The sequence below is a fragment of the Hemicordylus capensis genome, chromosome 2 (assembly GCF_027244095.1).
Source record: "Hemicordylus capensis ecotype Gifberg chromosome 2, rHemCap1.1.pri, whole genome shotgun sequence".
Classification (NCBI taxonomy): domain Eukaryota; kingdom Metazoa; phylum Chordata; class Lepidosauria; order Squamata; family Cordylidae; genus Hemicordylus; species Hemicordylus capensis.
In genome coordinates, this window is record NC_069658.1 from 238,180,144 (window position 1) to 238,307,758 (window position 127,615).

General features: G+C 46.1%; 5 protein-coding genes, 1 long non-coding RNA gene and 1 other non-coding gene across 16 annotated transcripts in view; 3 read left to right on the plus strand and 4 right to left on the minus strand.

Moving 5' to 3' along the window:
* The window catches only part of LOC128344643 (zinc finger protein 883-like), a 13,848-nt gene extending 7,224 nt beyond the window's left edge, over positions 1-6,624 (minus strand). Inside the window, exons 1-5 of one of the 2 annotated variants that reach the window (XM_053295215.1) lie at positions 6,492-6,624; positions 4,702-5,126; positions 2,405-2,528; positions 1,536-1,615; positions 1,175-1,301 (exon numbers count right to left, since the gene is read on the minus strand). In XM_053295215.1, the coding sequence (XP_053151190.1) occupies positions 1,175-1,301; positions 1,536-1,615; positions 2,405-2,528; positions 4,702-5,106 (736 nt within the window). In that variant the 5' untranslated portion in view covers positions 5,107-5,126; positions 6,492-6,624. Of the gene's footprint in view, positions 1-1,174; positions 1,302-1,535; positions 1,616-2,404; positions 2,529-4,701; positions 5,127-6,034; positions 6,141-6,491 lie in introns of those variants that run through there. The other variant, XM_053295216.1, reaches the window with a different exon arrangement.
* Positions 6,625-12,233: 5,609 nt separating this feature from the next.
* Positions 12,234-56,163, plus strand: LOC128343883 (zinc finger protein 850-like). Its single transcript, XM_053293317.1, has 13 exons — positions 12,234-12,342; positions 13,726-14,254; positions 17,905-18,028; positions 18,513-18,595; positions 18,818-18,944; positions 22,947-24,692; positions 41,811-41,986; positions 42,223-42,462; positions 46,087-46,509; positions 47,025-47,148; positions 47,449-47,537; positions 50,771-50,888; positions 53,067-56,163. The coding sequence occupies exons 2-13, from the start codon at positions 13,835-13,837 to the stop codon at positions 54,989-54,991; spliced, it is 5,595 nt and encodes a 1,864-aa protein (XP_053149292.1). The 5' UTR covers positions 12,234-12,342; positions 13,726-13,834; the 3' UTR covers positions 54,992-56,163.
* Positions 56,164-58,324: 2,161 nt separating this feature from the next.
* On the minus strand, positions 58,325-60,934 carry LOC128344645 (uncharacterized). Its single transcript, XR_008315962.1, has 2 exons — positions 60,476-60,934; positions 58,325-59,511 (listed from the first exon to the last, which is right to left on the minus strand). It is a non-coding gene; the product is annotated as an uncharacterized LOC128344645 (long non-coding RNA).
* LOC128344639 (zinc finger protein 585A-like) lies at positions 59,183-73,685 on the plus strand. Of its 2 annotated transcripts, none has more exons than XM_053295201.1 (6): positions 59,183-59,206; positions 64,137-64,766; positions 65,314-65,437; positions 65,730-65,818; positions 68,595-68,712; positions 71,218-73,685. In XM_053295201.1, exons 2-6 carry the CDS (start codon positions 64,353-64,355, stop codon positions 73,548-73,550), a joined length of 3,078 nt encoding a protein of 1,025 aa, XP_053151176.1. In that variant the 5' UTR covers positions 59,183-59,206; positions 64,137-64,352; the 3' UTR covers positions 73,551-73,685. The 2 variants fall into 2 exon arrangements, with proteins under 2 accessions (XP_053151176.1, XP_053151175.1); XM_053295200.1 differs by lacking the exon at positions 59,183-59,206 and adding an exon at positions 60,558-61,110.
* A 15,912-nt stretch (positions 73,686-89,597) lies between these two features.
* On the plus strand, positions 89,598-89,790 carry LOC128348336 (U2 spliceosomal RNA). Its single transcript, XR_008318086.1, has one exon. It is a non-coding gene; the product is annotated as a U2 spliceosomal RNA (small nuclear RNA).
* Positions 89,791-95,898: 6,108 nt separating this feature from the next.
* Positions 95,899-107,778, minus strand: LOC128344640 (zinc finger protein 345-like). 6 transcript variants are annotated; one of them, XM_053295206.1, is made up of 6 exons: positions 107,635-107,778; positions 105,238-105,755; positions 103,803-103,917; positions 103,219-103,301; positions 102,928-103,054; positions 95,899-98,479 (listed from the first exon to the last, which is right to left on the minus strand). In XM_053295206.1, exons 2-6 carry the CDS (start codon positions 105,550-105,552, stop codon positions 96,867-96,869), a joined length of 2,253 nt encoding a protein of 750 aa, XP_053151181.1. In that variant the 5' UTR covers positions 105,553-105,755; positions 107,635-107,778; the 3' UTR covers positions 95,899-96,866. The 6 variants fall into 6 exon arrangements, with proteins under 6 accessions (XP_053151181.1, XP_053151180.1, XP_053151178.1 ...); XM_053295205.1 differs by having other exon boundaries at positions 105,238-105,800; positions 107,635-107,701; XM_053295203.1 differs by having other exon boundaries at positions 105,238-105,800; positions 107,622-107,677.
* A 3,299-nt stretch (positions 107,779-111,077) lies between these two features.
* On the minus strand, positions 111,078-122,133 carry LOC128344070 (zinc finger protein 154-like). 3 transcript variants are annotated; one of them, XM_053293514.1, is made up of 6 exons: positions 121,690-122,133; positions 119,933-120,457; positions 119,066-119,183; positions 118,677-118,765; positions 115,733-115,850; positions 111,078-113,293 (listed from the first exon to the last, which is right to left on the minus strand). In XM_053293514.1, the coding sequence occupies exons 2-6, from the start codon at positions 120,344-120,346 to the stop codon at positions 112,173-112,175; spliced, it is 1,860 nt and encodes a 619-aa protein (XP_053149489.1). In that variant the 5' UTR covers positions 120,347-120,457; positions 121,690-122,133; the 3' UTR covers positions 111,078-112,172. The 3 variants fall into 3 exon arrangements, with proteins under 3 accessions (XP_053149489.1, XP_053149491.1, XP_053149490.1); XM_053293516.1 differs by having other exon boundaries at positions 119,933-120,558; XM_053293515.1 differs by having other exon boundaries at positions 121,682-122,133.
* Positions 122,134-127,615: the final 5,482 nt, after the last annotated feature.

Sequence of the window (127,615 nt, forward strand, 5' to 3'; positions counted from 1 at the left end):
AGTGGCAATGATTTCAAAGAGGAGTGCTTGATTTATAACCACACCTTGGCTCTCAAGATGGATACACGGCACCCCCTTGTAACACTTGCACTATCACTATGTGTGAAGCCACCCACTGGCTGTTTCTCCCAATGGAGCTGCCACATACCTAGTTGGCCAAAAAGACATGGGAAGTCAGCTAAGTTGGACTCTGGAAGAAGTCCGTCACGGCATAGAAGAGGAGGGGAAGGGGAGCTCTATCCCATTGAGATACCTGCTAGAAATAGCATCTTTACATTTACAGAAGAGCAAAAGAATAGCCATGCTGAATCAGGCCCAAGGCCTACCGAATCCAGTATCCTTTTTCACACAGTGGCCCACCAGATGACTCTGGGAAGTCCACAGGCAAGAGATGAGGGCACACCCTCTTTCTTGCTGTTGCTCCCCTGCAACTGGTATTGAGAGGCATTTTGCCTCTGAGTCTGGAGATGGCCTATAGGCACCAGACAAGTAGCCATTAACAGACCTGTTCTCCATGAATTTCTTTAAGCCCCTTTTAAAGCCATCCAAGCTAGTGGCCATCACCACATCCTGTGGCAGAGAATTCCATAGATTAACTATGTGCTGTGTGAAAAAGTACTTCCTTTTGATCGTCCTAAATTTCCTAGCCTTCACTTTCATGGGATGACCCCTGGTTCTAGTGTTGTGAGAAAGGGAGGAACATTTTTCTCTGATCACTCTCTCTATCCCATGCATACTATTATATACCTCTATTATGTCTCCCTGTAATTGCCTCTTTTCCAAACTAAAAAGCCCCAAATGCTGTAGTCTTGCCTCATAAGGAAGGTACTCCAGGCCACTGATCATCTTGTTTGCCCTCTTCTGTAGCATTTCCAGTTTCACAATGTCTTTCTTAAGATACGGTGACCAGAACTACATGCAGTACTCCAAATGTGGCTGCACCATAGGTTTGTATAAGGGGATTATAATATTAGCATTTTTGTTTTCAATCCCCTTCCTAATGATTCTTAGCATGGAATATGCACTTTTCACAGCTGCCCCGCACTAAGTTCACACTTTCAATGGCCTTGTGCATGCAAATGCTGGGAAGAGCCACCAATGATGTCCTCAACCACAGACCTCTAGTTCACTGTTGCAGACCAACAGCAGCCACAAAGGGAAGGAGAGGCCTTACCCAGAGAGGCCAGATGCCCACAGATCTCCTCCATGACTTCTGAATGCAGAGCCCGTTGGTCAGGATTCAGCAGAGCCCACTCCTCCTTCCTGAAACACACAGCCACATCCTCAAAGGTCACTGGACCCTGAAAGAAGAAAGAAACATTGTCACTTATGCAGCAATCCAAGGAAGGAGGAAAGGTGCGGTGCCTGGAAATTGTCCTCCGGGGCCCAAAGCATCCCCAGTGGGTGACTTGGACGGTCTAAGCCAAGGGAGAGAGAGGGATTCTTTAAGACCCAGAGAGGTGCACAGGGGATAAAGGCCCCTAGCCAGTGCTCCCTCTTCTCCTGCATGAACCCTCCATGAACCCTCCCCCTACCTGGTCCAGTTCCACAGATGCTGTCTCTGCTCTCCCAGAAAGAGAAGGCCTGGACGGAAGAGACAGTGCGACTTCATCACCTATGAAGGAGACCAAAACAGATGCGTGATCATCTCAAAAGACCTCTTTCACATTGCTTTGTTTTATGTATTACAGGAGAACCTTGTTAATCACGGGTTCAACACCCCTGGTTTCGTGTATCCATGGTCGGGTAATTGACACCTGACCTCGGTATACGCAGGTCAGGGGAAGGGTTATACCCACATATCTGCCTGTCGGGGGTGGCCAGAAATGATCCTGGAGGTCATTTCCGGCCACCATTTTGTGTTTGTGAGCCAATAATCGGGTTCTCCTGTATACACATTTTTCGACCCTACTTTAAAGTCCCATGATGGCTAGCACCACATTTTTGGACAACCATATACAAGTTTTTAAAAAGTTAAAAATACAGCGAACAGAGATTCAATCAACCACCATGCAAAAACTATATTCAGAATATACTGAAGCCATAGAGAATAGACACATCTTCAGCTGCTGCCTAAATGTCCTTCCTCATAAAACCTACTACAACAACACATATTTATATACCACTTTTTAGCAAAAGTTCTCAAAGTGGTTTATATAGAAAAACAGTAATAACTAAAGGTGGCTCTTTTAAAAGGTTCCAAAGAGTCTGTAAAAGCAGCTGATGGATATCGGCTATATTCAAGAGAATGAGATCAAGTTAAAATATGCCTCATTAATTCTCTGGCCAGGAAAACTGCTGCTCTTGCATCTATCAAGGAAGGGGAAGTGATGATCAGCGGGCAGCCTCCTGGGAAACCAGCCTTTCAGCTGCAGGTGGGCAAGTTCACCCTGGGACTCCTTACCCAACAAGATGGCACCTCCTTCACTTGCTTTCACGATCCACCTGAATGGGGTCCTCTCTCCATGGTCAAAAGAAGCCATCTCTGCCACTGAGAAATCAGTTTCTACTTTGGGTGGCTTCTGGCACTGAAAGACAAAGAGGGAATGAACGGAGAGAGGGATTAGCACATGGTTTACATGTTGGACTGCTTTCCCTCACAGGAACCTAACCCATGCACTAAGATCTTCTGCAGTACACACCTGTACCTTCCCTCAGGTATCTTATGCAATGCCTCACCATCAGGTTTTTTGAGATTTAAAGAGGGGTAATCAGGAAGCTTTTCACACGGGGCTTTTGAAGCCCTTTAACTCACATCTCCTCCGTAATGGAAGGGGTGTGTTCACATATAGGCTAGATTTACCCTGAAGTCCCTGCGAGTTAGTTCACACACAATTCAGGTTTTTCACTGTGCGTTAGAGTGTAGCCCGATTTATATCCGGGGTTAAAAAAATCCACTATTTGCGGCAGGTTTTTTGGACAACTTCACGTTTGCAGTAAAGCCTCCCCGTCAGCCTGTGGTGCTCAACTGCTGCCACCACTTGAAGAAACCTTTAGTACTCACCCTGAGCCCTTGAGCCTCTCAGGGTATCTGTGTTGTATGGGCACAACAATTCTATCTTCAAATGGAAAATGACAATGAAGTATGCTGCCCAGCCCACAATAAAACCAACCGCAAGGATTTATTCCTGTTTGAAATATGTACACGCCTCTCCCTATCAGGGGTGGATGAATGCAGAGGCATCTGCCTATGGAGGCAAAATTTGAGGAGCAGCGGCAGTAGCTGCGGGGAGTGGGGGGGACTGGGAGAGGTGAAAGTTTCCCCACTTGCCCCCTAAAGATCGCTGGCAGCGGGATGGGGCACGGCAGTGGTGGTGGCTGGCTGCAGTTGGGTGTGTGTGTGTGTGAGGAAGGGAGAGTCACAGAGAGGAGAGCTGGTCTTGTGGTAGCAAGCATGACTTGTCCCCTTAGCTAAGCAAGGTCCACCCTGGTTGCATTATGAATGGGAGACTAGAAGTGTGAGCACTGTAAGATATTCCCCTCAGGGGATGAAGCCGCACTGGGAAGAGCAGTGTACCTCCTTGCCACCCCGGGCAGCGGTCTACTGGCAGCGTCCGAGGAAACAAGGGGACCCCCCCACTCTTTAAAAGATACCCCCACACACATACACTGAACCGGCACTTGGCCAAACGGTGCACATCCCTACTAGTAACATTAGCTAGACTTGGTACAGCAAGGAATAGGAAGAGGGGAAAGCCTCCTTCTATGAGAACTTGGTTTAACAAGATATTGAATCTTTTAGTGGAGTACAAATTGTCTGAACGTATCAAGGTACCCTTAAATCTGAGACAGATTAATATTTTTCTAGTAACATGGTTACCATTTTAAAATTGTATTTTCAGAAGTAGGATTACGGTAACTGCAAGAGAGACCAGAAAGACTGTAGGCTAATTATATTGTGTAATAATGTTTAAAATCTGTTTTTGTCTATGGATCAAATGTATCTAATGGGATGAAGAAAAATTATATAAAGGTTTGTGCATATTTAGAACTATCTCATTGTTTTTGCAATCTGATGAATTTTTATTTTTATTTTTTTTTGTATAATCTTTTTGTGTGTGTTAACTGTATATACGTTTCTGGAAAATAAACGATGAAAGAAAACTTCCAGGACCACCCTATACCTTACCTCAAACATAAATACAAACCAATATTTCCCACCTAAAATTTTAGAGTAAGCAAAACCCTAATTTCATTTACTCCTTGGACAGAGCCTTCTCACTAGTGATTTTAAATTGTTGCATTGTTTTAACTTTTTATATGTGTTTTAATTGTTTTATGTTAACCACCCAGAGACAAAAGTTTGGGCGGTATAGCAGTTTAATTAATAGTGGCTCTGAGATGGTACTGCTCTGGTCCCAGGGAGGTCCCCTCTGCTCGGGGCAGTTGAGGATAGTGGTAGATTGTAGATTGGCTCTGTTTGCAGTGGCCACTGCATTTTTGCCCAATTGATTTCTACCACGTTTACAGCTACTTTGACACATTTTGTTAGCTACCATCTGCATTTTTAATCAAAAAATGGCATATCAATATCTCAGAATCATCATCCAGGCACAGTGCAGTCAAAATAAAAAATGCTTAAGACACCCTTGCTGGAATACCACCTCTGTTCTGAAATGGGCTAACAGTTGGGATGTCTAGGAAAGCCTCATACATATTTTCAGCCCATAGGAGGGACCAGGAAGAAAGAGATGCTCTCACCTGCTGCTCTCCCTGCTTCTTGGCCTCGGCCTGGCTCAAGAGGAAACCTTCTGCCAGGGCTACCGCCTGGGAACTGGTCTCCACACCACATTCTCTGACCCAGCTCTCCATCTCTGGGGGAAGCATGGCCAGAAACGTCTCCAGAACCACCAGGTCCAGCATCTGAGCCTTTGTATGCTTTTCTGGCTTCAGCCAGTGACAGCAAAGACTGTGGATTCGACTGCAAAGCTCTCGGGGTCCCTCAGTCTCCAGATAACAGAACTGTCTGAGGCTGCAGGACTTTGCAGCTGAGCTGGTGGCATCCTCACCCAGCATCTCCTGCACAGTTCTTTCCCAGAGTTGCTCAGTCTGCTTGGCAAGAGGGTCACTTCCTGCTGCTTGGCTGACCGAGTGTTCCTTTTCCATCTCTGCTCTGCACTCCAGTCCTGCCAAAACAACACATTACTCACTCTGCAGTATTACATTGTTATAGCTGAAAGGGGTGTTGGAAACAAGTGTAAGTGACGCTAGCTAGAGATCAAGATTTCTTCCTCTTATAAGGCAACAAAGCTAAACCCATTTGAAAGCAGTTCCAAGGATTCCAAATGGCTGTCTGGATGCCTTCCTACAGGATTCCACCATCAGGACCTCCTGGCTAAGCACACAGAGCAAAGGAATCGATGGGTATGGGTGTCTCAGAGTTCAATGTGGGGTAGGGCATAAAGCAATATCTCACTTCCCCTTCCTGATTCAAGGGCTGCCTCCCTTGTGCAAACCACTAGAGATATGGATATGGATGGTACAGAAATATGCCAAATAAATAAATAAATACATTTAGACAATGTGTACAAACATCTGTACACTTGCACAACATAACATCTTAAGATGGCTTGGGGGTGATCTGTGTGTGTGTGTGTGTGTGTGTGTGTGTGTGTGAGAGAGAGAGAGAGAGAGAGAGAGAGAGAGAGAGAGAGAGAGAGAGAGAGAGACCTCTCACTTCCTCCTTCCAGACCAGACCCACGTGGAGCTACCCTTCTGCCTTTCCTCCCTATCCATTAAGAACATAAGAACAGCCCTGCTGGATCAGGCCCAAGGCCCATCTAGCCCAAGATCCTGTTTCGCACAGTGGTCCACCAGATGCCGCTGGAAGCCAAAGACAGCAGTTGAGGGCGTGCCCTCTCATCTGCCATTTCTCCCCTGCAACTGGTACTCAGAGGCATCCTGCCTTTGAAGCTGGAGGTGGCCCACAGCCCTCCGACTAGTAGCCATTGATAGACCTCTCCTCCATGAAGTCATCCAAACCCCTCTTAAAGCCATCCAGGTTGTTTGACTGCACTGTGCCTGTTGGCATTACCTGGGCATCCCCCCTCCTGAACTTCTCTGGTGCCCGCTCCGTTTCTGCCTGGCACTCACTTCCACATGCTTTTTGCTCTGGGAAATCCTAGGCCGCCACCACCCAATACGCGCTGTGCACAGTCTTGCAAATGCCCACTTATGAATGTTGACCGCCCCTCTGGCTTGACCCTCGAGACGCGTCTGCTTGGGCCCCTCTGGCTGCTGTCTCTGGTTTTGCATTCTGGGGACCCGCTTGCTAATAGCCTGGCTGCGCCTCACTTCAGGACTCAGAGACTGCGTGCTTGGGGGGGGGGAGACAGCAGCTCCCCAGTGGGCACATTGGGGCATCAGGCAGCAAGAATCTCTCCCCCGCCCCGCCAACACTCCAGATCCCGCTTCCTGGGCACTTCCTAGCCCCACCGCCACCCGCCTCGCATTGCCCTCCCTGCAACAGCCCGCATGCCCTTTGCATTCACCAGGTCTCCCCGCCGAGGCTGCTGCTGCTGCTGCCGCCAAAAGGGAACAGCCAAGTCTCCTCTAAGGTGGGGGCATGGTGGGGGGCTAGTCCTCTTCCAGTACAATGCCTTCCGGGCCGCTCTAGGACTCCCCTCTCGCTCCCTTTAACCCTCTGCTTGCCTTGTCCCTGCAAATGTCAGAGCTCCGTGGAGATTTTGAAGCTTGTGCTGCCGAGCAAGTGCCAGAGCGCGGGTAGAGCTCCCACCGCTGCGCTCCTCCTCGTGGGAATACCACCCGCTGCCTTTGTTCTCAGGGGGCTGGCTGCCTGCCTCCTCTTAAGGGAACTCTTCACCGCCCTTGGATGTGCACTGAAGCAATTCGATGCACATCCCTAAAATCTAGGCACTTGCTCCATGAGCAGCAACGTGAGCATGGCCTTCTTCACAGTCTCATCCCCACGCATGTAGATACTCGAACTCCACCTCACCTTCTTCTTGCTTCCTGCTGGAGCAGGAGGTGGCCCTTGACCATCTGGCAAGGAACAAGGCCTTGGGCATGTGCAACCTCTCCAACTCGGAGTGGAAGCTCATGTCCGAGATGATGTCGGCACTGGAGCCCGTCTTGTTCACAACGAAGACTCTGTGTGCCAACGCCATGCCTCTGAACCAAGCCCTGCCTGCAGCTATTCTCCTGGAAAAGCTGGTGGGTATAAATTCCAGACCTCGTTGACCATGCCGGGGGGTGGGGGGGTGTTGGCTGGACGGCTGAGGACCAGGGTTGTCAACAGGCTGGTTGGTGTGTTGGGTGACAGAGTTCAGGTGTCACAGCAAGTTCACAGTGTGCGGATGCTTTTTCTCAGTGGGATCCATTCATTGAGAGAAGAGAGAACTATCAAATAGGTGGGGTGGGGGGGAATCCTCAATATAAAACCCATGAACCCCACCGGCTTGTGACTTGAGGGAAGAGATGTGGCTCAATGTGCCCTGCCCCAAACCCACTTTGGGGTACCCAGTCATCCTCCAAGGGGCAGAATGGGCCACCTCAAATCCCCATTATTTCCTATGGGGAAAATGCAAAAAATGGTTGGTTTGTTTTTTCTTCAGAAAATCATTAAAAATTGCAGGCGTGTTTGATCGCTTTGGGGTTTGGGTGGGTGGTAGGCACCCATGGGTTACTCTGCATAGGGAATAATGGGCAGGTTCGAGTCCCCATTATACCCTATAGAAACTTTTAGAACCAGTTCAAGTTGGGTTTGAATTCCACCAATGATGCGGCTATACAATCGAGGACATTAGTTGATATGAGGAGGGTGTTACAAAGACTTACACAGTTTTGTGAAGATAAGTCGCTAGTTATAAATATACAAAGGACTAAGGATATGGTGTTTGCTAAAAGACCAAAAGAACACAAATGGCAATTAACAGGAGTAGGGTTGAGCAGGTTAGGACTTTTAAGTACTTAGGTTTAGTTTCCCCCACAAATGGGACATGGGATCAACAATGTGAACATGCTGCAGCAAGTGCTCAGAGGAGTGCATCTGCTTTATTAAAAGTTTTCAACCTTAAAGGGGGACACCAGGCCAAAATAATGGCACAAATACCATACGGAGTCCAGATCTGTTCCACTTGTAACTTCAAACCCATGGAACTGGTCCAGTCTAGATTCCTTCATGCCATATTTCAGGTGCCCAGATGTGTCTTGAATGCCATCCTACACCTAGAAGCAGATTTAACCAGAGGAAGCCCGGGTGGCTTCACACATTTAACTATTGGCTCAAATTACATTTTTGCCATCAGGGCCTTGTCCCCCTGGTACTGAAAGATGGTGTAAGAGCCTCTATGATAAATTGGGTACATATGGTTTCTCTCCACAATATTTATTTTCATTGGGATATGATGCTGCCAAAGAAACTATTAAACAACAAATAGTGGATATGGAGCAGCAAGCTGATCTTAGTTTTGTTGCCTCTAGTATATTCCAGGCAGCTTCTCAAACTACCCTCAGCCAGCTGCATACCTCACAAATTTGCCCACTCTTAATCAGAGGAGAGTATTCTCACTGGTGCGGTTTAATGCCCTGCCTTCTGCTGTTTGAGACGGCAGATTTAAGAAAATATCACTCAGGAACCCGCTATGTCCATGCGGTTCGGGCAACATTGAAACCGTTCCACATGTTGTTTTATACTGCTCGTATTATATGAACATTCGTATTGCCTGGATTGAACTACTACTACTACTGGATTTTTAAAAATATGCCAGGTCCATCGGAAGAATACTATATCTCCTTTCTTCTGCCAGACTAGTATACAGCTATCACAGCTGGGGTAGCAAGATTCTGTGCAGCAGCTTGCAAACTGAGATGGGAGCAACTGATTAATTGTAACGGAGACCTCTGTATGCTTGTTCGATTACCTAGTTCTGTGGTTTCGATCTTGTTTTATTTTGATTTGTACTTTTATCTTCACTTGCTGATTGCTGGTCACTGACTGTAATACAACATTCATTCATTAATTGACTGGGTTCTTCGAACTGAACCGTGTTGGGCAGGGGCCGGGGGCTGCTTTGGGCAAAACCTACACTGAACTGAACCACCTTGGCTTAGGTCGGTTCAAATTCAAACTGAACCACCCAAACTGGTTTTGTGCACACACCTAACACACCAGTTAGGAATGTTAGGACCAATTAGCTCAATTTTGATTGGCAGCTATTTCCCGGGCTTTCAAGAAGAATTTCCTTAACCTGTTCCAAGATATGTTGAACAATGGGAGATTATGTCAGGGATTGAACCTGTAACATTCTCCCCCAATATTGGAGGGTTTTTGCAAGTCAGCAGTGCGCTATTTAGGGCTCTGAGTCTGATGTCAGCATGAAGAGGCCTTATCTGGAGTTAGACCGTTTCCCACCTACCTCCTGTCCTGATTGGCTTTACTGACTGCCAGCGCTTCAGAGAGATGAGGATCTTTCCTAGTCCTGCTACCAGGAAATGCTGCCAAGTATTGATCCACATTTCCTGAGTGCTACATTTGGGTTAACAAATATACTGTAGTATATTTTGCTTTTATTTATTTTTACATTCACAACCTGCTTTTCTTCCAAGGATTCCAGAACAGGCACATGGTTATTTTGTTTGTTCTCATAACAATCTTTTGGGGCGTAGTGATTGGCCCAAAGTCACCCAGTGAGTTTAATGGCTGAATGGGGATTTGAACTTGGGTCTTCTTGGACCTAGTCCAACGCTAACCTGCAGGGGCCACCATTGTGCACCCCCAACCAGTGCTTGTGCATGCCCATACCACCACCAGTGTGTGCCCCCCCCCCGCAAGCCTTCTGTCACAAGCCTGTGCTTGGCCCAGTGGTTCCACCAGCAGGAGCATGCACCAGTGGCAAGAGGGGAAGGCATGCACTGAACATGCTGGCCAGGCACCTTCCTAGCTTTCCTGCCTCCTGCCGCCACTTAGACGATGTGGCAGAAGGCGCAGGGGAACACATGCGCCCTGTCCGGGCGGAGGAGCAAGGAGGGGAAGAGACAAGACAGGGGCTGCCAGTGGGGTTTAGAAGGCCACCAGTGGACTGTGGGTGGTGCAATGAAGATCACTGCTCTAACCAGAGCCAGATTAAGGCTTTGGGAGGCTGAGGAGAGGCCCATGCAATCTTGTCCACCTGCAGCCTTACTATATTATTATTATTATTATTTATTATTAACACAATGGCTGCAATCTGGACTCTAACCTACTCAAAGTAGACCCATTGAAATAATGGAATTTAAGTTAGTCATGAGTAAATGAAGTCCCATTATTTCAATGGATCTTCAATGAGTAAGTCAGGATCCTGGCTAATTGGTTCAAAATTGGTGTTAAAAATACAATTTTTCTTGTTTGACCTATGTAAAAAAAACCCCCCACTGGATATCATGTGGTCATGTTTTGTAGTTTGTGAAAATACATATTCAGTGTAACAGTACACAACAAAATTCATCAAATAATTTCTGAGATAAGGTTTAATATTTGTGTGATGGCAGCCATCTTGATGAAGCATCAAGCATCACGCATGGAAGAGTGACATCAAGGGAATTCTTCATCTAGAAGTTTTCAATTTTTTTAAAAAAATCATCTTCATTAATTTCTCACAATTTTTGCAATGAAACACACACACACAGAGAGAGTGCTCCTGGGCTATTATCCTCACTGAAACAAGCTCAGTTTTATCAGCTCTGATTGTCAGCTCTTCTCCAGGCTTTCAAGAAGAGAAAAAGAACATTTCCTAAACCTATCCCAACGTTGGGTTGCCATATTCAAGCTTCCCAAATCCAGTTGGCCTAATTTGCACATTATGTGGCAACTAATTGCATTTTATTTATTTGACAGATTTGTATACTTTCCCCTCCTTCTCTGCCCTGCCATGTGATTGGATCCAGAGTAAAATCCGGGCAACGCATTTGAAATCCGTGCAAATCCAGGTGGAATTTAGCAGCCGGGTAGAGGAGCCAAAATCCGAGGTCTACTCTAAATTCCGGGGGACATGGCAACCTTAAATTCCCAAAATACTTCGAACTACAGGAGATCTTGCCAGGGATTGAACCTGGAACCTTCTGCCCCCCAATACATTGGAGGACTTTTGCAAGTCAGCAGTCAGTGAGCTATGGAAGCCTTATGGCTATAGGAATGATGTGTTTAGAAAACCAAAGAAACTCCATGTTTGCCCAGAATACCTCATTCTAACTTAAAGTAACCCCAGCCCAGCTCAGGGACATTACTGCCTCTCGTGATCAACGCCGTTATCTCTCTCCACTAAATTGTATCTAAGAAACTTGGTTCTCACCAGGTTCTCACTGTTCTTTGCTGACAGTTAAGAAAACAGGATTTAACCAAATAAGGAGTAATCACCAGATGAACAATGAATCAATTCGCATGCGTACTAGATACTTAGACCACCATTTTATTGCCACGTATACTGTGTCTAGGGTGTCAGCATCATTCAGATTGTTTGTATAAATGTAAGATGCACCTGTAACTCAAAACTGTAATCGGTTTGAGAGCGTGAGCCTATTGATTACCTATTGCTAAACTGCAGTAGCAATAAAGCCTCTAAAATAATTCCCACTGAGTCTGTTTGATTGACTAAGAGGCGGACCCAGGGACGAACCATGTTCACATCAGGAAGAAGCCTTATCTGGAGTTAGATGATTTTTCCCGCCTGGCTCCTGATTGACTTCACTGATCGGCAGCCTTCCAGAGAGAAGAGTGTCTCCCAGCCGTGCTAACCAGAAGGAGATGCTGCCAAAGACTGACTGACCCATATTTCCTGAGTGCCAAGTTTGGGTTAACGTAGGGTTTCAGAGCTCTTGTGCTCTCTTAGTTACTTCGCTTAGAAATTCACGATGTCCCTGTTTGCTAAGTGCTCCGTCCCAATCTAGAGCCACGGCAGAATCCCCACGCGAGAGGCGGATTTCAGCCCCTCTGGCTTGCATATCAGTCTCGTCGGGACAGCACGGGCGCTACTAGAAGCGCTGGCAAGACGATCCCCCCCCAACTTAGCCCTTCTGCTCGAGGGAGGCTAAACTCCCCCCAAAAGCCAGCCCCTTAGGAACAAAGGCAGCCCGCGCCCAGAAGGAGGAGTAGCAGCAAAACGGTGGGCGCTCTGCCCGCGCCTGACGCCTCCTTCTCTGCAGCAGAAGCCTCAAAGGCAAGACGGAGCCGTCGTTTTTGCAAAGACAAGGCAAGTGAGGGGTTAAAGGGAGCGAGTGGAGAGTCCTAGAGCGTCCCGGAAGTGTGTGTCAGGGAGAAATCCGGTTCCCCCCTCCCCCCCCCTCCACCGGACAGGAGACTTAGTTTCCCCCTCTCTCCTGCCGTCATTAGACACGCCGGAAAACCTGGTGAGTGCAAAGGGCATGTGGGTTGCAGCAGGGAGGGCAATGTAAGTGCTCAGGAGGGGAATCCGGAGTGGTGGTGGTGGTGGTGGAGGGTAGAGGGATTCTTCCTGCCCGCTGCCTTGACGTGCCCACTGGGGAGCTGATGCCAACCCCCCCCCCCGCCCAAGCACGCAGTTTCAGCCCCTGAGCCGTGAAAAGAGGCAAAGGTAGGATATTAGTAAGCGGGTGCTCAGAATGCAAAACCAGAGACAGCACCCAGGGGGGCCTGGGCAGACTCCGTCTCAGGGGTGAAGCGGGGCGGGGCGGTCCACATCCATCAGTGGGCATTTGCAAGAGAGGAGAGACTGTGCATTGGATCCATCCCTTGATGCACAGCCCCCAGCCTGCGTGGAATGGTGGTGGCCTAGGACTTCCCAGAGCAAAGAGTGTGCGGAAGTGAGTGCCAGCCAGGCAGAAAGGTGGGGAGAGGGCACCAGAAAAGCTCAGGTGGAGATGCCCAGATAGTGGATAGGGAGAAAAAGCAGAAGGGTAGCTCCATGTGGGGGCGGGGCTGGAAAGAGAAAGCGAGATTTTATTTTATTTATTTATTTTTGCATTTATATACTGCCTTTCGTTAAAAAGATAACCCCAAGGCGGTTTACAAAAGTTAAAAACATACAATAAAAAGACAATTAAAACATCATGTTAAAAGTATAAAAACATATAAAAACAGGCATAAAAACAATACAACAAAAAGATCTCTCTTACTCTCTCACATGTGTCACTTCCTCCCACCCCATATTAAGATGTCATGTTGTATGAATGTGCAGATGCTTGTACACATGTTGTCTAAGTTTGTTTATTTATTTGGCATATTTCTATACCACCCCATATACAGATCTCTAGGTGATTTGCACAAGGGAGGCAGCCCTTGAATTGGGTAGGGGAAGTGAGAGATGCCCTCACCCACATTGGACCCTGAGACACCCATACTCATAGATTCTTTTCATCCAGTGTGCTTAGCCAGGAGGTCCTGATGGTGAAATCCTGTGAGAAAGCACCCAGACAGGCCTTGGAGCTGATTTCAAATGGATTTACCCTTCTGGATTTATTAGAGGGAGAAACCTTGGTTGCTAGCTAGGATCACTTTCTCTCTTGTTTCTAAAACCCTTTTCAGCTACAAGAATGTCATACTGCAGAGTGAGAAATGGTAAAAATAAAATAAATCTTTTTTTAGGTGTTAATTTGTGGTTGATTTTTAAATTGTTAAATTGTTTTAAGTTTTTGTATACGTTTTAACTGGTTTTATGCTATTAACTTCCCAGAGAGGAAATTTTGGGGCGGTGTACACATTTGATAGATAAATAAATACATAAATAAATAATAAGTAATGTGTTGTGTTGGCAGGACTGAAGAGCTCCATCTGCCGTCAGTCCTTGCTTTATGAGAGAGGCTTACCAAAGAGCAAGGAGATCTTGCAGGATTCCTGGAAGCTGCCTTGGAGTGCAGAGCGGAGATGGAAAAGGAACACTCAGCTGGCCCTGCAGCAGGAAGGGACCCTCTTGCCAAGCAGACAGAGAGCAGTGAGCAACTCTGGCAAAGAACCGTACAGAAGATTCTGGGTGAGGGCGCCACCAGCTCAGCTGCAAAGTGTCGCAGACTCAGACTCAGACAATTCTGTTACCAGAAGACTGAGGGACCCCGAGAGGTTTGCAGCCGAATCCACAGTCTTTGCTGTCAGTGGCTGAAGCCAGAAAAGCACACAAAGGCTCAGATGCTGGACCTGCTGGTTCTGGAGCCATTGCTGACCATGCTTCCCCCAGAGATGAAGAGCTGGGTCAGAGAATGTGGAGTGGAAACCAGTTCCCAGACGGTGGCCCTGGCAGAAGGTTTCCTCTTGAGCCAGGCAGACGCCAAGAAGCAGGAAGAGCAGCAGGTGAGAGCATCTCTTTCTTCCTGGTCCCTCCTATGGGCTGAAAATATGTATGAGGCTTTCCTAAACATCCCCACTATTAGCCCATTTTGGGACGGGGGTTGTATTCCAGCAAAGGCATCAAGGTGTTTTTTTTTTCTTTTGACTGAACTGTGCCTGGATGATGAATCTGAGATATTGATATGCCATATTTTGATTTAAAATCCTGAAGGTAGCTAACAAAATGTGTCAAAGTTGCTGTAAATGTGCTAGAAATCAATTGGGAGAAGAAAACAGTGGGCACACAATCTACCACTATCCTCAACTGCCCCAGACTCCCTGAAATAAATCTGCCTTTGCCTTGTGTCTGAAAGCCAAGAGAGACAGAGCAGAGGGGACCTCCCTGGGACTTGAGATGCACCATCTCAGAGCCACTAGAGAATCTCCCTGTCCAAGGAGTAATGAAATTGGAGTTTTGCTTACTATAGAATTTCAGGTAGAAAATATTGGTTTGTATTTATTTTTGAGGTAAGGTATAAGGTTGTGCTAGAGATTTTCTTTCATCGTTTATTTTTCCGAAACACATATACAGTTAAAATAACACAAAAGAAAATATTCATTATAAGTAATTTCACAAATCATCAGATTTAAAATAAATGAGAATTCTAAATATGCACAAACCTTCATGTAATTTTCCATTATCCCATTAAATCCATTTGCTCCATAGACAAAACCAGATTTTAGACAGTAGTGCACAATATAATTAGACTACAGACTTTCTGGTCTCTTACAGTTAATCCAGTTAAGCATGTTATTAGAAAAATATCAATTTGACTCAGATTTAAGGTTACCATGACATGTTGGGACACTTTGTATTGCACTAAAAGATTCCATATCTAGTCAAACCAAGTTCTAATGGAAGGATTATTTTTGTTTTTCCAGTTCCTTGCTATAGTAAGTTTAGCTGAAGTTACTAGTTGTATAATCAAGCATTTTACAATACCAACCAATTCCAGCTCATCAAAATCTAGGGTGTCAAACTGCTGGCTGCATCTGGCATGAAGAGCTCTGCAATCCGGCCCCCAACAAGTTGCTGCTCCTCCTGTTCTTCAGCCATTCCCCTCTGCTGCCACCCTGGGAGAGGGACGAAGAAAGGGAGAGAAGGAGAGTGGAGGAGGAGGGAGATGGAAGGTGGTGCAAGGATATGTGCAACCCCCCCGCCCCCCCAGGGGTGCATTGGAATCAAATCCGGCCCACCACTTCATTTCAGTTTGACATCCCTGCCCTGATCAAAATAATTTAGTAAGAGCACCTTTTTTCGAATCCCCGCTGGTACTATATCAGGCAACAGTGATATAGGAAGATGCTGAAGGGCATCATCTCCTACTGCGTGGGAGGAGGCAATGGTAAACCCCTCCTGTATTCTACCAAAGACAACCACAGGGCTCTGTGGGCACCAGGAGTCGAAATCGACTTGACAGAACACTTTACCTTTAAATCTAGTTGTAACTGAATATTGGTTGTATATTTTATATATTGACAAACTCTGAATCAGAATTTTATGATCCATGGACAACTGTAGAACATATGAGTGTAAGAACCAATTTTGTTGCATTTCCTCCAACATGAAGAATTATTATTAAATATATAACACTCCACAATTGGAGTGGTGTTGGGTCCCCAGATGTTATTGGACTTCAGCTCCCATAATCCCCAGCCCCAGTGGCCTTTGGTTGGGGATTATGGGAGTTGAAGTCCAATAACTTCTGGGGACCCAATTTTGAGAACCCCTTTTCTATACTATCTAATAATCACCTTCATATTTAGTTCCCTAATATCCAAAGGTTGTGATTTGAAACAGGTTTGATTCCATATTTTTGTCAAACAGTCAGATCCCAACACTGTCCAACAGTCTGTGTACCACTAACATTGTTATAGTGTGAATTCTCATCAACCATGGCAGATTTAATTTTGAACATTGTAACGAATCTTTAACTGTAAAAAAAGAGCTGATCATAATTATTTCTCTTGTTGACTCGTTGTCTTTGAGTTCACCTTGCATTTTAATACATGAAAATTCTAATTTTGAATCGTTTATCTTAAAACCTGAAGCCTGTTGAAAACAGAACAATATCTTAGTTATGCTCTCTAAATCAACCTTTGGGTTTGTGATTAGATGCATCATGTCATCTTCTAATAAACTGATCATATGTCTAAGATTTCTTATTTTTACTCCTTTAGAAGTATCATCTGATCTACAGCTGTTAGGTGTTTCATTGAGAAAACAAAAAGGACTGCAGATCAAGGACAACCTTGCTATCTTCCCCTTGATATTTTTTAGTCAAGGGAAAGTTATTTACTTTCATATGAGCTTTTGAATTTTACTGTATAAGGGTTTCAAAATGTTCAGGAATCTCTCCCCCCCTGCCCCCCAATCAGTTTTACTCAACCATTCAGATAGGTAAGAGATTTCTAATCTCTCAAAAGCCTTTTCAGCACCTAATGAGAACAGCATCAAATTTTTCTATTAATTGTTCTTCTGATGTTGTCTCTGGGATGAAGCCACTTTGATCAGGATGTATATAATCTTCAAGGAAGTGGTTCAACTTCACTGCCAAAATAGATGTCCATAATTTTGCAACCTGATTTAAAAGTGAAACCCGTCTCTAAGATTTTACATTTAAAGGAAGAGGTTTCTCTCCTTGACACAGAGCTACATAGAGCAACTTTCCATCCGGTAACAGTCTCACCGTAACTGGGCTTGACTCCTTCTCCCCACTGCCCAATCACCACAGTACTTTTGCCACCTCCACTACATTCAGTATATAATTTCCAGTTGAATTGTATACTTGAAGACCAATGAATACAAACAAAATATTTTCTTGTTATAATTCCAAAACAAAACAACCCCCCACGTGGTCACACCTCCCCTCCCCTTTTATCAAGCGGAACTCTGATCTTTCTCCAATCATTAGGAAATGAGGAGAATAAGCATCCTGCCAAATAGACTGTGGAAGCTTTGTACTGGATGTAGCAGAAGCAGCAAAAGGGCTGTGGTGATTGGGCAGTGGGGATTCCATATGCAAATTGGGTGAGAGATAGTCTGTGCCAGTTATGGTCAAGTTGAGGGTGAACATGTTAATGGTTGGAAGATGTGCTCGATTGTAGTTCTTTGAGAAGGAGAAAAATGTGCTATTTATTCCAAATGAGTAAATTCTTGGTGGTAGTTTTATCAGGCTCCAGGGCTCAGGGTGAGTGATGCAAGTTTCAACAAGTGGTGGCAGCAGCTGATTATCCCGCTTTAAACACCTCCAGACCTGATGGTGGAGCGTTGCACAAGAAACCCCGAGGGAAGATACAGCAGTGTCCCACGGAAGAACTTAGTGCTGCTGCTACTACTAGAACTAGTTATATACTCTTTTTAACAAAAGTTCCCAAAGCGGTTTACATAGAGAAATAAAGATGGCTCTCTGTCCCCAAAGGGCTCACAATCTAAAAAGAAACAGAAGACAGACACCAGCAACAACCACTGGGGGGATGCTGTGCTGTGGCTGGATAGGGCCAGTTGTGCTCTCTCTGCTCAATAAAGAGAATCGCCACTTTTTTCTCAGGTAGCAGGGGAAACCTTTAGCAGTGCAAACCATCTGCTAATCCCTCTCTCAATTGTCTTTCAGGGCCAGAAGCCATCCAAAGTAGAAAGCGATTTCCCTGTGGCAGAAATGGCTTATCTGGACAATGGAGAGAGGACTCCATCCAGGTGGATCGTGCAAGCAAGTGGAGGAGGGGCCACCTTGCTGGGTAAGAAGTCCCAGGGTGAACTTGCCCACTTGCAGCTGGAAGGCTGCCTGCTGATCGCATCCCCTTCCTTGGTAGATGCAAGAGCAGCAGTTTTAACTTAAGAGAGTTAATGAGGCATATTTAAACTTGATCTCATTCTCTTGAATATAGTCAATATTCAACAGCTGCTTTGACAGCCTCTTTGGAACTTGTTTGTGGGGAAGGACATGGTGGGGAAGGACATCTAGGCAGCAGCTGAAGATGTATTTATTCTCAGTGGCCTTTAATACTGCCTGATTTTAGTCTCTGCATGGTTTCTGATTGAATCTCTGTTCGCTGTATTATTTACTTGTTCAAACCCTTTATGTGGTGGTCCTAAAATTTGGTGTACGCCATCTTGGGACTGAAAAGTAAGGTTCAAAACTGTATACTACATAAAACAAAGCAACACAGGGACAGGCCTCTTGAGTGATGAATCTTGCATCTGTTTTGGTCTCCTTCCCAGGTGATGGTGTCACACTGGCTCTTCCATCCAGGCCTTCTTCTTTTTCTGGGAGAGCTGAGACAGCCTCTGTGCAACTGGACCAGGTAGGGGAGGGTTCATACAGGAGAAAAGGGGAGCACTGCCTGCGGGCCTCTATCCCCTGTGTATCTCTCTGGGTCTTAAACAATCCGTCTCTTTCCCTTGGCTTATTCTGTCGAAGCCACCCACTGGGAAAGCTTTGGGCCCTGGAGGAGAATTTCTAGGCCCGCACCTTTGCTCGTTTCTTGGATTGCTGCATTAGCGACAATGTTTCCTTTGTCTTTCAGGGTCCAGTGACCTTTGAGGAAGTGGCTGTGTATTTCACAGGAGAGGAATGGGCTCTGCTGAATCCAGACCAACGGGCTCTGCATTCAGAAGTCATGGAGGAGATCTGTGGGCATCTGGCCTCTCTGGGTAAGGCCCCTCCTTCCCTTTGCTGCTTCTGTTGGTCTGCAACAGTGAACTAGAGGGCTGTGGTTGAGGACACCATTGGTGGCTCTTCCCAGCTTTTGCATGCACAAGGCTATATATTTATTTATATTATTTATTATTTATTTATATTTATATATATATTTATTTACATTATTTATTTAATCTATTTACAAAATAGATTAGCACCAGTGTTCCCTGTAACAGGGATTCCCAGATGTTGTTGACTACAACTCCCACCATCCACGTGGCTGGGGAAGATGAAAGTTGTAGTCAACAACATCTGGGAATCCATGTTAGAGGGAGCACTGGCTTCCACCCCAGAAGTCTTTGAACTGTTATGGTCGAACTTCCTTCAGCTTAAGTAGTCCCCCTTTCTCTTCCAATGCTAACAACCTAAGAACAGCCCTGCTGGATCAGACTCAAGGACTATCTAGTCCAGCCTGGACTAGTGCTCTTCCTAGCCTGAGTTTTTTTGGTTTAATAAATTCAGTGGAGCTGAGGGGTCTCAATGTGTGGATGATACTCTGGTGCCGGTGGGAGGGGTTTAGATTTGTTAGGCACTGGGATACATTTGAGGGCAAGAGAATCCTGTACAAATGGGGTACCAAGATGGAACTAGCCTGCTGGCACTTAAAATCAGAAAGGTCACAGAGCAGCTTTTAAGATGATGTCTGAGGGATTGCTGACAGGGTAGTATCTGGTTTGACAAGGAAATTCCCCTAAGGTGGGAGGATGCATACATTTTGGATAAATCAGAAGGGGACAGAGTAGAGCAAAGAGTGGAGCAGATGGAAATACATGACAGCTGGTCAAATAACAGTAAGGGAGATAGCACACGCCAACACCAGATAGTGGTGTGAATGGTTCGGTCCGGAGGCCATTGACAAGACCTCCGGACCGGTCCGGAATTCCCCCAGTTTGGTTCGGAAGGGCGGGGGGGAGTTTCTCTTTAAGGGGGGGTGGTAGTACTCCCCCCCCCGCCGCTCTTCCCCCTCCGGCGCTGGCGGTTTTCAAAACGTTCTAGGGGTGGCAGAGTTCCTCCCTGCCACCCCTGCCCCCGTCGTTGTCTTTGCTAGCTTAAAAGTAGGCAGAGCTGGTGGCGCGCGTTCGGAGGGGGAAGAGTGGCGGGAGGGGGAAGTACTACCATCCCACCCTTAAAGAGAAACTCCCCCCCATGCCGGACCGTGGGAATTTCAAACCATGCACACCACTAACGCCAGGTAAGAGACTTGATGTATAGCTGTGTAGATACCAATGCTAGAAGCCTCTGAGCCAAATGGGGAAGCTGGAGTGTTTGGTTGCTAGTGAAAACATAAACATAGTGGCTGTAACATAAACCTGGTGGAACGATGGATACAAATTCTGTAGGATGGGGAGGGAAGGATTGCTGGTGGATTAGACTGGGTAAATTCATGTGCAGGTATAGACAGAGAGGCTATATTTCTATATGTGCTAAATGACTGTGCCTTAGAACAGTTGGCCACTTAACTAACCAGAGAAGATGGTGCAGGAATTGGGTTTGAATTCGAACCAGGAGGGGGTGGTTCGGTTTTGGTTTTGCTCAAATCCCCCTCGGTTCAAACCTCCAAAAGTGGGTGGGGTGGTAGCTGGCACCCATGGGTACCTGCCACCCAAACCCCAAAGCAATCGGACACTCGTACGATTTTTAATGAGTTTTTGAAACTTATTTTTATTCTCATAAGGTATAATGGGACTTGAACCAGCCCAGTTATTCCCTATTGTGGAGCACCCATGGGTGCCAACAACCACCCAAACCCTGAAGCATTTGGACACCCCTATGATTTTTTATGAATATTTGAAATATTTTTAATTTTTCTCATAGGGTATAATGGGACCCAAACCAGCCCATATCCCCTATTGTGGAGCACCTAGGGGCTCAAAAGTGGGGTGGGTGGTAGGCACCCCTGGGTGCCTACCACCCACGAAACCCCAAGGCAATCAGACACTCTGATTATTGGTGGATTTTAAAAGTATTTTTGAATTCCTCATAGAGAATAATGAGGATTGCAGCAAATGTATAGCTTCATGTCAGGGGGAAAGGGGTGTCCTAGAGTGGAATGTGCTGGGTGGTAGTTCCCAAGGGGGGCAAGGAAACTATCAGAATTATTTGAAAGGAATTGGGATAAGGGCTGATTTTTTAAAGTGATTTTTGAAGTTTTTGCATCTTTAAGGTTTTTCTCCATAAAGAAGCATGGAAGTGTCAGCAACTGTATAGCTTCACGTCGGGGGGGGGGGGGGAAGGGGTAGCCTAGAGCAGAGTATGGTGGGTGGTAGTGCCCAAGGGGGGCAAGGAAGCTATCAGAATTATTTGAAAGGAATTGGGCAAAGGGCTGATTTTTAAGTGATTTTTGAAGCTTATGTGTCTTTAAGGTTAGCAGTGAGAGTGGATTCATGGTTTGTCATTGCAAATCTTATATGCAACCAAAGAATCTACACTCCGAATACTTCAGAAACAACAAAACCCAGTACCCCATGGGTTAGCAACCCATGGGAGTGGTTAGCACCCTCTGTGCACTACACCACCACTCACTCTGGGCCACCCCAGCACCCCACAAGTGGCTTTAAGGTTTTTCTCCATAGGGAAGAATGGAGGTTTCAGCAGCCCCATAACTGCACTTGGGGGGTGCTGGGGTGGCCCAGAGCGAGGGTGCCAACCACCCATGGGTTAGCAACCCATGGGGTAGTGGGTTTTGTTGTTTCTGAAGTGTTCTGAGTGTAGATTCTGTATTGAAAGAGTTAGACTGACTGCCAATACGTTTTCAGGCAAAAGACAAGTGGCTGGTTATTATGTATAAAGCCCTAAACCTTTTAGGCCCTGGGTATTTAATAGGACGTCTTCTCCGCCACAAGCCCCATCACCCGTTGAGATCATTTGGAAAGGTTCTTATTCTGTTGCCATTGGCTTTCTCCGTTGCTGCCCCTGGGCTTTGGAATGTGTTCCCTTTTGAAATAAGAGTATCCCTAACACTTGTAACTTTAAAAAGTCACTGAAGATATATTTGTTCACTCAAGCTTTTAATTAGATTTGTTTGGTTTTAAATTATTTTAATCTTTTAATCATTTTAATTTTGTTTAATTTATATTGTTTTTACTGTAAGCCACCGAGAGACGCAGGTTTTGGGTGGTATATAAATATGTTAAATAAATAAACTACAAGCCTGTAGCCTGAAACATGAGTATGGGAGGGCACTGGGCACTCCCAGAATGGCAGTGCCATGTAGTAAATATCATAGGTACATAGGAAGCTGCCATATACTGAGTCAGACCATTGGTTTATCTAGCTCAGTATTGTCTTCACAGACTGGCAGCGGCTTCTCCAAGGCTGCAGGCAGGAATCTCTCTCAGCCCTATCTTGGAGAAGCTGCCAGGGAGGGAACTTGGGACCTTCTGCTCTTCCCAGAGCGGCTCCATCCTCTGAGGGGAATATCTTACAGTGCTCACACTTCTAGTCTCCCTTTCATACCCCACTTAGCTAAGGGGACAAGTCATGCTTACTACCACAAGAGCAGCTCTCCCTGGCAGGGACTTTAGGAACTGTGGAATGGGGAGGTTATACTGATGGATCATTTAGGCCCAAACTATGGGTGAGGGAGAGTTTCTGTCATAGCAGGTTTCCTAGAACTTGCCAGCAGGTGAAGCTACCATTGGTCCACCATGTCTAGTACTGTGTGCCTTGACTGTCAGCATCCAGGGTCTTCCTAGCTCCTTTATTTCAGATTCTCCCTCAGGAGATTGAACCTGGGTCTATGCTTGCGGAGCACCCCAAAATCAATCCCACAACACCCGCCCCCCCAGGCTGCCAGTTAGAGCGAATGAACGGGATGATTAATACAAAAGGATCAGGTTCTCCATGAGAAAAGAATTTATTTATTAAAAATTCAAAAACCAATAATTAGGTCTCTTCTGTAACTTGAGCTCTGTTTCATCCCTCACGGGGAGGCTCTCTTTATTTTATTCCTGCAGGTGATGGAAGTGAGAATGAGAAAAAGGATGAACTGCAGAGTACGAAATGGCAAGCAAAATATCTCTGGGAGAAGAAAGCTGCTGCTTCTGAATACACTGATGTGCCTGAAATTCCAGTTCAAACAAAGGATTGCAATGGAACCGGGAGGAATAAAAACTCTCATCGTGTGAAATTCATAAACCACAACTCAAGCCTTCACACAACTCAAAGAATTCAGACAGATAAGAAAACGTATCAGTGCTCAGAATGTGGAAAGAGCTTCTATTGGAGAAGGGACCTTATTAATCATCAAATCATCCACACAGGGGAGAAACTATATCAATGCTTAGAATGTGGAAAGAACTTCAGCTACATCTCACACCTTTCTAGTCATCAAAGAATTCACACAGGGGAGAAGCCATATCCATGTTCAATGTGTGGAAAAAGTTTCCGTCAGAAAGGACAACTCACTTCCCATCAAAGAATCCACACAGGGGAGAAACCATATCCCTGTTCAATGTGTGGAAAGACATTTCGTCAGCAAGTACAACTTACATCACATCCATGCATCCACACAGGGGAGAAACGATTTACATGCTCAGAATGTGGAAGGAGCTTCAGTCAGAAAGCTAACCTTACTTCCCATCAAAGAATCCACACAGGGGAGAAACCATATCCATGTTCAATGTGTGGGAAAAGTTTCCGTCAGAAAGGACAACTTACATCCCATCAAAGAATCCATACAGGGAAGAAACCATATCCGTGTTCAATGTGTGGGAAAAGTTTCCGTCAGAAAGGACAACTTACTTCGCATCAAAGAATCCACACAGGGAAGAAACCATATCCATGTTCAATATGTGGAAAGAAATTCCATGAACAAGTACAACTTTCTTCACATCCATGCATCCACACAGGGGAGAAACGATTTACATGCTCAGAATGTGGAAAGAACTTCAGTCAGAAGGCTAACCTTACTTCCCATCAAAGAATCCACACAGGGGAGAAACCATATCCATGTTCAATGTGTGGAAAAAGTTTCCGTCAGAAAGGACAACTTACTTCCCATCAAAGAATCCACACAGGGGAGAAACCATATCAGTGCTTAGAATGTGGAAAGAACTTCAGTTATGTCTCACAGCTTACTTATCATCGAAGCATCCACAGAGCAGAGAAGCCATATCCATGTTCAATGTGTGGAAAGAGATTCAGCTGCAAGACACAGCTTGTTTACCATCAAAGAATCCACACAGGAGAGAAACCATATCAGTGTTCAGTGTGCGGAAAGAGCTTCAGCCGCAACTCAAAACTTACTCTTCATCATAGAATCCACACAGGCGAAAAACCATATCAGTGTTCAGTGTGTGGAAAGAGGTTCGGCTGCAACTCAAGACTTGTTCATCATCACAAAATCCACACAGGGGAGAAACCATATCAGTGCTCAGAATGTAGAAAGAGCTTCCCTTCTAGATGTGATCTTATTAATCATCAAAGAAAACACACAGGGGAGAAACCATATCAGTGTACAGTGTGTGGAAAGAGCTTCTGCCGCAACTCAGAACTTACTCGTCATCACATAATCCACACAGGAGAGAAACCATATCAGTGTTCAGAATGTGGAAAGAGCTTCCGTTTGAGATGGGACCTTATTTATCATCAAAGAATCCACACAGGGGAGAAACCATATCAATGTTCAGTGTGTGGAAAGAGCTTCAGCCGCAGTTCACAGCTTACTTTTCATCAAAGAATCCACACAGGGGAGAAACGATAACAGTGCTCAGAATGTGGAAATAACCAGGTACAGCTCACAACCTATCTGCCATCAAAGAATCCACACATAGGAGAATCCATATGAATGCTCAGTATATAGAAAAAGCTTCAACTGCAGCTCACAGTTATAGAATCAACAAGAAATCCATACATTGAAGAGAAAATATCAATGCTCATAATGTAGAAAGAACATCCGCTAGATGTCACAACTTGCTTGCTATCAAAACATTCACACAAGGTAGAAATGATATCAAAGTTTAGGGTGTGTAAAGAACTTCAGCTCGCAGTCTAATTGCTGTGAGAAATGTCAATGCTCATTGTGTGGAAAAAGCTTCCACGCTTTATGCTCAAATGTAAAGATCAAAAAGTGCTAGCACACAGAAGAGGAATTTAGTCATCCGAAAACCATGGTTTGAGTTAAGATGTTTTAAATGTTGGTTTGTGCTTTAAAAATCATTCAGCTTGCTCATTAAGGTGCCCAACTTCACTTAGGCATATATCTTGTAAAAATAGTCTTGTATATTATACTGACTTTAGAAATGAGGCATATTTTGCTTTGGTCATTCAGCTTGTAATTGGGCTGAAAAGGAATGTGATCAATTGTAAACAGAAATCCGTGAAAAAACCTTAAACGAGGTCAACATATATATGCATATAGATACTAATGAATAAACATGAAAGCATGCTACAAACATTTACCAGGTTTACAAACCAAGATGTAATTGCAAAGAGTTAAAAAAATTGCAGCAGACTGGAATATCAGTACAAACAGACTGGGAAAAATATACAAGTGTAAAAGTTGAAGGCCAAATCTTCACAACTTGAGTACAAAGCAAGACACAGTACTTCGAAGCCAGAGATGCCAAACAAATCTTCAGACTTCACAAAACTGGAAATATGAATCCCTTTCTTCACAAACTGGAAAATGAATCCCTTAACAGGCGTAATCTAGGTAATCTCGCCAGTTTCGAAACTATCTTCCTCAAAAGTACATCATATGTCCGGAACAGCCTTGCTCAATCAAGCAGCACATAACAAGTGTCTACACAAGCATGCTTGCCTCCTTCAGTCTGCTGCAATTTTTGTAACTCTTTGCAATTACACCTTGATTTGTAAACCTGGTAAATATTTGTAGCATGCTTTCATGTTTATTCATTAGTATTTATATGTATATATATGTTTACCTTGTTTAAGGTTTTTTTCACAGATTTCTGTTTACGCTTTGGCTTTTTATCCATGATTCCTTGGCTTTGGCTTGTGTGAGGAATGTGCCCAGGCAGAAATCTAATAGGTTCAGTTTCCCTAATGACTTGTTAGGGACACCCCAGTGAATTTCTGCCTGATGCATCTCCAGAAGACACAGTACTTCTCCACAGTGCCACCTGTATAGTAGATGTCCAGTCAGAAATGCACAGGTCCTTGGTCCAGCCACAGTCACGTTAGACAGATACACCTGATAGATTGTCTGATGCATCTTTTGAGGGAGGTATGGGTTGGGAATATTTCTGACTTTGTTGACAGTGTTTAGCTACCTTTCTCTGAATTTCAGTTGAGAACAAGACGATAGGGATCTTTGCCTAGTTGCTTTGTAACATGCTGACACGTTTCCTCCTCTCAGGGGCCAGAATCGGGATTTTTAAGTGGCGATGAAAGTATTTGTGAATGACTCCTGCTCCTTTATTGTTTTGAACTTTGAATGCACTAGCTGCAGCCCGGAGTCTTCTCCTGTCCTTCCATTTTTTTGTCAGAGATGCTACCTCAGTTTGCTTTATTTCTGAGCGTAAAGTATATCATGAATGTATCAAATGTTAATGAGTTCCACACATCAGTCAAGAAAGCAAATCGTAATGGCTGTGCTACCTTCCCTGTTTACTGGTGCTATCAACATTTTCAGGTTTGAAAAAAGTTCATCTTAAATGCCTGATTCTTGATCTAATTGACCGCTATAGCTCCTCCTGGTTCTTAACATGTTTAGTTGAGACATGAGGAGATGCTGTCAACGTGGATTACTCTGCAGAGCTGAAACGGACTATTGGAGGCATACACCTGGATAGTGTGACAATTCATGTTGCAATGATTGATGGATAGTATTTGAGTTAGTTCACGACTTGCCTTGCAGAAATGAAGCCTTGCAGATTTAAAGTTCTTTTCCTATAGATCCAAACATGCCCCGATAAATATAGATCAATCAGCACACTTTATCAGATTTGAGTTGAAATGTTTTGCAATTGATGGTTCTACAGACCTGAGTGTTATGTGGGGTTGGGGTTTCCCCGGCACTAGAGAGTTAGAGGGAGAAAGACTCTGGAGGCCTGATATAATTTTGACATTGTAGTGACCAGACTCCCCTCTCTCTAAAAAGTTAACAGGAAGTGAACCCTGTCTTGACTGATAGGCTGGTGAACTTCAGGGCTCTGCCAATCAACACACCAGGTGGGTGGGACCTAGAGAGCTGTTGCCAGGAAGAAGGGAGTTCTTTGTTAGAAGAAGCTAGGCTGGAGGTGCACAGGAGGACATGTGGCCATGGAGATTGGCTGCAGGAGAATAAATCTGCAGATCCTTGAAAGACAGGAGGGCAGGAAGCTTGAATTCCCACCAGGAGGTGTTTGAGTTCAAGGAAAAGGCAAGTTTAGTCAACAGAAAAGTTTGTTTACTCAGACATTGTGTCAAGGACATTATATCTCTTTGGTGTGTGTTCTCTGCATATTGTTCTGTTATAGTTTACCTGCAATGTAAGTGAAATAAGAATCTCTAGCTGCGCTCAACACACCTAGAGCGTTGCAAAAGCCTTTGTAAACATTTAAGCGTGCATTAAGACAACCTATTTTTGTAATCCTACTAAGTAATCTTAACTGTATCTAGAAGCTGAGAGAACCTCAGATGGAAGCCTTCTGTAGTAATTGAATAAAGCTGTTTTAGTTCTTTCCTTTTTACAAGCCTCTCCAAGTTGATTTTTAACTCAAGAAAAGAGGTGGCCAAAGGGAGATTTCAATGGTTCAAACACGTCCTCATACGTTCAGCAGCTATCAGTTTTCCCATCACGTGTAGGCTTGCATGTGGAAGATTTTTGTACTTGTCCAAGAGCCAGCCAAATTAAGAGAGGTTTTCCCCCTGGGTTATCCCTCCCAAGCCCAGAGAGTTTCTGTAGACAAAACCAGAGGAAGTAGCTGGCTGGCCTCTGGGAGGAAGTGGCTGGCCGGCCAGTGGGCAAGAAGAAGTGGCCTCTGGCAGGAGGAGCTCAGCTGGCCGGTGGGCAGGAGGAGGTGGCGGGCCAAGGCAGCTGGCAGAGGAAGGGCCGCCGGGTGGCTGGCTGGCTGGTGGGCTGGCAAGGAAAATAAGCACCAGGGCGGGAGAGAGAAAATGTCTGCCCCAGATGCTCTGTACCTGGCCCAGCTAGTTTGTTAATTTATCCAAAGTGCAACCTGTTTAGTCTCAAGAATTCTGGTATCAAACATCTTGCCGGAGTAACTCCCTGTGCCCACAGCATTTCTGCTCACAGAAGACTTTATGATAGAGCTAGCTATGCTAGATGATGTTTTTACACAAGGGTGTCAACTGACGCCACAATGCAATCAACCTTCGGGCTCATTGAGTTTAAATTTTCAAATATTGCAGGGACGGTCTGAACTGTTAATAAACCTTGATCTCTGATAAAGTCTGCTGATAACCTGGGGCAGTCACCTGGTTCCAGCCCTCCAACCTGTGCAGGAGATAGGCTCAGTAAAGACACTTGTGCAGGAGATAGGTTCATTAAAGACTCTTTATCATTTACCAGGGTATTATCCCCCTGCAGCTTCTTTCTTTGATAACTATTGCTGCTTCAATTAGCTCAAGCTGTTTCAAGAGAAAATAATCTGTTACCCTTTAGTAAAAACCAAATTATCTAAAAAGAAACAAAAACTAGGCAAAAGGTCAGTCTGATCAACAGTGCTCTGGCTGATTAAGTGCATAACTCCTCTAGGGAACAAACTGCAAACAGAAGATCAGAGTTTAAGGAAAAGGGGTGGAGGGACACACAACTAAATAACTCCTCTTCTAAGAGAGTGTTCAGACATAATATAGCATAAGCAGACTAGAGAAGCTTTAAAAGGTTTAAAAATTCAGACATATGGGCAGAAATAATTCCCACTGAATGGAGCTAACAGAACCAGCAGCTTTCATGACACCATCTTGGCTCTCCCCCCGCCCCAATGATTATTTTGTCTGTTCTCGTAACAGTCCTGTGGGGCTAAGAGAAAAGTGACTGGCCCAAAGTCACCTAGTGAGTTTCATAGCTGAATGGGGATTTGAACTTGGGTCTTCGCTGTCCTAGTCCAACACTCTAACCCAGTGATCTTCACTGTTTAGATGGTGGAGGGCACTAGTGATGTATAGTAGATTAGAAAATAGAATGCACAGCTTGAAATAGTTTGGATATAGTTAGTTCTTTGCAAGATAATTTGCTTTGCCTGTCAGTGCAAAGCACTGTCAAAGCTTTGTCCGTCTAGTAGATTTCCATCCCCCAAAGGTTACAGCGACCGTGGAATGTGGTATGAGCTGATAACGGTGGGGAGACTGGCTGTCTGCCTGCGTATTTGTTGTATGGCCTTGGTTAGGCACCCTGGCATCAACATGCTGTTTTCTTGTGTAGATGACTTTTGCATTTTTCTTGTATAAAGGTATGGCTGTTTGAAATGATTCTTTGTCCTGCACATTGGCATTAGCCAAGGCAGCACCTCTGTACTTAAGGCAGAATAAATCTTTGATCTTAAAGTCCTCTCGCCTGGGCTGATATTGGGCTCCATCTGCCCAGGAACGAACCTCCCCTATTGGGGTCAAGTCTACCCCGATACACCACTAGCGCACACACTCCCTGCCACCAGTGTGCGCCCATCCTGCCACAGTGCATGCCGCCTCATGCCTTCTGTCACGGGCCCAAACTTGGCCCAGGGGCTACCCCGGCAGTGTATACTCCAACATCAAGAGGAGATGGCACAGCTCCCATCTTCCCCTCCTGCCACAGTGGCATAAGGCTCAGATGCTTCACACGGCAGTCCAGTATGGGAAGGGAAGGAACCTCATCTCACCATGTGGATTGTTACTTACATAATTATCTAACAGTGCAATCCTATGCATGTCCATTCAGAAGTGAGCCTGGTTGAGTTCAGCAAGCATTACTACCAGGAAAGGGTGCACAGGATTGCAGCATTACTATACACAATGGCTGGGATCCTGACTTAATCCTTCTCAAAGTAGACTCATTGACATAATGGAATTTAAGTTTGTGAAGTCCCATTATTTCAATGAATCTTCTATGAGTAGGGCTAAGTCAGCATCCTGGCTAATTGGTTCAAAATTGCTGTTTAAAACACTATGAGGCGGGACTTCGATCAGTGAGACCCGCTTTGTAAGGGTGAGTGGGGAGAGCAGGCTTAGCCCACTCTCCCCACACACAAGCAGACAATCTGCCCTGGGCGGCCGAACCAGCCGCCCACACGACTGCCGGCTCCGTAACGGAGCCGGCAGATGCTGGGGGGAGCAGGGGCCGATCAGCCCCCAGAAGCTCCAGCATGCCCTGCGCAAGTGTGCAGAGCACGCTGGAGAGGCCCCTGGAGCCAGGAGGCGGCTTTTCGCTTCCCCTCCGGGTGCCTACTCATGAGTAGCTGCAGCATGGAGCTGCGCCGCAGCAACTCATGATCGGGAAGTCCGGGTTGGCGGAGCGCTTGTTCCACTAACCCGGGCTTAGGGGAGGGCTACATACGCGGGTGGCCCGCTTTGACTCAGCCGGGCTTGGCTGCGAGCCCGGTGAGTCTCACAATCGGTGGAAAGCGGGCGAAGCACCCTTAGCCCGCTTTCCACTGATCGTCAGAATAGCTCCTATATATTTTTTGGTTTGGCCCACATTAAAAAAGCACTGGAATAAATTCACACACATACTGCTCCTGGGCTACTACCCTTGCTGAGACTCAGTTTTGATTGGCAGCCGCTCTCCAGGCTTTCCAGAAGAGAAAAACATTTCCTAAACCTGTCGCCAGATACTTGGGACAACAAGGACATTTACACACAGCAGGCTTCACCGCTGGTTTCAGGGGCATAACTACTATTAGGCAAGGGGAGGCAGCTGCCTGGGGGCACCCCACGCCTCGAGGGGCCCCCCAGAGGCAAGTCACATGACTATATATTGTGAAGGGTGTGTGTGTGTGTATCAGTGAGCGGCACATCTTAAAATTTTGTCTCTGGGCCCACTCCAGCCTTGTTACGCCCCTGGCTGGTTTACTGGGAAGCTTTACTGCAAACTTTCGGTCTTATGTTTTGTCCCAAAAAACCCGACGCAAATATGGATTTTTTTTTTACACCTGATATAAATCAGGCTACACTCTTAATGCACAGTGGAAAAACCTGAATTGTGTGTGAACTGCACCCTGATAGGGACTTTGGGGTAAATCTGGCCGATATCTGAACGCACCCCCTCCATTCTGGAGGAGATGTGAGTTAAAGGGCTTTGAAAGCCCCATGTGAAAAACTTCCAGGAAATCATGCCTGGGATTGAACCCGGAACATTCTGCCCCCTATATTGGAGGGTTTTTGCAAGTCAGCTGTGAGCTGTGGAGGGCTCTGAGTCTGATGGCAGTCTGAAGAGGCCTTTACTGGAGTTAGGACCATTTTCTGCCTAGCTCCTGATTGACTTCACTGACCAGGTCCAGCTACATTTCAGAGAGAGGAGGGTCATCTTTCCCTGCCCCGCTACTAGGAGAAATTCTGCCAAGGATTGATCCACATTTCCTGAGTGATAAGTTTGGGTTCACTTCGGGTTTCAGAGATTTGTGCTCTCTCCTTGTTACTTCGTTTGGCAGAGAGAGGATGAGGGACCTCTGCTAATTTTACTTTGCCCAATAAAGTTACTCCTGCTAACAGAGCAAAGAGGCACCTTTTAACGTGGTGATACTCTTTATTTAGCAGGGGGAGAGTAATTGGTCCTATCCACCCCCAGCACTGTACCTCCAGTGACTGTTGCTGGTGTCTATTTTATGGGGTTTTTTTTAGATTGTGAGCCCTTCGGGGAGAGGGAGCCAACTTATTTATTTGTTTATTTCTCTTTGTAAACCTCTTTGAAAACTGTTGTTGAAAAGTGCTATATGAATATATTATTATTATTATTATTATTAGTAGTAGTAGTAGTAGTAGTAGTTGTTGTTGTTGTTGTTCTCAGGGAAGGCTCTTCACTTAGGGCAAAGTGGGCAACGCTCTCCCAAAATTTCAGTGCCACCATCATTTTAGATAACTCACTGCCTCCCTGTGTGTGGCTGTCCTCCACACTTCCCTGCCTGCAGCTTGCCTGCCCAGCAATGTTTACATAGAGTGGGCGCTGGTAGCAGGCTCCTATTGAAAAGGCTGAACAGTGTTCCCCCCTTCATTTAAATATTAATGAGGCAGCAGCCAATGAAAATGCCTGCCTTTGTTTTCATAAAGTGGGCAGAAATTGAAACAACTTGATAGGAGACATCATGTGGATTGACTACCCTATCAGCCAATCAGAGTGGCCAGAGGGAAGGGCCATCTATTTTGAGAGAGGCAAGGAAAAAAAGAGCAGGAATCGCCATTTTGTTTAGCACAGCTGTGCTTATGGGAACAGTTCCTCCTGCATAGTGTGAGGAATGGACTTGAAAATAAGATGTTCAGTTCAGCAAAGAAACAAACTCCATAGGATTGGGCAATGTTTAAGTGGTGGTGGTGAGTATATTTGTTGTACCCTTGAAATTTGTCTCCCTGTCTGCCCTGAATGAATGTGCTTCAACTTGTTTGTATTTGAGAGTTTTTCTTATGTTCAGAAACCAAGCTACCCCTCAAGGCAGTTGCTGTGTTTGCCATATGTTCCTAAAGTAAATATCAATTGCATGAACCCTTTTCAAAAGCTCCTTCTATCCCTATGAATAAATATGCCAGCTTTGCTTCTCCCCCCACCCTCAAAATGAATCATTTCCATCTACTTAAAATGGTGGATGGCTAGCTTTGCTTTGTAGTTTTTATAACTGCAAGTACAGTATTTAACATTTAGCAACTGCTGGTCTTGAGGATTCCTACTTTTCCTAATTAATTTGTAGTAAATCTTTCAGCCTCTTAGCCCAAATTTGATAGTTCCCTTCTGAAGACTAGAGGAATGTTTTTCCCCTTTGAGTTGCATATTGTTCTCTCCTGCCTCCTTAACATCTGTTTATTCAGACATCATTAAGGTCTTCTGCATTTGCATTAAAAAGGGATCACTCACTTATTTTGTCTACCTTCCACAGTCGATCTCGAATTAATGGAGGCTTGTTAAAGAGAGATGGAGAGTAATTTGGCTGAGAGTAATTTGGCTTAGTGAATGAGAAGGGTTATGTGGTGGGTTGTGCTGTGGTGATCATATTCCAAAATGGAATGGACCACACATTTAAACTAGTTTGAAACAGCTTTCATCATTTTGGGCCTCCTGACCCTCCAAAAAAAAAAAGTGGGGGTGGGGGAACTGCAATTTTGTGCAAATGCTGAGACGCCTTTATTAGAACCCTTTCATCAAAGAACTGCAGCTCCCAGTGCCTGGGTGGTGAGGGACCATAATGATTAAGCAGGTTTGAATCTGGCTTAAAATGTGTAGACGTGCCCTTAAGAGTCATGTCTTAAGAGGAATATTGGTTTTTATCAAAGACCTTAAAGGAACTGGCATACCTCTTCTTTTTGCAACAGCACTCCTCCTCCAGTTTGTGCAAATAATGTATTTTTGTGTTTTGTCCTTAGACAAAACCTCCCCCATGTGCCAGCCTCCCAACTGGAGAGGAGACTTTTGCTCATGTTAGACTGGCCAGGGGATGGTGTGAGAGTACAAAGGGCATTTGAGCTGCTGCAGGGAGGGCAATGCTGCAAGGTGGATGTTGGTGGGGCCAGGAGGTGCTCGGGAGGTGAGTCCGGGGAGCGGTGGGGGGGAGGAGTGGAATTCTTCATGCCCTCTGCCTTGAGGTGCACACCACCGGGGAGTTGCTATCTCATCTCCTGCCCAAACAGGCAGTTTCAGCCTCTTGCTGGCCCTGGAGAGAAGCAAAGGCAGGCTATTAGCAAGCGGGTCCGCAGAGTGCAAAACCAGAGACAGCTCCCAGAGGGGCCCGGACAGACCCAGCCACGGGGGAGAAGCGAGGGGGGGTCCACATCCATAAGTGGGCATTTGCAAGAGAAGAGGGACTGTGCATTGGGCTGTGTGGGATGGTGGTGGCCTAGGGTTTCCCAGAGCAAAGATTGTGTGGAAGAGGGGGATGCCAAGCAGAAAAGTGGGGAGTGGGCACAGGAAATTCTCCGGTGGAGATGCCCGGATAGTGCATAGGGTGAGAGAAACAGAAGAGGGACAGCTCCACATGGGGCTGGGGCTGGAAAAAGAAAGCGAGAGATCTCCCACACACAGACACACACGTCGTAATATGTTGATATGGCCCAGCCATATTAAGATGTTACATTGTACAAGTGTACATAGGTTTGTACGCTTGTACATGTTTTGTGAAATTATTTATTTATTTGGCACATTTCTATACTGCCCCTTATGCAAATCTCTGGGTGGGTTACACAAGGGAGGCAGCCCTTGAATTGGGAAGGGAAGAGGAAGCGAGAGATCCCCTACCTTACATGATTTGAACCCTGAGACACCCATAGCCAGAGCTTCTTCCACTCCGGTGTGCTTAGCCAGGAAGTGCTGATGGTGGAATCCTGTGGGAAGGCATCCAGACAGCCCTTTGGAAATCTTGGAACTACTTTGAAAAGGGTTTACCCTTCTTGATTTATTCGACAGAAACCTTGGTTGCTAGCTAGGATCACTAAAATTTTGTTTCTAAAACCCCTTTCAGCCACAAGAATGTCATACTGCAGAGCGCATAATGTGTTGCTTTGGCAGGACTGACAAGCTCCAGCAGTCCTTGCTTTAAGAAAGAGACGTACTAAAGAGCAGGGAGATCTTGCAGGATTCCTGGAAGCTGCCTTGGAGGGCAGAGCGGAGATGGGAAAGGAACACTCAGCTGGCCCTGCAGCAGGAAGGGACCCTCTAGCCAAACAGACTAAGAGCAGTGAGCAACTCTGGGAAAGAACCGTGCAGGAGATGCTGGGTGAGGATGGAATCGGCTCAGCTATAAAGTGCTACAGACTCAGACAGTTCTGTTTCCAGGAGACTGAGGGCCCCCGAAAACGTTGCAGCCAAATCCACAGTCTTTGCTGTCAATGGCTGAAGCCAGAAAAGCACGCAAAGGCTCAGGTCCTGGACGTGGTGACTCTGGAGCAGTTCCTGACTGTCCTGCCCCCGGAGATTGAGAGCTGGGTCAGAGAATGTGGAGTGGAGACCAGTTCTCAGGCAGTGGCCCTGGCAGAAGGTTTCCTCCTGAGCCAGGCAGAGGCCAAGAAGCAGGCAGAGCATCGGGTGAGAGCGCCTCTTTCATCCTGGTCCCTTCTATGGGCTGAAAATATGTATGAGACTATCCTAGACATCCCCTTTTGGCCCATTTCAGGACTGGGGTTGGTATTCCAGCAAGTCTGTCTCCAGCTTTTTTCTTTAGACTGCACCGTGCCTGGATGACAATTCTGAGATATTGATTTTTATTTTAAAACCCTGGAAGGCCAGGCCAAACAGATAGGTCTTAAGGGCTCTCCTAAAGGCCAATAATGAACTCAGATTATGGATTTCTGCCGGGAATGCATTCCACAGACCAGGAGCATCTACAGAGAAGGCCCGCCTCTGAGTCGCCACCAGACGTACCGGTGGTAACTGGAGACAGACCTCCTCGGATGACCTTAATGTGCGGTGGGGATTGTGCAGAAGAAGGCACTCTCTAAGGTAATTTGTCACCTGATCCTAGGGAAGCGGTGGATGTCCTGAATTGGGCATTGGAGGCCATGATGGGTTGGATGTGGGCTAATAAACTGAGACTGAATCCAGACACGACGGAGGTAATGTTGGTTAGTAGGAGAGCCAGTCAGGATGAGGTGATTCTACCTGTTCTAGATGGGGTTGCATTCCCCTTGAAGGAGCAAGTATGCAGCTTGGGGGTATTACTGACCCGGCTCTGCTTTTGGAAGCTCAGGTGGAGGCGGTGGCCAGGGGTGCCTTCGCACGGTTTTGGCTGGTGCGCCAGCTGCGTCTCTTTCTCGAGAAGGCAGATCTGGCCACAGTTACCCATGCTTTAGTCACGTCATGGCTAGATTACTGTAACATGCTCTATGTGGGGCTGCCCTTGAAGAATATCCGGAAATTACAGCTTGTACAAAATGCGGCAGCTAGGGTTCTATCTGGAGCTGCCAAGTGTGATCATATCACACCTATTTTGAAAGAGCTGCACTGGTTACCAGGCTCTGTTGTCGTGCATGCGGGACAGGGCCTTCTCTGTTGCTGCCCCCAGACTTTGGAATGCTCTCCCAGTGGCCATTCACTCCTTTGGCTCCCTCACAGTTTTCAGAAAGCTTGTTAAATCTTGGCTTTTTATCCAGACCTTTACATGATTGTTTTATTGCTGCTTCTGTGTGTTTTTATCCATGTACAGTTTTTATGTTTGTATTGTATATATTTTAAATCAGATTTGTTGTCATACTTAATACTTTTAACTGTCATTTTTATTATATGCTTTGTAACTTTTGTAAACTGCCTTGGAATTGTGTTTAATGAAAGGTGGAATATAAATTTAACAATAAATAAAAATAAGCCATCCAGGGCTTTAAAGGTAATGAGATGATCTGGCGCACAGCATCTGTGCCCCTAGTTAGCCACCGTCGCCACCGCTTCCGTCCATGCCCATCTCCTTCTCCACCCGCTGCCTGCCATCTCCTTTTGCACTGCTTGCTCGCCCCCGCCAGCCAGACAGCTGCAGGTCACGGCCACCCAGCTGCCCACCTGCCAGTCATGGCCGCCGCTTCCCCTCTGTGGCCGGCCAGCCTGGCTGCTGCTTCTGTCCGGTAGCTCTCCGAACTCTCACAAGAGCTGCCACGCATGGCGTTTGCCATGGGTACTTAGAATTAAATATATAGATTAAATATATAGATAATGAGCACTTTGTATTTTGCCCGGAAACATATTGACAGCCAGTGCAGCTGTTTCAAAATAGGCATAATATGGCCTCTCCGGATTGCCCTAGAGACCAATCTGGCTCCCGCATTTTGAACTAACGAAAATTTCTGAACTACTTACAAAGGCAGCCCCACATAGTCAGAGCAGGTCTTAGTCTCTCTCTCTCTCTCTCTCTCTCTCTCTCTCTCTCTCTCTCTCTCTCTCTCTCTCTCTGTGTTACTTGTTAGGATTACTTGTTAGGGTTAAGATATCACAGGGCTAGGAGTTCTTAGGAGTTCTTACCTAACTCCAGTGTTTACTTAGTGGGTGCCTGGAGGGGGTGGAGTCAGCCAGGGCTGGGAGAGGCCCCACATTCCTTTCCTTTGACTCGCATCCTGTGTGACAGTTGGAAGGCTACTCTAAATATGATGTGAAGGACCGAGAACATAGCGAACAGGGATAGCAAACAGGACATAGGAGTTTTACAGGGATAGCAAACAGACGTAGGAGTTTTGCAGGAGTTTAGCGGGAAGTGTGTGGGGGAGCCTGGAACAAGCCCCTGCAATCACAAGGAACCTGGTGGAGAAGAGAACGTAAGTACATATCCCTCCCTCGTTTCTCTCATATTCTTGGGAAAGGCTGTTTGGACACTTAAATAGCTGACCATTACAGCTGAGACCTATCCTAATAAACTATCTAATAAACGGACAATAAGCTCCCTAAATACTGTAAACAGCCAACAAAAACAGTATGAAGATAGAAGGTCAGCAGAGGAAGGGGCACTTCCCAGTGTATTGCACAGAGTGCCACATGTATGACTATTTGCCCCATGGGCAGAAGTCATGGGTGTGTGCTCGGTGCAAGGAGCTCCTGGCTCTTAGGGAACAAATCCGTTCCCTTGAGACCAAGGTGGCAGATCTGGGGAAGCTCAGAGAGGCATGTGGACGAGACCATCAGGGATGTGATAGAGGCATCCCACTCCAGGGCTGGTAGCTTCTCTGCTGTCAGGGAGATTAAAGGTCTTGGGCAAGGAGGACATCGGTCTGAGGAAGAGGGAAATGCTCCTTTAGAAGGGATCCCTTCTGTGGATGATGAGACCATATCCTCTCGCACAGGGGATACTTCTCTGGGGGGTGGGGGCCTCCTTGTAGTTGGTGATTCGATCATTAGAGGGATAGAGAGATGGGTTTGTGACCCGCGTGTTGACCGCACGGTGACTTGCCTGCCTGGTGCGAAGGTTGCGGACATTACGCAGCATCTAGACAGGCTCCTAGGCAGTGCTGGGGAGGAGACAGCTGTCGTGGTGCACGTCGGCACCAACGATGTGGGGAAATGCAGTTGGGAGGTCCTGGAAGCCAAATTTAGGCTGATAGGTAGCATTTTGAACTCCAGGACCCCCAAGGTAGCATTCTCAGAAATGCTACCTGTTCCACGCGCAAGTACAGGCAGAGCTGAAGGGTTTCAATGTGTGGATGAGACGTTGGTGCCGGGAGGAGGGGTTTAGATTTGTTAGGCACTGGGACACATTTTGGGGTAAGCAAGGCCTGTACAAAAGGGATGGGCTGCACTTGAACCAAGATGGAACCAGACTGCTGGCGCTTAAAATCAAAAAGGTTGCAGAGCAGCTTTTAAAATGACACCTGGGGAACAGCCGATGGGAGCTGGGCAGTATCCTGTTTGGAAAAAGCCATCCTTTAAAGTGTGAGGCTGCAAAGAATTCAGATAAAAAAGAAGGGGACAGAGCAGAACCGCACAGAGAGCAGACAGGAGCCTGTGCCAACTGGTCAGAGAATAAAAAGAATAGCATACATCAGGGGAGAGATTCAGCATATAGGTGCTTATATGCCAATGCCAGAAGCCTCCAAGCCAAGATGGGTGAGCTGGAGCGCTTGGTTGCTAACGCAGAAATAGATATAGTGAGCATAACAGAAACATGGTGGAACAGTGAGAACCGGTGGGACACTGTTATCCCTGGGTATAAACTCTATAGAAAGGACAGGGAGGGGCGCCTTAGAGGAGGGGTAGCACTGTATGTTAAAGAAGGGATAGGATCTAACAAGCTAGAAAACCTAGGTGGACTGGAGTCCTCCACAGAAACCCTGTGGGTGACTATACAAGGCCGGAAAGGGAACGTGCTGCTGGGGACGTGCTATCGCCCTCCAGATCATAATGCCGACAGTGACTGGGAGTTGCAGGAGGAAATCAGGGAGGCGTCAAGGAGAGGCAGGGCTATAATTATGGGTGACTTCAATTACCCACACATAGACTAGGTAAATTCACATTCAAGTCAGGACAAAGAGGTCAAATTTCTAGATACGCTAAATGACTGTGCCTTAGAACAGTTGGTCATGGAACCAACCAGAGAGAAGGCAACCTTGGATCTAATTCTGAGTGATACCCAGGACCTGGTGCGTGACGTCAGTGTCATCAACCCTTTAGGGAACAGTGACCACAGTGCCATCAAATTCAGCATACATGCGGGGAGAGAATCACCAAGGATGTCTAACACAGACATTTTGAATTTCAGAAGAGGAAACTTCTCCAAAATGAGAAGTATGGTGAAAAGAACGCTGAGGGGGGAAATCAGGAGAGTCACTTCACTCCAGAGTGCATGGAGTTTACTCAAAACCACAATTCTAGAAGCCCAGTTAGATTGTATACCTCAAAGGAGGAAAGGTACCACTAAGTCCAGGAGGATGCCAGCATGGATAACGGGTACCGTCAAGGAAGCCATAAAAGGGAAGAAGACTTCCTTCCGAAATTGGAAGGCCTGTCCAAACGAAGAGAACAGAAAGGAACACAAACTCTGGCAAAAGAAATGCAAGGTGAAAATAAGGGAGGCAAAAAGAGAGTTTGAGGAGCATTTAGCCAAAAGTATCAAGGGGAATAACAAAAACGTCTTTAAATACATCAGGAGCAGGAAACCTGCCAGGGAGGCGGTTGGACCATTAGACAATGAGGGAGTGAAAGGGATTATTAAGAAGGATATGGAGGTTGCAGAGAAGCTAAATGAGTTCTTTGTGTCCGTCTTCACAGCAGAGGATACTGAGCATATACCTGTTCCTGAACCAGGCTTTTTACAGGTGGGGGCTAAAGAAGTGAGTCAGATAGAAGTGACAAGAGATGATGTTCTAAACTGTCTGGAAAAACTGAAAGCTAACAAATCACCAGGGCCGGATGGCATCCATCCAAGAGTCCTCAAAGAACTCAAATGTGAAATTGCTGACCTCCTTGCTAAAATATTTAACTTATCCCTGAAATCGGGCTCTGTACCAGAGGACTGGAGAGTAGCAAATGTAACACCAATTTTCAAGAAGGGATCCAGGGGCGATCCAGGAAATTACAGGCCGGTTAGCCTAACGTCCGTTCCAGGCAAATTGATGGAAAGCATCCTCAAGGATAAAATTGTAAAGCACCTAGAAGAACAGGCCCTGCTGGGAGTGAGCCAGCATGGCTTCCGCAAAGGTAAATCTTGCATCACAAACCTTTTGGACTACTTTGAGAGTGTCAACGAATGTGTGGATCAAGGTGATCCAGTTGACATAGCATACCTGGACTTACAAAAAGCTTTTGACAAAGTTCCTCATCAGACTCCTGAGGAAACTCAGCTGTCATGGGATAAAGGGTCAATTTCATGTGTGGATTGCTAACTGGTTGAAAGACAGGAAACAGAGGGTAGGTATAAATGGAGAGTTTTCACAATGGAGGGAAGTAAGAAGTGGGGTCCCCCAGGGGTCTGTACTGGTCCCAGTGCTTTTTAATTTATTCATAAATGATCTAGAAGCAGGGGTAAGCAGCGATGTGGCCAAATTTGCAGATGATACCAAACTCTTCCGGGTAGTGAAATCCCAAACGGATTGTGAGCAGCTCCAAAAGGATCTCTCCAAACTGGGGGAGTGGGCGACAAAATGGCAAATGCAATTCAATGTTAGCAAGTATAAAGTGATGCACATTGGGACGAAAAACCCCAACTTCAAGTATATGCTGATGGGATCCGAGCTGTCAGTGACGGACCAGGAAAGGGATCTTGGGGTTGTGGTGGACAGCTCGTTGAACGTGTCGACTCAATGTGCGGCAGCTGTGAAAAAGGCCAATTCCATGCTAGGGATCATTAGAAAGGGGATTGAAAATAAAACGCCCTTATACAAAAAGTATAATGCCCTTATACAAAACTAGGGTGCGACCACACTTGGAGTACTGCGTACACTTCTGGTCACCACATCTTAAAAAGGACATTGTTGAACTGGAGAAGGTACAGAAGAGGGCAACCAAGATGATCAGGGGCCTAGAGCACCTTTCCTATGAGGCAAGACTACAACACCTGGGGCTTTTTAGTTTAGAAAAAAAACGACTGCGGGGAGACATTATAGAGGTCTATAAAATCATGCATGGTGTGGAGAAAATGGAGAGAGAGAAATTCTTTTCCCTCTCACACAACACTAGAACCAGGGTTCATCCCATGAAATTGATTGCCAGGAGGTCTAGGACCAACAAACAGAAGTACTTTTTCACACAACATGTGATCCACTTGTGGAACTCTCTGCCACAGGATGTGGTGACAGCCAACAACCTGGATGGCTTTAAGAGGGGTTTTGGATGACTTCATGGAGTAGAGGACTATCAATGGCTATTAGTCGGAGGGCTGCGGGCCACCTCCAGCCTCAAAGGCAGGATGCCTCTGAGTACCAGTTGCAGGGGAGTAATGGCAGGAGAGAGGGCACGCCCTCAACTCCTGTCTGAGGCTTCCAGCGGCATCTGGTGGGCCACTGTGCGAAACAGGATGCTGGGCTAGATGGGCCTCCTTGGGCCTGATCCAGCAGGGCTGTTCTTATGTTCTAGTAGCCACTCCGGCACCGGCCCTTCTCGGTTGATCGTTGCCAGGGACATCTCTGGGTTATCCTTTCTCACTAGCTCCAAGGCAGGACAGATTTGATTGGTTGAAGACATTTCGGCCACGCCTCCTTGGTGCTAGGAGGATAACCCCTCCCAGTTCTTTCTGTCCTCGCTCAGCTCCAGGCAGACGTGTTTTCCTTCAGCTCCTCGCTTTCTTCAGCATTTGTCTTCCTTTGTGAGTGTTTTTTCTCATTTCCAGAAGCACAACAACATCTGTCGTTGACCCTCTCAGAGCTAGAGCGCCACGGCTTCATCATCAACCGCGAAAAAAGTCAGTTCTCCCCGTCCCTCCAACTTATCCACCTGGGGGTCCTCATCAACACAGAGCAAGATCGCCTCTTCCCCCCACAAGAGAGGTTCACAACGCTGACAAGAAAGGTACAGAGTACCTTACAGTCTCCATCCCCTTAGCTGCTCTCTCTGGCGAGACTTCTGGGTCTGATGGTCGCTCCCATAGAACTAGTCTCATGGGCCAGGCTCCACTACAGACCTCTCCAGTGGTTTTCTGCTTCCCCACCAGCATTTCATTGCTTGGAGGCAAAGGTGGGTGTGAAGTTACCTCTATCTCTCCGGACAGCCCTTCACTGGTGGCTCTCCCCGGACCACCTCCTCAGGGGCAGGGGTTCCCGGACCCCCCTCCCCAAGATCATTGTGTCACGGACGCCAGCGACAGGGGTTGGGGTGCCCTTTGCCACAATCTGACAGCTCAGGGCATCTGCTCAGTCTCGGAGCAAAACCACAGCATCAACCGGAGGGAGCTTTGCGCCATCCGGTTGGCACTTCACTCTTTTCACTCCACGATCAGGAAGCGTCACGTTCTGGTGAGGACCGACAACACAACCGCCAAAGCGCATGTAAATCGGCAGGGGGGCTCGTGTTCATCCTCCCTTCATCAGGAAGTGGTTCTTCTCCTTTCCTGGGCGGAGAAAGAACTGCACTCCCTGACAGCTCATCACTTCAGGGGAGACCTGAACGTTCTAGCAGATTGGCTCAGCAGGGAGCATGTACAGCCAGGGGAGTGGTCACTCCATCCAGCAGTCTTCCAGCAAGTAGTAGACACAATGGGGAAGCCGACGGTCGACCTCTTTGCCTCTCCGCTGAATGCTCAACTGCCCCTATTCATTACCCGGTTTCCCTGCCAGATGGCAATGGCACGGATGCGCTGTCAACGGACTGGCCCTCTGCCCTCCTATACACTTATCCGCCGACCCCTGTAATCCCCAGGGTTCTGAGGAGTATACGTCTCATGCGGGCCCAAGTCCTCCTAATCGCTCCCTTTGGCCCCAGCGCCCCTGGGTCACGGAGCTACTGCATCTCTCCACACAACCTCCATGGGAACTTCCGGTCCGCCCCGGCCGGCTATCCCAGGGGCCAGTCCTTCACCAAGACCCAGGATGGTTAAGGCTTCCCGCCTGGAGACCGAGCGGCGAGCCCTAAGGAAATTCGGGTATTCCAGAAGGTCATCTCCACGATGCTGGTATCCCGCAGGTCCTCCACCAACCGCATTTATCAGTGCACCTGGAGGGCCTTCCTGAGGTGGTCATCTCGACACTCCATCCCTAGGGGCACTGCTACTCTTCGCCACCTCCTTCTGTTCCTTCAGCAGGGGTTGGACAAAGGCCTTTGTTCCAACACCTTAAAACGACAAGCTGCATCGCTGGTCAGCCTAATCTCAGGAAATTCCCCTAGTTCCTGGCAAACGTACCCACACCTGGGACGTTTTTCTTTGGGGCGCAACTCTACTGTCTCCTCCGACGGTTCACCGCTTCCCTTCGTGGGATCTCCATGTTGTATTGAAAGCGCTCAAGAGAACCCCATTTGAGCCCCTCGCAAGCCTCCCTCTGCGGCTGCTCTCCTTCTAGCTCGCCTTTTGGTGGCAATTACGTCAGCACGACGAATTTCAGAGTTGAGAGCCTTGTTTATTCATAGATCGCTTTGCATCTCCTCCAAAGAAGCAGTAGGTATAATTCCACCCCCTTTCAGACCAAAGGTGGCTTCCGTTTTTTCATCAGTCTCAAGATGTTTTCCTCCCGTCATTCTGTCCACAACCGACCCATGAGCGGGAACGACTCTGGCACAACCTGGACGTTCGGCATTGTCTCAAAAAATATATTGCGCGTACCGCCTTGTTCAGAAGAAAGGTCCAAATGTTCGTCTCCTTCCACCCGAGCTCCATGGGTTCTCCTGGCTCAGCACCCACAATCGCACGATGGATACGGGCATGCATCTCGTTGGCGTATGAGACGCAACGCTTACTCCACCTTCAGGCATTTCGGCGCATTCCACTAAGGCAGCAGCCACATCAGCGGCCTTTTCAACCAATGCCCCAGTTCAGGACATTGCAGAGCTGCTACTTGGGCCGCCCCTTCTTCAGGCAGTTTTTGGTAGAAGGGTGCTCCAGCGGGTCCTCCCTCGGGAGTAGTCCGGAGCGCACCCGCCCCTGGCATTGGACAAGCTGTGGTATGTCCCAGAGGTGTCCCTGGCAACGATCAACCGAGAAAGGAGCATTGGTGTTCACTTACCGTGAAGGCTTCTTCTGGTTGATGTTGCCAGGGACACCTCGACCCACCCAGTTTGCGCTCCAGGCCTCTTTCCAAGGGGGGTCTTTTCTCAGACTTCTTCTCGAGATTTTTGGACTGTTTTCAGTCAGTTCTCTCCAGATTTTTTGTACATAGTTATACTGGTGGTTATTACCTGTTGTCTTTTCCCTGATTATCCAGTCCTTCCTTTGATGTCTCTCAGTGTCCTTCTCTCGGACAGCAAGAACTGGGAGGGGTTATCCTCCTAGCACCAAGGAGGCGTGGCCGAAATGTCTTCAACCAATCAAATCTGTCCTGCCTTGGAGCTAGTGAGAAAGGATAACCCAGAGGTGTCCCTGGCAACATCAACCAGAAGAAGCCTTCACGGTAAGTGAACACCAATGCTCCTATCTCATTTCTTCGGCTGCAGAAAGCAGGTCCCGGTGCCGCCTCCTCCAGACAAGGGCCTCTCCACGGAGGGAAATGCTCCCCCTTCCTTTAACCCTTCCCTTGCCTCTGCCTCCGCCAACCCAACCTGGACAGCTCCAGCCGCTGAAAGAGGAGCTCATGCCCCCCCCCGCCCCGAGAAGAAAGACGAGGCAGGCGGAGGGTTAAAGGGAGCGAGCGGAGCCTTCCTAGAGAGTCCCTGCAAAGGCTGTGACAGTGCAAAGAGACAGTGACTTCCAGCCACCATCCCCGCGGAAAGGAGTCTTTGCTTTTGTGATTTGCAGCATGGGCCTCGCGGGGACCTGGTGAGTGTGTAAGTGATTGTGGAGTGCAGCAAGGTAGGGAAAGCAATGCAAAGCAGGGGCGGGGGGAGAGCCAATGGGGGGGATTTCCTCCCGTCACTTCTAGAGTTGGGGCTTTCGTCCCTATGGGAACCTAAAGATTCAGCTTCCGAGCTTTGGAAAAAGAGAAGATTGTAGCAAATTGGTCCTCCCCTGCAAAAACAGGGGATGTCCTCGGTGGTGTGGGCTCTGCTTACTTCGTTCCTTCTTCCCACTCACATGTTATGTTCAGCCCTTGTACAATGAGTGTACAGATTTGTACACAAGTACAATGATTCATACATTATGTTGAACACAGCTGCAGCAGTACATCATGCATTTGAGGAGCCCATACCCCCGCCAAGTTCACTTCTAACATGGACACAGCAGGTACAACCATTCACAAAAGCACATGTACAAGTGTACAGATATCTGTACACTTGTATAGTGTAATGTCTGAATTGGGTTTCAGTTGCAAGGGATCCACATTGGGAAGCAGGAGTTTTCAAGAGAAGGGTTGTTCATTTGAGACAGCCCCTTCCTGGATTGAGCACAAGAAATGGAAACACCCAGATGGTGGGTAGGGACAAAAAGGCAGAGGGGTGGTTCCAGATTGGTCTGGGAAGAGAAATGTAAGGCAATTGTGGGAAAGGATCTTTGGAAGTGTGGGGAGAGAACAGCCCCAACAGTGAATAGAGAGGCAAGGCAAGGAAGCGGTCATGAAGGGGAGGGAGGTGTTGGGTGGAAAGAGGCATCAATAAAGAAAGTGGAGGGAGGAGAAATTATTTTGTGGTAATGAGATGTAAGTTTTGGGCAGTATAAAATTATGTTAAATAAATTAAAAAATGAGTTGTCGGAGGGGAGCTCAAGTCACTGGTTCCTTCATGAGTTTTGTCACTCATCCCATTTTTTAACAGTTGTTCTGAGCTGCCTGGGGAACAATCTGTTATGGAGCAGGCATTAATGCAATTATTTATTATGACAGGAGGAAGCTTTGGTTGCTAGCTGGAATCACCTACTTTTGTTATTAAAACACCTATCAGTTTCAAGAATGTAATACCTCAGACTGAATGATGTGTTGCCTTCACAGGACGTAATGGTCCCACCTCTCTGGACAGTCCTTGCTTTAGGAAAGAAGCTTCCTGAAGAGCAAGGAAACCCGGCAGTCTTGCTAGAATTTGCCTTGGAGTAGGGAGCAGAGATGGAAAAGGAACACTCAGCTGGCCCTGAAGCAGGAAGGGACCCTCTTGCCAGGCAGACTAAGAGCAGTGAAGAATTCTGGGAGAGAACTGTGCAGACGATGCTGGCTGAGGAGTGCACCAGCTCAGCTGCAAACTGTCAGAGACTCCGGCAGTTCTGCTACCAGAAGGGAAAGGGTCCCCGAGAGATTTGCAGCCAACTCCATGGCCTTTGCCATCAGTGGCTGAAGCCAGAAAAGCACACAAAGATGCAGATCCTGGACCTGGTGATCCTGGAGCAGTTCCTGACCATCCTGCCCCCTGAGATGGAGAGCTGGGTCAGAGAATGCGGAGCGGAGACCAGTTCGCAGGCGGTGGCCCTGGCAGAAGGTTTCCTCCTGAGCCAAGCAGAGGCCAAGAAGGAGAAAGAGCAAAAGGTGAGAGCATCTCTTTCATCTTGGTATCTCCCAGGGGCTGAATCCAGCAATGAGGGTGTTTTAGCAATCACAACTGATAGCCTTATTTTGGGAGTGGGAGGTGGGCGTGAGGATATTTGAGGAAGGGCTTTCCCAAGCTCCTTTCTTTTGACTGTGCCATACCTGGATGATGACTCTGAAATATTGATATCCCGCCTTTGGATTAAAAATCCAGAAGGTTTTAACAAAATGTATTAGAATGACTGCTACTACTAAACAAACATTTATATACAAGCTTTCAACAAAGGTTCTTAAACTGCTTTACATAGAAAAATAAGTAAGATGGTTCCCCATTCCCAAAAAGTTCCCCAGTCTAAAAAGAAACACCAGGTAGACACCAGCAACAGCTGTTGGGATGATGTGCTGGGGTTGGATAGGGACAGTTGTTCGCTCTGCGCCCCCCACCCCCACCCCAATATAAGAGAACAGCCACTTTAAAGCCATTTCCTCTCTCCAACCTTTCTCTGGTCTTTTAGTGGCAGGAGCCATCAAAGGTGGACCCCGATTTCTCCGTGGAAGAGCTGGCTGCATCAGACCGTAGAGGAGGTTTGCTGAATAGGAGGATCGTTCAAGAGAGTGAAGGAAGTGCCACCTCGCTGGGTAAGGAGTAATGGGGTGAACTGACACCTTCTGGACCTGACCCTCTAAGTAGAACCAGAACCAGTCCCAAGACTGACCCACTCAGCTCCAACCCAGAGAGATGACCTAAAAAGATACCATAGTTCATGATATTAAATGCCGCAGAGAGGTCCAGCAGAACCAACGGGGATGCACTCCCCTTGTCCAGTTCCTGGTGTACATCATCCACCAGGGCGACCAAGGCACCTTCAGTGCCATAACCAGGTCGATAACCAGATTGGCTTGGGTCCTGATGCTGTGTGTTTTTGGTTTCTTTTACAGGTTGTAAAATCTCAGCCATTCTTCCACTCGCATCCAAGCCTTCTACTCTTTCTGGCGGAGCAGAGATGGTCTCTGTTCAACTGGACCAGGTAAGGGAGGGATCCTGCAGGAGAATGTTGTGAGCTGCCCCAAGCAGTAACGTATTGTAGGGGAGGGGTATCAATATTTAAACTAAATAAATGAGAAGGGGGGCACAGACTGGAAACCTCTGTATCCTGCACATCACTCTGGATCTTAAAGGATTTGCCTCATTCCCTTGGCTTAGATTCTCCAAGCCGCCCACTCGGAAGGCTTGGAAGGCTACTAGGTGGAGCTCTGGCTCCCATAGGAGAACTCCCGTGAGCAGCCAAGATGATCAGGGGCCTGGTGCAGCTTCCTTATGAGGCAAGGCTACAGCATCTGGGTTTTTAGTTTGGAACAGAGGCAGCTGTGGGGAGAGAAGATAGAGGTGTATACAGTTATACAGGTGGGGTAGAGAGTGGACAGATCTTTGTCCTGGGACACAGCTTTGGAATTTCTGTACCCTGATCATCATTCTGGATCGTAAAGAATTTGCCTCATTCCCAGCTGCCCACACAGAAGGCTTGGAAGGCCACTGGGAGGAGCTCTGGGCCCCGTAGGAGAACTCCTGTGGGCAGCCAAGATGATCAGGGGCTTGGAGCAGCTTCCTTATGAGGAAGGCTACAGCATCTGGGACTTTTTAGTCTGGAAAAGAGGTGGCATGATAGAAGTGTATAACATTATTCATGGAGTAGAGAGAGTGCAAAGAGAGAGTTTTTCTCCCTCTCTCACAACACCAGGACCAGGGGCCATCCCATGAAACTGAAGGTGGGGAAATTGAGGCCCGACAAAAGGAAGTACTTTTTCACACAGAGCATAATTAATCTATGGAGTCCTCTGCCACGGGATGTGGTGATGGCCACCAGTTTGGATGGCTTTAAAATGGGCTTAGACAAATTCATGGAGGACAGATTTATCAATGGCTACTTGTCTGGTGACGGTGGGCCACCTCCAGCCTCAGAGGTAGGATGCCTGTAAATACCAGTTCTAGGGGAGCAACATCAGGAGAGAGGGCATGCCCTCACCTCCTGCTTGTGGGCTCCCTAGAGGCATCTGGTGGGCTACTGTTTGAAACAGGATGCTGGACTAGATGGGCCTTGGGCCTGATCCAGCAGGGCTGTTCTTAACATTTGTTTTTGCTTCAATGTGTTTCTCATTATTTTTAACCATCTATGTCCTATTGGAGGAGAAAGGGTTGTACTCAGGGATCACTTTCATAGAAAGAGGAACTTTTGAGCATTTTGTTCAAAAACTGCTAAACCCATCCCACCCACCCCCCGCCCTGCCCCTATATCAACGTTAACATGCTGGATTTAAAAATGCTGTTTGCCATGTTGGATAGGCTAGCAGGGATCATCCAGCAGGGCTGTTGTTATGTTCCCAGAAGCCTCACATAGGAACATAAGAACAGCCTTACTGGATCAGGCCCAAGGCTTATCTAATCCAGCATCCTGTTTCACACAGTTGCTCACCAATAGTCACCTCCTTTCCAAACAAAAAAGCCTCAAATGCCTTAGGCTTGCCTCATGAGGAAGATGCTCCCGTCCCCTAATCATCTTGGTTGCCTTCTTCTGCACCTTTTCCAGTTCTACAATGTCGCTCTTGAGATAAGGTGACCAGAACTGAATACAATATTCCAAATCTCTCTCCTGGTCAGTTACCAACAGCTCAGACCCAATCAGCGTATATGTGGAGTTTTTTGCCCCGATATGCATCACTTTATATTTGCTTACATTGAGCCACATTTGCCATTTTGTTGCCCACTCACCCAGTTTGGAGAGATCCTTTTGGAGCTCATCATAATCTGTTGTGGATTTCACTGCCCTAAATAGTTTAGTGTCATCTGCAAATTTGGCCACTTTGCTGCTTATCCCAACTTCTAGATTATTTATGAACAAGTTAAAGAGCACTGGTCCCAGTATAGTTCTGTGGGGGACCCCACTTCCCTCCATTGTGAAAACTCTCCATTTATTCCTATCCTCTCTTTCCTGTCCTTCAAGCAGTTACCAATCCACACATGAACCTGTCCCCTTATCCCATGACTTTTAAGTTTACTCAAGAGCCTTTGGTAGGGCACTCTGTCAAAAGCTTTTTGGAAGTCCAAGTACATTGTATTGACCGGATCTCCGTTATACACATGCCTGTTGTCACTCTCAACAGAATGCAAAAAAGTTAGTGAGGCAAAACTTGGCCTTGCAGAAGCCATGTTGGTCCTCCTTGAGCAAGGCCTGTTCTTCTCTACATGTAACAATTTTGACCTTAAGTATGCTTTCCATCAATTTACCTGGCACAAAGGTTAAGCTAACCAGTTTCCCAGATGCCCCCCGGATCCCTTTTTGAAAATTGGAGTTACATTAGATACTTTCCAGACTGAAAGTGGTACTATTGGTACAGAGCCTGATTGTAGGGACACATTACATATTTTGCTAGGAGATCAGTAATTTCACGTCTGACTTCCTTCCGAACTCTTGGGTGAATGCTATTAGGCCCTGGCAATTTGTTAATTTTTAGCTTTTCAAGACAGTTTAGAACATCCTCTCTGGTCACCTCAAATCAGCTCAGTTCTTCAGCCTCCAAGCCTGAGAAGCTCAGTTCCAGAGCGGGTATATGGTCAGTATCCTCTGCCATGAAGACAGATGGAAAGAACTCATTCAGCTTCTTTGCAGTCTCTTTATCTTCCTTAATAATTCCTTTCGCACCCTCATCATCTAAGGGTCCAACTGCCTCTCTGGCAGGTTTTCTGCTTCTGATATATTTAAAGAAGTTTATGTTATTCCCCTTGACACTTCTAGCTATATGCTCCTCAAAGTTTCTTTTTGCATCCCTTATTGTCTCCTTGCATTTATTTTATCTGAGTTATGTTCCTTTGTGTTCTCTTCATTTGGGCAGGACTTCCATTTTCTGAAGGAAGTCTTCTTCCCTTTTATAACTTCCCTGTCTCTACTTGTTAGCCACACTGGTGTCCTCCTGAACTTGGTGTGAAATTCCTCCTTCTTGGTATACATTCCAACTGAGCTTCTGTTATTGTGGTTTTAAATATGTTCCATGCTTTCTGGAGTGATTTGACCCTCCCGACTTTCCTTTTCAACTATCTTCTTACCAGTTCCCTCATTTTTGAGAAGCTGCCTCTTCTGAAGCCCCTATACATGTGTGTTGGACTTCCTTGGCAGTGCTCCGTTCACATATTAGCTGAACTGGATCTTTATTGCCTTCCTGGATTAGTGTTTTCACTCTCAGGACAAATGTTTCCTCCTTTTTTCAGGGTCCGGTGGATGTTGTTGTGAATTTCACAGAGGAGGAGTGGGCTCTACTGGATGCAGGCCAAAGAGCTCTGCACAAAGAAATCACGGAGGAGATCTGTGGGCATCTGGCCTCTCTGGGTAAGGCTCCCCCTTCCCTTTGATGCTATGGTTGGTCTGCAACAGTGAACTAGAGGGCTGTGGTTGAGGACACCACTGGTGTCCTGGTTGCATTTGAATGGGACACTTCATGTGAGCACTTCTAAGATATTCCTCTTAGGGGATGGAGCCGTTCTGGGAAGAGCATCTAGGTTCCAAGTTCCCTCCCTGGCATCTCCAAGATAGGGCTGAGAGAGATTCCTGCCTGCCACCTTGAAGAAGCCTCTGCCAGTCTGTGTAGACAATACTGAGCTAGATAGACCAGTGTTCTGACTCGGTATATGGCAGCTTCCTATGTATTGATATGTCCTCATATCCAATCACCAGCCTCCCTTCCCAAAGCCATCTCAATACCTCTTCAGCCAATCTAGTCCAAATGGCTTTGTTGCATAAAATAGGCGGCAGTGATGACAACGAGGAAATTCCACTTAAATACTACTTTTCAACAGAAGTTCCCAAAGAGGTTTACACAGAGAAATAAAAATAAAGATGGATCCCCGTCCCTAAAGGGCTCATAATCTGAAAGGAACATGATAGACAGCAGCAATGGCCACTGGAGGGATGCTGTGCTGGGGCTGGGTAGGGCCAGTTGCTCTCCCCCTGCCCAATAAAGAGAATCATCACTTTAAATAGCTGCCTCTGTTCAGTTAGCAGGGGAATAGGAACCCACCCCCCTCCAATTCCCCATTTCTCTTTCTGGGATAACACAACTCTTGGCTTAGGGACTGGCTTCCATTTTTCATAGGAATAGCTGCCACTCCTGGAGTCGCTGGACTGTGATGGTCAAATTCCATTAGATTTAGAACTCTCCCCCCCCCCTTCTGTTCCACTACTCAGCCTAGCCTGCTGCCATTCTTGAATTCAGTGACGCCTGTTCTAGTATATGCACCTCTGCCATTGCACATTGTCACCCAGGAGTGGTAAAGATGCTATTTCTTGGAGGTGTCTCAGAGGGACAGGGCTCCCCCTCCCCTCCCCTTCCATGCCCTGACTGTCGTCTTCCTGGGAGCGAATGAGCTGTGCCAACCTGGCCAGGAACTCAGGCATGGGTTTTCCATCCCTTTTTGTCTCAATTGATAGGTGCGAGCTCTATCAGGAGAAATAGCCAGTGGGTGGCTTCACACACCATGGAGGAAATTTAGGTGCCGCCAAGCCCCAGTTACTGGTGAGCATTCACTCCCAGCGTAAACTGCAACTTTCACTCCTGGAGTGTTGCCAAACCCCACTGATGCCGGGTTCCCCAGGCTCACTCCCCCCCCCCCCCGCCGGAACCCAGGCATCTGACTACTAGATTTGAGGGTGTGGGGTGCCCAGAGGGAAGTGCAGCTGGGGAAACCAACATTGATGGGGTCGAACAACAGATGGAGAGCGGGGGTTGCAGCTCATGCCTGAAGTGCCTCCCGGTAAGCTCCACGTCCCGGTGAGCATGCACTTACGGTGCACGCTGCAATTTCTGCCTCCAGTGTTGTAAAAACCCACCAATATTGGAGGGTTCCTCCCTCCAAGAACCAGGCATCTGTCAACTGGATTTGAAATTGGTTATAAGTGTCAGATTCCCTTAGCGAAATGCAACTGGGGAACCCAACATTGATACAGGGAGTGGTATTCGCAGCTCATGCCTGAAGTAAGCAGTTGTCGGAAATAGGAGGTGGGCATCACCTTACTTGCTGCCATGCATGACGTGTGAAGCCACACAGTAAATAGCTGGTGAAGATTCCGGGAACTGTGAAGGGGGAGGTTATTGTGATGGATCATTTAGGTCCAAACTGTGGGGAAGGGAGAAGCTTTTTCATAGCAAGTTTCCTAGAACTCTCCAGTAGACGAAGCTGCCATTAGACCATCTTGTCCAGCGTTGTGTGCTCTGAGTGGCAGTGAGCCTCCGAGGTGTGATTCGGGGGGTCTTCCCTGCTACCTTATTTCAGATCCTTCCTCAAGAGATTGAACCTGGGTCTTTATGCTTGCAGAGTGCCCCAAAATCAATTCCACAACACCCCACAGGCTGACACTTAGAGCCAATTAAGAGGGGCTGATTAATGCAAAAGGTTCAAGTTCCCCATGGGATTTTTTTACACAATTGAAAAAGCAGTAATTTGGTCTCTTCTGTGACTTGAGCTCTGTTTCATCCCTCACGGGGAGGCTCTCTTTATTTTATTCCTGCAGGTGATGGAAGTGAGAGTGAGAAAAAGGATGAACTGCAGAGCAGGCAAAGGGAAGTGAAATATATTTGGGAGAAGAAAGCTGCTGCTTCTGAATGCACTGATGTCCCTGAAATTTCTTTCCAAACAAAAGATTCCAATGGAAATGGAAGGAATGAAAACCCTCAATGTGTGAAACTCATAAGCCATAACTCAAGCCATCACACACATCAACTAATTCATACAGATGCTAAAAAATATGAATGCTCAGAATGCGGAAAGAAATTCAGGCATAGGCGGTATCGTACTTGCCATCAAAGGATCCACACAGGGGAGAAACCCTATCAATGCTCAGAATGTGGAAAAAACTTCCGTTTGAGAAGGCACCTTATTAATCATCAAAGAATCCACACAGGGGAGAAACCATATCAGTGCTTGGTGTGTGGAAAGAATTTCAGCGACAAGAGGAACCTTATTTCCCATCAGATAATCCACACAGGGGATAAACCATATCAATGCTTAGAATGTGGAAAGAATTTCAGCTACATCTCACAGCTTACTTGTCATCAAAGAATCCACACAGGAGAGAAACCATATCAGTGTTCAATGTGTACAAAGAGTTTCCGTCAGCGAGGACAACTTACTTCCCATCAAAGAATCCATACAGGGGAGAAACCATATCAGTGTTCAATGTGTGGAAAGAGTTTCCGTCAGCAAGGACAACTTACTTCCCATCAATGCATCCACACAGGGGAGAAACGATTTAGATGCTCAGAATGTGGAAAGAACTTTAGCTACATTTCACAGCTTACTTGCCATCAAAGAATCCACACAGGAGAGAAGCCATATCAATGTTCCACGTGTGGGAAGAGTTTCCGTCAGCAAGGACAACTTACTTCCCATCAAAGGATCCACACACGGGAAAAACGATATCAGTGCTCAGAATGTGGAAATAACTTCAGTTACATCTCACAGCTTACTTGCCATGAAAAAATCCACACAGGAGAGAAACCATTTGAACGTTCAGTGTGTGGAAACCGTCTCCGTCATCAAGAACAAATTAATGATCAATGCATCCACGTGGGGGAGAAACGATTTACATGCTCAGAATGTGGAAAGACCTTCAGCTACAACTCACAGCTTATTTATCATCAAAGAATCCACACAGGGGAGAAACCATATCAGTGCTTGGTGTGTGGAAAGAGCTTCAGTCAGAAGGCTAATCTTACCTCCCATCAAAGCATTCACACAGGAGAGAAACCATATCAATGTTCAGTGTGTGGAAAGAGCTTCAGCTGCAACTCACAGCTTACTTCTCATCAAAGAAACCACACAGGGGAGAAACCATACGAATGTTCAGTGTGTGGAAAGAGTTTCGGCTGCAACTCAAAACTTACTCGTCATCACAGAATCCACACAGGAGAGAAACCATATCAGTGTTCAGTGTGTAGAAAGAGCTTCAGTTGCAACTCACAGCTTACTTCCCATCAAAGAATCCACACAGGTGAGAAACCATATCAATGTTCAGTGTGTGGAAAGAGCTTCAGCCGCAACTCAAAACTTACTCGTCATCACAGAATTCACACAGGAGAGAAACCATATCAATGTTCTGTGTGTGGAAAGAGCTTTTGCCGTAAGTCACAGCTTACTTACCATCAAAGAACCCACACAGGAGAGAAACCATATAAGTGCTCAGTATGTGGAAAGAGCTTCACTCATAATTCTAACCTTATTTCCCATCAAAGAATGCACACAGGGGAGAGACCATATCAATGCTCAGAATGTGGAAAAAGTTTCCGTTTGAGAAGGGACCTTATTAATCATCAAAGAATCCACACAGGGGAGAAACCTTATCATTGCTCAGTGTGTGGAAAGAGTTTCCGTCAAAAGGCTAACCTTACTTCTCATCGAAGAATGCACACAGGGGAGAAACCATATCAGTACTCATAATCTGGAAAGGACTTCAGCTAGATCTCACAACTTGCTTGTCCTTCAAAGAATCTACACAAGCAAAAATCCATATCAGTGCTTGATATGTCGAAAAAGCTTCAGTTAGAAAGATAGCCTTTCTTGCCATCAAAGCATCCACGCAGGATAGAAACCATATCAAAGTTTAGGGTGTTTTAAGATCTTCAGCTTACAGCCTGCTTGCTGTGAAATATCATGTCAATGCTCATTCTGTGAAAAACCTTCAACTGGATCACAAACCTAAAGATCAAAAAATCCACACACAGAAGAGACCATATCAGTAGTAGGTAGTATGTTGTACCTATACTTGGAGAGCCAGTTTCAAAGTTCTCTAAGCCAGGAAATTTGGTGGATGTGTGAGTTGAACATAGAAGTTAGTCATCGAAAAAGCATGCTTTAAGATAAGAGTGATTTTTAAAGGTCTTTTGTGCTATCAAAATCATTAAGATTACTGTATAAACTGTAAAGACCGTGTGCAGTCTTGTATATTATACTGACTTTAGAGATGAGGCATACTTTGCCTGGATGATTTAGCTTGAGATTGGGCTGAAGAGGAATGTGCCCAGGCAGAAATCTAATAGGTTCAGTTTCCCTAATAACTTGCTAGAGATACCCCAGTGAATTTCTTCCTGATGCTTTTCTAGATGGTACAGTGCTTCTCCAAAGTGCCACCTGTATAGTAGATGTCCAGCCAGAAATGCAACACTACCTTGGTCCAGCCACAGTCACTTTAGACAGATATACCTGATGGATTTTGTCTGATGCATTTTTTGAGGGAGGAAAGTGTTGGGAATCTTTCTGACTTAGTTGGCTGTGTTTAGCTACATTTCTCTGAACGCCAGTTGAGAACAAGACAATAAGGATCTTTGCATAGTTGCCTCAGAACATGCTGATATGTTTCCTCCCCTCAAGGGCCAGAATCTTTTTTTTTAAAGTGGTGATGAAAATGTTTGTGAATGACTCATGCTCCTTTATTTGTCTGAGCTCTGAATGTACTAGCTGCTGCCCAGAGTTCTCTCCTGTCCTTTCATTATTTGTCAGAGATGCCACCTCAGTTTGCTTTGCTTCTGACCGCGAAGTATATCTCATTATTGTATCAAATGTCAATGAGTTCCACAGACCAGTCGGGAAAATAAACAATAATGGCTATCCAATCTTCTCTGTTTACAGGTGCTTTTCAGGTTTGAACAAAGTTCCTCTTAAATGCTTGAGAAAGAATCAAATGCTTGATCTAGTTGTCCTCAATTGCTCTGGCTGCTTTTAACATGTTTAGCTGAGGAGTGTGGAACTGTTGCCAATGTGGATGACCACATTCAGTTCCTGCAGGGCTGAAACTGCCTTTCCAGCACAGGTTATTGGAGGAGTACACCTGAATACTGTAACAACTGAAGCTGCAATGATTGACGGAAGAGGGGGAGATCCAAGGTCTGAACTGGATTATGAGGCTGGTGTCAGAGGGAAAGTCCAGGCAATGGGTGCTAGGCAATATCAGGAGGAAGCCAGACAGCTGGGGAAGACGACAGGGAGGAGGAGGAGAGGATATTGATTTCAGCTATGAGGACTTTGGTGGGTACTCAGGAGGATTTTGGTGGGTGCTTAGCAGGGTAAAGGTCTAAAGGAGGTTTTCTGATCCATGGCCAAACCATCAGCCATCAGCCCACTGAGGGACAGAACAGCTGTAACTTTTCTGCAGAGCCAGTGTGGTGTAGTGGTTAGAGTGCTGGACTAGGACAGAGAGACCAGGGTTCAAATCTCCATTCACCCATGAGACTTGCTGGGTGACTCTGGGCCACTCACTTCTCTCTCAACCTAACCTACTTCACAGGGTTGTTGTGAGGAGAAACCTATGTAGTACACCGCTCTGGGCTCCTTGGAGGAAGGGCGGGATATAAAGTGTAAATTAATTAATTAATTAATTAATTAACAAGGACAGGAGTGGGAGGCCTGCCCCACAGAATTCTTAAGAAACTGTAGAAGCTGCAGAGAACTTCCCACGACTACCCACAATGCATTATCTAGGCCACTGTTTGTGCACACTCAAGAGAAGAGGTTGAGGATCAGTGCACAGAGGGGGAAATCTAGTTGTTTTCAGAGTGTGGGGAAAGGGGAGAAATTGCCAAATGTGAAATGTCAGAATATAAAGCGAGCCTATTGTTCCACCCAAGTGTTCGTCTGGATTCTCTGACTCCATCTCATCTTCTCTTGAAGGGAACATATAAGAGCCCCATTCAGTTCTCTCCTTCCCCCCCCCCCAGTGTCCCCCGTAAACTGCCCATGGTTTACAGTGCCAAAGCTGGGCAGGATGTCCCACCTCCATGCTGTCATTCACACACACACACACACACACACACACACACACACACACACCACCTCTGCCCTCTCCAGCCACTCATGGCGTCTGCAGAAGGAGCTGTTGCAACCCAGAGGGAAAGTGCTTCAGTGATTGGCAACCTGGGGAGATGCAGGCTGCTAGAGATTTGGGGGTGATAGCATGGGGAGGGGGGCCGAATTCCTACCTGCCTTTGGCACTGTAAACGGGTTGCAGGGGGAAAACATTTGAATGGGGCTCCCACCTGCTGCCACAGGTACTTATTTCAGCTGATTTCAAGCACGTTGCTTAGAATAAAGTAACCCAAATCAATCAGGCACAAAACCAAATCAGTTGGGTCTGGCACAGTGTTCCCTCTAACAGGAATAACTGCCCAGATGTTGAGAAATACAACTCCCATAATCCCCAAGCAAACGCTATTGCAGCTGGGGATGCTGGGAGTTGTAGTCAGCAACATCTGGGGATCCTTGTTAGAGGGAACACTGATCGGGCATCATGACCATTCCTTGTTTCTTTCTAACCTAAATCAGAAGTGCCTGGAGAAGAGACAATATGAAGAGAGATACGGTAATACGGTAGCCATCTTCAGCTATCTGAAGGGCAGACGCATGGATGGAGGAGCAGGTTTGCTCTCCATTGCTCCTGAGGTCAAGGCTAGAAGTAATGCGCTGAAGTTACAAGGAAGCAGATTTAGGTTGGACATTAGGAAGAATTTCCTGATTTTAAGAGCTTTTCGGCGGCATAAAGGTTGGCCTTGTGTAGTGGTTGGGTTCTCATTTGCTGGAGATTGGACAGCCATCTTTCAGGGATACAGTAAGAGTTTCCTGCACTGTGCTGTTATCTGGACTAGCAGCTTATCCAGGTTCCTTCTGTTGGAATGTTTTTATTCCTACTTCCCCCCAGGAGCCAGATTTTAGCTATGGGTTTATTGGATCCTGAGCAGCAGTTTGCCCACTGCCCAGAAAATGAAGCACACACCTCAGAAATCCAATTAACATTTTATTTGAGTTACAAAAGAATAAGGTAGAAAAGCTAATCTTAAAAAGTTTAACGATATTTAAATGTTCAGAAGGCATCTGGCCAGTCCTATGAATCAGACTTCAAATCAGTCTCAGCAGTATAAAAGATAAAACTTAGGAGATTCAATGAAAAAGAATTGAAAGAAAAATCAAAAACTATAGCCAGGGTGTTGGCTAGAATAAATGAAGAGAAAAGTCAACAGAGCTATAGCCTAGTATAGCTCAAAGCTATGAAAAAGCAAGAATTATGAATTGCTGGCTTTCACAGCTTGTATATTTGTATAATATGATCTCATCGTCATTTGACCTAACCTAATGGCCAACGCTCAGCAGAAAAAGTTCCCTCCGTGTTCTTGTGGTGTTTGTCATTAGAAAACTCCAACTTGCATAGATAGAAAGGCTTAATGGAGGAAAATGTGATGGCCGCCCACATGCACTCACTAAGAAAAGGCATCAAAAACCAGGAGTCCTCGGAGATTGCTAGTGAAGCCTGTGCAGATAGATGGCGTTGACTGCACAGATAGGAAGGGAAATGGCAGTGGAAATTTAAACTGATTGTACTAGCTTGATTTTACTGCAATGCTAAACATTTTAATATGCCTGGTGATCTTCACTTTATTTCCTATTTTAATGTTTTTATTACGCTCTTCACCGTTTACTTAAAAAAAACCTATGTGGAAATGTTTCAATAAGTCAGGCTAACAATGTCTTATATAATAGAAGCAGCATTTGTGATGGTTTCTATAGAAACAGGATCTGTGATGTGGGCAATGAATGTATTTGTGAGCAGTCTGAAACTCAAAAGAGCTGCTCATGAGGCCTGGATTATTTGGCACATGCCTGTTTTAGGTAAGAGCATTTTGATATTTACATGTTGTGTTTCTAGGGGCCTCCCCCCTGCACAGCCATGGATAAGGGATGTGGAAATGGCTGCTTGGGGAAAAATGAGACGAGACTATACACAGATGAAAAAGTCCCTGTTTGATAATGGGTGCAAAGTACAAAAATGGGTGAGAGGGGTTGCCTGAGTTTCCAAGGAAGTCGTCATTCTTGGTAACAAGAGATCGTGGATCTTCTGCCTGCCCTTTGTGTTCCATAAGGCAACTTTGTTTTCACTTGTCATCCAAGGAAACAAGTCAGATCTGTGTGACTTTCTGGGGGAGAGAAGGCAGGAAGTGAGTTAAACAACAAATCAACAACGTATAAGATCTGAAATGTAGTACATGAAACAAAACAACAGATCCTAATAACATAACCAGCAGTCTGTTAGAAACCCTTGAGAAGGCAGAATGGGCATATGATGGGAAAAGACTATTGGATTTCCATTGAGAGAAGGATTCATCATCCAAAATAAGAAAAGATTATTGATATTTTTCAGAAAACAACTTTTTGGACACTTGAAAAAGCGTACCGAAACAGCGGATATTACCGGAAAGCTGTTGTGTTTCTATACTTGACGTTATATTGCTCTATTGTTCTTATATACATATTGTTGTCAATATTTGGTCATCATATTCCATCGATATCCTTGATTTATCCATATCACTATATATCATTGATTGTTTCTCTTTCATATATTTAGTGGTTGTTTTTGGTTACATTATTAGGATCTGTTGTTTCGTTTCATGTATTCAGGAAGTGAGTCCAGACAGCAAGTACAAGTCAGGACTGAGAGGGCGGCGATGCAGAACTACCAAACATTCTCCCCCTCAAGATGCTAAAGGAGTGTATGGGAGGGAGCAAGATGTCGAGCCCTGTCCCTGTCGCACGATTTACTTTGGAAGCCAGTTGGTGTATCCAGGAGCTTAGCTGGGGCAGAGGGGGCCCGTGTTCATCCCTCTCTCTGGCGGCCCCCCGAAGTGAGAGAGATAATGAAGTAAATAGGGAGAGATGGAGCTGTGGGGCCCTCAGGAGCTGGGGGCCAGTGTTCTTTGAACCCTTTCGCTCAATTATAGCTATGCCTCTGGGTGTATCCCTGGAGATGGCCAAGCATCCCAGGTTTTGCAAGATCCTGAGGGCACAGGCCCTACTTTTACCAAGTGGGGAGTGGAGATGTTGAGTGGGTCAGAGAGCACATCCATGTGATGCTGCAGCAGAAAGGGCAAATGCTATTCTCACCTATATGAGGTTGGAGCATTCTGGGTATTAACATATAGCAGATTATATGCGATACAGCCTAAATAGACTATATGCTGCGCTTTCCCAGAGATGCTGCCTGGGATCGAACCGGGACCTCCCAAGTGCAAGGCGGGTGCTCTGCCTCGGGCAAGCTCCTGCCCAGCAGCAGCAGCCGCCGCCCAAGCCAAGCTCAAAGAAGACACTGGCTGCGCATGCCAAGCGGCAGTCCCGTCTCCCCTCGGTTGAAGCCACTTCGGCACCGGCCCATCTCATCTCTTCGGCTGCAGAAAGCGGGCTTCTCGCAGGTCCCGCCTCCGCCTGCTCTTCCACCTCCCGGCACGGGACTCTCCACGGAGGGAAATGCTCCCCCTGCCTTGAACCCTTCCCTTGCCTCTGCCTCCGCCCAGGAAGCCAATCTGGACAGCTCCAGCCGCTGAAAGAGGAGCTCACGCCGCCCCGCCCCCCGAGAAGAAAGACGAGGCAGGCGGAGGGTTAAAGGGAGCGAGCGGAGCCTTCCTAGAGAGTCCCTGCAAAGGCGCCTGTGCACGAGAAAGTGACTCATATTCCCGCGGAAAGGAGTCTTTGCTTTTGGGGTGTGCTGCTGTTTGCGGGCATTGGCCTCGTGCGGGGACCTGGTGAGTGTGTAAGTGATTGTGGAGTGCGGCATAGAAAAAAGCAATGCAGAGCAGGGGCGGGGGGAGCTCCGGTCGTTCCCTCTCTCTTAGAGCTGCGGATGGTGGATAACAGTTTGTATAATCTTTTGATACTACTAGTTTAGGGTTGCACTTTGCTTTCATTGATCTTTTTAATTCTCTGCATTTGGAAAATTTAATAAAATTTATTTAAAAAGAAAAAGAGAAGATTGTAGGAAATTAGTCCTCCACTGCAAAAACAGGGGAGGTCCCCGGGGATATGGGCTCTGCTTGCTTCATTCTTTTTTCCTGAGCAGACTCAAGCAAGCCCCATTCGCACGTTATGTTCAACCCTTGTACAATGAGTGTACAGATCTGTACACAGGTACAATGATTCATACATTATGTTGAACACAGCTACAGCATAAGAACAGCCCTGCTGGATCAGGCCCAAGGCCCATCTAGTCCATCATCCTGTTTCACACAGTGGCCCACCAGATGCCCCTGGAAGTCACAGGCAGGAGTTGAGGGCATGCCCTCTCTCTCTTTCTGTTGCTCCCCTGCAACTGGCATTAGGAGGCATCCTGCCTTTGAGGCTGGAGGTGGCCCACACCCCTCTTACGTTATGTTCAACCCTTGTATAGTGAGTGTACAGATCTGTACACAGGTACAATGATCCATACATTATGTTGAAAACAGCTACAGCAGTACACTTGCTATTTGTACCATGCATTTGAGGAGCCAGCGTGGTGTAGTGGTTAGAGTGCTGGACTAGGACCGGGGAGACCTGAGTTCAAATCCCCGTTCAGCCATGATACTAGCTGGGTGACTCTGGGCCAGTCACTTCTCTCTCAGCCTAACCTACTTCACCGGGTTGTTGTGAAAAAGAAGCTTAAGTATGTAGTACACCGCTCTGGGCTCCTTGGAGGAAGAGCAGGATATAAATGTAATAATAATAATACCCTGCCCAGTTCACTTATAACATGAATGCAGGTACAATTAATAACAGGAGTTGGTTAACTCTTTGCTACGTGAGAGTTTCGTACCAGCAGCCCTTAAAGAGGCGATAGTTCGCCCTCACTTGAAGAAACCCTCCCAGGACCCTGAGGTCCTTGAAAACTATAGGCCGATCTCCAACCTCCCTTTTGTAGCGAAGGTGTTAGAGAGGGTTGTATGTGCCCAGCTTGAGAGGGTCTTAGAGGAAACTGGCTATCTTAATTCTTATCAGTCGGGTTTCAGGCCTTGGCATAGCACGGAGACAGCATTGCTCGCTCTGGTAGATGAGCTTCTTTGGGACCTTGATGAGGGTAGTGTCCCTCTCTTGGTCCTTCTAGATCTCTCAGCAGCTTTTGACACTATCGGTCATGCTATCCTCCTTGACCGCCTGCGTGGGTTGGGTATCGAGGGCACTGTCTTACAGTGGTTCCGTTCTTACCTTAGCGGGCATGTCCAGTCGGTATGCATTGAGGACAGATGCTCTGACCCATGGCCACTCCTTTATGGAGCTCTCCAGGGTTCAGTTCTTGCCCCTGCCCTCTTTAACATCTATATGGAGCCACTGGGTCAGGTCATTTCCCAGTCTGGGGTGAGATTTCATCAATACGCTGATGATACTCAGCTGTATGTTGCCATCCCAGACCATTCTGGAGATGCTGTTTCTGTGCTTACTCGATGCCTGGAAGCTGTTAAGGTCTGGATGGATCAAAATAAGCTCAGACTGAATTATTATATAGGATGACAGATATCTGTAAACTTGTATAGTGTAATGTCTGAATTGGGTTTCAGTTGTAGGGGATCCGCACTGGGAAGCAGGAGTTTGCAAGAGAAGAAGAGTTGATCATTTGAGACAGCCCCTCCCTGGATTGGGCCCAAGAAATGGAAACACCCAGATAGTGGGTAGGGACAGAAATGCAGAGGGGTGGTTCCAGATTGGTCTGGGAAGAGAAATGGAAGGCAGTTGTGGGGAAGGAGCTTGGGAAGTGTGGGGAGAGGAGAGCCCCAACAGTGAATAGAGAGGCAAGGCAAGAAAACAGTCATGAAGGGGAGGGAGGTGTTGGGTGGAAAGAGGCATCAATGGAGAAGGTGGAGGGAAGAGAAAGTGAGAGAGCCACACACACACACACACAGAGTTTAAAAGCTAGGAGATCCTCAGAGCAGTGGCGGATTGGGAAAAACATTAAAAGTGAGAGCCCACAGAAGGTGGGAAGTGCATTTATGGATGGGTGAGCTGTGTCCCCCGTGTTGGATTTCTGAAACAGAAAGGGGGGACAGGTGGGATGGGAAAACCCTTCCCCTGCTACTGTGGAGTTTCCCTTGCCTGAGAGCTGAGTCCTTTGCACCGAACTCCAGATCCTTCTCCTTGACTTTGGACACATTGAAAAAAGTTTTTCATTGGTTTGAACTCAAGGTGTGTGCAAAATGCACTTGGGCAAAGGGACCTCAGGGGCACAAGGAGTGGGAGGCTGGCCGGATAAGGCAAAGCAGGGAGGTGGCCTTGACACTGTGCAGGGGGTGGGAAGCCCTGCCAGAGAATGGAGACACAAGACAGGAGGGCAGCCATGCATTGGGGTGGGGGGTGGGATGGGGAGGCGAGAGATCCTCTTCCCTATATTTCACCTCAGCACAGCCACATTGGGGGCCTTCTTTCCTCCTGTGTGCTTAGCCAGGACGTTCTGGCAGCAGACCTCTATGGAAAGGAGGCCTGACAGCTCTTTGGGAACCATGGAATTGCTTTCAAATGGGTTTGCAATGTAGAAGTGGGGGAAGTTCTCCTGGGGTGGTCTGCGGATAGGAAAAGTTTTAAGTGGATGAAGCAGTTTTCAGAGGAGAGCTAAAGGGTGGGCAGGAAGACAGAAAAGTGTACTGTGTGTGGAGCATTGGCCAGTGACCATCAAGTGAAGGATCCTCCTCCCAGTCACTGGTTTCTTACTGTGTTTTGTCACCCTTCCCATTTTTTATCAGTTGTTCTGAGCTGCCTGGGGAACAATCTGTTATGGAGCAGCCATTAATGCAGTTATTTATTATGACAGGAGGAAGCTTCGGTTGCTTGCTGGAATCACCTACTTTTGTTATTAAAACACCTTTCAGCTTCAAGAATGTAATACCTCAGACTGAATAATGTGTTGACTTCACAGGACGTAATGGTCCCACCTCTCTGGACAGTCCTTGCTTTAGGAAAGAAGCTTCCTGAAGAGCAAGGAAACCTTGCAGTCTTGCTAGAATTCGCCTTGGAGTAGGGAGCAGAGATGGAAAAGGAACACTCAGCTGGCCCTGAAGCAGGAAGAGGAGTTCTGGCCACCCAGGCTGGGAACAACGAGGAAGTCTGGGAGAGAACTGTGCAGACGATGCTGGCTGAGGAGTGCACCAGCTCAGCTGCAAACTGTCAGAGACTCCGGCAGTTCTGCTACCAGAAAGCCGAGGGGCCCCGAGAACTTTGCAGTAGAATCCACAAATTTTGCCGTCAGTGGCTGAAGCCAGAAAAGCACACCAAAGCTCAGATGCTGGACCTGGTGATCCTGGAGCAGTTCCTGACCGTCCTGCCCCCAGAGATGGAGAGCTGGGTTAGAGAATGTGGAGCGGAGACTAGTTCCCAGGCAGTGGCCCTGGCAGAAGGTTTCCTCCTGAGCCAAGCAGAGGCCAAGAAGAAGAAAGAGCAAAAGGTGAGAGTGTCTCTTTCACCTTGGCAGCTCTCAAGGGGCTGAAAATGTGAATGAGGCTGTTAAGCATTCACAACTGGTAGCCTAATTTTGGGTGTGTGTGGGAGGATATTTGAGGAAGGGCTTTCCCAAGCTCCTTTCTTTTGATTGTGCCAAACTTGGATGATGATTCTAAAATATTGATATCCCAGCTTTTAATTAAAAATCCAGAAGGTTTTAACAAAATGTATTAAAGTGACAGCTAGGGATGTGCACGAACTGGTTCGGAGGCCATGTTGGAGGCCTCTGAACCGGTTCGGAACCGGACCGGTCCGGCACTGAGGGGGGGGTCTACTTTTAAGGGCGGGGGGTAGTACTTACCCCTCCCGCCGCTCTTCCCCCTCCGGCGCTGCATTTAGGAACAAAGTTTTGGGGGCGGCAGCGTTCCTCCCTGCCGCCCCTGCCCCCGTCGTTGCCCGGAAGTCTTGTCAATACCAGTACACACGCGCTCGTCGTGGCGCGTGCCACTTTAAGGCCATTTCCTCTCTCCAACCGTTCTCTGGTCTTTTAGTGCCAGGAGCCATCAAAAGTGGACCCTGATTTCTCCGTGGAAGAGCTGGCTGCATCAGACCATAGAGAACGTTTGCTGAATAGGAGGATCGTTCAAGAGAGTGAAGGAGGTGCCACCTCACTGGGTAAGGAGTAACAGGGTGAACTGACACCTTCTGGACCTGACCCTCCAAGTAGAACCGGAACCAGTCCCAAGACTGACCCACTCAGTCCCAACTCAGAGAGGCAACCCAGAAGGATACTGTGGCTGATGGTATCAAATGCCGCAGAGAGGTCCAGCAGAACCAACAGGGATCCAGTGTACATCATCCACCAGGGCGACCAAGGCACTTTCAGTCCCATAACCAGCACGATAACCAAATGGTCATGGGTCCTGATGCTGTGTGTCAACCAAAATATTTTTGGTTTCTTTCACAGGTTGTAAAATCTCACCCGTTCTTCCACTTGCATACAAGCCGTCTACTCTTTCTGGCGGAGCAGAGACGGTCTCTGCTCAACTGGACCAGGTAAGGGAGGGATCCTGCAGCAGAATGTTGTGAGCCGCCCCGAGCAGTAACGTATTGTAGGGGCGGGGTATAAATATTTAAACTAAATAAATGAGAAGGGGGCACAGCCTGGGAACCTCTGTATCCTGCACGACACTCTGGATCTTTAAGGATTTGCTTCATTTCCTTGGCTTAGATTCTCCAAGCCGCCCACTCAGAAGGCTTTGAAGGCTACTAGGTGGAGTTCTGGCTCCCATAGGAGAACTCCTGTGGGCAACCAAGATGATCAGGGGCCTGGTGCAGCTTACTTATGAGGCAAGGCTACAGCATCTGGTATACAGTTATTCACGGAGTAGAGAGTGGACAAATATTTCTCCCGATCTCCCGATTTTTCTCTAGATGAAAGGGAGAAATTGTTCTCCCTTTCATCCCATGAAACTGATGGCCTGGAAATTTAGGTCCAACAAAAGGAAGTAACTTTTACAAACAGTGCATAATTGATCTATGGAATCCTCTGCCACAGAATACTGTGATGGCCACTAGCTTGGATGGCTTTAAAAGGGGCATAGAGAAATTCATGGAGGACAGTCTATCGATGGTTGCTAGTCATGTGACTATAGGCCACCTCCAGCCTCAGAGGCGTGATGCCTCTCAATACCAGTTGCAGGGGAACAGCAGCAGGAGAGAGGGCATGTCCTCATCTCTTGCCTGTGGGCTTCTCAGAGGCACCTGGTGGGCCACTCAAGAAAATTGGCTTCAGAGAGAGGTTTTAATGAACAAAAAGGAGTTTATTGAAAGAAACATAATGAAAGCAACAAGACTAAATTACTAGGTGATCCTAACATAAAAGCAATACAAACAAGTTTACAAATAGACTATTGTAAGGCACATTTAGCTTAAAGTTCCAAATTATGTGTAAATTCCCAGGCGGGCTAGAGAGTGGTACTTTTAGATAGAGGGGCAAGGTTTCAGAAATGAGAGAAAGGGATTGAATCAGCCCTGAAGGAGCTGGTCAAGAGGCTCTGTCACCTGTCCTCATGAAGATCTGACTCGGGCAGCTGGAGTCTATTGTCCGTCCAAGGAGGTGAAGTGGAAAGCAGGAGAGGTGAAGGAGTTAGTTTGGTTCCTCACGAGGAGAGTTCCAGGGTGAGGCCAGCTGGATTGATTTGCAGGAGGACCTATCTAAAAGAAGGCACAATGAGCAGCGCTTTGGCATGAGGGCAGCGAATTGGCCAGGCAGATAGTGATTTCAGTTCTGGTGGCCCCAGTGGAGAGGGGAATACACGTTGCTGTGGAGACCCAAACCCAAGAGCATGAAGCTTGCTTGTTGTGATGTTCTGCAGTTGGAGTCCCCAGAAAGTACGAAGATGGAATCCCCAGTAGAGCAGAGAGAGGAACACACTGAGTCAGTGGCTTGGGGATACTTCTGTCCCAAAACGTGCCTCGGGGGCACTTTTCTGTTGTCCTGCTCTGCTGAAAAGGGGAGGCCAGACAAGCTTTTTTTTGTTTGGAATGCATTGAGTCTGATTGCCTTTCCTGGGTAGGAAAGTGTGTGAGTCGCCCATTGTATTCAAGGCTGATTGCAGGGACAATCAGAGTGTGCAGGTGAGTCCAAGAGTATCCTGTGCAATTCTATCAAATATTTCCATGGGCAGCTTTTCAAAGTTACGTCACTGACTTATCCCTATTGTAATGGAGGCTGCAGTTGGAATGGTCATTTCTGCCTTCCCTTTCTGGCCTAATTGCTTTGTTAGTATCATGTGTTATCTCTCTTGCAGGAGGAGTTGAGAGGAGTTTAGAATTCACTCCAAGGCCATGATCTTGAATGCCAGACACTTGCAATAGCTAGCTCTGGAGTCTGCTTAGCTGGTGCCCCCTCATAGAAAGAGGGAGTGTGAATATAATCCCTTTTCCAATTTGTGTAGCTGGTAGACTGAGAGCTCACTTTGCAGTGCAGCTCCTAAGCATAACCAAAGTGCAATCTCCAAGCCTGGAGATACAGTTGCAACCAGGGAGGATTCTGGGAGAGGGCAGAGTAAGCTCAGCTGGTAACACAGTACAGATTCTTGGCGGACCCCACTTCTTACTTCCCTCCATTGTGAAAACTGTCCATTTGTTCCTCTCTGCTTCCTGTCTTTCAAGCAGTTACCAAGCCAAACATGAACCTGTTCTCTTATCCCATGACTTTTAAGTTTACTCAAGAGCCTTTGGTGGAGAACATTTTCAAAAGCTTTTTGGAAGTTCAAGTATACTCTGTCGACCAGATCTGCTTTGTCCACATGCCTATTGACACTCTGAAAGAAGTTCAAAAAGGTTAGAGAGGCAAGACTTGCTGTTGCAGAGGCCATGCTGGTTCTCCTTCAGCAAGGCCTATTCTTCTATATATTTAACAATTTTGTCCTTAAGTATGCTTTCCATCAGTTCACCTGGCACAAAAGTTAAGATAACTGGTCTGTAGTTTCTCAGATACCCTCTGGATCCCTTTTTAAAAAACAGATTGCGTGCTACTTTCCAGCCCTCTGGTATGGAGTCTGATTTTAGGAACAAGTTACATATTTTTGCTAGGAGATCAGTAAGTTCCATGCTTTCTGGAGTGATTTGACCCTCCTGATCTTCCCTTTCAGCTTCCTTCATAGTCCACTTCTCTCATTTTTGAGGTTCCCTGTTCTGAAGTCCAACGCATCTGTGTTGGACTTCCTTGGCAATGCTCCACTCACAAATAAGCTGAATTGGATCTTTACTGCCTCTCTGGATTAATGTGTGGGATCTCAGGACAAATGTTTCCTCCTCCTTTCAGGGTCCGGTGGATGTGATTGTGAATTTCACAGAGGAGGAGTGGGCTCTGCTGGATGCAGGCCAAAGAGCTCTGCACAAAGAAATCACGGAGGAGATCTGTGGGCATCTGGCCTCTCTGGGTAAGGCTCCTCCTTTTCTTTGATGCTACGGTAGGTCTGCAACAGTGAACTAGAGGGCTTTGGTTGAGGACACCATTGGTGCCTCTTTCCTGTCTTTGGTTGTATGTCAAGGCCTATATTTAAATTCAGAAAAGATCAGCACCAGTGTTCTTTGTAATTGGGATTCCCAGCTGTCACTGACTACAACTCCCATCTCCCCAGCTGCCATGGCCTTTGGCATGGCCATATCTTAGAATCCCTGTTATGGGGAACAGTGTTCAGCACAGCAGTGCCGTCACTTCCTAATAATAATCTTGGGATGGTGAGAGTTGTCCTTTCCTTCGCCTCGTCTGTGTCTGATATTGGCAAATGTGTGTGGGATCTGGCCCTTCTCTGATTTCTGCAATATTTTTTTTCCAGTGGTCACCTTTGTGCTTAGTTGAGATTTTAAAGAAGTCCCTAGCCCATTTCTTGCCAGGAGGCAGGGTTTCCTCAGAGGTTTGAATGTCCGCACACCTCTTTGCCAGAGTAATTACTGAGGAGAGCTTGTCTTGTGGTAGCAAGCATGACTTGCCCCCTTCGCTCGGCACGGTCAGTATTCCCTGTAAGAGGGAATCCCAGATGTTGTGAACTACAGCTCCCGGAATCCCTGGCTGCAGTGGGCTTTGGCTGAGGATGCTAGGAGTTGTAGTCCAAAACATTTGAGATTTTCTCTTTCAAGGGAATACTGAGCAGGGTCCACCCTGGTTGCATTTGAATGGGAGACTACATGTAAGCTGAGCACTGTAAGATATTCCTCCTGGTGGATGGAGCGTTTCTGGGAAGAACATCTAGGTTCCAAGTTCCCTTCCTGGCTTCTCCAAGATAGGGCTGAGAGAGACTCCTGCCTGCAGCCTTGGAGAAGCCGCTTCCAGTCTGTGAAGACAATGCTGAGCTAGATAGACCAGTGGTCTGACTATATGTATATGGCAGCTTCCTATGTACTGATATTTCCTCATATCCAACCACCCTCCCGTCCCAAAGCCGTATCAATAGCCCTCCGGCCAATCTAGTGCAAGTTGGCTTTATTGCATAAAATGGGAAGCAGTGACGACAATGAATAATATTTATATACCGCTTTTCAACAAAAGTTCCCAAAGAGGTTTACATAGAGAAATAAAAATAAAGATGGATCCCTGTCCCTAAAGGGCTCATAATCGGAAAGAAACACACCAGCAATGGCCACTGGAGGCATGCTGTGCTGGGGCCGGATAAAACCAGTTGCTCTCCTCCTGCCCAATAAAGAAAATCTTTATTGACTCTTTACTTTAAATAGCTGCCTCTGCTCAGTTATGACGGGAATAGGATCCCCAAATTCCCCACTTCTGGGATAACACAACACTTGGCTTAGCAGGTTGGCTTCCATTTTACATAGGAATAGCTGCCACTCCTGGAGTCTCTGGACTGTGATGGTCAAATTCCATTAGATTTAGAACTCTTCCCCCCCAACACACACTTCTGTTCCACTACTCAGCCTAGCCTGCTGCCATTCTTGGATTCAGTGAGGCTTGTTCTAGTATATCCACCTCTGCCATTGCACATTGTCACCCAGGAGTGGTAAAGATGCTATTTCGAGGCGGTGTCTCAGAGGGACACGGCTCCCCCTCCCCTCCCCTTCCATGCCCTGACTGTCTTCTTCTTCCTGGGAGCGAATGAGCTGTGCCAACCTGGCCAGGAACTCAGGCATGGGTTTTCCCTCCCTTTTTGTCTCATTTGATAGGTGCGAGCTGTATCAGGAGAAATAGCCAGTGGGTGGCTTCACAAATCATGGCGGCAATTTAGGTCTGCCTCCAGAGTGTTGTCCAAACCCACCAGAATGAGTGGGTTCTTCCCTCCAAGAACCAAGCATCTGTCAACTGGATTTGAAATCAGTTACAAGTGTCAGATTCCCTGAGCGAAATGCAACTGGGGGATCCAACATTGATACAGGTAGTGGTATTCGCAGCTCATGCCTGAAGTAAGCAGTTGTCGGAAATAGGAGGTTGGCATCGCCTTACTTCCTGACATGACGTGTGAAGCCACACAGTAAATAGCTGGTGGGGTCTCCGGGAACTGTGAAGGGGGAGGTTATTGTGATGGATCATTTAGGTCCAAACTGTGGGGAAGGGAGAAGCTTTTTCATAGCAACTTTCCTAGAACTCTCCAGCAGATGAAGCTGCCATTGGTCTACCTTGTCCAGTGTTGTGTGCTCTGATTGGCAGTGAGCCTCCAAGGTGTGATTCAGGGGTCTTTCCTGGTTACTTTATTTCAGATACTTCCTCAGGAGATTGTACCTGGGTCTTTATGCTTGCAGAGTACCCCAGAATCAATTCCATAACAACCTCCAGTTTGCCAGTTAGAGCCAATTAAGAGGGGCTGATTAATACAAAAGGTTCAAGTTCCCCATGGGAATTTTTTAAACCATTGAAAAAGCAGTAACTGGGTCTTTTCTGTGACTTGAACTCTCTTTCTCCCTCATGGGGAGGCTCTCTCTTTTTTATTCCTCAGGTGATGGAAGTGAGAATGAGAAAAAGGATGAACTGCAGAGTAGGCAAATAGAAGCAAAATATTTGTGGGAGAAGAAAGCTGCTGCTTCTGAATGCAATGATGTTCTTGAAATTCCAGTCCAAACAAGAGGTTTCAATGGAAATGGAAGGAATGAAAACCTTCAATGTGTAATATTCATAAACCATAACTCAAGCCTTCTTCACATGCAACCAATAATTCATACAGATGATAAAAAATATGAATGCTCAGAATGCAGAAAGAAATTCAGCTGCAGGCGATATCGTATTTGCCATCAAAAAACTGACACAGGGGAGAAACCCTATCGATGCTCAGAATGTGGAAAAAGCTTCCATTTGAAAAGAGAGCTTATTAATTATCAACGAAAGCACACAGGGGAGAAACCATATCAATGTTTAGAATGTGGAAAGAACTTCAGCGACAAGAGGAACCTTATTTCCCATCAGATAATCCACACAGGGCGCAAAGCATATCAGTCCTTAGAATGTGGAAAGAACTTCAACTACATCTCACAGCTTACTCATCATCAAAGAATCCACACTGGGAGGAAACCCTATAAGTGTTCAAAGTGTAAAAAGGGTTTCTGTCAGCAAGGACAACTTACTTCCCATAAATGCATCCACAAAGGGGAGAAACAATTTACATGCTCAGAATGTGGAAAGAACTTCCACTACAACTCACAGCTTACTTACCATCAAAGGATCCACACTGGGGAGAAACCATATAAGTGTTCAGTGTGTGGAAAGAGTTTCCGTCAGCAAGGACAACTTACTTCCCATCAAAGAATCCACACAGGGGAGAAACCGTATCAGTGTTCAAAGTGTGGAAAGAGTTTCCGTCAGCGAGGACAACTTACTTCCCATCAAAGAATCCACACAGGGGAGAAACCGTATCAATGTTCAAAGTGTGGAAAGAGTTTCCGTCAGCAAGGACAACTTACTTCCCATCAAAGAATCCACACAGGAGGTAAACGATTTACATGTTCAGAATGTGGAAAGAACTTCAGCTATAACTCACTGCTTACGTACCATCAAAGAATCCACACAAGGGAGAAACCATATCAATGTTCAGAGTGTGGAAAGAGTTTCCGCTGGCAAGTACAACTTAAATCTCATCAAAGTATCCACACAGGGGAAAAATCATATCAGTGTTCAAAGTGTGGAAAGAGTTTCCGTCAGAAAAGACAACTTACTTCCCATCAGTGCATCCACACAGGGGAGAAACGATTTACATGCTCAGAATGTGGAAAGAATTTCCGCTATAACTCACTGCTTACGTACCATCAAAGAATCCACACAGGTGAGAAACCATATCAATGTTCAGAGTGTGGAAAGAGTTTCCGCTGGCAAGTACAACTTAAATCTCATCAAAGTATCCACACAGGGGAGAAACTATTTACATGCTCAGAATGTGGAAAGAAGTTCAACTGCAAATCACAGCTTACTTCCCATCAAAGAATCCACACTAGGGAGAAACCATATCATTGTTCAAAGTGTGGAAAGAGTTTCCATCAGAAAAGACAATACACTTCCCATCTGTGCATCCACACAGGGAAGAAACGATTTACATGTTCAGAATGTGGAAAGAACTTCAACTACAAGTCACAACTTGCTTATCATCAAAAAATCCACTCTGGGGATAAACCATATAAGTGTTCAGTATGTGGAAATAGTTTCCGTCAGCAAAGAGAACTTACTTCCCATCAGTACATCCACACGGGGGAGAAACAATATTCATGTTCAGAATGTGGAAAGAATTTCCGCTATAACTCACTGCTTACGTACCATCAAAGAATCCACACAGGTGAGAAACCATATCAATGTTCAGAGTGTGGAAAGAGTTTCCGCTGGCAAGTACAACTTAAATCTCATCAAAGTGCCCACACAGGGGAGAAATTATTTACATGCTCAGAATGTGGAAAGAAGTTCAACTGCAAATCACAGCTTACTTCCCATCAAAGAATCCACACTGGGGAGAAACCATATCATTGTTCAAAGTGTGGAAAGAGTTTCCGTCAGCAAGGACAACTCACTTCCCATCAAAGAATCCACACAGGGGAGAAACCATATCAGTGTTCAAAGTGTGGAAAGAGTTTCCGTTGGCAAGTACAACTTAATTCCCATCAAAGCATCCACACAGGGAAGAAACGATTTACATGCTCAGAATGTGGAAAGAACTTCAACTTCAACTCACAGCTTACTTGTCATCAAAGAATCCACACTGGGGAGAAACCATATAAGTGTTCAATGTGTGGAAAGAGCTTCAGTCAAAAGGCTTACCTTACTTCTCATCAAAGAATGCACACAGGGGAGTAACCCTATCAGTATTCATAATGTGGGAGGGACTTCAGCAAGATCTCACAATTTGCTTGTCCTTGCTTGTGCTTGGTTTGTGGAAAAAGCTTCAGTCAGAAGGGCAGCCTTTCTTGCCATCAAAGCATCCACACAGGATAGAAACCATATCAAAGTTTAGGGTGTTTAAAGATCTTCAGCTTGCAGCCTACATGTTGTGAGAAATCATGTCAATGCTCATTCTGTGAAAAACCTTCAACTGGAACTCAAACCTTAAGATAAAAAAATCCACGCCCAGAAGAGACCATTTCAGTAGTAGGTAGTATGTTGTACCTAGATTGTGGAGAGGCAGTTTCAGAGCCCTCTAAACCGGGAAACTTGGTGGGTTAATGTGATTAGAAAATAGAATTTAGTTATTCAATAAACGTGGTTTAAGATAAGAGTAAGATAAGATAAGCTATAGAAATATGGTATGCAACAGAAGAAGAATCAATCAAGGCTCTAACCAAACTATGCCAGCAATTTTGGAGAATGACACAGTGGCCAACAGATTGGAAGAGGTCAGTCTACATACCCATACCAAAGAAAGGAGACTCAACAGATTGCACAAACCACCGCACAATATACTTAATTTCATGTGCTAGCTAAATAATGCTCAGGATCATCCACCGCAGATTAGAACCCTATGTGGAAAGGGAAATGATGTTCAAGCATGTTTCAGAAAAGGCCAAGGAACAAGAAGAATCATTGCTGATGCACGCTGGATAATTGAGAAAGCCAAAGAATACCAGAAAGAAGTCAATGAGACTATTCACACGGTGGGAGGAAATCGGGCTAGCGGAGGCAAGCCTGATTTCCTCCCATCGTGAGAAACACCGGGCTCAGGGGCAAACCCGGTGGTTCTTAAGCGGGTCACCGGCTTAAGTCACCCGCCTAAGTAGCCCGGCAGTTAAACCGGGTTTGCGACTGCTCCGCAAACCCAGTTTTTCTGCTCGTGAGTTGCCATGGCGCAGCTCCGCGCAACGGCTACTCACAAAGAGACCTCCAACCAGGAGGCTGAAAAGCAGGTCTCTCCAGCATGCCCTGTACAGCTCCCGAACTATCCAGCCCCCGCCGGCTCTGTGACGGAGCCGGAAGTCATGTGGGCAGCCGCTGTGGCTGCCCAGAGCAGACTGACTGCTTGTCTACGGGGAGAGCGGGCTTAGTACACTCTCCTCGCAAACCCTGCCATGGCTCTTCTCATGGATTGTGAGAAGAGCCTCCAAATGTGCTTTATTGACTACAGGAAAGCCTTTGATTGCGTCAAACAAGTCAAGTTGTGGAATATCCTTAGGAAAATGGGCATCCAAGAACATCTCATTGTTCTCATGAGAAACCTATACACAGGACAGGAAGCCGCAGTCCAGATGGAACATGGTGAAACAGACTGGTTCCAGATCAGCAATGGAGAAAGACAAGGCCGTATACTTTCTCCTTCTTTATTTAATTTATATGTTGAACATATACTGAGAGAAGCTGGATTGGAAGAAGATGAGCGTGGTTTTAAAGTTGGCAGAAGAAACATCAATGAGCTGCGCTACGCTGACGACACCACTCTGATAGCTGAGAATGCGGATGATTTGCAAGCTCTAGTCATGGAAGTCAAGGAGTACAGTGAAAAAATGGGACTACAACTAAATGTAAAGAAGACTAAGCTAATGACACCAGTATAGCAACCAGCCTCAGAATTGACAATGAAGGCATTGAAGTGGTGGATAGCTTCTGCCATTTAGAATTGGCCATCAACAGTAAAGGATCCAGCACTCAAGAAATACGCCACAGACTAGCACTTGGTACGGTTGCAATGCAGGCCTTGGAAAGGATATTTAGATGCCGTGACGTGTCTACACCTACAAAGATTAGAATCGTTTGGATAGTAGTTTTTCCCATGACACTCTATGGCTGTGAAAGCTGGACTTTGAAGAAGCAAGATAGAAAAAGGAGGAGCTCCGCTGACATCTTGAGGTTTCTTCAAACTAGCGGTGGTCACTATGTACCTGCAGCGCTCAAACTATATGAAGCGAAGCCGATGGCACAATTACTCTACGGTGCTGACCCAGGACCCCCCTCTAACTTGAGTATATAGGAGCGTGTCTAATCTAAATTCCTAAGAGCGGCATCACAGGTACTTTGCTGTATTTCCAATACCACTTTGCATCTGGAAACTGGCATGATAAAAGTTGAGGTCAGAGTTTGGAGGACCACTCTCAATCACTGGCTCAAACTAGCTCTTTGCCCACAGGGCCTGGCCCCATTGATGCTACAGGACAACTTCCAACCCTCCTGGATGCAGTCTTAGGAAGCAGGCTTCCTTCCTGGAAGCAGTCGATAATAAGGGGGCACTGTTGGGCTTCTCTCCGTCTCACCTTCTTGCTGTGGGCAGTGACAAAGCAAAAACAGCCCTCAAACAGAGGATCCTGGACACCGAACGAGAGGTGGACCTAAGTATGGTGCCTGGCTGCCTGGCCTTGGACAGCTCTAAGTTCACGTTATCGCGCCCCCCCCCCCAACATATTTGACTCAGCTGGAAATTCCAAGCCACAGATGGGCGTTCACCCTCGCCCACTGCTGTGCCCTTCTATCCGCTGTACTGGAAGGCAGATATAGGAAGATCCCATTAACGGAACGGCTTTGCCTCTGGGGAGGTGGAACCCACTGAACATGTTCTCTTTTCCTGCCCATTTTATAAAGATAGCCGGGAGAAGCTTATCTTTCCTCTACTTCTCAACTACCCTGGCCGCCCCAGTCAAGCCAACACTACGGTGCTGCTCTTCACGTACAATGTGAAGAACTGTTGCAGCAGCGTGCAAGATCCGATTATGGACTGCTAGCCCATAATCGGTGATTTTACCTACTAGATACCCTAATATGTCTCTTGATATATTTCTATGTCCTTAGATGCATTTAACTCATAGATAGTTAGCTTTTAACATTTTACTACTCATCCTATTAGAGTTGTATATTAGTTAGTTATCAGTTTTATTACTTATCTATGAGCTGTCTTATTTTTTAGCTATCTCTCTTTTACCCTTGGGAATATTTTATAGTCTGTTTTATACTTTTAAAACATTTTGATACACATTGATAGCTGTATGCATATATGTAGCAACTTTCAGTATGGCTCTATTATCTATTCTGCTGCATTATTACCTGTGCTGGTCTCTGGCCGTAATAAAGTTGGTTGACTTTAGAGATGAGGCATTCTTTGCCTGGGCCGTTTAGCTTGAGATTGGGCTGAAGAGGAATGTGCCCAGGCAGAAGTCTAATAGGTTCTGTTTCCCTAATGACTCGCTAGAGATACCCCAGTGAATGTCTACCTGATGCATCTCCAGAAGGCACAATGCTTTCACGAAGTGGCACCTGTATAGTAGATGTCCAGCCAGAAATGCAACAGCTCCTTGGTCCAGCCACAGTCACTTTAGACAGATATACCTGATGGATTGTCTGGTGCATCTTTTGAGGGAAGAACGGGTTAGGAATCTTTCTGGCTTTGTTGACTGTGTTTAGCTACATTTCTCTGCATTCCAGCTGAGAACAAGATGGAGATCTTTGCCTACATGCCTTGTTACATGCTGCCACGTTTCCTCCACTCAGGGGCCAGAATCTTTTTTTTAAAGGGGCAATGAAAATGTTTTGAATGATTCGTGCTCCTTTATTTGTCTGAGCTTTGAATGTACTAGCTGCTGCCCAGAGGCTTCTCCTGTCCTTCCATTATTTGTCAGAGATGCCACCTCAGTTAGCTTTGCTTCTGAGCGTGAAGTATATCTCATTACTGTATCAAATGTCAATGAGTTCCACAGTCCAGTCGGGAAAATAAACAGTAATGGCTATCCAATCTTCTCGGTTTCCAGGTGCTTTTCAGGTTTGAACAAAGTTCCTCTTAAAATGCTTGAGAAGGAATAGCCTCCCCAGTGAGGTTCGCTTGGCTTCATCACTTTGTTCTTTTAGACAGCAGGTCTTTGTGTTCGCACAGGCCTTTTAAATTTGGGTTTTTTAATTCAGGTTTTCAGATTTTGATCTGATTTTTAACTAATTTTCAAATGAGTTTTAAGCTGCTTTGTATTGTTCTTTGTATTTTCTTTTCACCTTTTTTGTCTGTTATGATTTAATGTGTTATGCGTTTTTAATTGTATGTTTTAATCCTCTGTTGTGAGCCACCCAGAGAATAATTTGTTATGGGGTGGCTAACAAATAATGTTGTTTGTTATTTGTTGTTATTATTATTAATAAACATTAGGCTACTATGATATCTAAGTTTCTGTGTCATGCTTGAGCAAACCGTTGATGGAGCATCTGGCTTTCAGCAAAACATATACCTCTATTTTTGCAGCCTATAGCAAATCCTTTTCATGACTATTACTGTGGTATAGATTTTCTAACCCCCTCTATGCACAAAAATGGGCACATGTGTACACCCATCCAAATTCATAAAACCATTTATGGTCAGTCTCACTACCCAGGTATAAATGGCTGTGTGAATGGGGTGATTATGGCACAGTCCTACTCTTGTGGAAACTTCTGTGTGGGAGCTAAAAAAACAAGGACCCTGACCTTTAAAAGAAGAAGCACTCCCTCACTCACACATACACAATTGCAGTGATATTCTTTTTAATTATTCATTTATCACATCTGTAAACCACCTAACACCTAAGTCTCAAGGCGGCATACACAATTTAAGATAGATAAAACTCAATGAAAACATTTCTAAAATCATAAAAATCAAAAATTGTTTTAACAAAAAAACATTTATAAAATAGTTTCAGCAAAAGGCCTGAGAAAACAGATTTGTCTTGAGTGGTTTTTTGAAGGCAGCCAGACGTGGAGAAGCTCTTGTATCGAACAGGGAGCACACTCTAAAGGCCTGGGCAGCCACAGAGTAGACCTGATCCTGCGTTGCCACTAGACAAGCCTATGGCAGTGGCAGTCAGACCTCCCCATGTGATCTCTGTGGTCGGATTCATTTTTTCCCCCCAAATTCAATATTTATTGATTTTAACAATAGTAATATTATCATTCATAAGGGCTTTATAGGTAGTCACCAGCAGTTTGTATTATTTTGCTTGGAAATATATTGGCAGACAGTGGCGTTCTTTTAAAATAGGTGTTAGATGGTCTCTTTGGGTCACCTCGGAGACCTTTCTGGCTGCTCCATTCTGCTGCCCCAATGACAGTTTCTGAACTATGTTCAAAGGCAGCCCCACAGACAGGACATGACAGAAGTCTTGCCTGGAAATTAACAGCATATTTGGCGCTGTTTGGAGGTCGTGTATTTCCAGAAATGGGAAACAACTCATAGAAATGCGACCTTAAATTCTATTATTGTTATCCTGGAAAAAGAAAATGTCCTCATTTCCCTCCCTCAAAACCATTCTTACCTTTTAGAATCCCCCAGCCTTACACTTGCCCCCAAGTCATCTTTTTTCTGGCACTGAAAACAGAAACGTCCATCTCTCCCCTCGGTAATTGTGACCTAATCCCTTGATCTTTCCTGTTGTCCTATTCTGTATTATACTGCCCTAACAGGGCCAATATAGTTAATATCCAGGCATCTAAAAACCTTTGGTTTTTGCATGGAAATTCCGAGTGAAGGTACCAATCTTAACTTACACACCATTTAAGCTGAAAGGACTTTGTACAGTCTTGTATATTATGCTGGCTTTATTACGAATGAGGCCCCATGCAGCCACACTATGCTTTGATCTTTCAGCTGGTCATTGGGTTGGTGACAGATACCACCAGGTAGAAATCCAAGAGGTGCAGCTTTCCCAAACACTTCCTAAAGATGCCCCTGATGAATTCCTGATTGGTACATCTCATCCAGGCAGAGTGGAACTTTGCCCACTCAGACCACATATCCCAAAGACCAGAGGACTCTGCTCTTGTTAGAGATCATTTTTCTCCTGTTCAGAAACAAAGCAGGACTGTTCTACTACAACTTGTAGGGTAGAGTCTTTTGATCATCGAAGTGTGCGGTTTATGGAAGCTCAATATCTGTTTTGGGGCAGAACACACACACACCAATTTCTTACTGGTAAGTGTTGGCAGGGAGTCACAGTGTGTCCATATATTGTACCTGAACACATCACCTTGGACTGGGCTGAATCATTGTGCATCTGATAGAGGAAGGTCTCCCAGTCATGGAGGGTATATGATATGTGGTGTACGCTGGGGTGCCATGGCATGGAAAACGCTATTCCTTACTCAGACTACTTATGCTGTTCTATTAGGAACTAACTTTGGTCACCATTTTGAATTTTCAGTTCAAACCTACAAACCGAACTTGGTAAACAGCATTTGTGAATCCAGCAAATACAAATTGGTGTGGGGGATAGGTTAGCCAGCTTTTCACCAGAATGCCTTAAAAGTTGCTCTTTCCATGAAAGTAATCCTTGACTACAACCCTTTCTACACCAATAGGACATATTTGGGTGGATTTAAAGTGATGACAAATGCATTAAAGGGGCATGGTGGTGCCACTTTTGTTAAGAGCAGTAGCAAAACACAGGCTCCACCATTATAGGCCTAAATTTCTATTGCTTATAAATATGGCAATAGTTGATCTAATACCTTGACACCTGGCATGTGTGATCTACTTGATGAAGTCTACAAATGTGCTGATGTTCAATTTAAAAATGCCACAGCTACAACAGGTAAAAAAGAAAACTGGCACTTTGCCCCCCCCCCCTTTTAAAAGATTTTTTTATTTTAATAGAGAATTATAATAATAACTTTAGGTCCAGACATTCAAAATCACAAATGATGTTACAAAATGCCAATCCATAGCCATCATATCACAAAACTCCCATAGAACAGAGTAATGAAAATATGACTATAAAGTTTAAAAGAAAAACCCTCTTACAGAGAAAAATAAGATAACAAGAAATGAAGGAAACAGAGAAATACAACTAAAAACATTAGAAAGTAAAATGTGAACAGTAAAATATTTTTTTTAAAAAGAGTAAAAACAACAGTAGTAATTGTAAATAAACAGATAGCAAAGAATATATACTTAAGTAATTATTACAATATCAATATATATCTAAATTCAATAGTTAAATTAAAAATGTGGATATTAATTGCTATTATGGTTATCTCAATGCTAGTTATAAATTTATGTATCTATTGGAGTCTATTAGAGTCTAAGCATATTTAGAAAGAGCCAACTAGATTGAGTTTAATCCCTCCCCCCCCAGGAAATAGTACCAATAATTTCCCCTAAACATATATTTTCATTTTCTTGCAATGAACAATATCTCTACAGCTAATATTTACTCACAAGAAATTTTCTGACCCCAAGAGTTACTTTCAATCATCTCTTGTCCAGGAAATGATGTTCAATTCTTAAGCCTGGGCTTCTTATCTAGACAAAAACCTTGATCTCTAGTCTTGATTCTCCCACGTTAAGACTCTCCTTATGTTTGAAAACTGATTAATTTGGTTATTATTTAAAGGTATATTAAACATGTTCAAATAATTTCTGATTTGTAGGTCTTTCTTCAAGAACAGGCAAATAATAACAGGCCGTTTACCTTTGGGATCCAATTTTTTATTTAATGCATTGTTAATGATTGTATCACAGGGAATACTATCAATCCATATGTAACTAAGTAGGTCTTCTCGACCAATCCCTATTTCATGCATTGACGTTGTTATTATCATATACAGGAAATATCACTGTTCAATCTTTAAGAGAAGAAGCCAGGTAATGAACCTTAAACATTGCCAAAAGTTCAACATATACCAAGCCAGCCATTAATGTCTGATAATCTTTGTAATATACAGTTATCTCCAGTAATGAATTATACTTGATTTAAACACTTTTCTCAAGGCACTTAAAAGTGTTCAAACGAGAAAAATTAGTAATAATCTAGTTTCTTCCTGTAGAAAAACAAGCTGAAGTTGTAATCCAGAGAAATTCCATTGAGCTGATAAGCCGACAAGACAAAAGAGACAGTTAACCTTGAATGGGGAAAAACAATTTGCTAAAAAACAGTCAACAGCAAAAGAAGTCCCAGCAAGGATTTTTCCAACAAGGGAAAGTTAGTTAGTTATAAGTTTATTCGGTCATTGACCAGCAAAACCAACAAGGGAAAGTGAAACTTTCCTTCTTGAACAGCACCACTGGAGATATGCGGAATCGAAGAACCTAAAACACTTCTGAACAGGCATAGTAATTAAGTCCTATCGTAAAGTAATAACAATAAATCAGTTACATTCCATAGGTCTTTCAAAAATACAAGTAGGCTGATTATTAGTAGACTAATTAAATTATCTTAGAAAATCCAAAAAGTCTAAAAAGTTTTTTTTTTTAAAAAAAAATTTTTTGATCTAATAACTTGAAAACATGGCGTGTGTGATCTACTTGATGAAGTCTACAAATGTGCCGATTTGCAAGGAGATTTGATTTAAAAATGCCACAGCTACAGCAGGTTAAGAAGAAAACTGGCACTCTGCACCCCCTCCCCCTTTCCAATTTCTTGCAAATCCAGGAGGAAATGACCAATGTCCTCTGACAGGCTTGTCTAAGCAGAGTGCTGTGTTTGGTTTGGTGAGGTTCCAAGCTGCAGTTCACAAGTTATTTAAGGTTTTCCAGCCCAATTTAAGCCAATGAGAAGCAAGCCCTGGCAGGAGTGTTCGGATGATGAAGCCGGAATACTGACACATTTTGCCAGTAGTCTGAAATCAGTACAGGGAGTCGGCCATTGGCTTCTGTCGCAGAAGTACAAGGTTCCTTAGGGGCGATGGGAGGTGAACTCTCAGGGAAGCAGGAGAGGGGAAGACATATTGGGCAAACCAGGTGAGCAGTGTGGAGAAGAAGCAGTGTGTGGAATTATTTTTGAGTAAGCCTGCCCAATGAAGGTGGCCTCCTTTTCTCCCTCCTCCTGACCAGAGAGTGACTCCCTTGAGCTGCTTCAGAATCACCTCTGGCTTTTCTCCATTGACAGGGTCCTGCTGCCCACCCCCCACCCACCCTTGTCTGATTGCTGACAGGAAAACGTGGCTTCTGTGGTAAGAAGGTTTCATTGGCTTCAGTGGGAAGGGCTACTTTACTGACACCTCTTATATATATATTTAAAAAACCCAAACCACTGAGGTAAACTCAGCTACATTTAGCTTGCCTATTCACAAACACACAACACAAAAGTACTTATACAACATAAACTAGCAACACAAATATAGAAATGCATGCACACAGTTGCAGAAAAAAGCACAGATGCAACACACAAACATACAAATGCACAGAGGCCCAATGCACAAACACACAAACATGCAGAGATGCAACACACACACGCACAAACACATGCAGCACACAACACAAAAACACACTAATGTAACTCACAAGCACAGACACAACACACAAATGCATACAGACGCAGCACTCAACAACAAACACAGGTGTAAGTAACAACACACAAACAGATGCGACACACAACACACAAATGCACAAACAGATGCAACACAAATGCACAGAGATGCTACACACAACATGGCCGGCTGTGTTTTTTTCTCTCCCTCACTGGAGGGAAAAAAAGGGAAATAAACACAGCCAGGCAGCAAATGCTGGCTGGAAATGAAGTTGGGAGGGCTGTGGAAAGCCCTCTGACAATCAGACCACACTCTCTTTGCGCGTGATGTCCTGCTCAAGGAGGGCACCAGCAGCCCTTTTCATTGGCGGCCCAGGTTCTTTGAACCCTGCTGTGCAATGGTGTCTTCGCCCCTGCTCACTGGAATTTGTATAGGCGGTTCCTCATTAACCAGGTCAGTTTAACCATGGTTAAAGCCTGGTTCCACATGATGTCCCTGAGCCTCACGAGCATACCCTGACTGCCCTCCTCTCCTACCCCTGCAAGTCTCCCAGGAATTCTATTCCTGATTTAGGCTAGGAAGAAACCTAAATCTTGGTGTCAGATCTGATCATTTGTGGTTGATCCCAACCAAATTGCCTCAAATATATCTAGATTATCTATTGATCAATTTATGTATTTGACATATTTTTATACCATCCAAAGCACAAGTCCCTGGGTGGTTTGCAACAATGCAATACAACAACAAATACAAAGGCTAAGACATTACAATAATCTAAAATTTAGAACAACGTTAAAACTATTAAGGACCATCAAACTAATGAAACAGTGAGGCTATTCCCATGACCAGCCAAAAGCTGGTTAAGGGAGCCCAGCCTGGTTTGGGCTGGTCGTGTGCCACCACAGGAGCTGCGTGGATCCAGGCCACCAGCCCTCTAAAATGCCCCCCCTCGGGGGAAAAACAAGGTTAGCGGAGTGAACGTATGTGGAACATATGTTCCACCCAAGTGCTTGTCTGGATTCTCTAACTCCAGCTCATCTTCTCTTGAAGGGAACATATAAGGGCCCCATGCAGTTCTCTCCTTCCCCTGTCCCCTGTAAACTGTGCGTGGTTATAGTGCCAAAGGTGGGCAGGATGTCCCGACTCCATGCTGTCATTCACCACCCACCCCCACCTCTCTAGCCGCTCGTGGCTATAGGAGTCGTCTGCAGAAGGAGCTGCTTCCGTGATTGGTAAACTGGGGAGATGCAGGCTGCTGGAGATAGGGGCTGACAGCATAGAGAGGGGGGCGGAATGCCTACCTGCCTTTGGCACTGTAACTGTGAGCGGGTTGCAGGGGAGAAATGTTCAAATGGGGATTCCACCTGCTGCCACAGGTACTTATTTCAGTTGATTTCAAGCACATTGCTTAGAATAAACCCAAATTAATCTGGCACAAACCCAAATCCATCGGGTCTGGCACAGTGTTCCCTCTAACAGGTATTTGTTTGTTTGTTTGTTTAAAAATTATACTACCCCAAACTTATGTTTCTGGGTGGTTTACAACAAAGCAAAAAAAGAAAGGAAAAGTTAAAGCAGTAATTAAAACAAAATAAAAGACAACAGAAAAAATTAAAACATCAGTTAAAACAGAATGATAACAGGAAAAGTTAAAACATTACAACAATTAAAAAAAATTAAGAACAATATTTTAAAACAATGTTAAAACATTGGAGACAATATGGAGCCCTGAGGGACACCATACCGAAGTTCAGTTTTTGAAGAACAACAGTCCCCGAGAGACACCACCTGGAATCTGCCCGAAAGGTAGGAGCGGAACCACTGCAAAGCAGTGCCTCCCACCCCCAACCCCTTCAGACACTCCAGAAGGATACTATGGTCGATAGTATTGAAAGTCACACTTCCTCTGTCAATTCCCAATTGGAGATCATCCATCAGGCCGACCAAGGCAGTCTCCACCCCATAGCCCATCTGAAAGCTGGTCTGAAACGGGTCTAGATAATCATTTTCATCCAAGACTGTGTGGAGTTGAGAGGCTAACATTAGGGGTATGCATGGAACCGCGGAGCTGCGGTCCGGCACTGGGGTGGGGGGTTCCAATAAGGATAGGGGGGGCTTTACTTACCCCTCCCAACAACCACGCCGTATTTCCTTGAGCAATTGGGTGGCAGGAGAACTCCCTGCCGCCCGCTTCAAAACCCCGCTCGGTGGCGGCTCCTCCTTTCGTATTCCGAATTCGGGCGGCAGGATAGCTCCCTGCCGCCCCCTTCAAAGCCCCGCTCGGCTGGCAGCCGCCCCCAAGAAGACCCCTGCCGCCCCCTTCTTGCGAAATCCCTCCCATTGCAGGGGTCTTCTATCCTGCCACCCCATTCTTAATACGAAAGGAGGAGCCGAGCCGCCGAGCAGGGAATGAAGCGTGCGGCAGGGAGATATCCTGCCGCCCGATTGCTCAATAAAATACGGCACGGTTGTTGGGAGGGGTAAGTAAAGCCCCCCCTATCTTGATTGGAACCCCCCACCCCATCTTCCCGAACCAAAACCACCCCGTGTCCGGACCAGTCTGGAGGCCTTTAGAATGGCCTCCGAACCGGTCCGTGCACATGACTAATGTCCAATGGGGTGGGCAGAGTGACCCAGCACACTGAGAAAAGGAAACTTGTGGGTTTTATTTAGTGTGATGTATGGATGACACAAGTATGCAGTAAAATAAATCTGTTGTATGAGGTCGGTCAAGGCCTTTTAAAAGGAAGAGGCTTTGGAAGCTATAGAATCCAGAAGAAGGAATTGTGGCACACAAGGACCAGCAGTGGAATCGCATCAGGAATATCAAGAGTTTAATGAAATAGGTATTACGTGCAGAGAGGCAAATGCAGACGGCTTTTCCATGCTCTTGCTGCTGTTTGTTAGCCCCGCCTCTACCCTGGGACTAGAATACAAGTAACTAAATCCCCATTCAAAAGCTGGCCTGGATCAGGGAATGGATTAACCAAAAACACCACAGAGGCCTCCCTGAAGGCCTCATGCTGGACTGTGGTAAGAAGTGAGTTCCTGCGGAGTGAATTCCACTTTATTGGGACACCCTAAGGAACTGTAAGTGGGTTGCATGTACGAGAACTCAGTTTCAGTGTCCCACATTTCCGTTAAAGGATCTTTTCCTGAGCTTTTCAAGAGCTGCTGCTAATTTGAGTAAATATGTGTGTCCCATTACAGCTCCCATACACCTATGGTTCATTGCAGGAGGAGCCATGGCCGTGGTTCTGGCTTCTACTGTCCTGCTGGTGTCTGGGATTGCCTGTGTTTTCAGTAAGTAAACTGTGAATGTACTTGCTGGGTTGTGCGCGCGCATCATTCTGTGACTGATTTTAGAGTGTGGTCCAAAATGAAAGGGAACTTTCTTGCATCCTGCGTAAAGCCCCATGCCACATAGATGGTGCTATATACACAAATTAATAGTTGTAGGCATATTGTTATTGGCTGATGGCACAGGTATCCTGTCAGTGGAAGCTGGTACTCCAAAGTCTGGTGGTACCCATGCACCCCATAAATGAGACTTTGAATGCAGACTGGAAAATATCTGGTCCATCTGGAAGGTCATCTGGTCCAAGGGTAGGCAGACTTAAGGCTTGGTTTTTTACTTGAACACCGAGGTCCCTCAACCAAAGCCAGGGGCAAAATAGTAGATGAGGAGAGAAGTGGAATTAGCATGAAGATGCCTCTGATCACATGTTCCAGTCAGGAAATTGTGTTCTGTACCACCTAATGGTGCAGCGGGGAAATGACTTGACTAGCAAGCCCGAGATTGCCAGTTCGAATGCCTGCTGGTATGTTTCCCAGACTATGGGAAACACCTATATCGGGCAGCAGTGATATAGGAGGATGCTGAAAGGCATCATCTCCTACTGTGCAGGAGATGGCAGTGGTAAACCCCTCCTGTATTCTACCAAAGACAACCACAGGGCTCTGTGGTCACCAGGAGTCAACACCCACTTGATAGCACACTTTATCTTTTACCAGGAGTGAACTCATAGTCCTTCTTCTTCCAGGAAAGGGGTGGGGGTTGATTTTGATATTCTTAAATAATTGGGAGTAAAAAATCCAGTACATCCCAAGCTACCTTCTCCTTGCCTGAAATGTAATCCACCCACATGCTTTAGAAGTAAGTTTCTCTACACTTGACAGTTAAATTCCTTTAACTTTGGCCCTCCTGCAGATGTCGGCCTACAGCTCCCATAATCCCTAGCTATTGGCCACTGTGGCTGGGGATTATGGGAGTTGTAGTCCAATAACAGTTGGGGGGGCCTAAGATGAGCAGGCCTGAGGTGGCTCTATCATGAGGCCAGGTGGGGTGCTGGCTTAAGGCAGTGAGTGCGCTACAGGATGAGTGCAGACACCCCACTCTGCCTCCTGATGCCATCCAGCCTCATCTGCACTGCCTCCCGTGTCTCTCCGCCTCCCCCTCTGCCCCCCTTCTCCTCTGCTAGCCTGGCCCCCACTTCACTACCCTGCTTCACCTTCTCTGCTGGCTTCAGCTTCCAGGGCGTACGTCTGCTTGCTCTTTGCACACTGGCCAGAGGCAGGGGGAGTGTGTCTGCTGCCTTCCTCGCGGCTGCATTTCTAAACCAGCATCAGCTCTTTCTCCCGCTGCCTTTCCCCTCCAGCCGTTCCCAAACTCCAGATTTCAGGATGCCTGGAAGGCACTTGATGGTCTTTTTGTCCCCTGCCCATATTTCCCCCAGGATCCTAAACACACAAACTTTGAATTAAGCCTGAATGACTTCTATGGAATTTGCATCTTCATTAAATATAGTCCTTAATTTTTAATTGGCTCTTCTTCCTCACAAGTTTCCCCCTTTTGATGGGTTCAGACGATGCTGGAGCCAGAGGTTCTCCACCTGTGGCCTGCAGACCACTAATGGTCCACAATCTCCATCCAGGTGGCCTGCAGAAAGATGGCAGAAGAGTTAAGAATAATTTATCCTGCACTTTGTTAGAGATTTTTTATATAGAAAAATCCCTCAGGGAATCGGGGGAATCAGAAGTCTAGGCTGCTGTTCATTTGTTGCTCACTGCATTGACCCAAGGAAGGAAGGCAGTACACACATTATCAATACAAGAACGTTATTCTCACCAGACTTGACAGTAGATAGCCACAGCTTGTGACCACACTGGTACAGCAAGGAGTCAAAGCTAATTAGAAGTCCGAAACTGAAAACTAGAAACCAGGAAAGCTAGAAGCCAGAAGAAGTTCCATGTTCCCCCTTCACCCTATTTTCATACCCCATCTTGGGTTACCTTTCACCTAATTACCCTCCCCCTTGTTTATTTTCCAATAAATAAATTTCCAATTTATTTTGGGTTGGCACCCCAAATTTGCCCCTTTCAGTTGGTCAGATGCATCACTCCATAAATTGACCCAATTTATGGGGTGAAGCATCTGACCCCCCTCCACAAATAGCTAGTTGCGTTCTTCATCAACACATGACCTGAGTGATCCACTATATTATTATTATTATTACATTTATATCTCGCTCTTCCTCCAAGGAGCCCAGAGCAGTGTACTACATACTTAAGTTTCTCCTCACAACAACCCTGTGAAGTAGGTTAGCCTGAGAAGTGACTGGCCCAGAGTCACCAGCTAGTATCATGGCTGAATAGGGTCTCCCTGGTCCTAGTCCAGCACTCTAACTACTATACCACACTGGCTATATGCTGCACCTTCATCCGGCTCTTTGCTCCTTCCAGTTTTCTTGCCAGCCTGTAACCCTGATTTCCAGTCCCAATTGTTAACCCTGAAAACCCCTGCAAAGAAGCATTATGTTTAAGTGCTGGCCCTCCTGTATTCAGCAGCAAGAAAGTGATTCTCTCTATTTGACCCCAGCACAGTATCGATTCCAGTGGCTGTAGCTGGTGTCTCTCTCTATATGGATGTGGTGTGTACCTTTTCAAGAGTGTTAAAGAAGAATACAGTAGAATGGGAAAGAAACCTGGAAGTTTTTCACACCCAACTTTTAGTTCAAATCTCCTCTGGAATGGAGGTGTGTGTTCACATATCAGCCAAATTTACCCTGAAGTCCCTGTGAGTTATCAGGGAGCACTTTGCACACAATTTGGGTTTTTCATTGCGCGCTAGAGTCTAGCCCAATTCAGATCCAGGGTAAAAAAAAATTCACTTTTTGCATCGGTTATTTTTGGCAACTTGCAGTAAAGGCTCACAGAAAACCCGCACTAAAGCCTGCTGTTCACTGTTCCCTCTTAACAGGAATTCCCAGATGTTGTTGACTACAACTCCCAGCATCCCCAGCTGCAGTGGCCATTGGCTGGGGATTCTGGGAGTTGTAGTCAACAATGTCTGGGAATTCCTGTTAGGGGTAACACTGCTGCTGTCTGGGAAAGCTCCAAAGGGATTCTCCTTTCCATCCAGGAAAGAAAAAGAGCAGGTCCTGATGGCCACTGGGGGGGACTGCAGCTACCATGATGGGTAATTAGCCAGAATGCCTTCTGGGTAATTAGCATATGCAAATAAGGAGATGAAGCATTTCTGGGGGGAAATAAAGTTGGTGAGGGGAAGCATTCTGGAACTTCAAGTGGGGTTAGCTAGAATAGCCAGATATGTGGAGAGAGGGGTGCATAGAGAGGGGCACTCACAGGGAGCATGCGTTTTGGGCTCACCATGACATCGAAGGCTTCAGAAAAACTAGGGTGGGTGGGTTTTGGAGAACAGTAGTTATCGCTTCTCAGCCTAACGGCTAAGATCATGTGTAGTATCTGTTCTTATCAGTTTAATATCTGATAAGCTCTCTAATTGAGAGCTAAGTATATTAGTTTGATTTTTGGAACAGGGTGTTGGTTTGAGAGCTTGCTCCAACCACACCAAGCATCATTCTGGTATTGCAGTGCTTCCAGAAATGGTGTGCCTTTAAAAAATGGTTGAAAAATAGAATGAGAAAAAAGTTTATACACTGAGGGGCTTTGTGAAGCAAACTCCCAGTGTCTTCTGTGTGGGAGCTTAAGCTACAGTTCTATATTATATCCAAACTCAGCAGTTTTGAATGTAATATGGTACTAACTGGCAAAGGTAAAGTGTGCCTTCAAGTCAGTGTTGACTCCTGGTGACCACAGAGCCATGTGGTTTTCTTGGATAGAATAGGTATATTACTGCCCGATAGAGGTGTTTCCCATAGTCTGGGAAACATACCAGCTGGGATTCGAACCGGCAGCCTCTGGCTTGGTAGTCCAGCCATTTCCCCGCTGCGCCATTAGGTGGCTGGCAAAGGGGCACCCCTTAAAGTGAGGGCTCTCTTCTATTTAGTAGGAGGAGAGCACCTCTCTGTATCCAACCTGGCACAGAGTCCCTTCAAGTAGCTGTTCCAGCCATGGCTGGTGCAGGTGCCGTGGGGGCGCGGGGTGGGGACCTTCAGGTGCTTCCCTCTCCTCCCGCCACACCTGAAAGCTGTTGTGAGCTGTGCTGCACCGCCCAGCACCTGCTGCTGTGGAGCATCGGCTCCCCCACTCAGCTGGCCATTTGCGTGGCCAGCAAATGGCCTCCATGCATTTGCGGAGGCCAACTGAGTGGCGGAACCGATCCTCCGACCCAGCGGGTGCTGGGGGGGTGGGCTGCTGCTCACAACAGCTTTCAGGTGCGGCGGGAGGAGAGGGAAGCAACTAGGAATTTAGCGTTGAAGGTGCCTCCCACCGCCCCCCACCCGCCACAGCGGCACCCACACCAGCCGCCTCTGCTGTGTTCTAAAAGTTTCCCTGCCCCAAAGCGAATGTTCCCTTTCCGCTTTCTTTTCACTCGATAAACCACTTGGTGATCTTTTTCTCTTTAGAAATGGTATATATTCATGATCGTAATGAAATAATACTATAATACATTAAATATATTGTAATTATGATGATATAATTAATAATACTTTATTAAAACAAAGAAAGCCATTTAAACCCACAAATATGACCATTATAAATGAGGATGGGTTTGATTGCCATACCACAGTGTGAGAAGTACAGCCAGAGACAGGGCATTTATTTTGAGAACATGCAGCCTGAGGAGGAGGGCTGTATCACTCAAAAGCTTGCACACGGCATTTAGAGCATGGGTTAGTCATAACTGTGGTATTATACTTTTAATTGTTTTAATGCTAACCTGGTTTTCAGGGTTTTAATTGTTCTGATAGTTTAATTGTTTTTAAGATGTTTTCATTGTTATATTTATATTTCTGTTTTAATTGTTATTGGTTTTAATGGTTTCTGTTTTAATTGTAAACCGCCCTGAGCCATTTCAGAAGGGCGGTTTAAAAATCGAATAAATAAATAAATAAATAAAAAAAATTATGGTTCCTGTGAAAGCTGGACAGGAATATTTCACCTTCAATTATATGGAAGATGAAAACTCTCTCTCTCTCTCTCTCTCTCTCTCTCTCACACACACACACACACACACACACACACACTCTTTTGCAATTACCTCATAGTGACATCCACACTACAGCAAGGAGTACAATCGATCCTATATGTATCGGAATATCTTCTGAATCTGCAACATACAACCTCAATGCTTTGCTAACCATATACATTAGCAGCTTACTATTTATTATTTTTACATTTCTATCCCACTTTTCCTCCAAGGAGCCCAGAATGCTGTACATGGTTATGTTTATCCTCACAACAACCCACCAGTGCTAAGGATTGGATCCACCACTAAGAGTTCAGCCAAGTACAACTTGATTACAAAAAATAAAAAAATAAAATAAAAATGAGTGTTTTGTACTTTGATTTGTAGGGAAACAAAATGTTTGTTAAGTAGCCCACCAAGACTTCAAACAATTTTCAGGTAGTCTGTGGGGAAGAAAAGTTTGAGAATCTCTGCTCAGAGCTTAGGCATGGGCTGGGCTGCTCCTTTCCTCCCGGTAGTCTTTACTACATGACCCACTAACCCTAAATATGCTGCGCCTCTTACCTGGAGATGTAGATGTGTTTCAAGCGGCTGCTACTTGATTTGACCTGCTATATTCTTCATCACTTTCCCTGAGTGGGCAAAAGGCACTTCAGTTCTGCGCTCTTGAGGTGGCCGTCAGGCACCCAACCCATTTCTGCCGATGCTCGTAATCCTCCAGTGTTCCCAAAGGGAAGACAATGGAGTTCTGTTGGCACAAACAGCTGTGATTGGGGGAGGACAGCATCAGACAGCCCACACTGTGTACCCAACACTGTAGTGAGAGTGGAGGAAAAGCATGCCCACTCCATCCTACCCAAACTGGGACTAGCACACAATTATTTCCCCTTCTGTCTGCCTCAATTTTTGCTGATGCTGTTGCCAAAACAGCTTATCTTAGGGCTGCAAACAGCACCCCTCTTTGTGACCTGGACCTGTGCGATCACAGCGTCCATTTTCCTCATACCTGAGCTCGCGGGCTCGTGAACTCTGAGCTTGCCTGTAGTTGGCAAACCTTGCTTTTGATCACCTGGCACAAACCAAGGAACATAGGAAGCTGCCTTATTCCAAGTCAGACCATTGGTCCATCTATAGCTCAGTATTGTCTACACAGTCTGGCAGCAGCTTCTCCAAGGTTACATGCAGCCCTATCTCTCTTGGCCCTATCTTGGAGATGCCAGGGAGCGAACCTGAAACCTTCTGCATGGAAAAATAGAGATGCACTTCCCAGAGCGGCCCCATCCCCTGAGGGGAATATCTTACAGTGCTCACATGTAGTCTCCTATTCAAATGCAAACCAGAGCAGACCCTGCTTAGCAAAGGGGACAATGCATACTTGCTACCACAAGACCAGCTGCCCAAGGTCATAACAACAAAAGACTGAAGGGAGTCATCCCCAAAAAGCTCTCTTTATTGCACTGCCAGAGAGAAGGAAAGCTTGCGAAGCAGTAAAATAAAGTTGTGCCAAACCACAGAGCCCTGCGGATTTATTTGGCAGAATACAGGAGGGGTTTACCATTATCTCCTCCCACGCTGTATGAAATGATGCCTTTCAGCATCTTCCTATATCGCTGCTGCCCGATATAGATGTTTCCCATAGTCTGGGAAACATACCATGGGGATTCAAACTGGCAACCTCTTGCTCTCTAGGCAAGTTACTTCCCCACTGCGCCATTAGGTAGACCTCAGGTCAAAACACACTCTCAGGGGGAAGCAACTCACTCCCTTTCGCAAGAGAGATCGCTTCAGCTAATCATCTCTGCAAAAGCTCAGATAAGGACCTGGGCACCACTCAGGATTAAATCCAAAGTCTCCATCTCTCTGGTTGGTTCCACAACTAACTGTTCTAAGACACAGTCATTTAGCACATCTAGAAATTTGGCCTCTCTGTCATTACCTGAATGTGAATTTACCCAGTCTATGTGTGGGTAGTTGAAGTTACCCGTTATGATCTGGAGGGCGATAGCACATCCCTACCTCGTAATGTTACGCATAATGATTCTGTGGAGGACTCCAGTCCATCTAGGTTTTCTCGCTTATTGGAATCTACCCCTTCTTTGATATACAGTGCCACCCCCAGCCCTCCCCTCCCTGTCCCTTCTATAGAGTTTAGATCCAGGAATAATCATGTCCCATTCGTTTTCATCATTCCAATAGGTTTCTGTTACACCCAAAATATCTCTGTTTTCATTATATCTACATTCTAAACTGTTGGGGGGGGGGAATTAAAAATTATCAAATTGCCAGCGCCAGACAGCACCCACTCAATAAAACCCCAAATGTGAAATTACTGGCTTTTTTTGCAAAAATATGTAGTTTATCCCTTCAAATCAGGCTCTGTACTGAAGGCCTGGAAAGCAGCCAATGTAACAAAACACTGATTTTCAAAAGGGGATCCAGGAAATTACAGACTGGTTAATTTATCATTTGATGATAAATGAGCAAATTGATGAAAAGCATTCTCAACGATAAAATTGTTAAGCATAGAAGAACAAGCCCTACTGAAGGAGAACCAGCATGGCTTCTGCAAAGGTAAATCTTGCCTCACCAAACTTGTGGAGTTCTTCGGGTGTCAACAGTTGTGTGGATAAAGGTGATCCAGTTGACATAGGAACTGAACACTTTGCAACCCAACTCCCTTGTGGGGATGGTGACTGGAAAACCTTTTGAACTACAGACAGGTGGCAGCCTCAGTCTCTTCTGCCCACTGGGGCATCTCATCCTCTCATTGGCTGAGCTGCCAACCTGGGCCCTCGTGGCCTACCTCTGATTGGTGGAAGATACACAGCACCCCTCCATGTATCTACATAAGAAACTCTTTAAAAGTTGTGCATTGTTTATGTAAAGTCGTCAGCTGCTTTCTATTTGCTCGACCCCATCACAAAGATATGTAAGTGCTTTGCTTAGACTGTAGAATGTGTTAGGAGCTAGAAATTACTTGTTTTATTTTACAAATGCCTGCCTATTCCCCTAACCACCTTGGTTCCTGTAGATTACTAAAGCAATCTTTTAGAAAGAACAATCTTGCCTCTCATGTGTGCATACTCAAGAGACTCTGGAGTTGCCGTTCCACACAAGCTGACCACTTGGTTGAGCTATTAAAAAGGAAACTCAAGCCCCCATTAAAAAGGGGGACTCAAGCCTGGCTCCTGATCTGCAAGGACAGAGGGGTCCACTAAAGGTTGATTCAGACCCAGACTTGAATTTTTTCTGGAAGCAGAGAGTGGTGGCGCGACTACTGGACCCGCACTGGAGCAGGGGTGAGTGAGTGAAACTGCTTAAACTCCAGTGGGGTCTCCTTTACACCTGGGCTTTCAAAAAGCTTTCAATAAAGTTCCTCATCAAAGACTCTTGAGTAAAGTTAGCAGTCATGGGATAAGGGGACAGGTTCATGTGTGGATTGGTAAGTGGTTGAAGGTCAGGGTGGGAGGTAGGAATAAATGGGCAGTTCTCTAAATGGAAAGAAGTAAGAAGTGGAGTCCCCCAGGGTGATCATCACCAATATTTAGCGATTCATACTGCGGCAAAAAAACAACTTCACACATTCACTCATGGGTTCTGAGCTGTCAGTGTCTGACCAGAAGAGGGATCTTGGGGTTGGCTGCTGTGAAAAAGGCCAGTTCCATGCTTGGAATCATTAGAAAATAAAACTGCTAATATTATGATGCCCTTATAGAAAACTATGGTGTGGCCAAATTTGGAGCACTGCGTACAGTTCTGGTCACGATACCTCTGAAAGGTCATTCTAGAACTGGAGAAGGTGCAGAAGAGGGCAACCAAGATGATCAGGGGCCTAGAGCATCTTCCTTACAAGGTAAGGCTACAGTACCTGGGGCTTTTTAATTTAAAAAAAAAAGATGACTAAGGGGAGACATGATAGAAGTCTATAAAATCAAGCACCTTGTGGAGAAAGTTGATAGAAGTTTATCTTTGTCTCACATAACACTAGAAGCAGGGGTCATCCCATGAAACTAATTACCAAGAAATTTAGATCCAACAAAAAGTAGTACTTTTTCACACAATGCACCCCTAATCTATGGAATTCTCTGCCACAAGCTGTGGTGACAGCCAACAACCTGGATGGTTTTAAGAGGGGTTTAAATAAATTTATTGAGGACGAGTCTATCAATGTCTACTAGTCTGAGAGCTATAGGCCACCTCCAGCCTCAGAGGCAAGATGCCTCTAAATACCAGTTGTAGGGGACCCTCACCTCTTGCCTGTGAGCTTCTCAGAGGCATCTGGTAGACCACTGTGTGAAACAGGATGTTGGACTAGATGGGCTTGGGCCTGATCCAGCAGGGCTATATTCTTATGGTATTTTCTTAACTAACTCAACGACCACCAATCAAACATTGCAACTTGAATCGCTGCAGTATCGAGATGTACTCCTCACAATAACCTGTGCTGGAAAGGCAGTTTAAAACCCTGAGAAGCAATCCAGATTGAAGGCATCTCCCCACACCTCAGCCAAACATGTTAAAAGCAGCTGGAGGAACTGCAGATAACTGGATCAACTATTTGATTTTATCTCAAGCATTTAAGAGGAACCTTTTTAAAACCCAAAAAGTTTAATAGCACCTGTAAACAGAGAAGACTGCATAGCCATTACTGTTTATTTTTCTGACTGATCTATGGAACTCATTGACATTTGATACAGTACTGAGATACTTCACGCTCAGAAACAAAGCAAACAGAGGTGGCATCTCTGACAAAAAATGGAAGGGCAGAAGACAACCGGGCAACAAGGTAAGCAGACAGTGCATTCAGAACTCAGCGAAATAAAGGAGTAAGAATAATATAAACATTTCCATCTCCACTTGAAAAATGATTCTGTCCCCCTTAAGATGAGGGAAAGTGTTGGCAAAAAAGATGCATCTGACAAAATCCATCAGGTGTATCTGTCTAAAGTGACTGTGGCTGGACTGGGGTTATGTTGTATTTCTGGCTAGACATCTACTATACAGGTGGCACTTTGAGGAAGCACCAGAGGCGCTCTTACCACTGGACCTTGAGGCTCTGGCCCGTGGCCTCCTAGGTCTGGGGTGGGGGCTCCTGCACCCACTCCGTGCTGCCCCACCACTGCCCCTGCACCCACCAGGCGACTCCAGCCTAAGTTAAGATGGGCACCTTATGAGCAATCTGAATGATTTTTAAAGCATAAACAGGCTTTAAAGCATTGTAACTCTTATCTTCAACTATGTTCCTTGGATAACTAAATTCCATTTTCCATTCCTACTAAAACAGCAAGCTTCCTGGCTTAGCAGGCTCTGAAACAATCGTGACTTAGAGGGCTCTGAAAAATTGGCTCTCCACAATCTAGGTGCAACATGCTACCTACTACTGATATGGCCTCTTTTGTGTGTGGATATTTTGATCTTTAGGTTAGATCTCCAGTTGAAGCTTTTTCCACACACTTGAGCTTTGACATAATTTGCTCACAGCAAATAGATTGTAAGCTGGAGCTGAAGCTCTTTACACACACTAAATATTGATATGGTTTCTCCCCTGTGTGGATGCTTTGATGGCAAGCAAGCTGCAAGATCTAGCTGAAGTTCTTTCCACATTATAAGCATTGATATGGTTTCTCCCCTCTGTGTATTCTTTTATGTGAAGTAAAGTCTTTTTTCAGACGGAAGGTCTTTCCACAATCTGAGCACTGATATCTTATCTTTGGTTTATGTGTTTCTTGATGTTTCTTTAGCTCTGAGCTGCAGTTGAAGCTTTTTCCACACTCTGAGCATTCATACGGTTTCTCCCCTGTGTGGTTTCTTTGATGGTAAGTAAGCTGTGAACTGTACCTGAAGTTCTGTCCACATTCTAAACATTCATATGGTTTCTCCCCTGTGTGGATTCTTTGATGGTAAGTAAGCTGAGAGATGTAGCTGAAATTCTTTCCACATTCTGGGCATTGATATGGTTTCTCCCCCGTGTGCATTTTTTGATGGGAAATAAGGTTAGAATTATCAGTGAAGCTTTTTCCACATTCTGTGCACAGATATGGTTTCTCTCCTGTGTGGATTCTTTGATGGGAAATAAGGTTAGAATTATGAGTGAAGCTCTTTCCACATTCTGAACACTGATAAGGTTTCTCTCCTGTGTGGATTCTCTGATGACAAGCAAATTTTGAGTGGTGGCTGAAGCTCTTTCCACACACTGAACAATGATATGGTTTCTCATTTATGTGTATTCTTCTATGGGAAGTAAGCTCTGAGATGCTGCTGAAATTATTTCCACAGTCTGAGCATTGATATGGTTTCTCCCCTGTGTGCATTCTTTGATGGGAAATAAAGTGAGCATTCTGACTGAAACTCTTTCCACATTCCGAGCACTGATATCGTTTCTCCCCTGTGTGAATTCTTTGATGCTTAGTAAGATGTGACATCTCCCTAAAGCTCTTTTGACACACTGAACACTGATGTGGTTTCTCCCCTGTGTGAATTCTTTGATGGCAAGTGAGCTGTGAAATGTAGCTGAAGTCCTTTCCACATTCTGAGCATTTAAATCGTTTCTTCCCTGTGTGGATTATTTGATGGGAAGTAAGTTGTCCTTGCTGACGGAAACGCTTTCCACACATTGAACACTGATATGGTTTCTCCCCTGTGTGGATTCTTCGATGACAGGTAAGCTGTGAGATGTAGCTGAAGTACTTCCCACATTCTAAGCACTGATACGGTTTCTCCCCTGTGTGGATGCTTTCATGGGAGGTAAGGTTAGCTTTCTGACTGAAGCTCCTTCCACACACCAAGCACTGATATGGCTTCTCCCCTGTGTGGATTCTTTGATGATTAACAAGGTCCTTTCTCAAACGAAAGTTCTTTCCACATTCTAAGCACTGATATGGTTTCTCCCCTGTGTGGATTCTTTGATGGCAAGTACGATATCGCCTGCGGCTGAATTTCTTTCCACATTCTGAGCATTCATATTTTTTCTTAACTGTATTCATTCTTTGATGTGTGTGAAAGCTTGAGTTATTTATGAATTTTGCAAGTTGAGAGTTTTTATTATTTCCTTTGCCATTGCAATCCTTCATTTGGACTGGAATTTCAAAGACGTCATTACATTCAGAAGCAGCAGCTTTCTTCTCCCACAGATATTTTGCTTCCCTTTTCCTCTTCTGCAATACATCCTTTTTCTCATTCTTCCCTCCATTACCTGCAGGAATAAAATAAAGAGAGCCTCCCAGTGAGGGAGAAACAGAGTTCAAGTCAAAGAAATCCAGTTACTGCTGTCTGAATTTTTAAAAATCAATTTTTTTTACATGGGGAACAGTGTTCCCTCTAAAAAGCATTCACAGATGTTGTTACTACAACTCCCAGAACCCCCAGCTGCAATGGCTTTTGCTTGGGGATTATGGGAGTTGTAGTTAACAACATCTGGGAATCCCTGTTAGATGGAACACTGATGGGGAACCTAATCCTTTTGTATGAATCAGCCCCTGATCACTGGCTCTAACTGGCATAATTGATTTTGAGGTGCTCCGCAAGCATACAGACCCAGGTTCAATCTGCTGAGGGAGAATCAGAAATAAGGGAGCCAGGAAGTCCTCTGAATCACACCTTGGAGGCTCACTGCCGATCAGAGCACACAACACTGAACAAGGTGGACCAATGGCAGCTCCATCTGGTTTCATCTGCTATGAAACCTCCTATGACAAAGACTCTCCTGGCCCCATAGGTTGGATCTAAATAATCCATCACTATAATCTCCCCCTTCCACAATTCCCAGAGTCCCAGAGTCCCCATTGGCTATTTACTGTGTGGCTTCACACATCATGGCAGCAAATAAGGCAATGCCAACCTTCAGTTTCCAGCAATTGCGTACTTCAGGCACAAGCTGCAAGTTCCACTCCCTGTACCAATACTGACTTCTGCAGTTGCATTTCCCTTAGGGAATCCAACACCTGTAACTTGTCTTCATATCCAGCTGACAGATGCCTGGTTCTTGGAGGGAAGACCCAATGATATTTGTGGGTTTGGGCAACATTCCGAAGGCAGAAATGGAAGTGGAGCTTGGAGGCACCTTACTTGTGTAACAAGAGGGCTCCATGCATCCCCTTCTTAATTTTTGGTGGAGAATGCGGACAAGGAAAACACGTGTGCGTTTTCAGACCCAACCCGTGTCGGTGGCAAGTTCTAAGAGAAGTCGACATTGGCACAAATAGGGAAAAAACAGTGATGGTTCATGGTTAAGGCAGAAAGGGTTAAACTCCACTCCCTTTCCCAACTTCCCCCTGTAAACCAGGTGCCTTAAAATGGGCTTACAATTCCTCCCATCCATGGTCCCTCATAGGGATAGCAGCTCCTTGGAGTAGGGTCTGGAGTGACTTGGGGAACACTCTGGATCATTTTGGAATATCCCGGGTATAACTCACTGATCTTGTTTCATCATCTACTGCAACACTGTCAGCATGCCCACTGGAGAATATCACTGAATGAATAGAAGAGTTTTCATTTTTCTGCTTCCCATTTCCTGCGGGTGAGCCCAAGAGAAAGAACCTTTTTCCCAGGTGATGCCATCCATGGTGATCAACCAGTACAGTATCTGGAGGGGTCGGGCATCTTGGTGTTAAATGGCCATCACCACTACTGCCCTTTGGGCAGAGGACACCTCAGTAACAGTTTCTGTCTTGGTTGGGTCCCCCATACCAAGACAAATTCATGAGGAACTCTTCATCATCTTGGTGGATCCCCAGGGGCAGTTCTGGGTCAGGGTGACAGGGATTGGGATTGGACTCAGAAACTAGAAACAGTCTTTTTTAACCCAATGGGGCCCCCTGACTATCTTATCCCCTTCAGCTAGATAGTATGCAACTCCATTGGTGCTTTCCTGATGTTTCAAGCTTTTGGACTAGTCACCTGGACAAAGGTAAAATGGGGATTTATTGAGTTGAATTCAGCTAGAACAGGGCTACTCAACTTTGGCCATCCTGCAGATGTTGGCTTATAACTTCCATAATCCCTGGCTATTGGCCACTATGTCTGGGGATTTTGGGAGTTGTAGTCCAAAAACAGCTGAGAGGGGGGGTAGGTTGAGCAGGCCTGAGCTATAAAAAGCAACTAGTATTGATCCACTGATCCCAAAGGGCTGAACTCAGCTTCCTGGCCGACTATCAACAGAGGTCTAGCAACGGCTACTAGTCGGAGGGCTATAGGCCACCTCCAGCCTCAAAGGCAGGATGCCTCTGAGTACCAGTTGCAGGGGAGTAGGGCATGCCCTCAACTCCTGCTGTAGGCTTCCAGTGGCATCTGGTGGGCCACTGTGTGAAACAGGATGCTGGACTAGATGGGCCTTGGGCCTGATCCAACAGGGCTGTTCTTATGACTATTCATGGACTTCAGCCACTTCTGCTAGCCGCTTTCCCAGAAATGCCTTCAAAGCTGACATGGTCCTCCCCCCTGCTCGCAGTGCTCACCTGGTGGCCCAGGGAATGCCTTCCTCCTGGGGACCTGGCCCCAGAAACCACCACTCCCAATTCATTTGTATAGCTCCACCCCACCAGTCAAGCCACAGCTGGAGAGACAGGCTGCAGCCACTTCTCCCTGCCTGAAGACAGGGTCCCCAAGGCCATTCAGGTTCCCTCTTTGATACAACCCACTAGGCCTCTTGAAGTCCAGATGGACACAGCCTCTAGTCCCATTCCCCAACTCCATGTGGGAAAATGGCGTCCATTTCTCTGGTTGCTCATGTGGTCCTCTAGTCTGTCCCTCATTGTCTTTCTCTATGTGTTTTGTTCCTTCCTCTTGTCTTCTAACCAACTCCAGTCCACTCTAGGGACCAGAATCCCACATCTGACTGTCCCCTGCTGTCACTATGGATCTCTGTACCGACTTTTCTCCCTTTTGTACCTGATTTCACTCCAATATTCTCTGTCCTGTCTTCCCCTTGGTACACCCTCATTCCCCTTCCCTCCTTTTAATAGAATACAATTAATATAAGCCCACACTCACACACCTTAATCAACCAAGTGACTAAAAATGAAGGTTAAGCAATAGCACCTAGACACGTGTTTCATCTTGTGTGTTCAGTGTCATATGGGAATGCTCCCACATGTTCAAAGCATTAAAGCCTCACTTCGTATTCAATAAAATCAATTTTTTATGGAGACTCCAGGTTCTGTGAGTCAATTATTTCTGGGAGGACAGCTTAATTTATAACCACGCCTTGTGTTTCAAGAGGGATACACGGCACCCCCTTGTAACACTTGCACTATGACATGGGAGCTGCCCATTGGCTGTTTCTTCTAACAGAATTCTCACGTATCAAGTTGGGAAAAAGGCATGGAAAGTAAGCTAAATCACACTCCGAAAGAAATCATGTAGTGCACGGAAGAGAAGGGGAGTGAGAGCCCTGTCCCTTTGACACCCCTCCTAGAATAAGGAGTAGCAATGGCAGATGTGGATATACTAGAACAAACCTCACTAGCCCTCTTCAGATGTTATGAGTGCCCCCAGAGCTTGCTGTTACAGCAAGCAAATGCAGAGGCAGTCCTGATGCCCTGCTGTCAATTGTGCAGACAAGCACAGTTACTGCGCTTCACATCTGAAGGGGCCGTTGGAAATATGATCATGAGCTGCAACCTGACTGGATGCAGGAGGCAGCTCATGAACTCAGCACAATAATCCTTACGATGCCACCCCTTTCAGATGAATGGCACCATGATCATCTGCACAAGGGGGGTGACTGATAGTGGGGCGACAGGACTTCTTCCCTACTTTTGCCCATTGTGTAACCATGAGCGCCCAGGGTGCACGTAATGTTTGAAAAGGTCTACTGAATCCTATAAATCCAGACTAGGCTGAGCACTAGTCTAGGCTGGACTACATAAGCCTTGGGCTTGATTCAGGAGGGCTGTTCTTATCTTCTTAGCACTGGAAGAGAAAGGGGGACATTTTAAACCTAAGTGAGTTTGATTGTAACAGATCAAAAACTTTTGGGGTGGCAGCTATTACTACTACATATGGAAGCCAGGCCCCTAAGTGAAGTGTTGTGTTTTCCCAGGAGGAGAAATAGGGAATTTTGGGTTCAAGTTTTATGAGAAAGAGCCTTCTTCAATTTAGCCAGATGGAAGTTGATAAGACTTCAGGAGCAAGGATGGTAGTTGGATACAAGGAAGTACCAGTTATTATACCAGCAAACAGGTGGGTGGCCTTTCAAACTGAGAAAATTCTGCCTCCCAATGAGGAATGGGCTGGGGGCTTCCTTAAAACGTGCACTTAGCATAGAGATGGCAGTGGGAAAATAGATCTTGTTAACATCAGAGAAGGGTCAGATCCCACACATATGTGCCAATATCAGACACAGAAGGGGCAACGTAAGGGACAACACTCAGGATTCCAAGATTATTATTATGAGGAGATGTGGTTGCTGTGCTGAACACTGTTTCCCGTAAGGGATTCCCAGATGTTGACTACAACTCCCATCATCCCCAGCCACGGGAATAATGACAGTTGTAATAAACAACATCTGGGAATCTTTGTTACAGGGGACACTGGCGCTAATCTATTTTGAATGTAAATATATGGCATGTAAAAGCTGGGAAGAGCCACCAATGATGTCCTCAACCACAGCCCTCTAGTTCACTGTTGCAGATCAATAGAAGCCGCAAAGGGAAGGAGACGCCTTACCCAGAGAGGCCAGATGCCCACAGATCTCCTCCATGACTTCTGAATGCAGAGCCCGTTGGTCTGGATTCAGCAGAGCCCACTCCTCCTTCCTGAAACACACAGCCACATCCTCAAAGGTCACTGGACCCTGAAAGAAGAAAGAAACATTGTCGCTAATGCAGCCAACCAAGAAAGGAACAAAGATGTAGTGCCTGGAAAGCTTCCTGAGTGGCTGGCTTGGACGGTCTAAGCCAAGGGGATAGAAGCCCCCAGGCTGTACCCCCCTTTTCTCCTGCATGAACCCTCCTTTACCTGGTCCAGTTGCACAGAGGCTGTTTCTGCTCTTCCAGAAAGGGGAGAAGACCTGGATGGAAGAGCCAGTGCGACTTCATCACCTGTGAAGGAGACCAAAACCAAAACAGTTGCCCGATCATCACAGAAGAGGCCTGTCCCGATGCTGCTTTGTTTTATGTAGTATACACATTTTCCCACCTTACCTTTCAATCCCAAGATGGCTATCACATTTTAGGACAGCCATATAAAGGTTTTTCAGAAGTAAAAAATAACCTCAAGCAGAGATTCAATCAGCCACTATGCACAGACTAAAATCTGTGATGATATTAAAAGCCACTGAGAATAAGCACACCTTCAGCTGCTGCGTAAATGTCCTTCCCCACAAACAAGTTCCAAACAGGCTGTCAAAGCAGCTGATGAATACTGGCTACATTCAAGAGAATGAGATCAAGTTAAAATATGCTTCGACTCTCTGGACAGAAAAACTGCTGCTTTTGTGTCTACCAAGGAAGGGGGAGTGATGATCAGCAGACAGCCTCCTGGGAAACCATCCTTCCAGCAGCAGGTGGGCTAGTTCACAGGTTCACTCTGGGACTCCTTACCCAGCAAGGTGGCATTTGCTTGCACAATCCACCTGGACGGTGTCCCCTCTCCATGGTCCAAAGAAGCCATCTCTGCCACCGAGAAATCAGTTTCTACTTTGAATAGTTTCTGGCCCTAAAAGACAAAGAGGGAATGGAGAGACGGATTCGCCGATCGTTTTCACTTTGGACCGCTTTTCCTTACAGGAAGGAACTAAAATCTTCCATGCACTCTCATGGGACAGTGCTGTATCTTCCTCAGTGTACCTTATGCAATGCCTCACTCAAAAGGATTTGTGAGGTTTAAATCGGGATAATCAGCTGCTGCTCCCACCACGTTCAGCACTCTCCCTGAGCCCTTGAGCCTCTCAAGGTAGCTGTTTTAAACTGGCACAACAATTCTATCTTAAGATGGAAACTGACAATGAAGGATGCCACTTTAAAAAGGCAAGCTCTTTTTTTAAAGTTAAAGATTTGTTGCAATGTTCAAAATTTAATCTGTCATGGTTAATAAGAATTCACACTATAACAATGTTAGTGATTTTGAAAAACTTATAAATAGTATTTTCTATGCAAAGGCTCAATAACTACTCTTTACAAAATAGAAAAAACATGTAGATGGAACAGAAAAAGCCATAACTATACAAAAGAGTGGAGTTAGATTTAGATAAGAATGTTGGATAAGACTGTTGAACAAAAATATGGAATCAAACCTGTTTTAATTCACAATGTTTGGATATTAGTGAACTAAATGTGAAGGTGATTATTAGATAGTATACAAACTACTCCAATTTTCACATATGTTTAATAATAATCCTTCACATTAGAGAAAATGCAGTGAAACTGGGTCTTAAAGCTGTCCAATGATCTTAAAATTCTGATTCAGAATTTAGCAAGATATAACCAATATTCAATTCAAAAGTACCTTAGATTTAAAGGTCCTCTTATTAAATACAAACCAATATTGTCTACATAAAATTCTAGAGTAAGCAAAACTCCTATTTCATCACACCTTGGACAGGGGTCTTCTCACTAGTGGCTCCGAGACGGTGCAACTCTGGTCCAGGGAGGTCCCCTCTGCTCTGTCTCTCTTGGCTTTCAGACACAAGGCAAAGGCAGATTTATTTCAGAGGGTCTGGGGTGGTTTAAGATAGTGGTAGATTGTGTGGCTCTATTTGCTGTGGCCACTGTGTTTTGTTCCAATTGATTTCTACTACTTTTTACAGCTACTTGAACACATTTTCAAAGCTACCTTCTGGATTTTAATCAAAATGTGGCATAATCAATATCACAGAATCATCTTCCAGGTATGGTGCAGTCAAAAGAAAAAAACTTGAGACAGCCTTATTGGAATACCATCCCTGTCCCGAAATGGGCTAACAGTGGGGATGTCTAGGATAGCTTCATACATATTTTCAGCCCCTGGGAGGTACCAGGATGAAAGAGATGCACTTGCCTGCTGCTCTGCCTGCTTCTTGGCCTCCGCCTGGCTCAGGAGGAAACCTTCTGCCAGGGCCACTGCCTGGGAACTAGTCTCTGCTCCACATTCTCTGATCCAGTTCTCCATCTCCAGGGGCATGACGCTTAGGAACTGCTCCAAGATCACGAGATCCAGCATCTGAGCCTTTGTGTGCTTTTCTGGCTTCAGCCACTGACAGCAAAGACTGTGGATTCGGCTGCAAATCTCTCGGGGGGCCCTGGTCTCCTGGTAACAGAACTGTCTGAGTCTGCGGGACTTTGCAGCTGAGCTGGCGGCGTCCTCACCCAGCATCTCCTGCACGGTTCTTTCCCAGAGTTGCTCTCTGTCTGCTTGGCAAGAGGGTCCCTTCCTGCTGCAGGACCAGCTGAGTGTCCCTTTTCTATCTCTGCTCTGCACTCCAAGGCAGCTTCCAGGAATACTGCAAGATCTCCTTGCTCTTCGGTAAGTCTCTCTCTTAATGCAAGGACTGACCAGGCAGATGGAGCTCTTCAGTCCTGCCAATGCAACACATTACACACTGCAGAATGACATTCTTGTAGCTGAAAGGTGTTTTGGAAACAAGAGTGAGTGATTCTAGCTAGCAACCAAGGTTTCTCCCTCTAATAAAACAAGGGTAAACCCATTTGAAAGCAGTTCCAAGTTTTCCAGAGGGCTGTCTGGGTTCCTTCCTACAGGATCGCACCATCAAGACCTCCTGGCTAAGCACACCGGCAGCAAAACAGCTCTGGGGATGGTTGCTCCAGGGTTCAATGTGGGGTACGGCATCTCTCACTTCTTCTTCCCTTCCCGATTCAAGAGCTGCCTCTGGCCTTGTGTTCCCATTTACTACTTGGGCTCCTCTGCCCCCTGACATACACTTCCAACTCCCCTCCCCATTTCCCTGCCTTGCAGTTCCCACCCAGCTTACATTCCTGCCTCTGAGTCCCCTACACCCAAATACACTTTGCACTCACTTCTCATTCAACCCGTTTAATGTTTTTTCCAGTGCATCCAAACTTGAGAGGAAGAATCAGAAGAAAGGAAAAGACTTTGCTGCCAGGACCTGCTGGCTTAGAAATTCCCCATTGATGGAGTCAGGGGGTGACATGCATCGGGGGAGGGGGCATGGTGAGGGGAAGGCGAGCTCTATCACTTTCTCTTCCCAGCCCCCGTTTTCCTCCCAATCTAGAGCTGCCTCTCTGCCTCTCCCCACACCCAGCTACTATCTAGGAGTCTCCCCTGAACATTTCTAATGCCCATCCAGACTTTCCTGCCTGGCACTCCTCCTTCTCTCTAATGTCCTCTGCTGTTTGCATTTCCCAAACAGGTGGGATGATCAAAGGTCACCATCTTCCAAGGGCTGGGAGCTGTGTAGGAAGGCGGTGTCCCAATGCACAACTTCTCTTTTTGCAGATGCTCCCTTCCAAATGTGGACCTCCAGTCATGTTACCCTTTGGACTGAGTCTGCCCCAGAAGGAAGCAAAGCCTCACCTCACCCCGATTCTTCTAGCCCCTGGCCCTAATTTTGCATCTGGGGATCATCTTGATATTATTCTGCATTAACCTTTCTTCAGAGCTGAGAAGCTGAATTTGAGCAGGGGGTGGGCAGAGTGCAGTGTGTGTGCAGAAAGAGACAGCACCTGTCAGGATCTCCTGGCTTAGAAACTCCCTAAAGATGTTATGGAAGCCAAATTCATATGTTATATTCAACAGTCATACAGGTGTACAGTGTACACAGGTATGGATCTGTACACAGGTATTCACATGTTACATTGAACATAGGTATAGCAGTATACCTTTCTCTCCAGCATCTCCAACTGAGCATTTTCAGTGCTCCCTCCCGTCTCCTGCCTGGCACCCCTTCCTGCATCCCACATGCTCTTTGCCCTCCCCAGAACTCAGACTGTGTGTGTGTGTGTGTGTGTGTGTGTGTGTGTGTGTGTGTGGTAGGGGGAATCCTAGACCACCTTCGCACAAGGTGTGGAGGACTTTGCATCAATGGGCTGATCCAATGCACAGTCCCTCTTTTCTTGCAAAGGCCCACTTGTGAATGTAGACACACACACACCCTCGCTTCACCCTTGAGGTGGGAGTCTGCCCAGGCTCCGCTGGGTGCTGTCTCTCCCGCTTGCTAATATCCTGCCTTTGCCTCTCTTCAGGGCTCAGAGGCTAAAACTGCGCGTTTGGGCGGGAGAGGAGACAGCAGCTCCCCATCGGGGCAGCGGGCAGGAACAATCTCACTAACCCCACCCCACCCACCCCCGTTCCCGGGCACCTCATAGCCCCTCCGCCACTCTCCTTGCCACCCCAACACACACCCCACTCCGGAGCTCCCCTCCAGGGCACTTCATAACCCGCCCCTCCTGCTGCACCCCACATACCCTCTGCACTCACCACCAGCTCCCCAGCAAAGACTAAGGCTAGCCGGAAGGGAAAACCAATGGCTGACTTCCGCAAGGGGGACGGGCGGGACGCTCTCTGGGCTCACGGGCCTCTCTAGGACTCCCCACTCTCTCTTTTTAACCCTCCTCTTGCCCTGTCGCTGCAAACCCGGGAGTACTGTACAGCGCAACCTTTTGAGGCTTCTGCTGGAGGAGAGAGACCGGGGCGGAGGAGGAGTCGGGGGTCCCGCCCCGCCCTGGTGGCCATTCCTCCTTCGCCGCCGCTGCTCCTCTTGGGCATGCTTGCTGCCTCTGCCCCCAAGGGCCAGGCTTTTGCCTGGGCTGGCAACACCTTGGTCTCCCCAGTAGCAGGCAGGGAGCGGGGCGGGTGGGATGGGGTGGGGCACAGAACAGCCCCGGAGCAAAAGGAGCGGAAGGCGGGGGGAGGGGGCGCTCTTCTTCCCAGCGCTGGGATCGGTCCGCAAGCAGCAGCGCAGAGCAGGCTGACATCCCCCACGGAGACAGGAGCCCTGACCAGGCAGGGTGTGAACCATCACCCGCACCTATGGAAAAAACAGCCAACACACACAGGGATGTAGCTAGAATTGGCCCCCAGCTCCTGAGGGCCCCCCAGCTCCACCCTTCCCTATTTTCTTCATTATCTCCCCCACTCTAAGGGGCTGCCAGAGAGAGGGGTGAGCACGGCCCCCTCGCCCCTACCTAGGCCCCTGAGCCAACATCAGGGGTTGCCTGCCACTGCCGAACGAAGTCATGATGCAGGGAGCACAAAACCTCTGAAACCCGAGGTTAACCCCAGCTCAGCACTCAGTGGATCAATCCATGGCCTGGCAGCATCTCTCCAGGTAGCAGGTCTGAGGAAGACCCTCAGCCAGAGTGCAGTGGTTAGAGTGCTGGACTAGGACCGGGGAGACCCCAGTTCAAATCCCCATTCAGCCATGAAACTAGCTGGGTGACTCTGGGCCAGTCACTTCTCTCTCAGCCTAATCTACTTCACAGGGATGTTGTGAAAGAGAAACTTAAGTATGTAGTACATTGCTCTGGGCTCCTTGGAGGAAGAGCGGGATATAAAATGTTAAAATAAAAATGCTGCCGGTCAGTGGAGCTGTCAGTCAGGAGCTAGACGGGGAAAGGATCTCCTCTCTGCAAGTCTGGATAAGGCCTCTTCAGACAGCTAACAGAAGCATCCACAGCTCACACTGCTGAGTTGCAAAAGCCCTCCAATACCTTGGCTGCCTGCAGGATGCCCCAGCTTCACTCGCTGGTGTCTCCTGGTCTAAGTATCTGGGGACTCAGGCTGAGGAAATGTCCTCCTCCTCTTCCTGAAATCCTGGAGAACTGCAACAAACTAAGTTTTTGGACCAAGATTCTCAGCAAGCATAATAGTCTAGGAGCTAAGTGTGCAAAATAACGATTACATGGCAAAATCTGTGAGAAATTTATAGGGGTGGACGTAGGGAACCCGCGGAGGGGATAAGGTCCCACCTGAGGCTCCCCTAAATGTTTTGGGTGCACGGGTTAGCCACACTCCAAGCCATGCCACCTGCATCACCTCAGAAAGAGGGGGTGTGGTAAGTGCCGGCTGTGCATGGAACCACCAGGGGCGATTCGGTTCAAATTTAAACCAAAATTGAACCAAACCGCCATTCCGTGAACCAGTTCATTGGAACCGACAGGGGAGGGGGGTGATTCAGGTTGTGCACACGAACCATGTCAAACCAATTCGACCTGATTTAGGATGCTTGTAAAAGGGAATCCAATAAGGATCCCCCTTTACAAGAATCAGGGATCCCTAGCGACTAAAGTTAGGTTGAAGGAGGGGCCAGGCGGGTGGTCACCTTACCTGTGGCAGCTCCAAGGTCACATCAGCAGGCTTACGGGGGCTCTTCTATGCTACATTGGTGTGTGTGCCCCATTGGCATGGGCTTGATTCGTGCCCTGCTCAGGCACAGAGGCCACTGGCATGACCTTCCTTCACACATCTAGAGTCCATTTGCGTCACCACGCAAATTTGTAGTCACTCAAATGGCCTCCACCCATGCACAGAGGCTCAAACCAGGCCCCCGCTGATGGGGGGGGGAGCACCAGTGGGCCTAGAGGAACCACTTCCCCTACCCCACCCGCCCTTTTCAACCCAATTTTTCCAGCTAGGTATCCCCAATGCTTGTAAAGGGCCGGGGAATTCTTACTGGTCAACTCCTGCAGTTGCCCCAGGACTTTGGTGTGTGCTCCCTGTCCATATAAGAGCTTCTCCATCTCTGGTTGCCTTCAAGAAATTATTTAGGATACATCTGCTTTCTCAAGCCTTTTGCTGAAACTATTATAAAATGTTTTTTGTTAAAACCATTTTTAATTTTTATGATTTTAAAATAGTTTTGAGTTTTCTCTATTTTAAGTTGTGTACAATCACTTTGAGATGTAGGGGCTAGGTCTTTTATAAATGTGATAAATAATAAAAAAGTAAAATTTAATTTCACCCCCTCACACTGCATTTGTGTATGTGTGAGTGAGAGAGCAAGCTTCTTTTTTTAAAGCCAGGGTCCTGTTTCTTTAGCTCATATACAGATTTTCCCACATGAATAGAAATGTTACATAATCACCCCATTCACAGGACCATATACACCCAGGTCAGAATCTATCTAGGTATATATGGTTGTGTGAATGGAGAGACAGGTTTACTGGGAGCAACAATCTAGCTTATAAGGTTAGTTCCTAGAATTTTGGATCAGATATAAACAAAGAAGAAGTCTTCTGTGGCAGATAGAGAGGTGGGAGGGGTGGAAGATGGCCACAGCAACAGTTCATGAACTGTCCTCCAAACAGAGAACAGAAGTCCTCAACTTATAAATCTAAAAAACCTCTTTCCTCGTATCCTATACATCTGCCCTAAAGGGCTGATCAACAGGGAATACAGACAGATCAGGTATGCTGATTGGAGTGGAAGTGTTTTGCAATTTGTTGTTCCATTGATTTTATTACTATATTATATTGTTATGATATAAACCTGTTCCTAATGTGAGCTCTCAGATCTGTAGAACCATCAACTGCAAAACATTTCCACTCCAATCAGCATACTTTATCATTTATCTACATTTATCAGGGCATGTTTGGATTTATAGGAGGAGGACATTAGCTTCTTAAGGCCTCACTTTTGGAAGGGAAGTCATGAACTCACTCAGTGACCTTCCATCAGCCATTGTGGCATGAACTGTCGCAGTATCCAGGTGTACTACTCCTCCAATAACCTGTGCTTGAAAAGGCAGTTTCAGCCCTGGAAAGTCATCCCTATTGAAGGTATCTCACACCTCAGCTAAACATGTTAAAAGCAGCTGGAGGAATTGCCGACAACTGGATCAACCATTTGGTTCTATCTCAACCATTTAAGAGCAATTTTTTTCAGACCTGAAACGTTTAATAGCACCTACAAAGAGAGAAGACTGGATAGCCATTACCATTTATTTTCCTGATTGATCTGTGGAACTCATTGACATTTGATACAGTAATGAGATATACCTCACACTAAGAAACAAAGCAAACGGAGGTGGCATCTCTGACAAAAAAAGTGGGGGGAAGGACAGGAGAAGACACCGGGCAACAAGGTCAGCAGCCAGTGCATTCAGAGTTCAGCCAAATAAAGGAGCAAGAGTAATTTGCAAGCATTTTCATCACCACTTTAAAAACTGATTCTGCTCCCCTTGAGGGAGGAACCATGTCAGTATGTTCCGAGTCAACCAAGCAATGATCCCCAACATCTTGTACTTGACTGGCATGCAGAGAAATGCAGCTAAAGACAGCCAACAAAGAAAGAAAGAGTCCCAATCTGGCAATCTTTCCTTCCTCAAAAGATGCATCAGACAAAATCCATCAAGTGTTTCTCTCTAAAATGACTGTGGCTGGAATGGGATCCTGTTGCATTTCTGGCTGGATATCTACTATACAGGTGGCACTTTGGAGATGCATCTGGTAGAAATTCATTGGGGTATCTCTAGCAAGTTATTAGGGAAACTGGAACTATTAGATTCCTGCCTGGGAACATTCCTCTTCAGCCCAATATGACCCAGGCAAAGTATGCCTCATTTCTAAAGTCAGTATAACATACAAGACTGTACAAAGTCATTAAAAGCTATATGGTACCTAAGTTAAGGTGGACATCTCAATGGGAAATCTAAATGATTTTTAAAGCACAAAGACATTTAAAGCATCTTATCTTAAACCATGCTTTTCGGAAGACTATATTCTATTTTCAGCTCACACTAACCCATCAAACTTCCTGGCTTATAGGGCTCTGAAAATGGCTTTCCAAAGTCTAGGTACAACATGCTACCTACTACTGATATGGTATCTGCTGTGTGGGGATTTTTTGATCTTTAGGTTTGAACTATGGCTGAAGCTTTTTCCACACATGGAGTATTGACATGTATAAACACAAAGCCTCTCCCATGTGGATTCTTTGATGAGAAGTAAAGTCTTTTTTCAGATGGAATCTTGTGTATTGTTATTTTCTCTTCTATGTATGGATTCCTTGATGTTTCTTTAGCTCTGAGCTGCAGTTGAAGCTTTTTCTACATACTGAGCATTCGTATGGTTTCTCCCATGTGTGTATTCTTTGGTGGTAAATAAGCTGTGAGCTGTACCTGAAGTTCTTTCCACATTCTGAACACTGATATGGTTTCTCCCTGTGTGAATTCTTTGATGGGAAGTTAGTTGTCCTTGCTGACGGAAACTCTTTCCACAAATTGAACACTGATACGGTTTCTCCCCCGTGTGGATGCTTTGATGGGAAGTAAGTTGTCCTTGCTGACGGAAACTCTTTCCACACATTGAACACTGATATGGCTTCTCCCCTGTGTGGATTCTTTGATGGTTAATAAGGCTCGTTCTCAAACAGAAGCTTGTTCCACATTCTGAGCATTTATATGGTTTCTCCCCTGTGTGGATTCTCTGATGCTTAGTAAGATGTGACATCTGCCTAAAGCTCTTTTCACACGCTGAACATTGATATGGTTTCTCCCCTGTGTGGATTCTTTGATGGCCAGTAAGTTGTGAGATGTAGATGAAGTTCTTTCCACATTCTGAGCATTCAAATGGTTTCTTCCCTGTGTGGATGATTTGATGAGAAGTAAGATGTCCTTTCTGATGGAAACTCTTTCCACACATTGAACACTGATATGGTTTCTCCCCTGTGTGTATTCTTTGATGGGAAGTAAGGTTAGCCTTTTGACTGAAGCTCTTTCCACACACCAAGCACGGATATGGTTTTTCCCCTGTGTGGATTCTTTGATGATTAATAAGGTCCCTTCTCAAACGGAAACTCTTTCCACATTCTGAGCATTGATATGGTTTCTCCCCTGTGTGGATTCTTTGATGGCAAGTACGATATCTCCTCCGACTGAATTTTTTTCCGCATTCTGAGCATTCATATTTTTTCTTATCTGAATGAATTATTTGATGTGTGTGTAGGCTTGAGTTATTCATTATGAGATTCACACATTGAGAGTTTTTATTCCTCCCGTTTCCATTGCAATCCTTTGTTTGGACTGGAATTTCAAGGACATCCGTGCATTCAGAAGCAGCAGCTTTCTTCTCCCACAGATATTTTTCTTCCCTTTTCCTCCTCCACAGTTCATCCTTTTTCTCACTCTCCCTTCCATCACCTGCAGGAATAAAATAAAGAGAGCCACCCAGAAAGAGAGAAACAGAGCTCAAGTTACAGAAGAAACCCAATTACTGCTGTTTCAATTGTTTAAAAAATTCCTACAGGGAACTTGATTAATCAGCCATTGGCTCTAACTGGCTGTAGAATTGATTTCGGCGTGATCCGCAAGCATAAAGACCGAGGTTCAATCTCCTGAGGGAGAATCAGAAATAAGGGAGTCAAGAAGTCCTATGAATCACACCTTAGAGGTTCACTGCCATTCAGAGCACACAATACTGGACAAGGTGGACCAAGAACAGCTTCATCTGCTGGCAGGTTCTATGAAACCTGCTATGACAAAGACTCTCCCTCACAGTTTGGACTTAAATGATCCATCACAATAACTTCACCTTTTCACAGTTCCCAGAATCCCCACCAGCGATTTACTGTGTGGCTTCACACGTCATGGCAGCAAGTAACGTGATGCCAACCTTCTGTTTCTGACAACTGCATACTTCCGGCGTGAGTTGTGAGTTCCACTCCCTGTATCAATGAATGTTGGTTTCCCCAGCTGCACTTCCCTCTGGGCACCCCACACCCTCAAATCTAGTAGTCAGATGCCTGGGTTCCGGGGGGGGGGGAGTGAGCCTGGGGAACCCGGCATCAGTGGGGTTTGGCAACACTCGAACGCTCACCAGTAACTGGGGCTTGGCAACACCTAAATTTCCTCCATGACGTGTGACGCCACCCACTGGCTATTTCTCCTGATAGAGCTCGCACCTATCAATTGAGACAAAAAGGGATGGAAAACCCATGCCTGAGTTCCTGGCCAGGTTGGCACAGCTCATTCGCTCCCAGGAAGACGACAGTCAGGGCATGGAAGGGGAGGGGAGGGGGAGCCGTGTCCCTCTGAGACACCTCCTCGAAATAGCATCTTTACCACTCCTGGGTGACAATGTGCAATGGCAGAGGTGCATATACTAGAACAGGCGTCACTGAATTCAAGAATGGCAGCAGGCTAGGCTGAGTAGTGGAACAGAAAGGGGGGAGATTTAAATCTAATGGAATTTGACCATCACAGTCCAGAGACTCCAGGAATGGTAGCTATTCCTATGACAAATGGAAGCCAGTCCCCTAAGCCATGAGTTGTGTTATCCTGAGAGGAGAAATGGGGGATTTGGGGGGTCCTATTCCCCTGCTAACTGAGCAGAGGCAGCTATTTAAAGTGACAATTCTCTTTATTGGGCAAGAGGAGAGCAACTGGTTTTATCCAGCCCCAGCACAGCATGCCTCCAGTGGCGATTGCTGGTGTCTATCTTGTGTTCCTTTCAGATTATGAGCCCTTTAGGGAAAGGGATCCATCTTTATTGTTATTTCTCTATGTAAACCTCTTTGGGAACTTGTGTTGAAAAGTGGTATATAAATATTCTTCATTGTCATCACTGCCGCCTATTTTATGCAGTACAGCCATCTTGCACTAGATTTGGCCAGAGAGGTGTTGATATAGCTTTGGGAAGAGAGGGTGGTGGTTGGATATGAGAAAGAATCAGTACATAAGAACATAGGAAGCTGCCATATACTGAGTTAGACGATTGATCTATCTAGCTCAGTATTGTCTACATCAGGCCTGCTCAACATCGGCTCTTCTGAAGATGCTGGCCTACAACTCCCATAAAGCCTCGATATTGGCCACTATGGCTGGGAATTATGGGAGTTTTAGTCCAAAAACAGCTGGGGGGGGGGCCTAAGTTGTGTAGGCCGAGTCTAAACAGACTGGCAGCAGCTTCTCCAAGGTTGCAGGCAGAAATCTCACTCAGCCCTATCTTGGAGATGCCCGCTAGGGATTCTGGGAGCTGTAGTTCACAACATCTGGGATTCCCTCTTACAGGGGACACTGACCCTACCAAACTAAGGGGACAAGTCATGCTTGCTACCACAAGACAAGCTCTTCTCAATAATTACTCCAACAAAGAGGTGTGCGGCCATTCAAACCTCTGAGGAAACCCTGCCTCCTGACAAGAAACGGGCTAGGGACTTGCTTAAAATCTCAACTAGCACAAAGGTGACAGCTGGAAAAAAGATATTGCAGAAATCAGGGAAGGGCCAGATCCCACACGCATTTTCCAATCAGACACAGAGGAGGCAAATTAAGGGACAATCCCAAGATTATTATTAGGAGGTGATGGCATAGCAGTGCTAAACACTTCCCCCCATAACAGGGATTCTATGATGTGGCCATGCCAAAAACCATGGCAGACGAGAGGGATGGTATTTGTAGTCAATTACATCTGGGAATCCCTATTACAAAGAACACTGGTGCTGATCTATTTTGAATTTAAATATGGGACCTCACATACAACCAAAGAAAGGAAAGAGGCACCAATGGTGTCCTCAACCACAGCCCTCTAGTTCACTGTTGCAGGCCAACCATAGCATCAAAGGGAAGGGGGAGCCTTACCCAGAGAGGCCAGATGCCCACAGATCTCCTCCGTGATTTCCTTGTGCAGAGCTCTTTGGCCTGCATCCAGTAAAGCCCACTCCTCCTCTGTGAAATTCACAATCACATCCACCGGACCCTGAAAGGAGGAGGAAACATTTGTCCTGAGACTGAACACACTAACCCAGAGAGGCAGTAAAGATCCAATTCAGCTTATTTGTGAGCAGAGCACTGCCAAGGAAGTCCAACACAGATGCGTTGGACATCAGAAGAGGAAACCTCAAAAATGAGGGAACTGGTAAGAAGGTAGTTGAAAGGGAAAGTCGGGAGGGTCAAATCACTCCAGAAAGCATGGAACATATTTAAAACCACAATAACAGAAGCTCAGTTGGAATGTATACCAAGAAGGAGGAATTTCACACCAAGTTCAGGAGGACACCAGTGTGGCTAACAAGTAGAGACAGGGAAGTTATAAAAGGGAAGAAGACTTCCTTCAGAAAATGGAAGTCCTGCCCAAATGAAGAGAACACAAAGGAACATAAACTCAGATAAAATAAATGCAAGGAGACAATAAGGGATGCAAAAAGAAACTTTGAGGAGCATATAGCTACAAGTGCCAAGGGGAATAACATAAACTTCTTTAAATATATCAGAAGCAGAAAACCTGCGTGGGAGGCGGCTGGACCCTTAGATGATGAGGGTGCGAAAGGAATTATTAAGGAAGATAAAGAGACTGCAAAGAAGCTGAATGAGATCTTTCCATCTGTCTTCATGGCAGAGGATACTGACCATATACCCGCTCTGGAACTGAGCTTCTCAGCCTTGGAGGCTGAAGAACTGAGCTGATTTGAGGTAACTAGAGAAGATGTTCTAAACTGTCTTGAAAAGCTAAAAATTAACAAATTGCCAGGGCCTAATAGCATTCACCCAAGAGTTCGGAAGGAAGTCAGACGTGAAATTACTGATCTCCTAGCAAAATATGTAATGTGTCCCTACAATCAGGCTCTGTACCAATAGTACCACTTTCAGTCTGGAAAGTATCTAATGTAACTCCAATTTTCAAAAAGGGATCCGGGGGGCATCTGGGAAACTGGTTAGCTTAACCTTTGTGCCAGGTAAATTGATGGAAAGCATACTTAATGTCAGAATTGTTACATGTAGAGAAGAACAGGCCTTGCTCAAGGAGGACCAACATGGCTTCTGCAAGGCCAAGTTTTGCCTCACTAACTTTTTTGCATTCTGTTGAGAGTGACAACAGGCGTGTGTATAACGGAGATCCGGTCAATACAATGTACTTGGACTTCCAAAAAGCTTTTGACAGAGTGCCCTACCAAAGGCTCTTGAGTAAACTTAAAAGTCATGGGATAAGGGGACAGGTTCATGTGTGGATTGGTAACTGCTTGAAGGACAGGAAACAGAAGATAGGAATAAATGGAGAGTTTTCACAATGGAGGGAAGTGGGGTCCCCCACAGAACTATACTGGGACCAGTGCTCTTTAACTTGTTCATAAATAATCTAGAAGTTGGGATAAGCAGCAAAGTGGTCAAATTTGCAGATGACACTAGACTATTTAGAGTAGTGAAATCCACAACAGATTATGATGAGCTCCAAAAGGATCTCTCCAAACTGGGTGAGTGGGCAACAAAATGGCAAATGCGGCTCAGTGTAAGCAAGTATAAAGCGATGCATATTGGGGCAAAAAACTCCACATATACGCTGATTGGGTCTGAGCTGTTGGTAACTGACCAGGAGAGAGATTTGAAATATTGTATTTAGGTCTGGTCACCTTATCTCAAGAACGACATTGTAGAACTGGAAAAGGTGCAGAAGAAGGCAACCAAGATGATCAGGGGACAGGAGCATCTTCCTCATGAGGCAAGCCTGAGGCATTTGAGGCTTTTTAGTTTGGAAAGGAGGTGACTATTGGTGAGCAACTGTGTGAAAGAGGATGCTGGATTAGATAAGCCTTGGGCCTGATCCAGTAAAGCTGTTCTTATGTTCCTATGCAAGGCTTCTGGGAACATAACAACAGCCCTGCTGGATGATCCCTGCTGGCCTATCCAACATGGCAAACAGCATTTTTAAATCCAGCACATGTGGCGGTAGGGGTTTAGCAGTTTTTGAACAAAATGCTCAAAAGTTCCTCTTTCTATGAAAGTGATCCCTGACTACAACCCTCTCTCCTCCAATAGGACATAGTGGTTAAAAATAATGAGAAACACATTAAAGCAAAACAAATGTTAAGAACAGCCCTGCTGGATCAGGCCCAAGGCCCATCTAGTCCAGCATCCTGTTTCAAACAGTGGCCCACCAGATGCCTCTAGGGAGCCCACAAGCAGGAGGTGAGGGCATGCCCTCTCTCCTGATGTTGCTCCCCTAGAACTGGTATTTACAGGCATCCTACCTCTGAGGCTGGAGGTGGCCCACCGTCACCAGACAAGTAGCCATTGATAGATCTGTCCTCCATGAATGTGTCTAAGCCCCTTTTAAAGCCATCCAAACTGGTGGCCATCACCACATCGCGTGGCAGAGGACTCCATAGATTAAATATGTGCTGTGTGAAAAAGTACTTCCTTTTGTCGGGCCTCAATTTCCCCACCTTCAGTTTCATGGGATGGCCCCTGGTCCTGGTGTTGTAAGAGAGGGAGGGAAAAAAAACACTCTCTTTCCACTCTCTCTACTCCATGAATAATTTTATACACTTCCATCGTGCCACCTCTTTTCCAGACTAAAAAGTCCCAGATGCTGTAGCCTTCCTCATAAGGAAGCTGCTCCAAGCCCCTGATCATCTTGGCTGCCCACAGGAGTTCTCCTACGGGGCCCAGAGCTCCTCCCAGTGGCCTTCCAAGCCTTCTGTGTGGGCAGCTGGGAATGAGGCAAATTCTTTACGATCCAGAATGATGTGCCAGGTATAGAGGTTCCAAAGCTGTGTCCCGCTCTTCTCCTGCAGGATCCCTCCCCTACCTGGTCCAGTTGAACAGAGACCATCTCTGCTCCGCCAAAAAGAGTAGAAGGCTTGGATGCGAGTGGAAGAATGGGTGAGATTTTACAACCTGTAAAAGAAACCAAAAACACACAGTATCAGGACCCAAGCCAGTCTGGTTATTGACCTGGTTATGGGAATGAAGGTGCCTTGGTTGCCCTGGTGGATGATGGACACCAGGAACTGGACTAAGGGAGTGCATCCCTGTTGGTTCTGCTGGACCTCTCTGTGGCATTTGATATCATGAACTATGGTATCGTTCTGGGTTGCCTCTCTGAGTTGGGACTGAGTGGGTCAGTCCTGGGACTGGTTCCGGTTCTACTTGGAGGGTCAGGTCCAGAAGGTGTCAGTTCACACCGTTACTCCTTACCCAGTGAGGTGGCACGTCCTTCACTCTCTTGAACGATCCTCCTATTCAGCGAACGTTCTCTATGGTCTGATGCAGCCAGCTCTTCCATGGAGAAATCAGGGTCCACCTTTGATGGCTCCTGCCACGAAAAGACCAGAGAAGGGTTGGAGAGAGGAAATGGCTTTAAAGCGGCTATTATCTTCTATTTAGTTCGGGGCTGGGGGGAAGTGAACAACTGTCCCTGTCCAACCCCAGCAAATCATCCCCCCAACAGCTGTTGCTGGTGTCTATCTTGCGTTTCTTTTTAGAGTTGGGGACTTTTTGGGAACGGGGAATCATCTTATTGCTCTATGTAAAGCAGGTTAAGAACCTTTGTTGAAAGCTTGTATATCAATGTTTGTTTAGTAGTAGCAGTCATTTTAATACATTTTGTTAAAACCTTCTGGGTTTTTAATCAAAAGCTGGGGTATCAATATTTTAGACTCATCATCCAGGTATGGCAAAGTCAAAAGAAAGGAGCTTGGGAAAGCCCTTCCTGGAAGATCCTCACGCCCACCTCCCACTTCCAAAATAAGGCTACCTGTTATTATTATTTTTACATTTATATCCCACTCTTCCTCTAAGGAGCCCAGAGTGGTGTATTACATACTTAGGTTTCTCCTCAAACAACCCTGTGAAGTAGGTTAGGCTGAGAGAGAAGTGACTGGCCCAGAGTCACCCAGCAAGTATCATGGCTGAATGGGGATTTGAACTCGGGGCTCCCTAGTCCTAGTCCAGCACTCTAACCACTGCATCACGCTGGCTCCAATCTCTGTTGTGATTGCTAAAACACCCTCATTGCTAGATTCAGCCCCTTGAGAGCTTCCAGGGTGAAAGAGACACTCTTACCTTTTCCTCTTCCTGCTTCTTCTCCTCTGCTTGGCTCAGGAGGAAACCTTCTGCCAGGGCCACCGCCTGGGAACTGGTCTCCGCTCCACATTCTCTGACCCAGCTCTCCATCTCCGGAGGCAGGATGGTCAGGAACTGCTCCAGGATCACCAGGTCCAGGATCTGCATCTTTGTGTGCTTTTCTGGCTTCAGCCACCGACAGCAAAGGCCATGGAGTTGGCTGCAAATCTCTCGGGGGCCCTTTCCCTCCTGGTAGCAGAACTGTCTGAGTCTCTGACAGTTTGCAGCTGAGCTGGTGCCCTCCTCTGCCAGCATCGTCTGCACAGTTCTCTCCCAGAATTCTTCACTGCTCTTAGTCTGCCTGGCAAGAGGGTCCCTTCCTGCTTCAGGGCCAGCTGAGTGTTCCTTTTCCATCTCTGCTCCCTACTCCAAGGCAGATTCTAGCAAGACTGCCGGGTTTCCTTGCTCTTCAGGAAGCTTCTTTCCTAAAGCAAGGACTGTCCAGAGAGACGGGACCATTACGTCCTGTGAAGGCAACACATTATTCAGTCTGAGGTATTACATTCTCGAAGCAGAAAGGTGTTTTAATAAAGTAGGTGATTCCAGCTAGCAATCGAGGCTTCTTCCTGTCATAAATAATTAATAATAACAACTGCATTAATGGCTGCTCCATAACAGATTGTTCCCCGGGCCGCTCAGAGCAACTGTTAAAAAATGAGATGAGTGACAAACTCATGAAGGAACCAGTGACCTGATGAACACTGGTCTGTGCTCCACGCAGCACACTTTTCTGTCTTCCTGCCCACCCTTTAGCTCCCCTCTGACAACACACTTTCTCTTCCCTCCACCTTCTCCATTGATGCCTTTTTCCGCCCAACACCTCCCTCCCCTTCATGACTGCTTCCTTGCCTTGCCTCTCTATTCACTGTTGGGGCTCCTCTCTCCCCACATTTCCAAAGCTCCTTCCCCACAATTGACTTCCATTTCTCCACCCCTCTGCTTTTTTGTCTCTACGCACTATCTGAGTGTTTCCATTTCCTGCGCCCAATCCAGGAATGGGCTGTCCCAAATGAACAACCCTTCTCTTGCAAACTCCGGTTTCCCAATGCGGATCCCCTGCAACTGAAACCCAATTCAGACATTACACCAGGGATTCTCAAACTTGGGTCCTCAGGTGTTATTGGACTTCAACTCCCATAATCCCCAGCCTCAGTGGCCTTTGCTTGAGGATTATGGGAGTTGAAGTCCAATAACACCTGAGGACCCAAGTTTGAGAATCACTGCATTACACTATACAAATGTACAGATATCTGTACACTTGTACATGTGCTTGTGTGAATGACTGTATCTGCTGTGTCCATGTTAGAAATGAACTGGGCGGGGGTATGGGCCCCCACAAATGCATGGAGTACTGCTGTCCCTGTGTTCAACGTAATGTATGAATCATTGTACCTGTGTACAGAGCTGTACACTCATTGTACAAGGGTTGCACATAACGTGTGAATGGGGCTTGCTTGAGTCTGCTCAGGAAGAAGGAATGAAGCAAGCATAGCCCCAACTCACGGGGACCTCCCCTGTTTTTGCAATGGAGGTCCAATTTGCTACAATCTCATTTTCCGAGGTTCGGAAGCTGAATCTTTAGGACAGGGAAGAAAGCCCCAAAGCGACGAGAGGAAATCCCCCCATCGGAGCTCCCCCCGCCCCTGCTCTGCATCGCTTTTTTCAATGCCGCATTTCACAATCACTTACACACTCACCAGGTCCCCGCGCGAGGCCAATGCCTGCGCACACCCCAAAAGCAAAGACTCCTTTCCGCGGGGATGGTGGCTGGGAGTCACTGTCTCGTTGCACAGCCTTTGCAGCGACTGTCTAGGAAGGCTCCGCTCACTCCCTTTAACCCTCCACCTGCCTCTTCTTTCTTCTCCGGTGTGGGGCATGAGCTCCTCTTTCAGCGGCTGGAGCTGTCCGGGTTTCTTGGCTTCCTGCCTGGGCGAAGGCAGAGGCAAAGGAAGAGTTCAAGGCAGGGTGAGCATTTCCCTCCGTGGAGAGCCCCGTGCCAGGAGGCGGCGGCGAGACCTGCGGAAAGCCCGTTTTCTGCAGTCGAAGAGATGGGCTGGTGGGAGTGGGTTCAACAGAGAGGAGTCGGGATTGCCACTTGGCATGCTCAGTGTCTTCATTGAACTTGGCTTGGGCTGCTGCTGCTGCTGCTGCTGCTGGGCGGGAGCTTCCCCTAGGCAGAGCACCCGCCTTGCACTCAGGAGGTCCCGGTTCGAGCCCAGGCAGCATCTTTGGGAAAACGCAGCATATAGTGTTTTTAGATTGTATCGCATATAGTCTGCTATATGTTAATATCAGAATGCTCCCACCTAATATAGGCGAGAATAGTATTTGCCCTTTCTGCTGCAGCATCACATGGATGTGCTCCCTGACCAACTCAACATCCCATTTGGTAAAAGTAGGGCCTGTCCAACAAAAAGGTGCATACACAACACAAATATGCATGTAACATGCATACAGAAACACACAAACATAAGTACATGCAGAAACACAGACGCAATGCACAAACGGACAAACAAAGATTCAATGCACACATCACAAATCCAAACACAACACAAACACACTAGCAACACAAATACACATATGCATGCAACACAATTGCACAAAAACAAGCATGGATGCAACACACAAACATACAAATGCACAGAGGCCCAATGCACAAACACACAAACATGCAGAGATGCAACACACACACATGCACAAACACATGCAACACACCACACAAAAACACACTAATGCAACACACAAGCACAGACACAACACACAAATGCATACAGACGCAGCACTCAACAACACACACACAAACACAGGTGTAAGCAACAACACACAAACAGATGCGACACACAAATGCACAAACAGATGCAACACAAATGCACTGAGATGCAACACACAACATGGCTGGCTGTGTTTATTTCTCTCCCTCACTGGAGGGAGAAAAAGGGAAATAAACACAGCCAGGCAGCAAATGCTGGCTGGAAATGAAATTGGGAGGGCTGTGGAAGGCCCTCTGGCAATTGGACCACACTTTCTTTGCGCATGAGGTCATGCTCAAGGAGGGCACCAGCAGCCCTTTTCATTGGTGGTCCGGGTTCTTTGAACCCTGCTGTGCAATGGTGTCTCCACCCCTGCTCACTGGAGCTTGTATAGGAGGATCCTCATTCACCAGGTCAGCTTAACCATGGCTAAAGCCTGGTTCCACGTGATGTCCCTGAGCCCCAGGAGCATACCCTGACTGCCCTCCTCTCCTGCCCCTGCAAGTCTCCCAGGAATTCTATTCCTGATTTAAGCTAGAAAGAAACCTAAATCTTGGTGTCAGATCTGACCATTTGTGGTTGATCCCAACCAACTTGCTTTAAATAAACCTAGATTACCTATCAATCTGTTTATTTATTTATTCAAGCATAAGTCTCTGGGCGGTTTACAACAACGCAATACAACAACAAAGGCTAAGACTGTGTGGCCCCCGGAAGCTCCAGTATGCCCTGCGCAAGCACGCAGGGCATACTCGGGAGACCCCTGGAGTCAGGAGGCGGCTTTTCGCCTCCGCTCTGGGGGTCTACTCGTGAGTAGCTGTGGCACGGAGCCGTGCTGTGGCTACTCACGATCGGGAAGCCTGGGTTTGCAGAGTGCTCACTCCCCAAACCTAGGCTTAGGGGAGGGCTACAAAAGCGGGCCTGCTGCTTGTAAGCCACGGGGCTCGCCTGCGAACCCGGTGGTTTACACGAGCAGCAGAAATCAGGCTAGACTCTCCTAGCCCGATTGTTGCTGCTTGTGAGAATAGCCCCAGTGAGGCTATTCCCACAACCAGCCAAAAGCAGGTTAAGGGAGCCCAGCCTGGTTTTGGCTGGTCGCATGCCACCACGGGAACTGTGTGGCTCCTGGCCGCCAGCCCTCTAAAATACCCCCCCTCCCCGGAAAAAAAACAAGGTTAGCGGAGCAAACCTATGTGGAACATAGGTTCCACCCAAGTGCTTGTCTGGATTCTCTGACTGCAGCTCATCTTCTCTTGAAGGGAACATGTAAGAGCCTCATTCAGTTCTCTCCTTCCCCTGTCCCCCTGTAAGCTGTGCGTGGTTACAGTGCCAAAATTGGGCAGGATGTCCCACCTCCATTCTGTCATTCATACACACACACACACACACACCACCCTCTCCAGCCACTCACGGCTATAGCAGGAGTTGTCTGCAGAAGGAGCTGTTGCAACCCTGAGGGAAGTTGCTTCCGTGATTGGGAGCCTGGAGAGATGCAGGCTGCAGGAGATTGGGGGTGACAGAATGGGGAGGGGGGCGGAATTCCTACCTGCCTTTGGCACTGTAACTGTGAGCGGGTTGCAGGCGGGAAACGTTCGAATCGGGCTGCTGCCACAGTTGATTTCAAGTACGTTGCTCAGAATAAGCCCCAATCGATCTGGCACAAACCCAAATCAGTCAGGTCTGGCACAGTGTTCTCTTTAACAGGTATATATGTATGTATGTATGTATGCATGCATGCATGCATATATCAAATGTTTATACTGCCCAAAACTTATGTCTCTGGGCAGCTTACAAGGAGGAGGAGTAGTAGTAATTAAAACCAAATAAAAGACAACAGGAAAAAAATTAAAATATCAATTAAAACAGAATGATAGAAAAAAATAGGAATATTACCACAATTTAAAAATTTAAGAACAATATTTTAAAACAATGTTAAGATTATTTAAAAATATATTTAATTAAAAGCCTGGGTGAACAGACATTTCATTAAAAATATGGGGAGGCTCTTATTTCGGCAGGGAGCATGTTCCAAAGCTTTGAGGCAGCAGTGGAGACAGTCCGTGCCCAAGTAGCCACCAGAGGAGCCAGTGGCAACTGTAGACGGATCTCTCTTGATGATCTCAATGAGCGGTGGGTTTCATAACGAAGAAGATGTTCTCTTAAATACTCAGGGCCCTAGCCGTTTAGTTCTTTATAGGTTATAACCAGCACCTTGTATTTTGCCCAGAAATGCATCGGCAACCAGTGTAGCTCTTTCAATACATGAGTAACATGGTCTCTCCGAGATGACCCAGAGACCAGCCTGGCTGCCGCATTATGGATCAACTGTAGTTTCCGGACTACATAGAAGGGCAGCCCCACATAGAGTGCATTGCAGTAATCCAGTCTGAAGATTACCAGCATATGTACCACTGTTCTGAGGTTGTTTTTCTCAAGAAATGGATGCAGCTGGCATATCAGCCAAATCTGATAGAAGGAACTACTTCCTCCACCTGAGACACCAGGGAGAGGTTGTGATCCAGAAGCACCCCCAGACTGCATACCTGTTCCTTCCTTGGAAGTGTGACCCCATCCAGAACAGGCAGATCGAACTCATCTCCCGAGTTTCGACCACACACAATGAGTACCTCCAGCTTATCTGGATTCAGTCTCAGTTTGTTATCTCTCATCCAACCCATCATCCCCTCCAGGCAGGCCTTTAGGGAGGTTATACTCTCTCCTGATGTTGTTGACATGGAGAAATAAATTTGGGTGTCATCAGCATACTGATAGCACCCTGCACCAATTCTCCTGATGGTCTCTCCCAGCGGTTTCATGTAGATGTTAAACAACTTCGGAGACAATACAGAGGCCTGAGGGACACCATACCAAAGTTCAGATTTTGAAGAACATTCTCCAAGGGACACCATCTGGAACATGCCCGAGAGGTAGGAGTGGAACCACGACAAAGTATTGCCTCCCACTCCCAACCCCCTCAGACACTCCAGAAGGATACTATGGTTGATAGTATCAAAAGCCACTGAAAGGTCCCAAAGGACCAACAGAGTCACACTTCCTCTGTCCATTGCCAATTGAAGATCATCCATCAGGCCGACCAAGGCAGTCTCCACCCATAGCCTGCCTGAAAGCCAGTTTGAAATGGGTCTAGATAATCAGTTTCCTGCAAGACTGTCTGGAGATGGGAGGCTACTACCCTATTACCTTGCCCTGCCCAGCCATGTAAGGTTTGAGGCAGGCCTGTAGTTGCTCTACTCTGAGGGATCCAAGGTAGCTTTCTTCAGAAGTGGTCTAATAATTGCTGCCTTAAGACAAGAAGGCATCCTGCCTTCCTCAGGGAAGCATTTATAATCTCTACCAGGCCTTCTACAAACAACCCCCTTGCCAGATAGTACAAGCCATGTCGGGCAAGGGTCAAGAGGACATGTGGTAGGCTGCACCATTCCAATCAGCTCATCCACATCCTCAGGAGTCACAAACTGGAACTGATCCAACCTAATCACACAAGAGGAGTCACTGGACACCTCTACATCAGACACTGAAGTAATTGTCTGGAGCACTGCTGGGGCAGTATAATACAGAAAAGGACAACAGGAATGATCAAGGGATTGGGTCACAATTACCAAGGGGAGAGATGGACGTTTCTGTTTTCAGTGCCGGAAAAAAGAAGACTTGGGGCCAAGCATAAGGCTGGGGGATTCTAAAAGGTAAGAATGGTTTCGAGGGAGGGAAATGAAGACATTTTCTTTCTCCAGGATAACAACAATAGAACTTAAGGTCGCCTTTCTATGAGTTGATTCTTGATATTTGGTTTCTTACTTGCTTAACGTTTCACAAAAATGTGGATGGTAGTTTGCTGCAGCCTGCGTGGAGGCAGTAATGGGCTTGATGCGGGATAACAAACTGAGGCTGAATCCAGAGAAGATTGTGGGCGGACTCAGGAGCTGGTTTAGATCTGCCTGTTCTGGATGAGGTTACCCTCCCCCAAAAAGAACAGGCACACCCTTTGGGAGTACTCCTGCGCCCAAAGTTCTCTCGGGCTCCTCAGATGGAGGCAGGGGCCAGGAGTGCTTTCTATCATGGCTGATAAGCCAACCACGCCCATCTCTGGAGTTATACGACCTCCAAAGAGCAGCAAATATGCTGGTAATTTCCAGGCAAGACATCTGTCATGTGCTGTCTGTGGGGCTGCCTTTGAACATAGTTCGGAAACTGTAATTGGGGCAGCAGAATGGAGCAGCCAGAAAGGTCTCCGAGGTGACCCAAAGAGACCATCTAACACCCATTTTTAAAAGAACTGCACTGTCTGCCAATATATTTCCAAACAAAATAATACAAAGTGCTGGTGATTACTGATAAAGCCCTTAACAGTTTGAATCCAGAGTATTTCAGAGAGCGCCGTCCTTGTCATGAATCCCACCACAGAGATCACATGGGGAGGTCTGATTGCCGCTGCCACAGGCTTGTCTAGTGGCAACGCAGGATCAGGTCTACTCTGTGGCTGCCCAGGCCTTTAGAGTGTTTTTACCTGTTTGATACAAGAGCTTCTCCATGTCTCTGGCTGCCTTCAAAAAACCACTCAAGACACATCTGTTTTCTCAGGCCTTTTGCTGAAACTACTTTTAAAATGTTTTTTGTTAAAACAATTTTTGATTTTTATGATTTTAGAATTGTTTTCATTGGGTTTTATCTATTTTAAATTGTGTATGCCGCCTTGAGACTTAGTTGTTAGTTTACAAATGTGATAAATGAATAATAAAAAATAATGTCACTGCAATTGTGTATGTGTGAGTGAGGGAGTGCTTCTTCTTTTAAAGGTCAGGGACCTTGTTTTTTTTAGCTCCCACACAGAAGTTTCCACAAGAGTAACCACCCC

Coding starts and splice junctions, on each gene's coding strand:
- LOC128343883 (XM_053293317.1), top strand. CDS start 13,835: ATGGAAAAGGAACACTCAGCTGGCCCTGCAGCAGGAAGGGACCCTCTT. Junction 24,693..41,810: donor CCACACAGGGGAGAAACGAT/AACAGTGCTCAG, acceptor CATTTCCAGAAG/CACAACAACATCTGTCGTTG. Junction 47,538..50,770: donor TCTCTGTTCAACTGGACCAG/GTAAGGGAGGGA, acceptor TCCTTTTTTCAG/GGTCCGGTGGATGTTGTTGT.
- LOC128344639 (XM_053295201.1), top strand. CDS start 64,353: ATGGAAAAGGAACACTCAGCTGGCCCTGAAGCAGGAAGAGGAGTTCTG. Junction 64,767..65,313: donor AGAAGAAGAAAGAGCAAAAG/GTGAGAGTGTCT, acceptor CTGGTCTTTTAG/TGCCAGGAGCCATCAAAAGT. Junction 65,819..68,594: donor TCTCTGCTCAACTGGACCAG/GTAAGGGAGGGA, acceptor TCCTCCTTTCAG/GGTCCGGTGGATGTGATTGT.
- LOC128344640 (XM_053295206.1), bottom strand. CDS start 105,552: ATGCTGGGTGAGGACGCCGCCAGCTCAGCTGCAAAGTCCCGCAGACTC. Junction 103,302..103,802: donor AGCAAATGCCACCTTGCTGG/GTAAGGAGTCCC, acceptor TCTCCTTCACAG/GTGATGAAGTCGCACTGGCT. Junction 103,055..103,218: donor CCTCTGTGCAACTGGACCAG/GTAAAGGAGGGT, acceptor TTCTTCTTTCAG/GGTCCAGTGACCTTTGAGGA.
- LOC128344070 (XM_053293514.1), bottom strand. CDS start 120,346: ATGGAAAAGGAACACTCAGCTGGCCCTGAAGCAGGAAGGGACCCTCTT. Junction 115,851..118,676: donor TCTCTGTTCAACTGGACCAG/GTAGGGGAGGGA, acceptor TCCTCCTTTCAG/GGTCCGGTGGATGTGATTGT. Junction 113,294..115,732: donor TGGGCATCTGGCCTCTCTGG/GTAAGGCTCCCC, acceptor TTATTCCTGCAG/GTGATGGAAGGGAGAGTGAG.